Source organism: Sceloporus occidentalis, unplaced genomic scaffold, assembly GCF_023333645.1.
Source record: "Sceloporus occidentalis isolate IW3139 unplaced genomic scaffold, rSceOcc1.0.p SCAF_45, whole genome shotgun sequence".
Lineage (NCBI taxonomy): Eukaryota > Metazoa > Chordata > Lepidosauria > Squamata > Phrynosomatidae > Sceloporus > Sceloporus occidentalis.
Window position 1 is genome coordinate 490,279 of NW_028317025.1, and position 136,592 is coordinate 626,870.

The 136,592-nt window shown below is 41.2% G+C and overlaps 3 protein-coding genes across 12 annotated transcripts; 1 reads left to right on the forward strand and 2 right to left on the reverse strand.

The window, feature by feature from the left end:
• Positions 1-25,528: 25,528 nt before the first annotated feature.
• On the reverse strand, positions 25,529-28,483 carry LOC149289410 (MICOS complex subunit MIC13-like). The gene is made up of 4 exons (XM_089490505.1): positions 28,455-28,483; positions 28,014-28,170; positions 27,635-27,686; positions 25,529-25,626 (listed from the first exon to the last, which is right to left on the reverse strand). Exons 1-4 carry the CDS (start codon positions 28,481-28,483, stop codon positions 25,529-25,531), a joined length of 336 nt encoding a protein of 111 aa, XP_089346631.1.
• Positions 28,484-30,164: 1,681 nt separating this feature from the next.
• Positions 30,165-41,913, forward strand: LOC149289411 (hydroxysteroid 11-beta-dehydrogenase 1-like protein). The gene is made up of 6 exons (XM_089490506.1): positions 30,165-30,362; positions 30,891-31,002; positions 35,733-35,824; positions 35,951-36,044; positions 40,100-40,265; positions 41,730-41,913. Exons 1-6 carry the CDS (start codon positions 30,165-30,167, stop codon positions 41,911-41,913), a joined length of 846 nt encoding a protein of 281 aa, XP_089346632.1.
• Positions 41,914-58,298: 16,385 nt separating this feature from the next.
• On the reverse strand, positions 58,299-99,462 carry CELF5 (CUGBP Elav-like family member 5). 10 transcript variants are annotated; one of them, XM_089490585.1, is made up of 12 exons: positions 99,201-99,462; positions 89,295-89,377; positions 68,961-69,009; positions 65,792-65,920; positions 65,261-65,340; positions 64,911-65,057; positions 63,465-63,609; positions 63,000-63,146; positions 62,847-62,912; positions 61,615-61,692; positions 59,332-59,475; positions 58,299-58,426 (listed from the first exon to the last, which is right to left on the reverse strand). In XM_089490585.1, the coding sequence occupies exons 1-12, from the start codon at positions 99,460-99,462 to the stop codon at positions 58,299-58,301; spliced, it is 1,458 nt and encodes a 485-aa protein (XP_089346711.1). The 10 variants fall into 10 exon arrangements, with proteins under 10 accessions (XP_089346711.1, XP_089346717.1, XP_089346716.1 ...); XM_089490591.1 differs by having other exon boundaries at positions 58,299-58,427; positions 59,393-59,475; positions 99,201-99,345; XM_089490590.1 differs by having other exon boundaries at positions 58,299-58,427; positions 59,393-59,475; positions 62,829-62,912; positions 99,201-99,345.
• Positions 99,463-136,592: the final 37,130 nt, after the last annotated feature.

Consider the following 136,592-nt stretch of genomic DNA (forward strand, 5'->3'; position numbering starts at 1 on the left):
GGACATATACCAGGAGCGATAAATTTATACCTGAAGTACAACATGTGTGAAAAAAATACAAAAAAAATGTACTACCATAAAGTTTCACAAAGGCTGGTGGTAAAATTAGTGCATGGAAAGGGTTAAAATCACCAGCATTTTAAATACCCTGGGGTGTCGAGTTTTAAAAAATATATGATTTGATGGGGTAAATTGCATTGGCCAGCTTCAAAGATACCCGAAATGGCACACGGGGAAGAATTACCAGATTTTGAAAAAAAGGTTTTGAAATAGCAAAACGCTACCTGTACTTATTGCCCCATAACGTGAAGAAAAAAGCAGTAGAATCTATTTAGCAGGTTTTTTCATTCATTTTTGCAGATGAGTAAACGTTTTTTTGTTTAAAAAGTGAGAAAAAGTAATTTTTTAACAAAAAATCCCCATATTTTATCTTTTTTTTTTTTACAGTAAATTAGATGATATGATAAAATTAATGGTATCTAAAGAAAGCCCTGTTTGTCCTGAAAAAAACAATATATAATATGTTTGGGAGCACGAAATGAGAAAGAAGAAAATCACAGCTAAACAGTAACACTGAAAAACGTTAAAAGAGCCGTTGTCCCGCAATATACTATGAGTAATAACCCCTATTGTCCTTAAGAGGTTAAAGGTAGAAAAAGTTCTGACATGATTTATCTTTGTCTCATTCATTAAAATTACAAGATCCTGGCATTTTAACAGGGGTGTCTGTACTTTTTTTTGCATGAGACCGAAAATAATTTTGGACATTTTTTAATTTCATTTTTGTCATATTCATTTTCAGACAACAAATTTCATTCTTTGCCTTTTCTGTTCAGACGTTATTCGGAGGTACTTTTTTAAATTAGGAAACAAAATTTTTTGCGCAAAAATAAGTCTTAACCTGTTCCCCACAGCCTTCTTTGCCCTCCTTGACCTGTGTGCCCTTGCCCTCTTTCCCTACTTTTTATCTGCCCCATCACCGGCCGCTGATCCTCTGATCTATCTGTGCAGCTGCAGAGACAATACTGACAGAAGAGATGGGAGGGGAGTGCAATAGAAGCTGCCCTGAATTAAAATATTATTATTGCTTGTCAGTAGGGGCAAATTAATGCACTGCTTTCCTTATAGGTACTGAAATGGTTAATTTTCATTTGCATATTGCTCTGTTAGGTAGTGTTTATACAATGTTTTTGTTTGATAACATGTGTCCCCCTGCCCATAAAGTGTATGTTTAGCTCCAATATCCAGAGTTATGGAAAGATGTGCCTGCTTGGTGGGAAAGTGTCCTTGAAATTCCTCCTTTTTTTTTTGTAGAAACACATAAACAAATCACAGTAGATATATGATATTCAGCCCATCTAGCCTGCCTGTTTTATCTGCTGTTAAGGCCCAAATTTGTTATGCCTTAGATCCAGGAGCCCTATGCCTATCCAATGCATGTTTAAGTTCTCATGCTGGGAGGTTGTTCAGCTTACACACTACCCTCTTATTAAAGTACCGTATTTTTCGCTCTATAAGACGCACCTGCTGATAAGACGCACCTAGATTTTAGAGGAGAAAAAAAAGGAAAAAATATTTTGAGCTAAAAAATGGGCTATAAAAAAAGGACATCATCCTCCCGTCATGCCTGCACAGAAAAAAGCTGGTCAGACATGATGGGAAGTGTAGTTGGACTACAAGCGCCGTACTGCACATGCGCCGGCGCCATACGTGACACGGCGCTTGCGTCAAATCCCCCCGTCCTCTCCATCCAGTCCGCCCTTAGCCGTCGCAACGGACCAGAGAAGAGGAGAGGCGGCGACAGAGGCGGCGGTCTCCAGATGAAGACCTCCCCTGGACGGCGAAGCGAGACAGAGACTGTCCGGGACACTTTTGGTGAGTACCGTATTGGCTCGGATATAGGCCGCCCCCGTATATAGGCCGCACCCTAAAAGTTTGGTGCTTTTTTAAAGAAAAAGTTTTTTTCTTTAAAAAAGCACCAAAAAACATACTGCCACTCTGCCCCCCCCGCCCCCCGAGATATGCTACCACTGTCCTCCCTCCCCGAGATACGCTGCCACTGTCCTCCCTCCCCGAGATACGCTGCCACTGTCCTCCCTCCCCGAGATACGCTGCCACTGTCCTCCCTCCCCGAGATATGCTACCACTGTCCTCCCTCCCCGAGATACGCTGCCACTGTCCCCCTCTGCCCCCCCCTCCCCAACTTACCGGAGCAGACTCCCGGGTGTCTTGCGGGGCCGGCGGGGGACATCTACGCAATACAACTTCCGGTGCGGCACATCCGGCACCGGAAGTTGTATTGCGTAGACGTCCCCCGCCGACCCCGCAAGACACCCGGGAGTCTGCTCCGGTAAGTCCGCGGGGGGTGCAGAGGTAAAACGCATCCGCACGATGCGCTTAGACAACCTCCCGTGCCGGCACCCCCCCCCCGTGGGAAGTGCTGGCAGGGGAGGCTGTCTGAGCGTATCGGGGAGTAGGATGCAGGTCCCCTGCACCGCTGCGGGGGATCTGTATCCTAACCCCGCTGCCTGCCCGGCGCCCGGGACTGCATGTCCCGGGCGTCGGGCACTAGACCCCGAATATAGGCCGCACCCCCACTTTAAAGTCTTAAAGTGGGGGAAAAAAGTGCGGCCTATATTCGAGCCAGTACGGTATATCGTTGCCCCCCCCCCCCCTGCCTGCATCTTCGCTCCATAAGACGCGGCTGATTTTTCATCCTACTTTGGGAGGAAAAAAACTGCGTCTTATGGAGCGAAAAATACGGTATATCTTCCTCACAGGCAAATTAAAACATTATTACAATAAATAAAAGTAAAAATCCAAGCTTTCTGTGGACGCCCATTTTAAAAGAGTTTAGCGTCAGTGGTGTCACTCAATAGCAAGGCATTCAGCTACACCAGTCACAATCGTCACTGCGAGAGTTTTGCCACTAGCAAGATGGTGGCGCGACAGTTAAAAAAAATAAACGAGTTGCCAAAGTTTCTAAGAGGGTCTCTCCAGGCATTCCTGAGAGCTAAACACGAGCACCGCAAAAGTTTTACAAAAGCCTTGTTCACAAAGGATACAAAAAAAACAGCCTAGTCCTTAAGGCAGCTGAATGAGGCAATATTAGTTTTCTATTCAAGCCACTTGAATTTGGGGGAATCTTGTGCTGCCCCAAAAGCTGCAGACCATACTAAATTGTAATTCTAGTAGCTTGAGGTTCACAGAACCCCTGCAAATTTTACTTGTTGTAAGCAAGATTTATGTTTCTAAGAGGGTGTTGGATATGTGGAACAGATTCAGAGCATAAGTTGCTTGAGGTCCACAGAACCCCCGAGATTTTTATTTTCCCAAACATTGTGCCTCTCTATTATAAGTTGGTGTTTTGATTGAGATTTTTAAAATGCTGTTGACAAGTTTAGTTTTAGAGTGATCTGATGTAGGATTGTTTCAGCATAGATTTCTCTGGCTTTGTAATGGTTAACTATAGCCTTTTTCTCTAATTTTGCTGTATGTAAACTTTTTGGATTTATTTAACTCATAATGAACATCACCAAGAAGGAGGAGAAATTAATCAGCTACAGCAGGCAAAGAATTAACAAATTTTTACAACATTTTGGAGGTTTGCTTGTTTTTGTTCGTTTTGTTGGGAGCCCTCATTGTTATTGGAGATTTGTATGAAATCTGCAAAAAAAAATTAAAAAAATAAAAGTTGTACAAAACCTAATACACAAGTGTCTGGGAAGTGTGAGTCCGGAAAAAGTGCCTGGCATTTTTTAGACGTTGCTTTATGTATTTCTTTCTCTTGAAAATAGCAATGCTATTACTATTTGCAGTGTTGCATTATTTATTATACAACACGTCCAGTTGCAAATTGACCAGGACTGCATATGGTGGATGGGAAGGGTAGGGTTAATAGTGAGTGCTCCTAAGTTAGAGCTTTGGTCACAAGGTAAGAAGTATTGGTGGGAATTTAGAGAATAAATACAGGTTTTCAGTGCCCAAAGCAACCGCGAGCTGACCGCTCTTCCAAATATATAATAAATGTGCTTATATATAATATATATATGTAAAGAGAGAAAGAAGGAGAAGGTGTTTTATATATTTACCGGTATTAAATTGTTCATTGGCTTTTATTTATATAATGGATGCTATGCGTAGAAACAAGTTGGTCCTGCATAATGATGGAATTAGAAATAGAAGACATTGGCTTTTATTTAGGAACAGTCACCTTTTTATTCAAAAGAGGGTGGACCCACAAAGAGTTTATCTTCCCTTTAACAGGGTGGTTGGTACTTTCAATTTGAAAGAGTGTGTGGGCCAATAGTTTTTAATATTGTTGTTTGTGTTTTTACAACGGCTACATTATAATGTAGTGCTTACAGCTAAATAAAAAGACCATGGTCTGTTTTCATCCAATCTTGGTGTCATATTTATTTGCAAATTATTCATTTTTAGCAACAACATTATCCCGTTTCATCACATTCGTTGCTGGACAAACTTCCAGAGTCCATTTATTGCACTTAGTACTCATTGAAACAATCATCCTATTCACATGAATGCTATGCGTAGAAACAAGTTGGTCCTGCATAACGATGGAATTAGAAGACATTTTATTATATAGCCTATGTCAGGGGCGTCCAAGTTTTTTCTGCAGTGGGCCACTTCATCAGAATTGTATGCGTGCGAGGGCCGCACTAATTTTTCACTTCGAGAAAATATGGCCTTTAATAAAATATGCAGATTAAAATAAAGTAAATGACACAAAACCTTTACTTTTCCTCTCACTGATTTCTGGGCCTAGAAAGTTTTGTGACTACGAATTCAGGATTCTGGATAAGTAAAAATAAAATAGTTCTATTTATTTTAGCGATGCACTAAAATGAAAATTCTGGCCCAAAACCGAAAATTCAGGGTTCACTTAGCCGAAACTGAAAATTACCCCCCACACACTTTTAATAAAAGTAAGTTACACACCAAAATTGTACAAAAAATGATATATTATGATTGTTAACAGCAATCTCAAGCATACCCAGATTCCAGCATGTACTGGTTAGCTGGGCATTGTATTTTTTGTCCAATTTTAGTGTGTAACCACACTTTTATTAAAAGTAACACACCACAATTGGACAAAAAAAAATCAACAATATGACTTGGCATGATAGGAGTGTGATTGCTAACAGCAAACACACTCTTTTTTACCCAGGCAACCAGTAAATGCTGGAACCTAGGCATGATGGGACTGTGATTGCTGTTAGCAGATTGCTGTAAGCTGTTAGCAATCACACTCCTATCATCCCAAGTCAGCCAGTACATGCTGGTACAGGGTGGCTGTAAGTGCAGACCCCATACTGCTGGCAGCATCAATACACAAGGGAGGCAGCTAGCCAGGTTTCAGCATGTACTGGCTGACTTGGCATGATAAGAGTGGGATTGTTAACAGCAATCACAGTCCCATCATGCCTAGGTTCCAGCACTTACACATCCATGCTATCACACACAAATTCATTCATATACTCATTCGTTCCCTCAATCTGACATACACATTCAAACACCCTCCCCCACCCCCATAACTGCTCTACAGCTCTCAATGCCGATCACAGACTTCAGCAGGGGGCGCGGCCTCCCTCGTTCTCCCCACAGAGGAAGGACGGAAGCAGAGAATAGACCCTCCCACAAGTAAGCAGCAGGGTTCTTGTGATCCTGGCTAACGATCTCACGCGGGCCGCACCTCGAGGTCATGCGGGCTGCACCTCGAGGTCATGCGGGCCGCATGTTGGACGCCCCTGGCCTATGTGTTATGTAGGCACACCTCATCCTATTTTGCAGACCCTCCCCTCAATTTAGACCCTTCATAACCTATAATTAAATTAACGAGAAAAACCGTCAGGCCCACCAGGCAAACAAATAATACCATGGCCATTTGTCAGGAATGTTTTTACCACTGGGCAAAAGGGGCAGTTTTCCTGTGCCTTAACATCCTCAGGGACCCATACAAACATGCCCTTTTCCCTTGGACTGCCTTTTAGTTACAGGGTAGGTCGTTATTTTTCAAGGGGTGATTAGAGACAAACTGAAGGAAAAGTTAGTGTCACAGAAGCCTCCGTGCCATAGGCTCCTGGAGAGGCCTTAGTGCCAGCCTCCTTCCCACAGACTATGGGCCCTAGCCTTGGTTCTGTTTTTGGGGAGGTGGGTACAGGGGGGTCCATTAGGACTACTTCTTCCCTGGTACGGCGTGCCACGTTTCGTAACGTAAAAGAGACTCTAAAGACTGTGGAGCTTGGAAACAGATTTGCGGCACTTATGTTTTGGGAGGGAGTTTATGTGCGGTTTTACTCTCCATCGGGTCAGGACTTACAGGACAGAAAGCTGATATCCAGCAGGTTTCAGCCAGAAGTCAGGGAACCACCTGTGTTTTTATTGTTAAAATACTGGTGTGTTTCCAAATAAACAGAGTCCTGTTTTCACCTCAACATGAGTGCTGTCTGAGGCTTGGGGTGGGCTGCTATGATACTTTTTAGGACAATAGTCACACTGTGTAGCTAAGCTTCGGCTTGCCACAGTACAAACGCAGCTCCGGTGCAGCGGGACCCTCTTTCTCTCTACAACGCGGGTTCTGTCTGGTGCTGAAGGGGCTAATTGCTGGTGTCTCGGCAGGAGGAAGCAACGTTTTTAGGTGAAACTGAGCAGAATAGATTTTATCCCACAGTTGCATTTGTTTGTTTGTTCTATGGGTATTTCCAGTCTGGATCGTTAGCGTGTCCTTCCTGTGACAGAGTATGTGTCTGACTCACAGGGATTGGTTCCCCTGTGGGATACCCTAGTTGTCTGTGCAAACATGGGCAAATGAGGGAAGTGTACTTATTATTATTCTTGTCCTTTGTGCATTCCTAACTTGGTATTGTTAGTTATAATAATTCATGCTTAATCGCATACATAAATATAGTGTATACATATATTATATCCCAACATTTCAGGTATCCAAATTCAGGACAGCTGTGTTGGTGGTGTGGCTATAGGATGGAGTGAGATGTCATAGTCAGGATTGGGCAGGGCCCCTCACACCACACTTCACAGAGGTCAGTTGCAGAGCAGCATAAGATGGCTGCAATGATCATCTGTGAAATTGCACAGACCTCCATTGACTTCACAGCTCCTTGGGCTGGTCAGGAAAGGAAAATCCCAAAAACGGAGACACTTGGGAGGTATGATATATTTATACATACAACTATTGCAAATTAATATTTAGTGAATGTTGGCCTGTGGCTGCTTAGGATAAATTTTTGATCCAATGCATTTTCAATGGGGCCAACAAAAAAGGCTTACTCCTAGGTCCCATTACAATTAAAGATGGTCCTGTCCTTTGTGCCTTCCACTTACAGTGGGGCATAGTATGGGCAATTAAAACAAAAGGCGGGTGAAAAGAGGGAGAAGTAGCTCTTTTATAGCAGTAATTAGGGATAAATGATTTCAGGATGCAAAAGAGGATGTATAAAAATGAACAGAGGGGTGAGTTAGTGCTTGGCTGAAATTTGTGGCACAGATTGCTTGTGGTGTAACAGGAAAGCTACAAAGAGAAAGGGGAAAGAAAGAGATGAATAAGAGAGAAGAATGTTTTAGGAAAAAATGGGAGGGATTATGGCTGTAGGAGGCCAGAGGGGGAGAGGATCATGAGGGAAGGGACCTACTTTTGAAAAGTTGATGATAATGAGCCAAAATATTAAATTAGAAAAAATGCTTGTAGATGTGTCAAAGTAATGAAAATGAGGTTGAATATCTTTTCTATCTAGCTAGCAGAGGGCATGTGGAGTTACATGAACGTTACAGGAAAGAAATGACTAATGTGCCAGGACTGATGTAAACCGCCAGTCTGTTCCTAAATAAACCTTCTATTTAGGCATATTTTGGAAACCAGGTCTTTACATGTGCAAGATGATCAGCACACTCTACTGCTTACAACCGTTTTCTCCTTAGGACAGCGTGAAGTGCCATAGCAAATTAGTCATTTTGAGGAACCTTATGAATTTGCTTAATACCCGAATACTACTACTCATAATAATACATGTGGTCTGACAACTACTATTCTTAACAGTTGCTTGATGTTAACAACGGACAAGCCACTCTAGCTCAGCCATCTAACTCATTATTTGATGAGAGTGATTTCTTGGCCAAGTGTTTGTAGTAATCATGGACCATCACATCTCACTTGCAATAAAGGCATTACGCAGACTTTCTGGTCTTTCATTCGACGTTTATAGCCTCTGCCTCTGATATCTACAACTTATCCATCTCTACTTGATGTATATTTTATCTACAGTAGGCGAGCTGCATCAGGAGGCAGACAAAAGTTTTTACCATTGAAGCTTCAAGACCTATAAGCAAGACTATGCTAATTTAAACTCTTTAAGCTTCTTTAGCATTACATTTTAAATGGTGATTACAAAACAAAAGGCTTTATTTATAATGTGCATTTTTTTAGCCATGTTCACAAATATATTACTGTAATTATTAGCATTGAAAACAGATATCCTGCTTCCATGGCAACCCAGAAAACACAGACCCTTATGAAACTCCACTTTTCTTCTTCTGTATTAAAGATCAAAAGAAAAAAATGAAAAATCAATTACCAAATCAAGGTAAACAGAGCCATGTTGTCACTGATAATGCATCAATGTTTGCTTTCTTTCTCTTTTTCTCATCAAGCCAAACTGCTCTTCTCTACCACAAGGTCTGGGCTTGATTTTTAATGTATTTTTTAGTATTTGTGTTTTCAATTATGCTGTCCTTCCAATTTGATATAAGAAAATTGAAATCAGTCATGTCCAATTTTTACTTTCACCTTGGCTTCCGTGCTCCCTAATCACTAAGCGTCGCCAAATGATGCAGTGTGCCGGGATATGACGTCACCCCAGCGCTCTGCATCAATAGCCAGCGCATAGTGATAAGGGTGCAGTAAAGCAGAGGCCTGGAGTGTCAGACCTCGCGCTCCCACCACAGGATGGAGGATAAGAAAAGTAAGAGATGGGGAGAAAGGGGTGTAAGGACTGTGTATATGTGTGTGTTTGTAAGCTGGTGTGTTTAAGGGCAGTGTATGTGTATATGCGTGTTACTGGGCAGGTGCGTGTAAAGGCAGCGTGTAAGGGCAGTGTATGTGTGTGTTTGTAAGCTGGTGTGTGTATGGGCAGTGTATGTATTTGTGTGTTTGCAATCTGGTGTGTGTGTGTGTGTATGTGTGTAAATGCAGTCGTGTGTAAGGACAGTGTATGCGTATTAATCGGCAGGTGTGTGTAAGGGCAGTCGTGTGTAAGGGCAGTGTATGTGTATATGTGTGTTTATGGGCAGTGTATGTGCAAGGGCAGTGTATGTGTATATGCATGTTAATGGGCAGTGTGTATGTGTATTTATGGACAGGTGTGTATAAGGGCAGTGTAAATAAAAGAACCTCTGTAAAAAAAATAGCTGGGGGGCACAATTTTCCATTCTTGCCATTCTTGTAGCTAGCTATGGCTCTGTTGTGTATTAACCCCTTAGTTGCTGGTGGTTAATAGATTAATATGTGAAAGTAATTACGTGTATATATACCATACATTAGACTTTATTCTATGTATCAGGTAAAAAAAAGTATAATAGATTGTTTAATGTCTGCATTTCCCCTTTATTACTGGGTTAATGCATAAGTGTTATATATATATACCGTATTTGCTCGATTATAAGACGACCCCCCAAAATCTGAATATTAACTTATGAAAAAAAGAAAAAGCCTGAATATAAGACGACCCTATAGGAAAAAAGTTTTACCAGTAAATGTTAGTTCATGTAAACTATGTGAACAATTGTTTGTTAATAAAAGCTATGATTGAGAAAAATATTTTGTTTTTATTTCCTTTTTTTTTTTCAACCTGCCCCCCCCCCAGTTATGCACATCTGCCCCCAGGCTTGCCACTCTGCCCCAGAAATGCCTTATACCCCATATATGCCACTGTGCCCCATGATATGCCTTTTAACCCTCTAAATGCCACTGTGCCCCATGATACACCTTTTAACCCTCTATATGCCACTGTTCCCCCTGATATGCCTTTTGACCCCCTATGTGCCACTTTGCCTCCAGAAATGCCACTCTGGCATTTAGGGGGTTAAAAGGCATATTATGGGGCAGAGTGGCATATAGGGAGGTAAAAGGCATTTCAGGAGGCAGAGTGGCATTAAAGGGGTTAAAAGGCATTTCACAGAGCACTCTGCATCCAGAAATTCCTTACACCCCCCCATTTAACACTCCCCCTCCCGCCTCCAAACTTACCGGTGCTTCTGAGTTGGGAGGCACATAACACAGGAGGATCCAGGTCCCCTGCATCTGAGCCCCCGGTGCTTAGTCCGGGCAGCATGTAGAGCTCCACGTGAATCGCGTAGAGCTCTACACGCTGCCTGGACTAAGCACCGGGGACTCAGAAGCACCGGTAAGTTGGAAGGGGGGGCATAACACAGGAGGATCCAGGTCCCCTGCATCCTCCTGTGTTATGCCCCCTCCCCTCCAACTTACCGGTGCTTCCGAGTCCCCAGTGTTTAGTCCGGGCAGCGTGTAGAGCTCTACACGATTGTATCGTGTACGCGATTGTACGCGATTTAACACTCCCCCTCCCTCCTCCAAATTTACCGGTGCTTCTGAGTTGGGGGGGGCACATAACACAGGAGGATCCAGGTCCCCTGCATCTGAGCCCCCGGTGCTTAGTCCGGGCAGCATGTAGAGCTCCACGTGAATCGCGTAGAGCTCTACACGCAGCCCGGACTAAGCACCGGGGACTCAGAAGCACCGGTAAGTTGGGAGGGCATAACACAGGAGGATCCAGGTCCCTTGCATCTGGGTCCCCAGTGCTTAGTCCGGGAAGCGTGTAGAGCTCTACACGCAGCCCGGACTAAGCACCGGGGACTCAGAAGCACCGGTAAGTTGGGGGGGCATAACACAGGAGGATCCAGGTCCCCTGCATCGCTGCGGGGGATCTGAATCTTAGTCTCATAATCAGACCTATTTAAGGTCTGATTATAAGACGACCCTGATTATAAGACGAGGGGTATTTTTCAGAGCATTTGCTCTGGAAAAAACCTCGTCTTATAATCGGGCAAATACGGTGTATATATATATATATAACAAATAGCTTTATTTAATGTTTACAATAAATAATAAAGTATATTAAAAATATAATTATAAAAAAAGGTTTGTGTTTATTTAAATAGGTCTCATAATACATTATTAAAACTATTAATAGATAAGTTTTTATTTAAAAAGATTTAAACATTTTTTAAAATCAAACATCCAAAAATTAGGTATTTTTATGTATTTTTGGACCCCCTTTTGCCTTCATTCTTCGTGGCATACTTTCTAGAAGGTGCTGGTAACATTCCTCAGAGATTTTGGTCCATATGGACATGATGGCATCACGCAGTTGTTGCAGATTTGTCAGCTGCACATCCATGATGTGAATCTCCTGTTCTACCTCATCCCAAAGGTGCCTTTTTCGAAGGCATTTTCGTCCACACAACTGCCGCTCACTGTATATTTTCTCTTTTTCGGACCATTCTCAGTAAACCCTAGAGATGATTGTGCGTGGAAATCCCAGAAGGTACCAGCGACCATGCCACATTCAAAGTCACTTAAATCCCCTTTCTTCCCCATTCTGATGCTCGGTTTGAACTTCAGCAAGTTGTTTTGACCATGTCTACATGTATTGAGTTGCTGCCATTATTTCTCTGAGTAAAATTTAAATCAATTTATAACAATTTATTTGAAATGCGTTATTATGGATTTGTTATTCTGGCTCTCTCTGTTCAAATAAACCTACCGTTAAAATTATAGACTGATGATGTTAGTGGGCAAACGTACAAAATCAGCAGAGGATCAAATAATTTTTTCACTGTAGTCTTCTTGCCAATGTCCTAAATTAATGAAAAAAAATCTCATAAATAAATTTATTGGGGGAAGAAACCCCTTAAGATACATACAAAAGGGGAATATATCTGTAAAAAGTTAAACAGAAAAAAAAACAAAAAACTAACGTGATAATAAATAAATAGATAAAAAGTTTAGAGATAAAAAGTCCTTATTTTAAAAGCATAAAGTCATAGAAATCCTCAACGCTTTTTGCCCAGATCTCCATCTTTTATTCTGTTCTCGTGCTGAACTTCCGCAAACGTCAGTCGTTCCTCCACCCTGTATGGGTAATGTTTATCCGTCTCTCCATTCTATGTCTGGCATTAATCCTGTAGTTTACCTGACAATGGGTATAAGACTTGGACAAGAGATTGATGAAATACAGAGCGTTTTATAACGAAAATCAATAAATATGCAAGTAGTGAAGGGGGAGAAGTAAAATGAAGAGTATAGGACCCACTGCCAAAACGGACACCAAGCGTCAGGATCACATTAGATACATAACAACTGTATACCTCAATGAATTATTAGTAGTATACATAAAACAATAAACTATTAGTGAAGGCTCAATGTGCTGTTATTGTATAATTGTGTATTAATATATTCATATATGCTTATATAGACCTTGCAGGCAGTATCTGGTATCTGGTATATCAAGATGTCTTGATATTATATGTTAAGCCCGTCATAGTACATTGAGAGATCTTTGGGGTAACCCTTCTGAAGAAAATCTTGTTTCATTTGTGTCTTTGCTCCCCTCCAGATTAAAGTGCAGTCATCTATATGCCTTCTACATAGTACCAGGTTAGACCCCAGCTGACAGTTGTTCCAAATACATTTGTCTTCCCATTTACCCATAAACAGGTTAGAATAGCTGGGGGCAAACCTGGTACCCATGGCAGTCCCTTCCATTTGTAGATAAAAGTTGCAATCAAACATAAAGTAGTTATGTGTCAGAATAAATTCCACACAGTCTACTATGAAATTAATTTCATTGCTCTTTAAGTCTGATTACTTTGATAGAGAATATTGAATGGTGTCACAACCCTGAATATGTTCATGTTCATTTTAGTAGTATCCCTTGAGATCTACCTCCTTCTAAAAGGGCATGGAGTTCTCCTTGGAATAGTGGTCCAGGGTTCTCATGTAGTTTTTGATATGTTCTTTCATTCTCTAATAATCTCAGGCTCTCAATGTATTTTTCTGTATCCATAATTACAATGCCACCTCCGTTGTCAGATGGTTTGATAGCAAACATGTTTTTTGCCAGTTAATTAAAGCCCCCCCCCTTTTTAGTAAGGTTGTCATTCTGTTTGTTTTCGTTTAGGATTTGATTCTAACATTCTCAAATCCCTCTACACTAGTTTTTGGAATGTCTCTAAAGAGGGTCCTTTATTAGCTTTTGGGGGAAAAAAAGTCATGTATTACAGTGTCGAGGAGCACTGTGTTTCATATTTTTATTTCTAATATTGCCTAAGTGTTTGAAGGCTCTTTCTTTTAAGGGTTTTATCGTTCTTCCCACAGGTTGGGCTCCACATGGGCATTGTAACATATAAACGTTTTTTGAGTTGCAATTTATACATTTCTTGATATTATATGTTAAGCCCGTCATAGTACATCAAGAGATCGTTGGGGTAACCCTTCTGAAGAAAATCTTGTTCCATTTGTGTAACTTGATGTTCTAATTCATTTCGGTCCAGACAGTTCCTCTTTATTCTTCTAAACTGACTAAATGGAATATTTTTCAGCCAAGGGTGGTAGTGGTGGAAATAAACTATTACAGGCCACATTCTTCTTAAAAATCCTAGTCTGTATGGTATCCTCCTTAATATAAATTTCCAGGTCTAAAGATTTTATTTGGGTATATCAGTAGGTGAGCGTAAATGTTAGGTGGTAGGATTTATTGTTAATATAACTAAAAAGGGAGGAGACTGTCATTGCCCCCTCCAGATTAGGTTAGAACCTAGGTTTAGTTTTTCTCTCTTGAAAGGTCTTTTCTTTAAGAATTTTTTTTTCAAAGTCAGCTTTCTGGCAAGGCTTTTAGGGGGAAATTTCAAACCTTTTCTCAATAAACGTGTCTGTTCCTCACTTAAGATGGTACTGGAGAGGTTAAAAATATTTACGATAAAGATCTTCCTCCTCTTTTTCATTACTGGGAACGTTTTCATTATTAAGTTCCTACTTTCTGGATCTTCTCCCCATCTTCTTTTATGTTGGGGGTGTCTCTCCATTCTTTTTGGATGATATCCGTTGTGTTTTTGTTTTGGTCATATTTTGTATAAATGTGGGCCCAATAGGTCTTCTAGCATCACCTTTGGTCTCTGTTTTGTTGTGTGTGTCTTTTCACATATGGGCGTGGAGATGGGGGAGACTCTTTTGCAATGGATGATCTTCTATTAAATGATAGCTTATTTGATTTAACTCTCTATTCATTAAATGCTTTCTTATTATTATTATTGCAATCTCTCACTAAACCCATTTCATAATCTCTTTTATCCCTATTCATTTTTCCTTTTTTTTTTATCTAATCACTTGTTCAAATTGATCTACACGTCTTTCCACTTTGTTAAAACTATCTATACGGTACTATCTTGTCTTATAGCTTCATGGGTGATGTTGGATTCATCTATGCTTTTTCAGCTCTTCTCTTTTGTGTTCCAATATATATTCAATTAAAGTAAAAGCACGTTATCTAGAATGTTATTTCAACCTTTCACAAAATGTACATCCTAAGCATTAAAAGCTGATTTTTTATTGATCCTTAATCTTATCGGAATAAGTTTATTTTTCAGATAAAATTGTAAGCTAGCCACATTCCACCACTCTAACTTCTCACTCCATTAACTTCCCTAACTGGTATCTTGGATTGAACCTCTGTATTAATACCTGTGTCAGTGTTCGTATTAATTACATTTAAATCCATCATTGTGGATAAAAAATGATGTATTTTTCTCATATTGGTGAATAGTATTTTACACAAGATGTAGTGTTTTGTTTTTATGAAAAGAGCAGATATACTGATTTCTTAATACCGCAAAGAACTGTTTATTTTATGTGGCTATGAAAATTACAAATGCACCCTAAACAAGCCTTTTTATTATAACATTTCACAGATATTCCTTGTTAATATATAAGCATTTATGAGCATATGCATGAAGTTAGGAGACGGAGTAGTCTGACCAGGGTGCAATGAAGAACCAGTCAGAGTGTGTGCGTGTCCTGACTTCTCCATGGGAGAGATAATCCTTGTGTTCTGATGAGAAAGGAAAGGAATTGAGACCATGGTGTTAGATGTTTGGATGTGGAGTTACAAATTACTGTAGCCATTCCCTGACAATGGCAAGGTTACACACCTATTTATGTTGCGCTATTTCCTTCTGGGACCTTTTTTCAGATTGGGTCTCAATGCCTCTGCTCGACCTTGCTTCAAACCCTATGCACCAAATTAACACTATGAGTTACAAAACAAAGGATATGCTGTTGGAAAAAAAACACATACATCATAGGGCATGCATTGTTATACGTATACTGGGGAGATGTAGAAATATCTCTCACAAAATGAGTACATTTAGCCTGCAGGCATAGAAACCTACAACCCCGCTGCAGTTGACAGTTGAGGAGCAATGCAAACCGCAAAGATCTTAAGTAAAACACGGCAAAATTAAATGTATGCTACTGCAGAAAATCAATTTGGCTTATGTGTTGGTGTATTAAATAAACCCTGCAAGATTTATAAAGTGACATGTCACAAAATATGTTATATTGCAAAAAAACAAACAAACAAGAGTGATGAAGGGTGATTGTTGATGGTCAGTAAAAGGTGATACCTTGTAAAATCCTGTGTGGTATCCAGTCATGTACCAAGCCATAAGCATGCAGGCCAAGACATCTTCATCCTCCTGATCCTCCTCATCATAATCCTCCCACTCTGTACTGAAGAAAGGTGGAGGAGGAGGTGGTGGAGGCAAGGGGGCTGACTGAAGGCATAATATGATAAATTCTAAGCTCATACTCAGTGAATACCATTTAAAACACACCTATCTAAGGTTTAAATGTTGGGGATTCCGTCACACTATATGGCCATCAGGCACCAGTGTTGCACGTTGGGCTACACAGGATAACAGGTGTGAAATTACAAACCATTACAAGGCTGAAGCAACCACATACCGGGGGCCAGTTGTGCCAGGTTGGAAGATGGGCTCTTACAGGAGGAGGCGGTGGGGGCCAAAAGCAACCCTAAAAAGAGAAACATAGTGATCATTAATTCATTCCAACCTTCAAGACATTCCAAGCTGTCATAAAAACATATGCTCCAAAAACCTATAACGACGGCATGAACCCGCTACCTGACAGTTCCCGGTGCAGGGGACTGCCTCCCTCCTGACGCAGTGATCATTGTATGGAACAGGCACTATGGCTGCATACTACCAAGCCAGCAAAAGAAAAAATAAATGTAAAAAAAGTGTCAACCAGTGGAAAATAGGCTGATTACCATCTGTGGATTACAACTCTCATCACCCTCAGCCACAAAAGCAGGTGCATAAAAAGAGTAAAAGGCTGGCATACTTGTGAAAAAAAGTTACTGAGGTTTTTAGTATCTTATGTGATTTAACTCTTTGCACTGTGTGTGCCTACCCTGCCTTATGCTGTGTGCTGTTGTGCAGTCAAATGAGCGAAATGAGTTATATATACACTCACTGACCACTTTATTAGGTACAACCTGTTAGTCCCAGGTTGGACCCCCTTTTGCATTCATTCTTCGTGGCATACTTTTTACAAAGGTGCTGGAAACATTCCAGAGAGAGTTTGGTCCATATGGACACCGATGGCATCACGCAGTTGCTGCAGATTTGTCGGCTGCGCATCCATGATGTGAATCTCCTGTTTCACCACATCCCAAACGTGCTCTATTGGATTGAGATCTGGTGACTGTGGAGGACATTGGAGTACAGTGAATTCATTGTCATGTTCAAGAAATCAGTTTGAGATTATGTGAGCTTTGTGACATGGTGCATTATCCTGCTGGAAGTAGCCATCAGAAGATGGGTACACTGTGGTCATAAAGGGATAGACATGGTCAGCAACAATACTCAGGTAGGCTGTCGCATTTAAACGATGCTCAGTTATTACTAAGGGGCCAAAGTGTGCCAAGAAAATGTCCCCCACACCATAACACCACCACGACTACTAGCCTGAATCGTTGATAAAAGGCAGGATGGATCCATGCTTTCACGTTGTTTACCCCAAATTCTGACCCTGCCATCTGAATGTTGCAGCTGGAATCGAGACTCATCAAACCAGGCAACGTTCTTCCAGTCTTCCATTGTACGATTTTGGTGAGCCTGTGCAAATTGTAGCCTCAGTTTCCTGTTCTTAGCTGACAGTGGCACCCAATGTGGTCTTCTGCTGCTGTAGGCAATCTGCTTCAAGGTTCGACGTGTTGTGCATTCTGCCTATTCTCCTCTGACATCAACAAGGCATTTTCGTCCACACAACTGCCTCTCGCTGGATTTTTCTCTTTTTCGGACCATTCTCTGTAAACCCTAGAGATGGTTGTGCGTGAAAATCCCAGTAGACCAGCAGTTTCTGAAATACTCAGACCAGCCTGTCTGGCACCAACAACCATGCCACTTTAAAAAGTCACTTAAATCCCATTTCTTCCCCATTCTGATGCTCGGTTTGAACTTCATCAAGTTGTCTTGACCACGTCTACATGCCTAAATCCATTGAGCTGCCATGTGATTGGCTGATTAGCTATTTGTGTTAACAAGCAATTGAACAGGTGTACCTAAAAAGTGGCCAGTGAGTGTGTGTATGTGCGTATATATTGCAAATAACCTGTGCAAAAAAAACGCACCAAAAATTATAACAAACTTTGGCAAAGATTGATTGCCAAATGGCTGTGAAATACCCCAGACTCTCTACTTTCTAGAAATGTGCACTTTGTGGGTTTATTTATTGTTTTATTTGTTCATGATCAGGAGAGGGCTGTGTTAGCATTAATGTGTAAGTGTTTGTGTGTGAGCATAAATGTGTGTTAGTATGTGCAAGCATGAGTGTGTATGTGTGTTGGCGTTGTGTGTAAATGTGTGTGTGCCAATGCGTATGTGCGTTACCTGGTGGAAGGGATCAATGGGGCCACTTAGCTTAGCCACTTCGTTTTTCCTGCCCCCCCAGCCCTCCCCTGTTCAGTATTACCGTTACAAAGCCATATACCAAATGTGAAAATAATGCAAGACTTTGGACCAGCAATGTATGACTTCTAATTGCCACCAAAATATAAAAAACCTTAAATATAAGGTATTTCAAAACTAAAGACACATACTAATATAATGTATGTTGGGGTGTTTTGGTCAACTCAACTATTATCATATCTAAATCATACAAAATGTGGCTTTTTGTATATTGTATATCATCCATACTAAATGTTGGTATACATATCTAAAAGTTGTATCACTGCTCTTGAAATACTGTAGCTGTCCTTGAAACGATGGTGTATAATTTGTTTGGGTACAGTAAACACGAAAAAGAGGAATCATAACTAAACATATTGTAAAAATGAAAGCAGCTCTAGATTTTGGAGTACAAAGTTAAGAATGGGTTAAAACAGACCCAAAAGCTTCACCAACTTACTTAACAAGAAAGCTAATGTTTAATACCACTATATCCAGGTCATAGCTTTAATTAGTAAATTCCTTTTACTATTTAGTTGATTTGTAACAGTAACCGTAGCCATGTTATGTAATGCAAGGCAGGATGCTTACCTTTGGTGGTGGAGGGGGAGGTAGTGAAGGGGGTGGAGGTGGTGGGGGTGGCGGAGGTGGGGGAGGAGGTGGGAATGTGTACATCCAATCTGACTTCTTTCCTTGCTTTCTCCAATTGCGGGATAGATCTGGTGAAGAGGTGGAGCTTCTCCGTGTGTAAAGCCAATCGGTGTCTTCCTCATCCTGCCAATCAAACCATGGCATGTGAAAGGCATTCAGTCCTAAAATGATTCCACTCTCTGTCTCCCAAAAATCCAGGATTTATTTTCAACTCTGTCAGCTCTAGTGATGTCAGGTATTGTCTCTCATTGTGTCACCCCTAAAGCAACCAGAAATAGTTTTTCCCCAGACAGGGGTGTGGCAAGCTCTTTTAAGGATGCTTTGTTTATTAAATTTAATAAACTCCATTTAACCAAAATGTCAATCCTGCAGTCATAAAGGTCTTTCTCTGATTAGTGTAAAAAATACTGTTCTCTTACGTTAAAAGTGCCAGACCCTATCACTTCCTTTAATAGCTGAAGGTCTCAAATATTCCATATTTGCCAGTCCTTAAATAGTCCAGGCATCATACCACTGGTCTGCCCCAGACATGTCAGGCTGTGTACCCCTGAGCTGTCCAGTCCTAGAGGTGCAGGACTCGCCTGCTTCTTGCCGCGAGAACGTAGGAGGGCACTGGGTGGAGGCATCAAGTCAGCCAAGCTGTGCTCTTCCTCATTCTTATATTCCTCATACACCACCACACAGGTGCCCTGCACCTCATCCACAGAGCGAATAATTGCACAGTACATCTGTCCATCCTCCGACCACTGCACTGAACAACGGTCGCCAACTTTCCACTGCAGACAAGAATGAGTGACAAAAAGAAATGAGAGAAGTCGTGGGATGATGGGTGGATGTCGGGCAATCAAGAGGTTAAAAAAAAAAAAGGTGTCATGGTGGATGTGAAACAGGAGAAGTAAACATAAGCGTAAACTAGCGATGGAAGAGGGTCTGGCACTGCTAATTAAGCTAGAAGAATGTGGTATGTCACAAGTAGAACCCTTCGCTAACCATGAGGGCAGGGATGGGATGTTGTCAGCAGTCTGGTAGTAAGAGTTAGAAAGATTTTGTTACCTGTCTGACAGGAGGGGTGCTATCCCCACTGCTCCCCACCGACACTATTTCATCAAGCTGATGTCTCTCAGTGTTTCCATAGCCATCATATTGCACCACACATGTCCCATTTTCCCGGTCTATAGACTTCACTGTAGCTGGATAAACACAGCCATCTTCTGACCAAACAGCACTGCAGGGATCCCCCACCTTCCACTGAAGAGAAATAGAATCCTAAGCTTGTGGTAAATCAAGAGTGAGGACAACTGAACGTGGACATAAGTATATTTTACAGCTTTGTCCTCCCACCCCCCTTAAAGTGCCTTTTCAGGCCCAATGTTTCTGTTGTCAGCACTATGCCAGTAACACAAAAGGCTGTTTATTTTAACTGGGACTCCAACATCTCAGGGCCACCATGTTACCTCAACTGACTACAGTGAGGTGGAGACAGCAAATTCCTGTCTCCACCTCACTGTTCCAGGTTTTCCAGACTTGAAATGATCTGCTATATCAGTACCCTTAATAAAGTAGCTGAAAGAAAGGGTGTTGCAAAAAAACAAACAAGAAAACAGCACAGAAAACCAACACTTTACATTATCTTCAAACATCTTTAACACATATCCTATGTATTGTTTAGCAGCTCAAAGTCAAACATGAGTGTTTAGTCTAAAATAGTAGCTTTGCTGTAGCAAGCAGTGATTATTGTCTTACCTGTACTTTTTAAGAACACTGATTTTTGTTCATACTGCCAAGATTCTACAGACTACCTGAATTCTGATTCACAGCTGTAACTTCTTATCAATTAACATAACTACACAGGAACTATGTTTCCTTTCAATAAGAGTAACCCTGCTGATCTTAGTGGCAACAGGATGAATTACAATTTCCCAGTACACACTCATTATTTTCTTACAATCACTAGTTAATGTCAAGAAATTCTGTGAATAGCCGTTCTGAGTGTGACTCACTTTGGAAGCAAGGGGTCGAGTGAGAAGAGGTGGGGGCTGCACCTTTTTCTTTTTGCTCCACTTTTCCACTTCATCCTTTGAATGATCTCTATGACCCTCTCTCTCCCAGTCTGTTTCACGTGGTACCTCACGCTGGCTATCTTTCTGAGGGTCTCCTTGCACAGTGGTTCCCTCTGGTCTCCTATTCTTATCATTGCATCTTAGCATGTCCTGGACATGAAGGAAATTAGTTATTATGCAATTACTTTGGAGCCACATAGGCAAATGCAGCAAAGTGAATGTTACCTGGAAGGACTGCACAGCTTTCTCATAAGACTTAATGAGGGCAGCATCATCCCATTCATCAATATCTTCACTCTGCAAGAAGACAAGAATTGGTTCAGTCACTTTTTTATAAGGAATAACACAAGCCTTACCCCTAATACCATATTGGCCTTACCAGTACATTGCAAACTAGACAACAAATGGTATTTCAAATACTGGTATTCTACTTTAGATATGAATTTCCAGCTCCTGGTACGCGTCACTGCCAAACAAACAACTGGGACCATAGTCAGCAAGAAAACAATTGGAAACACACTACGCCATGAAGGACTGCAGCACCGCAAGGCCCCCCTGCTCAAGAAAGCATGTACAGGCCCGTCTGAAGTTTGCCAACGAACACCTGAATGATTCAGAGGAGAACTGGGTGAAAGTGTTGTGCTCAGATGAGACCAAAATCGAGCTATTTGGCATCAACTCGTTTTTCCGTGTTTGGAGGAGGAATGCTGCCTATGACATGGAGGTGGAAACATTATGCTAAGGGGGTGTTTTTCTGCTAAGGGGACAGGACAACTTCACCGCATCAAAGCGACGATGGATGAGGCCATGTACCGTCAAATCAGGGTTGAGAACCTCCTTCCCACAGCCAGGGCATTGAAAATGGGTCGTGGATGGGTATTCATCATGGAGGAGTGGAAGAGGACTCCAATGGCAACTTGTGAAGCTCTGGGGAGCTCCATGCCCAAGAGGGTTTGGGCCCAATTTGGACATTTGCACTTAGGGGTGTACTCACTTTTGTTGCCAAGGTTTAGATGTTAATGGCTGTGTGTGCAGTTATTTTAAGGGAACAGCAAATTTACACTGTTATACAGCCTGTACACTCACTCTTTTACATTAGCAGAGTGTCATTTATTCAGTGTTGTCCCATGAAAAGATAATAAAAATGTGAGGGGTATACTCGCTTTTGTGAGATACTGTATATATCTTGAGTTTTTGTATTTCAGCCATAGACCTCAGAATATTGGGCACACTATGTATTTGTGTTTTTACATGTGCACACCAACACAACATATGCCAACACAGCGATGGGGGAACAGAAAACGACCAAAGCTCGAAGTTAGAATAGGTCTCAGAATAGGCTAAAATTGTCTCTGTTGCTAAGCAATCCATCCATTAGAAGCATTCAAAGCCCTGGCATCATAGGGCAGCACCCTATAATTTATTAGGAAACAAAACTCCAGCATTTTATGAAATATACCATATTCCATGTACCTGAAAATAAAATTTCAGTTGAGACACTAAACCAATTTCCATTTTTACCTTTACCCTAAAACGAGATGTACATTTGAGAAGGAACAGTCAACCTGTTTTATAATTGTTATTTTACATGTGATGTACCCTACAATCTCATTATGCCTCCTTAGATGGTGCAGGTAGCACAACTTGCCTAGCAAGTACATAAAACACTGAACATTTGCTATTTCAATCCTGGAGCTCACACATACTTTGTGCTATAAAGGTAAATATATCAAATCAGAACTTGATTAAAAGTTTAGTAATGGTGCATTTTTAAGCATTTTACAAAGAATTCTATGGATTGATCTTTTAAAATAAATGGCAGCAGACGCAATATTGTTTATTCCCACAGACAAGCCTGTCTGGCACCAACAACCATGCCACGTTCAAAGTCACTAAAATCCCCTTTCTTCCGCATTCTGATGCTCGGTTTTAATTTCAGCAAGTTGTCTTGACCACGTCTACATGCCTAAATGCATTGAGTTGCTGCCATGTGATTGGCTGATTAGCTATTTGTGTTAACAAGCAATTGAACAGGTGCACCTAATAAAGTGGCCCGTGAGTGTATGTTGTGTGGGTACAATAAAAACAAAAAGGGTAATCCTGGTTGATCAAACATCCTCAAAACAAAACGTCTAGGTTCGTAGGTACAAAACACATCAGGAAAAAAATGGGTAACTTATGAGCTACCCAAGTTTGGTCAACAGGCATGGAAACAGGTGTGCTGCTATATCACACGTATGTGCAAAACAGTCAAGATATGATCAGTGGCACACAGGCTACCAAGCATTCTGACGTATGTATGTATGATGTATGTATTATAAACATGTCACATATTGTAAGTCTACAGTACTGGCATACAGTATAAAATGTGTGCAATATGCTTGCCAGTGTTACAGTTTTTTTGTGTTATATTATCCCTGTTGCTTTATTCCATGACCGACATTCTCCATTCTTTAATGAAACATTTGCCTACAAGGATCAACAAAGAGAAGAGGACTTTTGCACGGTGAAAAAAAAAACTTCACAGTGGCATAATAAAGATGGGAGACCAATTTGTTATTAAAGACTGTTACTTTAAAGGTATCAATACCATTCCTATCCATACACAATCTGTTTTAGAGTGTATGAAGTATATATTCTTTTTTTATTTTTTTTAAGACATGCATTTTTTTTTTACTTCCTAGGCACCTCCCCAAAGAACGCATATTAAAGTACTTTGATATGCATTAATTTAACTTTTTTGTTAAAAAAAAACAACAGAAATCACTTACCCTTTTCGAGATGTGCAATACCACCTCTGTGGTCCCCATTTCTCCTGACTAATTAACTGCTTAAAGAACCCAATCAGTGACGGGGAAAAAGCTCCCACTGAAGTCAATGGAAGTGATTTTTGTGCTGGCACTGGAGAGGACCGGCGGCAAAAAATACGGGTGCAGGCAGCAAAAGATCTCCTACGAGCCAAGTAGCTCTGGGGCAGGAAAAAAGCCAAATGCATATGGTGTGTGCGTGTAATGGGGGATTTTGCCCCTGAGCCCCCCCCCCCCCCAGCTCCTTCTTTGCCTATATTCTCCACCAGCCAGCTCCTGCAGGGGTTTCAAGGGGTCTAATAAGACTCCTATCATGCATGCACAGAAAGGAGTCATTATTGCTTACTTACTAAGTGTTAAACGCGTCGATGCTTGGTGAACATGTTCAGGGAAGCCAACTATCCCTTTAACATGAGGCATTTGTAACATTAGATTGGAATTAAACTATCGTAAACAAAATTTAGTGCTAGAAGCTTGTGCAAAATCTGCATGAGACATTGCAGGCAGAATTCAGGAATTATGTTGCAACTTCCTACTTCGGCTGACAGTAGGATTCCCATGCACTGGGCAATCATGTGAGATGAAGGTACATTTGCATGAAATGCCCTGGCTATCCATTTGATGGATGTCAGAGCTGTAAAATATAAATGTGATTATCTCAAATGGAACATTATATAAAAATGATAGTAGAAAAAAAAAAGGGGGGCAGATGTAAGATTCAATTATAGTTCTATATTACATATGGCGGTTTCCCTTTTACCTTATGCAAGCAATATCAACAGAGTTGACAGAGGAGGTAGAATACATACAATAAATTCCATTCCACGGTACATTAAGTTCTCAAATGCAGAAAAACACGCCGATGCTGTATCTGTTCTCACCTATTCGAAATGTAGTTCGGAACAAATGGTCTACTATAGGGAAGGCCCATGATGACTTGTTGCTAGGCAGATAAAGCTGACTACATATGTACGTGCCGGTGAAAATTGCTATATTATCCATAGAGTGATCCGATCACAAGTGACCCATACCCCGCAGAACCTAACGCTATATTATTATTTATAAATAATAGTAAAAAAACAATATATTCTGAAGCACAGCACAATGGATGAACATATTCTGGAAATATGACTCAACATCAAGCAGACATGTCTAGAACTAGGTAATACGAGAATTGACATTCAGACTACTTGCCACTTGGACAGAGAAAAATATCGTAATTGGTAATTGTGCTATGCTGCCGTTTAGACATATAAAATGTAAGCGTAGTTTTTTTAGGATCCCATGTCATTTGATACACGTATAAAATCCTATTTACACACAATTATGGCTACAATATCCACCGCATAACCACGAAATGATCAAGACAGAGAAATGTGGCATGCATACATTTACACACAGTCACCTGGGAGCTGTCCTTATGATAGACTATTTCCCTGTCACACGCTGCCATCCCTCCAGTCAAAGCCTCAGAACAGTCCCAGCCAACGGTACCCCATCCTAACGCTACAGCCAATTTGCGCCCCGTACGCAGCGAACTATGGGATATGTAGTTCATTTTCCATAAAACGTCTGCGCAAAACAAGCATGCAAAGACTCAATTTCCCACATAGCACTGCGGTAAATAGAAAAAGGCCATGTAGACGCCAAGCGTGCTTAGTGATCAGATAACAGAGACGCCTAGCGTTAGATGTGGGACTTTGCAACATGAGTCATGACAGGCATTCTATATGTCAGTGCGAACGTACATTATGGTGTTTTTTAAAAGCTATGCCACATTTTATAGTTAGCATGATTCTGTTATGATAGGGAGGGGGAATTCACATAAGAGCAGGAAGTACAATTTTAAGAACTCTGTCATCTATTAAGTCAATTGTACACACAAAAACTGTATAAATAAAGTTTTTATTGTGTATTATGTACATTGGTAATTCACTTCACAAGGTCCTTCATGTACTTCCATCCTTCTGCCGAGTATTCACAAGCCTTGCTTGGAGCAGATGAGAGTGCCGCTACAGATTTCTGGACACCTGCAAAAGTACAGGAATAAGGAAGAGTTCTTCAATGTCTACAACATAACACAAGCATATTAAAGTAGGTGTTTAGAGTCCCCTTGGTATAAGGGACCGCATCACTGGTTATGGTACACTACAAGTATAAAAGGTGTATATATTTTTTGTGCAAACTTATTATGTTTAATGTATACGTTATTTCATTTTATCACTTGCATTACACATGGATCCCCTTAAAAATCTTTGCATAGGGCAATTAAAAACCAAGAGCCACACTTGCTTTTGTTTGAGTAATTCTCTTGCATAACCTAGGCGTTGCGGTAAATACAGTAAAGCCAAGTTTAGTTACCAAGTACTGGTTTACAATAGCACAATAGTTTTTGTGTTTTTAACTTTAGAACTAAATTGCAGGTTACTGTTGTTACCTTGCTTAAGAAACATCAGTTATGACACTCGTTTGGTGTATCCAGTGGAGAGAGACTTTAATGTACTGCCTTATGTGACTATTGATTTGACATTGCCCGTTACCCAGGTGTTGCTGTAACAGAGGCTCAAATGGGGTCACATATTATGTATTTCTAAATGACCCAGTGTAAGTAGTGGCATCTAGCTTCAGTAGAGATATAGATGACGCTTGAGGTACAAGGATGATCTGTGTGAGCAGCACCATAGAGGAAGAGAGGGTGTGAATATGTGGAGGGATTGCCAGTGGAGAGCAAGCAGACACTGCTAACCTGAGGCTCACCTCTGCGCAAAGCGAAATCATTGTGTTTTTTTCAGAAAATATTCAGAATCAGTATCAGACAGTGTATAAGTATTTACTAAATAAAAACAAAAAAACTAAATTTTGTGGAAGGAAAATATAATGTGGGATTCCATCTATTATTGAACTACATCTCCCCTGATGATCACCAAGTGGAATATATTCACAAGCAATTTAGCACAACCACAGCAAAGGGGAAGCGTGTCACCCGCAGCATACATTTTTCTAACTACATCAGAACTGTTCAATCAAGGGCTAAGTAATAGTGTCCTTGGGCAAGCTGAAGCAGCCCCTATATAATGCACAGTTCAATAGGAGTGGCAGCAAAAAACATTATTATGTATTATCCAGGTCCACCTACATCTTTCTCACAGGACATGCTGACTGGGGAAAGGCCTTCACAGTGAAGTAAGAGTTTAAACCCCTTCACGCCCGGTGACGTACCAGGTACGTCATACCCAAGTGGGCTCATTTGTTCTGTGACATACATGGTGTGTCATGCATAATAAATGCCCCCCACGTCGCCACAACCGTAGTGATCGCGCAACAGCACTACTACTACTGCTGCTGCTGCTACTACTACTGCTGCTGCTACTACTGCTGGTGTCTGGGCAGACCAGCACAGCAACCCTGAGTCAAACCCTGCCCCTCCCGAGACTTCGATCGCTACTACAGGAGCGAATCTACAGGCTCAACACAAGTTGTTTTAGTAATTTCATGTACCAAGGTAAAGAAATGTACTGAAATATTGTATTTGGATATAATGAGTTTGTTAAAAATTAAGTTTTACTTCAATGTTTAGGCCAGACTAGCTCTAAAATGGTTAAATCAAAAGTTTTTTGGGATGCCAACTTTCAAAAAAATATATACTTTTGTTTAGCAGTTTTCTTTTTCTGGCCACTTTTGGAGTGCAACTCCCAGCATAACATTAAAAAAAAATCTTGTTTAGAAACAGCTATGCGTGTCATTCATATTTAACCCTGTAACTGCCAATTGCAAGAAATTTCCAAGGGGGAGGGGGTCTAATAAAGACCCGCACACACGTTTCTATGACACTTTTCTGATGGTGACTGGGGACAGTTAAGGAGAGTGGACAGGAGGTATGATGTTTTCAGGGGTTTTTTTTTAACCAATGTCAAATATGCATATTAAAGTACTCAAATACTTTAATATGCATTCACATTTTGGTAGGCTGTTTGGGGGAGTAATAAAACATTTCAGGTAGGAGGAGCTTAATCTCTACTTTGTCCTTGCAGACATTACCCCAGTTCCAGGACTCGCAGACAGAGAAATCAAGTTTTGGTGCAGATGGGATCTGTAAGAAAACAAATATTTTATAGATTTTAATAGATGAAAATCACATTTGACGTGTTCCCTCAACCATACTCGGGTAAGAGCCTCAACACACTGCCTGCATCTACAGGTACACCTGTGAAATGGCTCAGAAAATGTAAATATTACTGAATCTCTGTAAACACAATTGGTACCAAGGCAGATAAGAATTTTTGTGAAGACCTGAAATAGTCTGCTGTTATAATTATCTGTAGAACGCTTGTTTAGCTTATATATTTTTGAAGATATTTCCAATAATGTAAGTTCAGATCCAGGTGCAGTAAGGTAAATTGCATCTTATTACCCGTACCTGCCAACCAAAGTAGTCTGCCCATTCCTGCAAGGCTGGAGGCACAGCAGAAACTGTCTTCTTTAGGACGTCCTCCCCCTCTGTACTGCTCCCCAAAAGCCCCTGGTCATAGGCCACATACACTGCTCCACCAGCCACAGCCGACTTGGTAGTAAACCTGAATGAAAGTAACAAGCACTACTAGATACACCATAACAGAAGCATGGAGTAATATACACATGCTTTGTTCAATATATTTTGGTTGACCTTGCCTCCAATGCTATTCCGTAGTTGTTTATTAACAAATATATGTAGAGATGCGGAGGCTTCTACCAGCGTATGCAAGGTTACTATTTAGAAAGGGCTTGCGATTAAGTAGCGATACCATCCTTGGAATGCATATCTGTCTTATATTTTTGTCTGATAGGATGCTTTATTAGTGCACCTCCACCCGTAACTTACTTCAGCAGTCTCAGCACGGCAGGCGCCATCTTTCATCCGGCCAAGGGCACTCAGCGCGAGTGACAGCTGATCCACTTCCGGTCGCAGTTGGCGCGCAGTGTGTTATGGGATTTGTAGTCTACGCACAGTCTTCGCGAATCGTATTTTTACCGAAGAATTATATCAGAACTAGGGTAGCCTGAGGTTACGCGAATTTATTACAACAAATAAGTATGTTGATTTTTTCAGCATAATGCAGCTAATGTGTGTATATGACACATTGGCCAGGTATTTTAAATTAGTAAGAAATAAGTTTACATTAATTTAGTATTTTATCAGGCGTTGTTGAAAAGTAACATTCAATAAAATGTTTTTTAAAAAGGTTTATAACAATAATACACCAGGGCCACCTTTGTTATAAACAGCAAGTCATGTTGGACTTGTATTTTGCCATTTAATTAAAAGGGCCTCCGACTGGCTTGGCAAGCGGATGGTGATACATGGTTTGGAAAGTGGAGCCCAGGTACCAACCATGCATGTCATATGTAGAGTATCCTTTCCGTGATTACCACAAGCAAGAAAATATTTCTTTAGTGTAATGAGGCTGTCAATCGGCAGCCATCATACCTACTTCCACCAGAATTGTTACATGTTTGTTGTTCAGCACAGTGCCAGTGCACTACACTACCAGAAGTCTTGGGGCTCAGCACAGATTAAAGGTCTGGTCCCCATGTCCCTCCCATCAGCCCACCCCATATCTATTCAATTGCTCCACCCAGTGCGCCACTTTATGATCCTCCCATAAACACACCTAATGAGAGCAAGGGCGAGTGGGGCATATAGGTGCAGTATTTCTTTGCCCCATAAATAAAGTGCATATCTAACACGCAAACTCCCTCTAACACCCTGTGTGGTTTCTGTGCCTCTGGGGGTTATAGGCATGTCCATGTATATAGCAGTTTGGAATGCCACATGCACTGGCCGAATACGCATTGGGCGTCACCAGAAACCCTGCCCTTTTGCCCTAAGGTGAACTGCCAAAATGGAAGCACTTTCTGTGACGTCCTTTTCCCCAGATTAAAGTATTGTGGTGGAGGACAACAAAATTTTGGCGGAAGTTTGTGCCAGGTTATGTCTGCGGAGATGCGGGTGAACACAGAAGATGGAAGAGAGTATGAGAGAGAGAGAGAGAATGAGAGTTTGAATGAAAGTTCTGAGCTTTTTGCTTTGTTTTCGTTTGCTTTGTGGGGATTTGGCCGTTTTTGAGTACTAATCAATGCGTAGGAATCCAAATGCACAAGTCTAATAAATAGCATAAATGATGCAGGTTAGGAATGAGGGACCCTCATAATTTGTCAATGCACCCCAGGAATGCAGCTAAAACTACAAGACTACATATACTATATATACCTGTAATAGCCCTTAGTCGGTAATAGGGAAATCCGCTAACACTCAGCTATAAACCAGTTAATACTGTGGAATGTGTTTTATGGAATGGCAATTTCTAGCATGTGATCCTGTGATCACATGTGAACAGCTTTTGCAACTGCACCCTGCTAAACACCAGTATGTCATAACATGCAGCACACATCTACAGACAATCAGTGCTGAATTACTTGTGAGGAACAATCCAGATATGGGCTCAGTGAGAGGATGGTGTACCATAGCACTGGTGGGGATTCTGGGATATCTTTATATGGACAATTTCAACCTTGGTAAGAACGACATACCATGAAATTTGATGAATTTCTGCAGGGATCTATAACTCCATGGGGCTCACATGTCATTCTATCCACAGCCAGCCTTGCCAATGCTAGGGTCCTTGTCACTGGTGCAAGCACTGGCATTGGGGAGGAAATTGCTTATCACTATGCCAGGGCTGGAGCAGAACTTGTCCTAACTGCAAGAAGGGAACATGCACTCCAAAAGGTGAGTAACCTGATCTAGTGATAGAGTTGCAAAACTCTGGAAGCAAGAATAAACAAGACTCATAAAAAAAAAGAGTTAACCCCACCTGTAATGTGAGACAGGCAGGTTTTCGTAGAGCTGTGAAAGTTGAGGAATAGGATTAAAGGTAAAGCGTGTGAGTCCATTGTAAACTGTCACTCCCGCTTCTACGTATTATTGTTACAAATATAACTGCAGGACTTGGTTCCCTTGTGTAATATCTCTGTCTTTGGGTTTTTGGAGTTTTGTTTCTCAATAAGCAGGGTAATAAAATTTATTGATTTAATTGAAATGTGACATGCAGTTTATTTTACAGTTAGATAGTGGCTTTTGTAGGGCTTACTGTAGGGTCAATTTGATATGTAGAACTATGTAGGACTGTGGGACGTGTCCTTCCCGCTGTGATGTGACTCTAATTGGTAAAATTATACAGCTATATACATTCCTTGTAACACATTTTGCATATGCCATGAGATGGTTAATAGCATAGTTCTTTTCGATTCACTACAGGTAAAGACAAAATGCATGGAACTTGGAGCAAAGAATGTGTTCCTGGTTCTTGCAGACATGGGAGAACCTGCAGCTCGTAAGCAAGTACTTGACCAGGCGATCTCTTTGCTAGGTGAATGTGTGCAATGTTAATTGCCATACTTTACTGTATAATAACAATACAAATGCAGCTTTTCTCTCAGCAATTACGAGCGGTAGTAGGAAGTCGTGCTTCTCTGCGTCATTGTGTTAGGACCTTATACAGCCAAGAAAGAGAATCCCAGCCAGTGACCCAATAAAAAAATAACATTTGTCAGACAACATGTTCTATGTGTGGCCAACACATATTCACCAAGAGGGAGTACATAGTCAGTGTGCAAATGGTCCCTAAAGTAATAATGTACTATAAAGGCTGCCATTGCTTGGAACCACAAAAAAGCTTGGTAGTGTTCCAAGTCTTCAAATCAAACAAGTCTAGGAAGTAACTACCCTCTTTGTCACCCCTGTATACAGCATGCAAGATATTTTCTGGACTTGGTTGACTTGGCAGCTGTTGTAAAGTCAGAGATTATATACCAGTGGCAGACATACCCCCTCCACAATCTGGTTCTATTGTATGGCATATGTTAACTATTCAACCACTAACATTATTGCACAAATTTTTGTTATACTTTATGTGGCTTGCAGACCACAAGATCTGAAACATAATTCTCATAATAGATGTCTCCTGCAGCTGTATATTCAATGCAGTATATATGGATTGTAGTAAATTTGATCTAGCATCTATGAGGCTTTATATCAGTCATTAAAATATAAACACCGTTCTCTTAATGTCCCTTAAAAGTTGGTGAGTTTGTGTGGTGCATAGGAAAAGTTCATAGGGACCCAGGTAAGGACCAAAACCCTAAAGGAGTCTGAGGCAGTTTGACTTGTGCTTGTACCTGTCCACAATTGTCAAGCTGAGCTTAGCCATTAAGCTCCAAAACAGCTGTACTATTGAAAAGTAAGTTTAAAGAAGCATACAAAAAGGCCATTTAGCAAGCAAATCAGATACATGCTTGGAAGTACAGGTAATCTTGAAGCAATATCTTGAACTGTTTAAAAAAATGTTAACACAGCAACTAAATAATGCTCATTTGATTAATGCCCATGTGTCATAGTTGAAAGTTCAAAGGTTTGACTAAAGGATTTATCATCTAATTTAAGAGTGCAGACCTCTTTACCTAATGTATCAGTTTGTCTGAATGAAAAATGAACTATTAACATGTCTATTTTGAAAGCATTCTTTACAGCATTTTTCACACCTGCCTAACACTTACACACAGTGCTATATTTTTTTTTTCAGGCAAAAAGGCCTTTTAAAAAATAATAAAAAAAAAACTGATCCTGTGGTATCAATGGATAGGTCTGGGTCCCTAGTTGATTAGGCTAAAAAAGCGACTTGATATATAGACCGGACACTACCAAAATAAACTTAAAGCTATGTATTAAATTAACCCATTAGGGTCAGGTAAAAAATTATTAAAAACACGTTTTTTTAAAACCTGGGTTCTGGGACCCAGGGAAGATGTGTGTATTTGTATTCGTACAAACTTGTTTTTTTAACAAAAAATGCCTGTTTTGTGCATTTGAACAAATCTCCGATAATGTGGTCGATCCCAGATTAAACTGTTGAAACCGATTTGCAATGGTGTTAAGATTTTGTTAGGATTTGTCCATTCGTTGCCATGTGTATCCGCCAAGCTACAAGCTGTTTCGACACCATTACAAGCCGTTTTGGCACTCCTTGATGTGGTAAAGTGGGAAGGGACTGTGTATAGGAGGGTATATACCACTGACTGAAGATATGTAGAAGTAACAAAAAAAAACAAGAAGTGGTCTCAGTAATGATTATGGCCTGTGGGAGTTTTTCGTTACTTTTTTTTCGCTCTGGCCAATCAGTATTTACAAGGGGAAGGGACAATCATTACATATATATAGGTGTGTTGATGCCCTTTTACCTTTTTGCTCATATACAACACTGCAAGTTAATTAATAAAGTGATAGTTTATTTTAGTGCAGAAAATTTACTGGTGTGGGGTGGATTTGGAGAAGCTGTAGTGTACAGTCACACTGTGCGCAAGCCCAGTAGAATATGCGAGGGGGGATTCAGTCTGTCTGCCAGTACCTGTCCCATGCCCTGCTCTCTGCTGCTGCAGCTTAATTTCCTTCCTTGATGTGAGGGATACAATCTTTTTAAATTTTGTGTACCTTCTGTTTTCTTCATCACTGACCTTGGGCTTCAATAAAGAAAATAGAGGTTGGCACGTCACCCACTGAAACCAACACTGTCTTGTCCAGCCATACTTTTCAAAATCACCTTCTAATTTGTTTTGTCAATGAATATAGGAGCCACAGTATTCTGGCCATTCCTTGGAACTCTGTGGATTTGAGCATGTGTCTAAGGGTCACAAGAGTGAAAGGGCAGATTTTATGGGTTGCGCAATCTAGTACATCATTGAAACAACATGAAGAAAATGTTAACATATTGTTAAATGAATTACTAAACAATATATTTATATAATATTTTTTGGTTTTTTAAAATTAATCTATGCAGGTTGGGAGAAGTGGGTACTTTTGTCAATCATCCCCTGTCCATGGTCCATTTTTCCCCCAATATTCAATATTGGAGCAGGTTTGTCAGTGGGTAATTGACTGCCCAGCTACAGTCTTTCTGCTCTTCCTGTACAGCTCAAACGTATCAGAAGATTAGAGTCCATGTCAAATTCACTTACCATTTTCACCTAGTTGAATAGAATACGGTGCCAGGGAAAGAGGCAAATCCACACCAAATAAAATTTAAGGGGCCCACTTGTTGTATGCATGAAAGTGCCCCTACAACTCAGACACAGACAAGTTGCTTACACCGACGTGCCAGCGTAGTTTTGCTTCTGGGTTGAATCCCCAATGCAATCAGTGAGCAGACCATGGAAGCTCAGAGATACCTTAGTAATTTTTACTTTTTAGTTTTCCTAAAATGTGGGTTTTGTGGATCCCTATTAAAGTGCAACTATGAACCATAGTTATTATCCAGCAGTGCAGTTCTGCAACTAATATCTAGGAAAACCCAGTCATTTGGATCATTCATACAGTGACCCCCATCTGTTACCTTTGCCTTTGTGCATAAAAATTGGATAGAAAGTTGGGTAAGATGTGTGGCATGCTTTGAATGATTTAGGCTAAAATAACGCATCTATTTTTGTAGAACTTTTTTGTTTTGGAACTCCTTAATTGATAGATCCAGTGGCATATTCTAATCGGCCTAGCAAGTTTACGTGGCGCTGCAATTCTTTAAAATGGCATCATATCCTATTGTGGAGGATGGCTAGGGAACTGCCTCAGGTCAGACCTAGGACAGCTCTCAGTCCTAGGTCTGACCAGAGGCAGACCTAGACCCCGAAAACACCCCCTTAGTAGGTAGGAAAGGGGTCTACCTCATGGAAAGGAGAAGGAAGAGGGATAGGAAAGAGAAAATATAGAGACTGAGGGGCGCACAGAGAGTGAACTGAGAGAAGACCAAAGAAAGGAAGCAACGCTGAGAGTAGGAGCAAAGTAGAGTTTATTAATAGGGGTTTGAGACAACTGTATTATCATTTTGCAAAGTCTTTGAAGGCTTTCCTCAACTCCAGTTCCGGGTTCAGGATATATCTGTCATAGCATGACGATTTCCATTTTCCTAATCTCTTGATTATGTGCACCGGTATGTTGTTTTGAGGGGCTGCAGATACTGCCCCAATACAGAAGGATTGGCCCGAGAAGGAGTTTGGATTATAACCTAATCTTTGCGCTAGGCGATTGATATATAACATGAAATCTGTCGTGGTTAGGGGGTTCGTGGGGGAAGTTCGTATTGGAGAGAGAGGCTGCCAAACACTTCAGTACCTTCACGACCTGCTCCTGGCTGCCGAACATACTTTAACCCTGATCTGTTCTAATTTTGCGGAGAGGGAATGCTGGTCTGTAGGGTTAGGGAATCTAGACTAACCCTCTAACAATTCCAAGGAGGTAGCAGGACCTGAGGTTTTTATGTTGCAAAACTGGGATCTGCAGCGCATGAAAAACCCCAAGCAACTTGAGCAAGCTAGTAGGTGGTATCCCAGGAGGTCCAATGTGCAGGTGCCAGAGATGTCAGATAGGAATTATAACATTTACAGATGATCTATATGAGTTACTAGCATTGGTTGCCAAACCCTTCTTCAGACTGATAGGACAAGGCATCTATAGCCAAAAATAAGTTTTTGGCTAGGACAAGATCGCAGTGGAGTGAACCGGATTTTTGCATCTTTTTCATCTCAAAAAAATATGGTATGTATAAAAATCTACCTAACATATATATCATGGATTTTCATTATAAATCCTCATTAATATGTTATGCTCTAATTAATAGTTGCTTAAACTGATGAATTTAGTCATGCTAAAATCTCTGACCGAGACAATATATTTGATTGGGTAGTTATTTGTGGGGGGCCATCGAGGATGGCTAGAGCACAGATTCTGTGCATTTTAATATACCCTTTGGAGTACCTTAATTACATATGGTAATTGTATTTCATACAAAGGAGTAAATATTTTAGTATTTATTTATTGCGCAGAAGTTTGGTACAAGCTACTTGTGGTACTTGGAAGTGTTTAAATCATACATGCATACAGACATACACATACCATATATGTATATATGTGTGTGTGTGGGGGGGTTTTAGTAATGGATTCATATTCCCAAGATATGTGTATATATACTGAAAAAAATCAAAATTAGAAAAAAGCAGCAATATAGTTGTGTTTCAATTAAAATAGTTTTGTAACTTCTTATTTTCCTCTTCACAGGTGGCGTAGATTACCTGGTGTTAAATCACATTGGTGCCACCCCATTCAAATTGTGGGAGGGAGATGTCAATCATACACGTTGGTTAATGGAGGTATGTGTGATGTTTAGCTTCAGTCAAATACAAGAGCTGTCTTGTAGTTTACGCTCTTTGGAACTTGCTCACATATTTGGTTTTTCCTTCTCCATATTGGATCAACTTTTTTGTCCTTAATTTCAGGTAAATTTTCTGAGCTATGTCGACCTTGCTTCTGTTGCGCTACCCTACCTGACCCAATCAAAAGGCTCCATCATTGTCTTATCGTCCATGGCAGGTAAAAGAATCCTTTGTTTTAATGGTGATATGTTTAAAAATAGGGGATAGTATGGCTGGATGGCTTGATCAGGCAGACTACTTACTTAGATTGCCAGGTTATTAGGTACCCCAGTAGAGACAAGAAGGTGTGACATCATATTCTCGTACCCCGAATTCTATTATTTATTTTTACTATTTATTATTTTTACTTCTATGCCCATGTTGTCTTGTTTCTTTTGAAATTTGGCATGTAAAAAAGTTTAATTTTAATGTGATGTCACACCTTTTGTTATGTCTCATTGTTACTTTTGTTAGTTTTTACATTTCCTTTGTCAATATTAATATATTATATAATATTCCCTTCTCACCCCTATAGGTGTTGTGTCTTCCTCAACCTCAGGTTCTCTATCAGAGGCCTGGGAGTTTGAGGGTTCTGCGCAGTATCTTAGCTGTTCCTAGCACTGCACTCTTTTGGACAGAGTGTTTTGATGTTTTTCCTAGAATCTGTTGGGGCCACTCTCCCAGTTTAGGAGTCATAGCCCAGAGTGCACCTATGGCCACTGGGACAACTTTGGCTCTTTTGTAGCTTCTTCCTGATGTTCTTGTCACTTGGCACCACTACATCTATCACCACCACTTTCCTCTGGTCCTTGTCTACTACCACGATGTTGGGTTGATTGGCCAGTACCTGCTTGGCCGTCTGGATCAAGAAGTCCAACAGGATTTCAGCCCCGTTGTCCGCCACAACCTTTTGGGGAATCTCGCATTTGGACTTGGGAGGCTTTAGCCCATATTCCATGCAGATGTTCCTATACACAATGCCAGCTGCTTGGTTGCACCGTGCAGTGTACAATGTTCCTGCGAGTATCTTACAGTCTGATACTTTGTGTTGGACTGTCTCAGAGGCTACTCTTTTCCTGCAACGTGGGTCCTATCTGGTGAGTTAGATGCCTGGCTCTATGGATCTGGTACTTAGTGCCTGCTCTTTTGCTGCCATTATCAGTGCCTCAGTGCTGCCTTTGAGACCAGCCCTGTGTGTGGCATTGAGTCATAGGCTTTCCTGTAGTCAATTCAGGCTGTGCTCAGGCTGGTATGTCTAGATTTTTGAGTCTTGGGTGACTGCTCTGTCTATGAGCAACTAGTGCTTGCAGCCTCTGGTGGTGTTCCCTATGCCATTCTGAGCTGTGCTCATGTACTGGCCTATGTGGTCCTGTAGCTTGGTGGCTATGATGACTGATAAGACTTTCTGTGTTGTGGGGAGGCAGTATTGGCTGGTAGTTGGAGGGTGGTTTACACTTATGAGGGTCTTTTATGATCAGCACTGTCCTTGTGTTAGCCAGTATGAGTGGGAGCATGTTGCTAGCAGGTGTTTCATGTGTCCTGCCAGGCATTGATGTACTGCTGTCAGTTTCTTCAGCCAGTATGGACCATGTCTGGGACAGGTCCTTTTGAGCTCTTCATGTTGTTGACTACATGTTGGATGTTTGCTACTGTGATGGTGACTGGTTCCTGTACTGGGAGAATGCTGTGGTCTACTCTAAGGTCCTGCAGCCACTTTGCATTGGTGTTATGTGTTATTTAATTTGCACTGCAATTCAGAGTTCCACTGACCTTGGAAGGTCCTTTGGAGAACAGAGCATTTATCTTTTTGGCCTCTGCTTCTCTAGTGTATCTCCTTTGTCTGGTAGCCATTGCTCTGAGCCTTTGTTTAGCAGTCTCGGGCTTCGGATGGAGTTATATCCTTGTATTTTTCCAGTAGGCAAGTCGTCTTCTTAATCTTCACACCCTTCAGTAGTTCTACCAGCTGGCTAACTCTGTGATGCTTCTGATCTTATCTTCCATGGAGGGCATGTTCTCTTGACCTACCATTATACCAATATGGGCTTTTGTGACATCACATTCTAAATACATAGACATTAATATGTGATTGGTCCCCCATTGCAGCTAAAACAGCTTCCACTCTTCTGGGAAGGCTCCACTAGAGTTTGGAGTGTTTCTGTGGGAATTTTGTGCCCATTCATCCAGTAGATCGTTTGTGAGGTCAGGCACTGATGTTGGACGAGAAGGCCTTGCAATCTCCATTCCAGTTCATCCCAAAGGTGTTCGATGTGATTGAGGTCAGGCCTTTGTGCAGGCCAGTCAAGGTCTTCCACACTAAACTTATCCAACCGTGTCATTGTATATATATTTGTATTTAGTGTTCCCTTTTATTTATTGGGTTTTGTTCAATAAATAAGTGTTATTTATAATTATGTGATTTTATTCTTTGAATGTTTTTGTTTGTGTGATTTAGGAAAATTTCCTCTGCAAATGTATCGTATCTCTTATATCACTTCCTGTGATGTAACGCATATAGAATTAATTATGCAAATTAGCATGGCCGGTATTTTTTTGCAAGAAAGGTGGCAACCCTAATCGATAGATGCATTCAGAAATACTGAAAACCCACCCCAGGTTGCAGTATGACTGCTCCGGAGAACTTTCACAAGCGCCACTGCGAGAGTTTTTGCCTCTCGCAAGATAGCGGTATCCTTTAAAACAATAAACGAGTTCTCAAGAGAATCTCTCCAGACCCTCCTGAGAACTCTGAGCTCCCCCTGCAGGTTGAATTCAAGTACTGCATTCAACCATGCAAATCAATGGAGCCCTGCTTTCTAATTGCAACGTAAATGTAAAATATTAAAAGGAAATGGAAAAAAGTTAAAATAAATAAAAAATTGGTAACATTTAAAAATAATTATGCAGTGTCACCATCAGGGGAACCATCCAGTTGCAACAAAATGTTACGTCGAAAATATAAAAGAAGAATAATGTTATTAATGTTTTATGTTCAAGTGTTACAATTAGTGTTCTATCTTCCTAAAAATGCTTGCATGGAAAGTTGTAACACGCTAGCATTTCAAATACCCGTGGGGTGACCAGTTTAAAAAAATGTATGGTTAGATGGGGTAAATTGAATTGGCCGGGCTCAAAGATGTCCCAAATAGGACATAGGGGCAGACTGACCAAATAAAAAAAGACGCACCTCCCAAATGTGGCCTTTTAGCCCCCAAACAACCTGCCAAACCAATGCATGAGTGGCATCACTGTACTCCGGGATGTTGATGAACACATATTGGGGTGTTATTTGCAATTAACATATACCAAGGGCTGTAAATCCCTAAAGTACAATGTGTGTGAAAAACAACACACAAAAAATGTTTGTCAAGGTTTGTGGTAGAATTAGTACATGGAAAGATTTTAAATACCACCATTTTAAATAACCTGGGGTGTTTATAGTTTGATGGGGCAAACTGAATTAGCCGGGTTCAAAGATGTCCCAAATTGGGGCAGAAAGACTAGATGTCAAGATTCAAGTTAAAAAAAGGGAAACTTCCCCAATGGGGCCTTTTACCTCTCAAGCAACCCAACAAACCCATGCATGGGGTGATCACTGTACTCGTGAGATGTTGCTGAACACATATTGGGGTGTTGTTTGACCAGGACATATACCAGGAGTTCTAAATTTCTACCTGAAATAGAATTTGTGTAAAAAAACAAAAAAAATACATTACTGCCACAAAAATTTGGCAAAGGCTGGTGGTAGAACTTGTGCATGGAAAGGGTTAAAATACCAGCATTTGAAATATCTTGGGGTATCTAGTTTTCAAAGAAATATGGAAAAAATGTTTTGAAATAGGAAAACGCTACTTGTACTTATTGCCCTATAACTTGCAAAAAACACCAAAACATGGGGTATTTCTAAACTCTATTTAGCAGGTTTTTTTCATTAGCTTTTGTAGATGAGTAAAATATTTTTCAAATCAAATTGAGAAAAAGTGCTTTATTATTAGGAAATTAGTTGATATGATAAAAAAAATTGTATATGAAAAAAGCTCTTCTTGTTCTGAAAAGCCCCCCAATATATAACTTGGGTATACTAAATCAGAGAGAAGAAAATTACAGCTAAACATGAGCACCGCAGAAATGTTAAAACAGCCTCAGGTATAAAGGGTACAAAAAAGAAAAAAAAATCCCGTTCTTAAAGGGTTGATGCATAGAAAACAAATCATCAATTCACTTCTTCCACTGTAGGAAAAGTCCCCATTCCATATGCAGGACCCTATGCTGCATCTAAATTTGCACTGGAAGGATTCTTTGGAGCCCTAAGACACGAGCTTACCATGCAAGACATACCTGTGTCCATTACACTCTGTATCCTGGGCCTAATTAATACAGAGTCTGCCATGGAAAAAATAAAGTAAGTAGTGGATTAACTTACTTTTTTGCTTTTTCGTTGGAGAGGTAGAAGTGTTTTGAATAAGCGTGTAAGTGCAAAAGCATCAGGTGTTGGTCCTCGTTTTTTTTATGCTTTGTGTTTGTTAAAGTCTAAGGATATGTGCAGCTCAGGGGCGTACCTAGAACATTTGAAGAAGCCTGTGTCACCTATGCCACTGAAGCAGCCTAACTGTGCCACCTCTGCCACTAAAGCAACCTAACTGTGCCACCTCTTCCACTAAAGCAGCATAGCTGTGCCAACTCTGCCCCAAAGCAACCTGCCTGTGCCAACTCTACCCTTGAAGCAACCTGCCTTTGCCAACTCTGCCCCTGAAACAGCCTGTCTGTGCCAAGTCTGCCCCTGAAACAGTCTTTCTGTGCCAAGTCTGCCCCCTTAGCAGTCTGCATGTGCCACGTCTGCTACCACAAATCAGCCTGCATATGCTCCTTCTGCCCCCCAAATTAACCAGCATGTGCCACCTCTGCCCCCAGTCAGCCTGTCTGTGTCATTTCTGCCCCTAAACACTAACTTACTAACTTCATTCATTCACTCACTCACACATTCACTCTCCCGCACTGCCTTACCTCTCTTGCTGATTTCCCTGGTCCGGGGGCTGGCTGTGCAGATGTCTATGCAGCCCGATGGTGGCTGTCCGGGCACCCTCCTAATAAGTGACACCCGAGGCGGATCGCCTCCCTTTAGGTATGCTACTGGTGCAGCTGTCAAAGATAGCTAATTTTTAGTGATGTTCACTCATCTCCCTTGCAATAAGAAGAGCATACTCAAATAAAATGAGGAGGGCTCTAAAACAAGTTTCCAAAACTGATTTAGAGTTTGGTCAGGCATATATTTGCACTTATTCGAATTTAGGACATGCAGGACATAAGGACATAAAAAGTCTGGAGATTGCTTAAAAATATGCTACAAAGTACGCAGAGTATTTAGTGACTCTCGAAGGTTCACCAGTACAAAGGATTTATTGGTGTACCTGTGTTACAGGAGGACCCTAATTTTCATGTCCTACACCTCATTTCATTCATGGTGTGTCATAGATCGATATCTTTGTGCAGGGCACAGTAAGTCTTTTGCCTCAGTTCCCTGCAGAGTCTAAAGCAATTTACTATGCTCTAGAGAACAAAAAAGGAGATATGTTTAATGATATACCTATATGGATAGTGCTACTGGATTTTTACAATGAAATCCAGGTACATTTTCAATGCTTTATCTATGATTCCAAAAAGTCACACCAAAGGAGCAGGATAGATAAGCTCTATTTTGGTGTATTGAAAAAGGAAACCCACCACTGCTGCATGGTAAATGGGTTGTAAGGCTGCAGAACAGGTTCCACCCATGATGTTTAGGCCCTATTGCTTTTGTTATGCCTGTGAGAGCAGGTCAGACTAAGTATACCTAGCTATTCTTATACTATTTGTTCTCTTTCTCCAGAGATAAGGTCACTATGCCTGTGTATCCTGCCCAGGATGCTGCATTGGCTGTGATAAACGCTGGGGCCAGCCGTGTGCACGAGATGTATTATCCCTGGTATGTAAGGCCTGCATGTTTCTTCCGGGATTGGTTCCCACAGATCAGAGACTGGATCTTGTTGAGCAGCTACCATTACAAACCATGAGATCAGGAGGCAGCAGTGTAAACCAGCCTCCATGCAAGATAAGCGATTGTTGTCTGCTAGTCATAAAAGAGGCAAAACTACTTATATGCCGAATTTGCATTCTTGTGTCCTTTTCACAGACCACGGCCACTCTTTCCTGTCTTTTCTGATCCCGCAAGGGGAGAAACAGGTGTTCTGTATTTTTAGTAAGCACTGGCAATTTAGCTTTGGCAACACTGACAGGCTACCTCCTTGTTTTGAAAATTAGCTAATGTAGAAATCACTACCTTTTTGAAACATTTAGTCACTAGATGGAGGTGTAAAGCCTGGCTATATACAGAACCAGTGTAATTTTAGTTTCACCTGTTTCGAAACACATATGATTAACTAATTACTTTTCTTTTATTATTTGTTTTATTCATACATGGTTACAAATAAACATTAAGTTTTAATAAAGTATTTAAGCAAGTCTCCTTGCTTTACCTATTAGTATTGATTAGCGAGGATGCTTCCTAGTTGTCTGTTTTATCCTAGTTGTCTGATTATTAGTTTTACAAAACGAAATACTGTAAAAGTGCGCATAGAACATGCAAGATCAGCATATATCAGCAATATAGTTCAACATGTTGTGTAGTTTAAATAAAGACACATTCCACATGTCTATCCGAGTATTGTTCGATTATTTTGTTTTCATCTGATAACATAAACAAAGGTGTGAAATATTTTTAAAACAAAAAGAAACACAGACTAATAAGCTTAAATACAGATGAAGATCCCGGCATGCAAAACTTGGGAGGCCCAATGAGCTGGATATTCCAGATTTTCATTTTCCTTAATTAATGAGAGAAGTTAAAGATAAGGGGAGTCACATGGGATTTACAATTGTGTGCTACAATAAGTAAAACAATTTTACATGTTTTAAATAGCATGTGCTCCGGAAAATTCAAGATCGTATGCTTTGGGTCTGCCTGAACTGAGATAGGTAAATGACTGTCGATAAGTAATAACACTCTTTCCCAAAACGACTTTAACCTTGGGTATGCCCACCATATGTGATACATTGTATCCTCAGCATCACACCAACGCCAACAAGGTTTTGAACATGCACTATAATTCTTGTCCAACTTCAAGGGCACAAAATGGCACCTTTCAATTGATCTCCCAGTGTCCTGAAAATCTAGGTACCTCTGCCATGTTCTTTAAGGCTTTACCCGGCGGTGCTTCATTATAGTTATGGTTAATTTCTTTGGTACCATATAAGCTAAGTATCTAAATTCTTGTCCACAAAGTAAAATGTCATAAGAAAGCGATATTGGACCCTTTGATGTATTTCTATTTAACTCTTTAATAAAACCATGTGTGGCTGGCCTTGTAAGCAATGTTCCCTTTTGTATAAATGATTGTAACACATGCTTAACTCTTGGACAGAGTCTTGGACAGAGATATGTAACACATTCTCAGTAGTTTCTAATATACCAGAGACAATAGGTGTCTCCTAATGAGGCTTCCACACCGCTTCATGAAGGTTAGCTAGTGGCGTTTCTAAAGTACCAGCCTGAGCTGCTTTGGCTGTTTTAGCCACCTGGTGTTAAGCTATTAGATTAGGGACCTCCAATTTTCCCCTCAGTCTATGTCTATATAACATGTTAGTGGATAGTCTTGCTCTGCTGTCAGGCAATATATAGTTATTAATTGACCTCAAGCAATGACTCTAGGATAGTTATTTTTTATCGTATTTAATGATTTTGTTAATTCGATCCATAAAAAATGTAATACTTTCATTATGCCTGTTTTACTTAAACTCGTTCCTAAACTAATTTATATCAAGGACCAAGAATCCCACTTGTAATGCCTGAATCTTGGTAATGTTGTTCTTATAATAGGATATCCTGCCGTGTTCTTCCAGTTGGTGCATTATCGCTCAACACTATATCATTAGTAAAGAAGACCGTTGTTATTATGTTCCATACTGCCTAACTGCATTCCCTTGGTTTATGTTGCTAGCCTTATCCTAGATGCCAGACACTACCAACTAGAACAAATATTAGAGGTGACAGTGGGCAACTCTGCCTGGTACTGTTTATAAAATTAAATAGAGATGATTGTTCATAACACATTGTAGCCAGTGAGGTATCCAGGCTGGCTAGGCCTAGGGCGGCAAGCCTAGGGGAGGCAGCATCTAGTACATCGTTGTTGCTTCCGTTGAATTTGCTTGGTTCCTGTAAGGTGTGTTTGTTGCCGCCTACTGCCACCTACTGTTTGTCTGTTGGGACCTAGTCTCTGCCCAAATTGTCAGCAGTTCAGGCCTGGGCCATTTCTTCTTCCAAGACTTCCAAACAAATAGTAAGTCTCTTAACCGCGTAGAAACAATAACCACATGGAGCCACATTAAAAACGCAAAACTTTATTGATCTTCACACATTGGAAATGGGACAAAGAATCAGCGTCTCATGCATTTCGTCCATATGGCCTTAATCAAAGACCATTTATTCTGACCTCCCTGCTCCTATGTTTGGCCTTTCCGCTGTCCAGTCTCTACACCTGGGTTCCTGCTACCTCTGCTGAGCATTACAAACTGTTGGAATTTTTTCTAAGATAGGTTAGGGAAACCATCAGGCCTGTAGGCTTTGTCTCTTTTCACAGAGCCTATAACTTCTATTCCTGTTATCGGATTCGCTGACATCACTAACTTAATTTTCTTCATGGGTATTTGAGCCAAATTGTAAAGCTTGCTGTAAAAGGACACAAATTCCTCAATGATTGCTTTCAGGTTTGTTGGTTCATAACCATTAGCCATCATAATATAAGGTATTCGTAACTGCAATTTTGTAGCCTTAAGCGTATTTACTAGCAGCCTATCCGCTTTGTTAATAGAGTTGTTTATAAGTTTTGTAAGCTGCATGTCAGTAGAAAGCTTTAGCTTCCGTTAAAGTGTTAGTGCCTCTGATTTATCTATTTTATGTTTTCATTCTAATTAAGACAAGTTCTCCTTCATATTTAAAAAGTGTTGATGGCATTGTTTCTTTTTCTGCCCCCTGAGCTAAATTAAAAGGCTTCTGATAAGAGCTTTATGAGCCAGCTAAACCATTGGGAAAAAAACATCAGGTGTAACATAAGCATACCTGGGAACTCTCTAGGTTCAAGACCCAAATCCTCCAGGTCGCGGTAGCAGGGTCTTGACGCGCCCCGCTCCCTGCTCATTTTCCATTTAAATTTCCCGCTGACGTCAGGGGCGTTCCCGCCGATGTCAGCAGGAAACACCCACATTTAAATGGAAAATGGGCCCCGATGTGTGTGTCTAAGGGCAGTGTATGTGTATATGTGTGTTTATGGGCAGGTATGTGTAAAGGTGCTGGGAGGGAGGCTAACATTAGCCCGCTCCATCAGCAGCTGCAGCCTCCAGGACTGGTTGGGGAGATCACGGATCTGTAATTTCTATACCTGTAATTTAGGGGGTTTATCTACACCAAGGGTGTCCAAACTGCGGCCCTCCAGCTGCTGCAGGACTACATCTCCCATGCTCCTCTGCCAACACCTTAGCTGATAGAGCATTATTGGAGATGTAGTCCTACAGCAGCTGGAGGGCCGCAGGTTGGACACCCTTGATCTATACCTTTTGATGCTAAGTTTTTATGTGAATTCCAATTGATCTATACCTGCAAAGCTGGGTTTGTGTGTTATTCTGTTGATCCATATCTGGTAAGCTGTTTCCGTGTTTTTTTATTTGATCTACATCAGGGGCGTCCAACATGCGGCCCGCGAGACCTCGAGGTGCGGCCCGCGTAAGATCTTACGCGGGCCGCACCTCGAGCCTTGCTACTTACCTGTGGGAGGGTCTTCTGTACTGCTTAGAGGAAGCAAAACCTAGCAGAGTTCACGTGACATTGCATGACTCTGCTCTAGTCCTGCTTCCTCTGTGCAGTACCAGAGAACGCAGAGGGAGGCCACGCCCTCTGCTGAAGTCTGTGAGCGGCATCGAGGAGCTGCAGTGCAGGTAAGGGGGTGGGGAGGGTGTTTGAATGAGTATGCGTGATTGAGGGAATGAATCTGTGAATTAATGAGTATATGAATGAATGAGTGTGTGTGTGTGATAGCATGGATGTGTAAGTGCTGGAACCTCGGCATGAGTGGACTTTGATTGCTGTTAGCAATCACACTCCTATCATGCCAAATCAGCCAGTACATGCTGAAACCTAGCTAGCTGCCCCCCTTGTGTATTGATGCTGCCAGCAATATGGGGTCTACACATCACTTACAGCCACCCTGTACCAGCATGTACTGGCTGACTTGGCATGATAGGAGTGTGATTGCTAACAGCAAGCACAGTCCCATCATGCCTAGCTACCAGCATTTACTGGTTGCCTGGGTATGATAGGAGTGTGATTGCTGTTAGCAATGACACTCCTATCATGCCAAGTCATATTGCTAATTTTTTTGTTCAATTGTGGTGTGTTTCCTACTTTTATTAAAAATGTGAGTTTTTATTATTATTTATAAAGGTGGGGGGTCATTTTTGGTTTTGGCTAAGAGAACTGTGAATGTTTTGGTCCAGAATTTTCATTTTGGTGCATCCCTAGAATAAATAGAAGTATTTCATTTTTAATTATCCTGAATTTGTAGTCACAAACCTTTCTAGGCCCAGAAATCAGTGAGAGGAAAAGTAAAGGTTTTGTGTCATTTACTTTATTTTAATCTGCATATTTTATTAAAGGCCATATTTTCTCACAGTGAAAAATGAGTGTGGCCCTCGCACGTATACAATTCTGATGAAGTGGCCCACTGCAGAAAAAACTTGGACACCCCTGATCTACATGATCTCAATGCTAAGTTTACATGTGATTTCCAGTTGATCTATACCTGCAATGCTGGGTTTGTGTGTTCTATTGATCAATACTTGCAATGACATGTGTCCATGCATTATTATTGTATACCTGCAAATACAGGATTTGTATGTCTGATTCTGTTTGTTTGATCTATTCCCATGTGAATTTAAATTGATCTATACATGCAAAGCAGGGTTTTTGTGTTCATGTGTTGATCTATAACTGCTATGCTATGTTTCCATACATTATTTATGTATGCCTGCAGTTATAGGGTTTGTTGATCTATACATGCAAGTGCTGTTTTATGTGTTGTTTATTTGATCTATACCTGAACTGCAGGGAGTAAGTAAAAGAGAGGCATGGCTTAGTGAATAAGGGGACAAAGGGATTCTGGGGATGAATACAGGGGAGAAGACCTCTCAATGTCACGGTAGGGTCAGAAGGAGGAGTTGTGGTAGTGGAGGGGATTATTGCATGCTAGGCAGTGTGGAGTTGGGGTTGTATGTTTGTAAGCTGGTGTGTGTGTGAAGGCAGGGTTGTATAAGGGCAGTGTATGTGTATTTGCATGTCAATGGGCAGGTGTGTGTAAAGGCAGTGTGTAAGGGCAGTTGAGTGTAAGGGCAGTATATGTGTATTTGCCTGTTTATGTGTAAATGTGTGTGTAAGGACAGTGTAAATATAGGTAGTGAAGAACGTTAAAGGTGTGAGTTGATCATAGAAAGAAACAAGGGCAGGTCACACCAATATTCTTAGAGCCAGTGTGCAAGTAAAATCTATTTTCCTTTAAGACAAGACTCCACTGCTGGAGGTGACAAGTTCACTTTGAGTTGGTTCTGTCTGCTCCTACTTCTGGCACAGGTAGTAAACAATGTAACGGTACCTGAAATAATAACTATATACAGAAAAACTGAACTAAAGTGAAAGCCATTTTTGTAATAATTGTTGTGTTATATGGAATATGAGAAAATAAATAATAGATTGGGTATATATTTAGAAGCAAAATTAAGAACAAAAATATAAAACAATAACTCATAGATCAGTTGAATTAGTTGAACTGTTTACAGAAATAATTCCATTTCACTCTGTTCCACCGATAAACAGATTCTTCTCACCACCAGTTCCTTCTTCATTATATCAACTTTAATTGATTCTATTAAAATGATTTATTGAACATTTTGCATATGTGTACTAAAAAGCACCGGTGATATGGTAAAACCTGGAGGCCTCCCTGCACTGTGGACCATAAATTGGACCATTTTAATTTTCGTTTGCCCCCTTGTTTTATTGTAATCTCCCTTTGTTTACTTTGATTTTGCAGTTGTTGATGGTAATACATTCTCTATAAATGCTGAAGGTGTAATTGTTTTAGTATGCATTAAATTGCAATTTTCTGTGTTTGGTAATGCAATGATTGTGTTCATTCATGTTTAAATTCAAATTTTCCCTGGTTTTCCTGGTACAACTCTCACGAGGGCATCTTTTAAAAATACATACCTACTTCCACTTCCAATTGAATAATTGACAATTGTCAAGGTCAGCGTTACACTCCATTCTCTACTAAATGAGAAAAACAAAAATAGCTTTGGAGGACGGGTGTAGGATGAAACTGGGTGGGAACTGGATAGAAATTTATAAGACCTGGCAAGGTTAACATTAAGCCTTGACCCTCCTCTGCCTTCTGTGGCACCCTTAACAATATGGCACCATAATCACATCCTTAGTCTACCTAATGAAATAGACATCCATATTGATATTCAGCTAATAAACGATTTAGGCTATAGGCAATGTTGTAGTTAATCTACGACTGTAGTCACTCATTGATCTAAAGAAGGTAAGCATTATATATATTAAATATTTTTATTTTCAGGACAAGCAGGGCTTTCTTTAGATGCCATTATATTTATCATATCATCTAATTTACTATAAAAGCAATAATAAATTATGGTGATTTTTTGTTAACAAAATGACTTTTTCTCCCTTTTATTTGAAAAATCTTTTACTCATCTACAAAGACTAATGAAAAAACCTGCTAAATAGATTCTACTATTTGTCCTGAGTTTAGAAATACTCAATGTTTTCATGTTTTTTTGCTTTTTTTCTGCAAGTTATTTGGCAATAATTACAAGTAGTGTTTTGCTATTTCAAAACCATTTTTCCCCAAAATCTGGTCATCCTGCCCCATGTGCTATTTGGGACATCTTTGGAGCCGGTCAGTTCAATTTACCCAATCAACTGGTTATTTTAACCCTTTCCATGCACTAATTCTACCATCAGCCTTTGCCAAACTTTATGGTAGTAATTTATTTTTTTCACACACATTGTACTTCAGGTGTGAATTTACCGCACCTGGTATATGTCCCTGTCAAACAACACCCCAATATGTGTTAAGTAACATCTCGTGAGTACAGTGACACCCCCCATGCATGGGTTTATTGGGTTATTTAAGAGGTAAAAGGCCACCTTTTTTGGCATTTGGACATCTGGTCAGTTTGTGCCCATGTCCCATATTTGGGACATCTTTGAAGCTGGCCAATTCGATTTACCCCATCAAATCATAAATTTTTTTAAAACTAGGCACCCCATGGGTTTTTAAAATGCCAATATTTTAACTCTTTCCATGCGACAAGTTTTGTGACGATATAGCGCTAATTGTAGGCCTTGCTCATAAAAACTTTTTTTGTATATATATATATATACAGTACCTCACAAAAGTGAGTACACCCCCTCACATTTTTTGTAAATAGTTTATTATCTTTTCCTTTGACAACACTGAAGAAATTACACTCTGCTATAATGTAGAGTAGTGAGTGTACAGCCTGTATAACAGTGTAAATTTGCTGTCCCATCAAATATAACTCAACACATAGCCGTTAAGGTCTAAAACTTGGCAACAAAAGTGAGTACACCCTAATTGGAAATGTCCAAATTGGGCCCAAAGTGTCAATATTTTGTGTGGCCATCATTATTCTCCAGCACTGCCTTTAACCCTCTTGGGTATGGAGTTCACCAGAGCTTCACAGGTTGCCACAAGAGTCCTCTTCCACTCCTCCATGACGACATCATGGAGCTGGTAATGTTAGAGACCTTCCGTTTGAGGATGCCCCACAGATGCAAATAAAGTTTAGGCCTGGAGACATGCTGGGCCAGTCCATCACCTTTACCCTCAGCTTATTTAGCAAGGCAGTGGTCGTCTTGGAGGTGTGTTTGGTGTCGTTATCATGTTGGAATACCCAGTCTCCAAAGGGAGGGGATCATGCTCTGCTTCATTATGTCACAGTACATGTTGACATTCATGGTTCCCTCAATGAACTGTAGCTCCCCAGTGCCGGCAGCACTCGTGCAGGCCCCGACCATGACACTCCCACCACCATGCTTGACTGTAGGCAAGACGCGCTTATCTTTGTACGCTTCACCTGGTTGCCGCCACACAAGCTTGACACCATCTGAACCAAATAAGTTTTCCTGGTCTCATCGGACCACAGGACATGGTTCCAGTAATCCATGTCCTTAGTCTGCTTGTGTTCACCAAACCCTTTGTGGGCTTTCTTGTGCATCATCTTTAGAAGAAGCTTCCTTCTGGGACCAGTTTGATATAGTGTGCGGCATAATGGTCTGAGCACTGACAGGCTGACCCCCCACCCTTTCAACCTCTGCAGCAATGCTGGCAGCACACATATTTCCCAAAGACAACCTCTGGATATGACACTGAGCATGTGCGCTCAACTTCTTTGGTCGACCATGGCGAGGCCTGTTCTGAGTGGAACCTGTGCTGTGAAACCGCTGTATGGTCTTGCCCACTGTGCTGCAGCTCAGTTTCAGGGTCTTGGCAATCGTCTTATAGCCTAGGCCATCTGTATATAGAGCAAAAATTCTTTCTTTCACATCCTCAGAGAATGAATTGCCATCAGGTGCCATGTTGAACTTCCAGTGACCAGTATGAGTGAGTGAGTGTGAGAGCAATAACACCAAATTAATGGCCGTGTTTTGAGTTATATTTGAGGGGACAGCAAATGTACACTGTTATACAGGCTGTACTCTCACTACTTTACATTGTAGTAAAGTGTCATTTCTTCAGTCTTGTCACATGAAAAGATATAATAAAATATTTTCAAAAATGTGAGGGGTGTACTCACTTTTGTGACATAATGTGTGTGTGTGTATATATATATATATATATATAAAACAAAAACTGTCTGCGCTTCTTACCCTAATAAAGCTGGCAACAAATATATAAACATAATATAAATGAGAGGTTTTGGTTATATGAATTGGCCAAAGCATAATTAAGTCACCCGCCACGTCAAGGCACACTCTCAATAGGGTGAGAACCTACTCTCACCTCCTACATAGTGGGCACACAAAGCAGTTTATACTGCTGCCAAAACCTTATTAATGTGTTGGGGGAGGTGCAATTAAACCTCCTCCCTATTAACCCCTGGACAGCAAGCTGCAACCAGACTGATGAGGAGCCAACAACCTTGGTAGGCCTCGTATTATACATTTGTATTATTTGAGCCTGTGACTTTTTCTTTTCCCTGTATATATATATATATACAGTATCTGAGGGGACAGCAAATTTACACTGTTATACAGGCTGTACACTCACTACTTTACATTGTTGCTACCAATTTTATTAAAAAAATTAAAAAATGTTATTTTATTTTACTAATCACATTGTGATTAGTTAGCTGGGCTCCATTGACCTGCATCTAGCCTTCGGCAGGTAGTGTTACTGGCATGCATGTCAGCAACACAAATTATTTTTAGGAAGCGATTGTCGGTCGCACTTGTGAAGCTTCCGTGGATCCTACAAAGCAGTGATGCAGGCAGGGCCGGACTGGCCCACCGGGATACCGGGAAACTTCCCGGTGGGCCGGTCGCTCCGTGGGCCGGTCGGCGGCAGGCCAATCTTAAAAACAGCCGCTGAGCGGCATTGAACGCGGCAGCCGGGTTGCGTCCTCCCGCCGCCGGCACGAAATGAAGTTAAGGAGGCCTCGCTGCCCAATGGCAGTGCCTCAGCACTTTGTCCCACGTATTAAAAGGGGTGGGACGAAGAGCTGACGCACGACCATTGGGCGGCGCGGGGCGTGAACACCAGCCCCTTTAACTTCATGAATGTCGGCCTCCACCCGCTGCCCTCACCAGACACCAGAAGCAGTGGTAAATCGGGGAGCGGGGGTATGTGTGTGTTATATGGGGGCTTAAGGCTTATCTGGAGGCAGAGTGCCCCATGATATGCCTTTTAACCCCCTTTATGCCACTCTGCCTCTAGAAATGCCTTTTAACCCCTATATGCCAGAGTGGCATATAGGGGCATAAGGCATTTCTGGAGGCAGAGTGGCATAAAGGGGGTTAAAAGGCATATCATGGGGCAGAGTGGCATATAGGGGGTTAAAAGGCATATCATGGGGCAGAGTGGCGTATAGGGGGTATAAGGCATTTCTGGGGGCAGAGTGTCAAGCCTGGGGCAGGTTGGCAAATAAAAGGGGAAAAAAATATTTTTCTCAATCATAGCTTTTATTAAATATGAAAAATAGTTTACAAGGATTAATAAAGAAATAAAAGTTTCTTACAAAAATATCGTGAAGAATAATGTGATCACTGTTTTGTTCCACTGAATAAAATGGAACTTTTTCATCTAAAAATGTTTGCAGTAGCAAATGTTTTGATTCCATTATGTCTAATGTATTTAATTTATTAGGTCCTTTTAACGCTTTTGCTTTCAGGTATTTTAATACAAATAATGTGATAAAAATAATGTTTTTAGTTTTTTATATGGCAAATAATATGACTCGGGTATGTATAAGGGGTGCGTGTGGGTATAAGAGCTCGACCGCGAGATATACTATATGGGGCTGGTCTCCAAATGTTTCCAGGGCTGCTTTTCAGTCCCAGTCCGGCTCTGGATGCAGGTATTAAACAGGAACCCTGGACATGTATGGGCTTTGTCGTGAAGGGGTTAAAGAGCACAAAACGATGTTGCCAGAAAGAAGCCTTCCTGCGCAGATGCCACAAAAAAGCCCGGTTACAATATGCCTGACAACACCTTGATACGCCTCGCAGCTTCTGGCACACTGTAATTTAGCGTGACAAGGCCAAAAATAGAGCTTTATGGTCACAAGCATAAACCCTATGTTTGGAGAGTGGTCAACAAGGCCTATAGCAAAAAGAATACCATCCCCACTGTGAAGCATGTGGTGGCTCACTGATGTTTTGGAGGTGTGTGAGCTCCAAAGGCACAGGGAACCTTATGAAAATTGATGGCAAGATGAATGCAGCATGTTATCAGAATTTACTGGCAGATAATTTGCATTCTTCTGCACGAAAGCTGCGCATTAGAAACTATTGGACTTTCCAGCATGAAAATGACCCTCAGCACAAAGCCAAGTAGACCCTCAAGTGCCAAGTAGACCCTCCATAGGTTACAGCAGAAAAAGGTGACGGTTCTGGAGTGGCCCCCACAGTCTGCTGACCTTAATATCACTGACCCACTCCGTGGAAATTTCAAACGTGCTGTTCATGCAAGATGACGCAGTTATACCACCTGAAAGATTCTGGGGCCTCATAAACAATTATTACAAAATAATGCTGTCATTGATGCTAAAAGGGGCAATACACAGTATTAAGAACTAAGGGTATGCAGATTTTTGAACAGGGGTCATTTCCTTTTTTTTCTTTGTTGCCGTGTTTTGTTTCATGATTGTGCCATTCTGTTATGACCTACAGCCGAATAATAATAAGTAAAAGAAATGTGTTTTGTCTGCTCACAATACTGTATATTACCAATTCTCCAAGGGTATGCAAACTTTTGATCACCACTGTATTTGATGTATAATGTCTGTAGATGCACTGAATTTGTGGAAATAGCTGTTAATATTCTGTTGAAGCTTGTATGAATTCAGCCCCTGATCATGAATGTATGTATAAACTCCCCTGACACACACAAAACCAATCTCTATTTATACATTCACATTATTCCACTGCATTCAGACATAGAAACATGACACAGATGCAGAGTGTTGATAATTAGGTTTTAATTCTTTCGTAAACAGCAGGTTTTGTGAACACCTGGATATTTCTACGCAGATTCTGTCTTCAAAACACCCAAGTGAGGTCTAGGTGTAGTATCAGGAGGCTGTGAGTCAGAGAATCTGAGAATTTGTCTGCATGTCCTTACGACAGCAGTACCTAGAGTTAGCAGTGTATACTGTAACTCACTCCATCTAACTCGCAAAATCTTAGGAAACTTTTCTTTATCTTTCACAGCCCGTTCACACTGTTACTAGTGGCTGTCTTGAATACACTCTGCATTGTTTAAAATATATAGATTTTCTTTAAGTTAAATCAGACTGTTGTGGTCCTTGAACAAATGATATGGGGAATGGAACAGATAAGCTAAACTTGAATTTAAACCTTTCTCTAACAATTGGCTTGGTGCCTCTGGCTATGCAGAAGTCACAATGTGCTTTTTTCCTTTACTGGGAGAAATTCCAGTTTAGCAATCATACTTATTTCCATGATGATTTTTTGACAGGTTAACACCACAACCATACACTCCCTGGGAGAAATTATGTGTAACAACTACAGATTCTAATGAGTTTAGGGTTGACCCCAAGGCAAGATCTTAATTTGTCAACAGTGGTGAGATGGATTATAGTGCTTAAACTGCCAGTATTACGTCTCCCTTGGGGAAGGGCACATATATATATATTTCTCTCTATACACACATATAGTGCCTTTTCTGAGACCCTGCAGAGAAGGAGGAGAGGGGCCCTGCTACCATGGTAACAGATAGCATTCATTAAGGACCTTGCACTTTGTGATCTTGCCATTACTTTGACAGCAGAAAGGGTGATGTCAAATTAGTCCTCCAATGGGGTATTGGACTGGGAAAGAAGGAAAACAAGCCCAGAAGACCCCCATCCCTTGTTGTGCTTTACCAGGGGCTTCTGCTTTCCACGTCTGACACAAGGAATGTTTGAAGTACAAAAATGGTATTTACAAATGAATACAGATGCATTGACCCCATTGTTTTTGGGGTGGCTGTCACCTCTAGGATTCAATAGCTCAGCAGTAAGGGTGTAGATCAGGTAAAGCCTTATTAAGTATGAGGAACAAAGCAGATATGTATGTTGCAATTTAGCATTAGAAGGAGAAAGCAGCCCTATATGCCTTAATCCTTATAAACAATAAAACCATAAAGCTCTGTTCCCTTCTACCTAGATACCCTACCCGCATTGCAAGAGAGCTTTAAGAGTCAATGCACTTAAGTCTAGGTTTGCACAGTCCCTCTCAACCGTTAACATACATACCTACCACTAACATTCTATTTCTTGCCATAATAATGCACAGTATGTACATGGCAGAAAATAAACCTCGTCAAAGCTATGTGGTCTCTCAGAGTTTTACCTGCTTGCTGCAGTTTGCACATAAGTAGTGAGTATCACAGAGCACCTTAAAACTTGTTGACTCTTCCTAAAGACAGATGGGCTTTCACGACATAATGCAGGAATGTGCTGAAGACAAAGAGATGGCTACTTGTCCATCCAAATCCATGCAGGGTGTACCAGTCACAAATTTCTCCTATTCCTTTTCTGATTTATATTTTAGAGATTTCCATACAGAAGCCCATGCTAAATTTCTGAAATAGCTTAAGGTGGCATATATAGATCCTCCATACCACTCATAGTGCAGTGCATTGTTAGTGAAACATCCACACCCTCTTCCTAGTAACGGACAAGAGGCCAGCCAGCCTCTTAATCATTCGAGCAGGAGAGAGGTGTGGTTAGCAGAACCACTTTCACACTACATAATGGCGGTACATTAAAACCAGGTTACCAATTCTTCCCCAAATAAGAAACATGCGGAGCAGGAATTTGGAGCAGATGAAAATGTCCAGCCCTTTATCTGAGCCCAGGTGTAAGAGCAGCAGAAATGGAGATTTACCCTTGGATGTTGGGCACTTTGTATAATTGAACTTTGCATTATTCCACTCCTACACACCCAGAACACCCTGTCCTCCGCAAAACAGAAAATCTACTAAAGACAAAAAATCTAAAGATGATTTACCCATCATCCACCTGTGCTCTACTCCTTTGGGAGCAGACGGGAGTGTTTGAGGTTGTACAGGCCTCCCAAATAAATAAATATGTTCATATAAATAAAGAAACAGATAGTTCTTCGCATTGCAAAGCTGTAGCCACTCTGATGGAGGGAAGGGGTGCAGATTTTCCAGCCTTGAGGGTCACTGACAAGAGAACTGCCCTACCCTTCCCCCCTTTGGTCACTTGTGGGAGGCTGGTAGGTGATAGTCCGTTCCATTACTGGTGGCCACCCCTGGGAATTTCAGAAGACAGACACAGAACACTCACAAGACATAACCTTGTGTTTAGGTAGCTTGGTTCTTCCTGCTTCTCCCCATTGCCACCATTTGGTCCTGGGGGTAGGTTGGGACAAAAGGTACTAAGGTTCAGGAGGGGTGGAAGGGAGTGTTTAGTGAAAAAAGAAGTCTTTTACCCACAATCCTCGAGTGCAGGATTTGGGTGTTAAAGGTCCTTTGTGTACCTGTAGAGGACATACAAATAAAGACAAAAAGTGTTAATTATAGTCAGATATATTTACTGATGTAAACAGGACAGAAAATGACATGGTAACCTGTGAACAAATATCTTGATTTATATGAACAATGAATACTCTTCAAAGTTTAATACAAAGTTACATGTCTCCCTTGATACATTTTAAATCATTATTATGACATAATCCGCCAGCTTTGACAAGGGTGGCTGAAGCCCTGTGTCTATAAAGGAGAGTTCAGAGTGCCTTTTATTGGAGCATAAGAGACAGTTTTAGAATATATGAGATGAGTGGGTCATCCTGAAAAGGTCAGTGACGTTAAGCAAGTCATGTTGTAGGATGTTTCAGATCTGATTGAAGTCTTTGTGCAGGGGCAGGTTCAGAACCCTGTGTGGGGCAGGAAGGTGTAGATGGATGCAGATGGCTGCAACATTAGGCTTCCTTCTAGGTGCCCTCTACAGGCACAGAGCAGGAAACTGGATAGGGCTCACAAGACTGTTAGTATAGTCTGATGAGTCAAAGTCTTACACATAAAGTAACAATAGTACAGTACCAAAGGCTAATCGAAAGAATAATCACAGTCCAAGCCAAAGTCAAATTCCAGGTGAGTTACAAAGGGCAAAACAGGAAAAAAGTCCAAGTGAAATGGCAGAAGTCTAAACCAGGGGATGCACAGAACAATCAAACAGGATCCACAAATGCAGGGCCAGTAAGACAATGCTCCAGTCATGGAGCCTGGGAGAAACTCTTGTATAAAGGTCCTTAGTTCCCTGAGGGGCCACAGCTGTGACAGGAACCTGACACAGAGTTGACAGGGACACTGAGAGACACAGGAATCCCAGCAAACATAGAGCCTCCTGGCGGTGAGACTGGTAGTGGACAGCATTATAGTCACAAAGTGACTTTGGCAAAGGTGCCATGCTCAGGGTTGCTGGTTCACGTCCCGTAGTTCCTGACAGCATGCCACTTTGTGAAATATGTGCCCAGCTAGATTGGCTCTGGTCCACTGTGCTATTATTGTGAAATAGAAGCGTCCAGGAGTAACAACAGCTCAACCATGATGCAGTAGACCACACACCTTCACAGAATGGGACTTCTGCGTTCTAAAGTGTGTAGCACATAAACATCACTAGTCCTCTGTACCATCACTTCAGAGTTTGCAGAGTTGCAAACTGCTCTGGAAGCAACATCAGCACAAACACTGTGTCGGGAGCTTCATGAAGTGGATTTACATGGCAGAGAAGCTGCACATAAGCCAATAATTAATGCCAAGCATTAGCAGGAGTTGTGTAAACTGGACTATGGAGCAGTGGAAAAGTGCCCTCTGGAGTGATTAATCATGCTTTACTATATGGAAATGTGGTGGACTAATCTGACTTTGGCTGATGCCAGGATAATTAAGGCTAGTCCCCCAGCATACAAAGACATTATAGAACTATTGTATGCTTCCAACTTTGTGGCACCAGTTTAGGAATGGCCCACTCCTGTTTCAGCATGATTGTCTCTGAGCACGAAGAAAGGTCCATAAAGAGATGGTTTGATAAATTTAATGTAAAGAAACTTGAGTGTAAGTTTACCCTGTTGAGAACCTTTAGGATGAATTTGAACACCCATAAGTCAAACACTGATTGCGAGCCAGGCCTTCTTGTGCATCAGTGCGTGATGATCATCTGTTTACAATTGAAATCTAGCATTATTACTGGATTACTCATTTTCTCTCCACACTACCTATTCACCTGTCTGATTCTCTTTGATATTATGTTGTACTTAAGCAGGAGCCATTCCACAAATAAATTATCCTTGCTTGACATAACACCTGAATAAAACTTACTCTGTGAGTGGTTGCTGTTGAATTAGACAATAACCAGTACCTCTTTGTTCATTCTAAAGTATTTTTCATGGCTGGGCACAGGGTTCCATATTTGTTACAGACACCCAATGACAGCAACCAGTACACAAAATTACCTGTATTCCTGGGATTGGCTCCTTGGACCCAAGGGCCACTCTTGGTCAGTATGGTTGAGTTGTGTCCTTGGGTCGCTTTAACTGAACTTTCAGCCTCTTCATTCCTATCTGGAAGCCATTCATGGCCTGGATAGCTGTCTGTGCACTGGATGGGTTATCAAAACTTACAAAACCTAAGAGGTTATAAAAGTGAATAAATATTCAGAACTCTGGGGGTTATATAGATGAAAAAATTTTTTTAAGTCAAATTACACATAACAGGTTCACGCAGAAGTGAAAAGGAACACATTCCACATGAGAATATTCTTTCACCAAGGGCTGATGCATGGGGTAACTGGAGTAGAGATGGTAGGAGGGAACATACGAAATTCAGTTTTAGAGAGATTAAGTTTCAGGTAGCGTTGTGACATCCGAGAAGAAATAGCAGACAAGCAGTTAATAACATAGGACATGGGAAAAGGAGAGCGATCAAGGGGAAACATGTAGATTTTAGTATTATCGCATTTAGGTGATGCTGTAAGCAGGATGCAAGCAGCAGGATCTGACAAAGATTAAATATGAGGGATGAAAAAGATCTTAATTAAAAAAGCCAAGGGACTGGGCCTTTTTAATAGGGAAAGTGTCATGTTGTTAATTGAGTAACTGGGGTGGAGATGGAAAGAGGGAAGATTATGAGTTCAGTTTTGGAGATATTAAGTTTCAGGTAACATTTTGACATCTAAGAAGAAACAGCAGACAAGCAATCATGAATAAAGGAAGGGTGGAGAAAGAGACCCATCCCAATGGGCAAGGGAGAGGCCTTAGATGCTCCCAGTGTTCCCAATCTGGGACAGTTGGGGCCCATACCCCCAAGGTTTATTTTATTATTCCTAATTCCACCACCACAGTGATTAGCAAAAGAGATGGGGGTGTGATTATCACAGGGATTTGGCTTTTTACATACTTCTTTTTTCTTAATATTTTTTGTTCCATTTACTAAAATGGGGCAGGAAAATAGTATATAATGAAAGGAACATTCAAACATAGCCAACAGCAACCTTGCATGTTACATTGTTCACATTAGAGGCCTGGAACATACCAAAACACTTGCTCTGGTTAGTCGCTCTGTCCATGAACACCTTGGAGGATATAATGTTTCCAAAAGGCAGAAACATTTGTGTCAACTCATTATCACCAAACTCCTGGGGTAGGTGGTAGATGAATAGGTTGCAGCCCTCTGGCCCTGTGTAGGAGAGAAGACGCAGAAATGAGGCCTTGCTTTGGCTGTGACATTAAGAGACTCGTTTATTGGAAACTGCCAATGACACAGACTACTCGTTGTATGTACTGCACGCTTGTTTACATAATCGAGTTGAAATCCTAGGTTACCGTATATCAGAATTAAATCTGCTGATGGGCTATGTAAATCCTTAGCTTTACAGATGGGGCTTTAATATGCCAATTTCAAATATTTTTCTTGTTCTGAAAACATACCCTGGAATGTCTTTTATTTAACAATGTATGCCTTGGAGCTTGCAGTGTATAGCCTAAACTCTGCCACTAAGACCTTGCACTACTTTAATGGCTGTCTTCATCACCCTGAAGTAAAATACTCAATAGAAAATGCAATCTACTGAAATAACAATGGTGCTATCAAACAATAGGGTTGGTTGGCAAAGGCCACCCAATTATGGGCTATTTCTCAAAATACAATATGCTTAAATGTAGGGCTGCAACTAACGATTATTTTAATAATCGATTAGTTGGCCGATTATTTTTTCGATAAAAAAAAACAATATGCAAATTTTTAGTTTATTTAAAATAATTTAATGAACTGGATGTTAAAAAACAACTTAAAATTTACATTAACATTCTTATTTTGTTATGATGTAATAAAAAAACAATATTTTCAAAGTACAAAAACCCAAACACAATATTTATGAAACAAAATAACCCCAAACATTCTGAAAAGAGGTGGACTATTACTGTTCAAGAAACTTTGCCCCAGCCCTGGTACTTTGCACCCAGCACTTTGCACCCAGCCCTGGCACTTTGCACCCAGCACTTTGCCCCACCCCTGGCACTTTGCACCCGGCACTTTGCACCCAGCCCTGGCACTTTGCACCCAGCACTCAGCACTTTGCCCCACCCCTGGCACTTTGCACCCAGCACTTTGCACCCGGCACTTTGCACCCAGCCCTGGCACTTTGCACTCAGCACTTTGCCCCAGCCCTGGCACTTTGCACCCAGCACTTTGCACCCAGCACTTTGCACCCAGCCCTGGCACTTTGCACCCAGAACTTTGCACCCAGCCCTGGCACGTTGCACCCAGCCCTGGCACTTTGCACCCAGCCCTGGCACGTTGCACCCAGCCCTGGCACTTTGCACCCAGCCCTGGCACTTTGCACCCAGCCCTGGCACTTTGCACCCAGCACTTTGCACTGTGCCCCTGCACCCAGTCTCCAACTCTGCCCTGCACCCAGCCCTGCCCCCACACTCACACCCTGCCCCCACACTCACACCCTGCACCCACTCTGCCCTGCACCCACTCTGCCCTGCACCCACACTCACACCCTGCCCTGCATCCACACCCCCACTCTGCCCTGCACCCAGTCTCCCACTCTGCCCTGCACCCCCACCCCCACTCTGCCCTGCACCCAGTCTCCTGCCCTGCCCCCACACTCACACCCTGCCCTGCACCCCCACCCCCACTCTGCCCTGCACTCAGTCTCCTACCCTGGCCTGCCCCCCCACCCCCACTCTGCCCTGCATCCCCTGAAACCCCACCCCCACCCCCGCGAATCGCTCTGTGCGAATGGAGCCACTCGCACAGAGCGAACCGCTCTGTGCGAACGGAGCCACTCGCACAGAGCGAACCGCTCTGTGCGAACGGAGCCACTCGCACAGAGCGAATCGCTCTGTGCGAACGGAGCCACTCGCACAGAGCGATTCGCACAGACATGAAGAATACTTACCTCCGGAACGCGTCACATCCGTCACGCAGTGCAGAGCGTGTAGCGGAAGCAGGGAACGCTCGCGGAGGTAAGTAAAAGGAGCCAACAACGAATCGATCACTCGATTAATCGATAACGGAAATCGTCGACAACGATTTCCGTTATCGATTATTATCGATTTTATCGATTCGTTGTTTCAGCCCTACTTAAATGTCCTTTAATGTGTTTATATTGCTTCTAATATAGTGTGTTTAGTATTGCATAAGCCTAGCCCAACTCTGTGGTCCGTTTCCAAGGATGACATGTGTGTGTATATATATATATATATATATATATATATATATATTACTTTTACATCTCTTACTAGAATAGGTATTACAACTTAACATTGTGATGCCTTGACCTAGCAGTTTACATATGTACCTTACCTTCCCTTTGCTGCAGAATGGGTGGAGGCTGCGGGGTGCTATGTGTCACAGGAGTGAGTGCTGCGGTGGGATAAATAGCTGTTTTGAAGAACATAAAGAAATAGTACAGTGAACTTAGGCAATGTCTAAAATTACTGTGAAAGATAAATTACCACCTTTGCTGCATTAAATATGAAAATATATTGAAGGGTCAACTCAACCAATCAAGGAAGCAAAAAACTGGTGCAACAAATTCCACCAAAAACAACTCAAAGAAGCTATTTAGCTTAGAGAAAGGTTAGATAAAGCAAAATATCTCATCTTGATATTTTCTCTTCTGAGAAGGTTAGCTCCTCATATTGTATAATTAGCACAGACGGATATACTTTTGCACCAGAATTTCTCTGGGACAACCCGATGTAATGCACTGTGTAACAGTTTGCAGACTTTCAAACAGTTACAACATTGTCACATAAAATATTTATATACTGTAGAGAAACAGATGATACAATGCCTCAAATAAATCCAAAATAGGTTAAGTACATTTTTTAAATAAATCAGTTTATTATTTTTTTTTACATTATTATAAAGTTTGGTGGAGGCGGAATAATGGTATGGGGCTGTTATTCAGGTGTTGGGCTTGGCATCTTACTTCCAGTGAAGGGAAATCTTAATGCTTCTGCATAGATTTTGCACAATGCTATGCTCACAACTTTGCGGAAACCGTTTGGGAAGGTTCTTTTCTATTCCAGCACGCACAAAGCAAGGTCCATAAAGACATGGTTGGATGAGTTTGGTGTGGAAGAATTTGGCTGGCCTGCACAGGTCCCTGACCTCAAGCCCTAAGAACACCTTTCAGATGAACTGGAAAGGAGATTGCAAGACAGGCCTTCTCGTCCAACATCAGTGCCTGACCTCACAAAAGCTCTATTGGAAGAATGGGCAAAAATTGGAGCAGAAAGCCTTCTCAGAAGAGTGGAAGCTATTATGGCTGCAAAGGGGGACCAATTACATATTAATGTCCATGTATTTAGAATGCAATGTCATAAAATACCCTTTTGGTGTAATGGTCTGGTGTCCCAATACATCTAGTGTATATAATTACAGTAACAGAAACAGTAGCAATATCATATTGCATATCATTAAAGAAGAGTTGTATGTAACCCAGCTCTAGTTAACTGATAGCTGAAATGCAGTCTAAAAGTTGATAGCAAATGCAAAACCCAGATCTGTACAGGGATGGACCAAGTTACCTGAGTACTGCTGGATCCCTGGGAAAGAAGGATGTAGGCTCTCCACCGTCAGTGCAGGACTTTGGGCTGTAACGAGGAAGTTAAAATTAATCCTAGAGCAATAAGCTGTGATTTTTTTACATTTCGCTGCTGTACTACCATTTCTCCTCTTACCTGGATACGGCACAATGCTATTAGTGTATATTGTGTCCAGGGCTGGATGGCTACTGGGAAATGGTACAAGACCTGGAAACCCATTGGTTAATGGAGTGACAAGGCCTGGTACAGCTGCTGTGCCAATGACAGGTGGAGAGTGCAGTCCTGTGAGGAAAAAAGTGGTGATGGGATAATAAGCAAGTAGTTTGTACAAAACCTGGTATTACCTTGTAACAGCTCCTCACAGTTCCTAAGCAACATTTCTCACTGTTACCTAGCAACACAACTCCTCCCAGTGTTACTAAGCAACTCAGGTTCTTCCCGTATTACTAAGCTACTTAAAATGTTGCTAAGCAACTCAGACCCAGTTACCAAACAAATGACTCTAGTAGCTGGACCAAAATATTAGCCCTGCAGCAAATTCACCAGTTTTACCCATAACTAGTAGGACACACACCATAGAGCCATATCTGTATAACTTACCAGATGCTGGAGTGATGGGTGTGGCAGGCAGCCCATTCAGGTTGACAGCTCCTATCTGCTGAATGTGACATTGAGGAAATGCCACGCCAGGACTTAAGTAACTACCATGTGAAGTGGAGAGAACTGTTGTCTGCTGCTGCATCAGCTGGGTCATAGAGAAAAAGTAGTAATATAAAAAGATAAAGGGGACAAAGGTCCATTGTACATCTCTCATGCTGCATAAACCACAAAAATATAAAAAAATTTATAGTGTAGGGCTATTCTAATTTCAATTATTTTTATTTCACATATTTTCACTAGTTCCTCTACATATTAAGGCGCAATCACAACAGAGAGAACAGATCTAGTTATACAACTGAACACAAGGGAGCAGCAGACTCTAATAAACAATCACTTAACTCCTTAGTAATCTGTTGCCTTTTATCTGCCTTAGGGAACCAGTGACGAGGTTCCCCAGCTGTGACGTACAATCTGTCTCTCTCCAGCTCCCAGCTGCTTCATTTCTCATTTTAAGCTCTGTCTCTTCACAATGAAAGCTCTCCACGTTCTTAACTACAAATTTGCCTACCTCCAGCTTCTTATCTTGCCATTCTCAAATCAATCTCCCTCAGCTCCACCTTTCAATGTCGCCAGCTTCAATTGTCCCTATCTTCAGCTCCATCTCTGTATTCATACGTCTGTCTTTGCTTTCATAGTCTTATCTTCATGGCTCAGAAACATGTCCCTTCTCATTCACAGGTCCAGTTCTATCTCCCTGATCAATGTTTAATTTAACTTTCTTGTAGGTGGCATCCCCTTCTCTTTGTATCATTGACTCAGACTCAGTATCTAATTTTCAGCTAAAATACTGTAATTTATGGGCACATTAACTTTTCTCTTTCCAGATGTTTCCATTCCAAAAGCATCCTCTCCTTGGCCCTGTTTCCAACATTCTTTAATCCCTATCTCTCATAAACATTCCTTCCTTTAGACTTGACTCTGACTCCATTCCTGATTCCATTTAATTAAACCACACACATCTGCATTCTTAATCCTATCTCTCCACTCTCTATTCTCAACACAATCTTAGATTTGTATTGAAATTCCTAGCAAACAATTGTCCAATTCTAAGGTCCATCTGTTCTCATTCACAATTTCTCAACTTATAAATGAAACCCTCTACATAGACATGACTGTTGCCATGTTCTTTGTCTTTAACTACTAAGCTACATATTTCCCCCTTGTAATAAAAGACATGTTGTGTGACATACAATATTTTTTATTACTATTACTTATGCCACAAGTTTATCACTTCTCAAGACTCCCAAATCTCTTAAATCACTCCAACCTGTCGATAGCACATTGATACATTAATGGCCATTCTTGGTTACTCATTCCCTTCATTTTCACTTGTCCCCTGCCGGTCACAGGTTTTACAAGAGTTGTTACACAGGAAAGTACACTCACCGCCTGTGCGTAAGCACTATATGGGCTAATTGGTAGCGCCAGGGATGGAGTAAAGATTCCGAGTTGTCCAACCATCTGCTGCATGCGACGCAATGTTCTTTCCTTGTCAGTGTCTGCGAACTTGACCACTAGACTGGACGAGGCTCCCTAGAGGAGAAAAAATCAAGTATGAATATATATGAATTTTAAGTATTAAGTAACACCTACCCCTAGAACGTTCTGAATATCTTTCAAAGTAGTAGAGAACATTAAAGTGTGTTGCCTCTAGGGATACAGTCAAGAGTTTAAGATTTTCAAGATTAGACAGTTTAAGGTTACGCAGCCTGTCCTCAGAGGCAGGCAACACATACCGGCATTGTCTGACTCCCATGTAAAGCATGTATTGCTGCCTGAGCCTCTGCATGAGATGAGAACTTGACAAATGCACAGCCTGAAAAACAGAAGACATAACATGGGATCACAGTCAACGGGATAGACCTTACACATGAGTCTTCAAAAGAAACCAAGTTTCTGGGTAGATGATTCAAAACGCAGAAAGCCTGTTAACCAGTTAGCTGGTCAATGAATAGTGGCAGTTCTTGGGGGAGATTAGTAAAATAAAACAATACTAAGTTTTAGATTACAGTTACAACTATTGTTATGGATTATTCTATACAGCACCATCATATTCACAGCACTGTACAATGGGTAAACATGATTTAACCAGCAGTGCACAACACAACAATTTGGACTTATAGAAACAAAAAGCAAATAGGGCTCTGTTCAAACAAGGTTATAACCAATTTAAAAGATATGGTACTTGGAAGATTTTAGGTTACAGAAAACCATAAACATCACTTTTAAGAAAACAGGACTTTTCCTTTTCTTTCTGCTGGGCTCACCTTTGCTGCTCCCATCAGGTCCCCTAAGAACAGAACATTCCTCAATGGAACCAAATGCTTGAAACATGCTGGTCACCTCCTCTTCTGACTGTTGTTTGCTTAGCATTCCCACAAAAAGTTTGCGATCACCTGAAGCCCAAGAGGAAGGTTAGTGTTCCCCAGTTCCAATAACATAATATCTAGCATTCTCTGCATTGGTATGAAGTCCTGTCTTACAAATGGTTGCAGCAACATTGTTAAGGTCACTGGAAGACACATGGGCGTGAAAACAGGGTTATACTAAATGGGAAAAAATGATGCTTATTAACTTACTTGATTTCTACCAAATAAGTAAAAGTCCAGGAATACTTTGAAGGCCCTCTGGAAGTTAGGTTTTCAAATGGCTTTTGCAGGTTACCTCTACACATTGATTGCGGCCACAATAGCTGCAGACTATTGATATGCCAATTGACAAATATTGGATAGTGGATGCTAATGGCTACAAGGATCAAAGGAGTAAAAAAGCCCACAATTTCCAGGCTTTCAAAGTATGAATGTGGTTGCATTCTTTTGTGGACCAGCAATATATATATACTGATCATTTTTCAGCCCCATGCTGGTAGCCTGCCTTCTATTGCTTGAACATTTCATATAATCCCTAAATAATTTCCAGTTTGAATAGTAACAGGAGGAAAGACAGAGGAATAGCTGAAGGTCCCTGTTCCAGATATATAGCTGTGTCATAGTCAGACCCACAAAGGAATTTCCAGGATATCGCAGCTCGCACATACATAACAGACAATGATCCTTGTATGTAACTGACAGTATGTAAATACCCAAATCATGTGAACAATTCACATAAGGTAATTATCATTATGAGAAAATACACACACATACATTTGGTACATATGCAGACAGAGATACAAATAACTATATACTGTAAGGTAATTATGACTTGAAGACAGATATGTAGATATTAAAGCACATGTAAATATGTAAATATATGGTAACCCTGCTGTGACTCACATATACAAAATGTGCAAAGACAGACAGATAGATAGATAGATAGATAGATAGATAGACAGAGATACAAATAACTATATACTGTAAGGCAATTATGACTTGAAGACAGATATGTAGATATTAAAGCACATGTAAATATGTAAATATATGGTAACCCTGCTGTGACTCACATATACAAAATTTGCAAAGACAGACAGACAGACAGATAGATCGATAGATAGATAGATAGGTTTTTTTAGACAATACTACATGTAAACACATAGGGGGTCATGTATAAATACCAGTTGAGGTACAAATAAAAGTGGATCATTCAGCAGGGAGATTTGATTTAATATTATGGTAACTGTTTAAATGTTACCACTTTGCACCAGAATCGTTCTTCGTATACAAGACCCCTTGACTGACATCATTCCATACAAACATTATGTTTAGAAATGAATACATGAAAACATTTAATGATGCTGGTATTTGGGAGCTTCAGAAACATTACTTACAAGTCTATATATATATATATATATATATATATATATATATATATATATATGTATATATATATGGATTGTATTTAATATATTGTGTCTCATATGCAATGAACTTAATGCACAGTAATGACTTATGTGACAGACATGATAGATGTGTGACATATACAAGAAATGCATTGCAGCACCTTAATGCCTGTGCAAGCATGCATTCACATACATAATATGTAATAGCATGCACAGCATTGTAAAGGAGTACACTGTCAGGTACAATTTATAATATTGCACTGACACAGGGTACACAGCTGATGCTACCCCCTCCATCCAGCTCCACCAGAGACTGCACAGAGAATACTCCCCCCTCACTCCTCCCATCTTGCATGCTCTGCTGCACAGTCTTCCCTATCACAATCTCTACCCTCCCCGCTACACACACTCAACAACAGCATCTCTCTTCACCCTCTGATTGGCAATTTCACATGCTGTCCAGTAACCATGAAAATTATGTCTAAGGCTGGACGCTGCATTGAGTTTCCATGGAAATGGGATGTGCCGGCACGTGCTGTGCTAGGGCTAAGGGAGACACATTGCTAGGGTTTAGGGAGTGCTCAGCTGCTGCTGATGGTGCCATCAAAATCAGGTCAGGGAGGATGGGCTAAAAAGGGCATGTCAGGTCACATCAATGTATGCTGATGCAGAGTATCAATCCACAGGCTGCACAATGATTCTAAGTATCAATCCACTGAAACAGTTACAATCGACATACTGCTTTTTGAAATTACCAGTTAAATATAACCCCCTTCAGTTCAACAGCTGCTGATAAGAGTTGTAAACAAGACAGCTGTCTTTCAAAGGTTGGCTACTACTAAAATTCTTCACAATTCTTTCACTGCTCTGAATAAAGGTACTGTATATCAGCTAGATATTAGCATATCACCACACAGATAATGACCCAAGCATACATACGGAGATAACTTGCTGTGATGTATAATGATGATGAGTACACACATATTACACATTTCTCTATGGGGTGACGCCAAGTATGCAGACACTAACAGTGAACATGCTTCTCTGTTTAATGTTGCCAGTACAACGTATACACACAGCTGCTATGTATAATGATTAATGTAACAATAGTCGTGAACATGTTGCTTCTTATGATGACACACACAAGTTTATCCACTGAAGAGGGAGTTGGTAGCAGAGTTACCTGAAGAGTTGGCATTTCAGCTCACTTATTGCATACTACATTATTAAGGGCTAACCACAGGAAGCTTTCCTTCCAAGAACATCTTAGATGGCCCTGTACAAAGAATATTTAAATCAGATTTCTTGAAGTTGCTCTCACTGACCAAACAATGCATTATGTAGGGCCAGCTCAGGCATTTTTGGAGATAGTTTTGCCTAGCATGGCCCTTTAAAATGCATAGTGAAATCAGTAAGAGAAAACTCTCCTGCCAACTCCAGCTTTAATAAATAAAATCCAGTGATTACGGAATCCCGTGTAATGTTCTGAACAGCTATATGGTTGTAATGACCATATAGTGCTGACTATGATGGAGGATATCCAAAGACAGATGAAGAACATGCCACCTTGTGTAATGACTATTTATGTGAGAGGAGATTGGGTGGAGTTAATGCTGCAGGGTGAATACCCACAGGTAATGGCAGTGGTACATTATACATACCCCCTCGGCTTTCGCTGTCTGCTGGCTTCACCTGGATGGGACGTGCCATCTGGAACCAGAGAACAGGGGGAAGGAATAAATAATTCTGACCCTGTATTGAGCCCTAATATAGAAACACCTTTGGGCACACCTTGCCAGATACTGTGCGTAGAATACATATTTTCTTACATATAACACTTTTTTGCACCAAACCTTTCAACCAAAATTAACTGTATCTTACCAGATACAGGTGGGGAATATTCTATTTTGTTCCCAACATTTTCATTTTTAAATTTTAAATTTAAAAATTTACATTTTTGGTGCATCTTTTCATCAGTACCATGACAACATTTGTGGAATGTAGTGTGTGTAGGGATGCATGTCCTGTATTTTGTGTGCTTTTTGAGTTACAGAGGCTGGATAAAGATGAAATAATTTTGTCCAATATGGGGAACGCTGCAGACTTCTTCTAGGAGCAGAGAATGTTATCACAACCAGAAGAAAAGAGCGATTGAAACTGTCCATTAATTTTTTGTAATGCATATTAAATACACTACAACAAGAACTACTTTAAGATGGAGTTTCTCAAACTAGTCTTTAAAAGCAAAGCAAACCATAGCTGAGCTAGGATCCATCTTGATTAATTACTGTCTGCTGGAGGGGGAGGTTGCTGTTGTAGTACACATATTGAAATTAGGGTTGCCATGTCCACCATTTTATCCTGGACACACACATTGAATATGTTGCTGGCCAGCATATGTAACATGTGGAATGTATAACTGAGTAACTGATTTCGTTCTATGAGTTTATACAAGCAACATACTCTCAGCCAGCAACATGTGGCATGTATATCTGTCCTGGGAAAAACTGATAGACATGGCAACTCTTATCTGAATGCTGGCCATAAAGGTCATATGGTTTAGTATAAGTATTCTTAAATATCCTTTAAAAAAAGGATAGAAAAAAGGATTTCTGTATTGTGGCTGGCAGAAGATGGTCGATAAGCATGTGTATGTTAGAACCCCCACACACACCCACATTAGTAGTACCACTTCACTACCCTGAGACTTTACCATCATCCCATTATTTTTACAAAGTGCCGTTGAATGTGCAGTGCAGTAGTTCAGCACCTGCATGGGGTAACATTCTTTTAAAACAAGTGTACTTAAAACTTACTATGTGATTGTGTTTCCTACATGATCAAGTGTGAATATTATGTGTACAAAAAAGTATGACATGTCTTATAGTCGGGTGTATTGCCCATGAGTGTGCAGCCTTCTCTTATGTATAAGATTCTTCCATGCACTGCAAACAAAATCCATAATTTATCTTCCGATTGCCATATACAACTACATAAATAGCTGTTAATAGGTCACAATGTCATGTAAAAACTAAGTAAAGGTTTGCCCCCCGTCACACCTCTGACCACACCCAGGGCCGGTCTTAGTACCAGGTGACCCAAGTAGCTGTCTCGCACCACTCCTGTTCCCCGTTGCCCCAGTAACCTAGACGTTACCCTGCAAAGGAAGCATGGCTACACTGAAGATAAGCTGTGAGAGCAGTAAATCAAGAGAAGCAAAGCCGTGAGGAGTGGGAGAGGTGTGATGGGACCTGTAAGAGGGATAGCTGTAAGAGGGAGTGTGTGTATATGTATGGTGCTACCATGTATGTGTGATTATATACCATTACCACGTTTGCATTTTGTTGTAGTGTGAATGTTAGTGTATGGTGAGTGTGTGTCAGCATTTTGTGGTAAACTATGTTAGTCTATGATGTTGGCATGAATAACTGGTTCTATTGTGTTTGGGGAGTGTTAGGGTGTGCTAGCATGAGTGTGTGTCAGTTTATGGAGTTAGAATGTCAGGTGTTAGGCTTAGAGTTTGTGGTGCCTGGGACAAAGAAGGAAAGAGCGTGAGTGTGTTGTTAGTGTATGGTGTTACAGTGAGTGGGTGCCAGAACAAGTGAGGTCCAACCTGGACATCTTACACAGTGTCATGACTTATTCAACAAAAATAAAGCCAAAAGGGAGAAGCCATGTGTGAAAAAGCCAGTACATCCTTACTGCTTCCACAGGAATTAAGATGCTAAGTTGCAGACAGGTGCTGCTAATCAAACGCATTCGATTAATTGATCCACCTCAAAGTGTGTCTTATGGGTGAAGGTTATATATCCCGGGATTTAAAGGGGCTTTTCTACAAAGTGTAAGCAGCTTGCTGGTCTAGAGCATTCATGTGTGTGTTAAAAAAATCCCAAGGAGGAAAGACACAAGCAATGATCTTAGAGGAGCAATTTTTCCTACCCAGCAATCTGGGAAGGGTTATAAGGCTATTTCCAAACAATTTGAAGTCCATCATTCTACAGTGAGAAGGATTATTTAAAAATGGAAAACATTCAAGACAGTTGCCAATCTTCCCATGAGTGGACGTCTCAGCAAATTCACCCCAGAGTCAGACCATGCAATACTCAGAGAAGGTGTAAACAGAAAAAGTACATCTGATTTTCACAATGGCTGTTATCAGAACCATGTTGTTATAGGCATTAGCAAGTCGCCAAAGCAGAAACTCTGTGATGCGTTAATAAAGGTTTAATATTTGAAAACCCTAAGGGCCAGTTCATATACAAAGGATACAAAGATCCCAGGTATGAGTATTAATTTATATTAAATGTTACAGATCTTTATCTAAGTGTGTGTACTGTCTAGTGAACTAAAAACATAAGAATGATAATATTTTAAGCAGACAAATGCTTAACATATATCTTTTAGGCGCAATTTTGCTAATTAGGCATAATAGGCAAAGAATATGCTGTGCTATCAGCCATTAGTGATCCTAAACCTGTGGCAAGGTGAAAAAACAGAGCAGAACACTAACCTTTACAGTTACAGCTGGATATACACAATATAACGTTGCTATTTGAAACAAATCCTTCTAGCACTGAAGTAGGTACACACAAGCCAATATTTTAAAACTTATTACTGTGCACCTACGTCTTTATGTGCGGTATCATGTCTATAACTGTCACACTGCAATTCACTACAGTTTTGTTTTTTAAGGGAAATATGTATAAAATGCTTGTCCATTTATTTATTTGCATACCCAGATTGCTTCATTAGAATCCGTGATGCCGTAAAGAAGTATTATAGAGGTGGTAATAAAGCCCTTTACATTATCACGAGATGTCCAATATGTATTAAGTGTATTCTATACATGCATGCATCGGGTTGTTGGATACATGCGTTCCTGTTGAGCTGAATACCTTTTTGATACATATTTAAATTCGATGGATAACAATAAGTGTTATTTCAGTATTTTTTAGTACCTGTGTAGCACACACCAGTTGGATACAATACAATATATGGACTAATACCAATGCATCATGCTGGACATTAAGAATTTCAAAGCAGCCCTATGCATTTTCCTTTCCATTTTAAATCTATATCACGTGACTACTGTTCTGGATTATGGCCTAGCTCACCATTACTTACTAAATTTATTGAAAACCATAATGGATCTTTGCTGATTCTGTTTTATTATATATGATGAATACAATAGTCTTATGTGCAACTATTATTACTACAACGGTAAGGTAAACCCATCTAGCATCCATGTCCTCAAAATGGAGCAAAGCACAGGTTTGAACATAATTAATACATTATAATGTCATTACATGGGCCTACTTAGTATTGAAAAGTGTAGGATTTGGGAATTTGACCAGTCTTCTTTAAGCATAATTATACAGTTTGATATTTGAGTAACATACATAGTCTCTGTGATCATACTCAAGTAGTCTGCAAGTAAAACAAAGTTTCTTCTCATGGGTATTAAAAAAAATAGTTTTGTTACTTTGTGTTCTTTCCCTGAAATCTGTATGTCCCATTTGTGCCAGTGTTTTTTCAACTGTCACATTCTTCTTTCTCTATCTGTTTGTGGTGTCTCTCTATGCATCTGCCGCGGGCTTTGCATCTGTCTCTGTGTTTCTGTGTCACTGGCTCTGTATCACTGCGGGCTTGCTCTTATGCCATTACTGCTTTTTTGAGTCTCTGTGCTCATGCTTTGATGTTACCTCTGCCCCTGTTTATTTTTCAGTTCAAACCTCCTTCTATCTACCTATTTCTCTCTGTCTTTGTGCCCAAATGTGCATGTTTCAGCTACCCATATAATTATTTATGTGACCCTGCTTGATTTCAGCATCCTTTGTATATCTCTCTGCCCCAGTTCAAGAACTTGCTGGAGCCCAGCTGTTCTCTCTCAGAAGAATACATGATGCCTTTAATGGTCAGCTCTGTCCCACTGCTTAGGTTTGGAGATTGGGAGATTGACTAACAGATAGAACTGTAGGGTTTGAGATGAGCAAATGAAAGGGACTAGGGGTCAGGGAAAAACATGCAAGGGGCAACAGTGAGAACCTGAAATGTGTGCCCAGAGCTAAGCTATACATGTTATAAATATGACATCTTCTTGTATACAGTGATATATATATATATATATGCAGTAATATTTTAGACAGACAAATAATATGAAACACTAGTGCATAGTACATTATATGTTATTAAATATTATTATTATTATATATTATTGAGTAAACCTTGTATAAAATTAAACAATGATTTACCAAAGAGAAACATATTTCTGTGGTTATTTGTGATATATATATACTGTATGGATAGTTAGAATGCACACAGAGTACATACATGCAAGACAATATATCTAAATTATTTAATGCACTATAAATCTGTAAGCTACCAAAATGTGTCTTATAATACAGTGAAACACATACATGCTCAGACAGACATACAACCCCCAACCCACCCCACACCTCTCCCCTCCCCCTCAGACCTGTCACTCCAGCTATAACAGCACCTCTCTGAAAAGGATGGGGTTGCCATGGAAATGGCTATTCACCGCACGGAACCTGACATTTGCTGTTGTCGTGGCAACCAGTGCCTAGAGGCACACGCCACTTGTAACTCGCGTATTCAATATGTGTGTGCTTTTTATGTTTATTTGTGTCTGTGTGTAATGTATAGAAAGATCTAAGGGACATGTTAATTGGAGCCTCTGTTCATAGCAGAACACATTCTAAAAGAAAGATTAGTGAAGACAAACTAGGGAATCCCTTATATAATGAGAGCGCAGAAGGACCGCTGTTAACTAGGTGCTCAGCTGCACATCTAGAAACATGTTCTGCTAAATGCCACTTCATTTATGTAGGGTTACTGTCCCTGATTAACCTACTGTAATGTTACCAACAAGCCTGCATTTCAATGCCAGGCCTGTAAAACTCATGCTTCAATCTGATAATAATAATGTAGAATTTTCCGTTCCCTAAAAGAAGACAGCTCAATTGTGGTATCACAATTTTAATCACTGAAGCCAATTTCATATTTTGCAATTAAGTACACTTTTTTATAAAGAGGAAATTAGGAACCAGTAAACCAGTTCAACAACAAGAAGGCTCAGCCATCTTTAGCTGTTGCTAACCTTAATCGAAGAGTAATACACTATCTTTTTCTGGTCATCCTCCTAAATTCTAGTCAATCCTATTTATTGGAAAATGAGAATAAATAATCTCCATTGTGGTATTGGAGGGTTGTGTGACACACTAGAAGGAATGCGCATTTGAGCCCTAAAATGATTTTTCCACACGCTAATTATTAGTTGAACTCAGCGGAAGTAGATGGCCTACAGCAGCAGAAGACTACACCGGGTGCCTCCTGTCAACTAAGAACAGGAAACCGAGGCTACAATTCGCAGAGGCACACCAAAGTTTCCCAATTGGTGGGAAAGGACTTCACCGAAAACGCCACCATTTTGGTGGAAGTTTGCACCAGGTTATGTCCGTGAAGATGCGGATGAAGATAGAAGGTAAAACGAAGAAGATGAAAGAGAGAAGATAAAAGATGAAGATGTGGAAGTGAAAGCAGAAACGGTCAGTAGAGAAGGTAGGGAAACATTTACAGAGCATGAGAGAAAGTAAACAAGAATGATAGTGTGAGAGAGTATGAGTGAAAGGGCCTGCAAATTTTGGACAACAGTTAAGAGCTTTTTGTTTTCTTTTCTTTTCCAGCTGGTTTGTGGGGGTCCTGTCCTCATTTCAGGCTTGGCAAATCGTACAAATCCAAATGCACAAGTTTAGTCTCTACCAGTAAAGGAAACTCATATGGTCTTGTATTTACAACTGGAGTTAACCTAATTTAGTTTTATTTATTAGAAGGGATATTTATTGGAACTCTGGTCCCTGTGGATTTCACCGATTTAAAAAAAAAAACCTCACACACTGGGGCACTCTTATTGTTAGTAAGACAGTAAGGAACGTAATTTGGATGTGTGAAGTACTGAAAGTCATTATGATGACTTTCACAGATAACTAAAAACATCGCAACAGATCAGTCCAAATAACTTAATATGACATTGAATAAAAGAAACACTGAATAATTACTACTAAGTCATGAAAGAAATGGTGAGCTCACTTCTCTCACTCTTAAGGAATAAAGCTATTGTCAGGAACCAATTTTTCGCTGCCTGAACCATGGCTTTTTTTTTTATACCTGTGGCGTTTACATCTGCGACCACTAGTGGCCACCCTCCGCCCTCTGGAGCACTCTGAACTCAGGTGTGCCTTGTTACCTGGGTTGAGCCCTAGTCTACATCCAGCTGGGCCTTGTTACCTGGAGTACTCTGCCTTTATGAACCTGCCCTGCCCTTCAGTCAGGGCCTTTGTATTGAAGTCTATGGACCTTCCTGCTGTGGCTCTGCACCTGTACTGTTACTGGTTCCCTGCTTTGTGTCCCTCCAAGTGGACTCCCTGCTTTGTGTCCTTCCAAGTGGACTCCCTGCTTTGTGTCCTTCCAAGTGGACTCCCTGCTTTGTGTCCTTCCAAGTGGACTCCCTGCTTTGTGTCCTTCCAAGTGGACTCCCTGCTTTGTGTCCTTCCAAGCGGGCTGTGTGCCTTTCGTACCCTTCCAAGCGGGCTGTGTGCCTTTCGTACCCTTCCAAGCGGGCTGTGTGCCTTTCGTACCCTTCCAAGCGGGCTGTGTGCCTTTCGTACCCTTCCAAGCGGGCTGTGTGCCTTTCTTACCCTTCCAAGCGGGCTGTGTGCCTTTCGTACCCTTCCAAGCGGGCTGTGTGCCTTTCGTACCCTTCCAAGCGGGCTGTGTGCCTGTCGTGCCCTTCCAAGCGGGCTCTCTGTCTGTCGTGCCCTTCCAAGCGGGCTCTCTGTCTGTCGTGCCCTTCCAAGCGGGCTCTCTGTCTGTCATGCCCTTCCAAGTGGGCTCTCTGTCTGTCGTGCCCTTCCAAGCGGGCTCTCTGTCTGTCGCGCCCTTCCAAGCGGGCTCCCTGCCAAAAGACTTATTACCTGTATTTTATTTTGCCATACGTCCGGTTACTTGCTTAGACTAGATTACCCTTATTTGCTGGTCCTGTTATATACATGAAATACACTGCATTACCTGGATTTCTGTTTGTGGTGTCTTTGTTTGCATAATCATGCACCGTGGGTTACATACTGAACCCCAAGTATCCCCTGCGCATGGGCTCCTACCTGACCTGATCACCCGAGTCCTGACAGCTATATTGTTTATTTTAAAGTGAATAAACAGATTAGCCATCATAGCATGCAGGTCTGTGTACATGAGCAGTCCAGTCTTTAGGAAGGGTTTCAAACTTGTAAAATGAACTGCAAGAGGATAGTGCCTAACTCTTAACAACATACATTGGACACTCATAGTGTCCAGATGGACAGGCATCCTCCTTGACATTAAGTGCGCGCCCAGGCACCATGAGCGCCACTCTGCATAGCAGGCGCCCATGGGGGGAGGGGTGCTCGCTGAGCAAGGCCGGTTGGAGACATCACAATCTCCCTCCTACCAGCCCAACATTATGGGGCGCGAGGTCTGTCACTACAGACTTCGGCTTCTGTACATCCTAATCACTTCATGCTGGCAATTGATGACGAGTGCTGCAATATGGCATTGTATCCCGGTGCTCTGCATCAATAGCTGGCCCATATTGATTAGGGAGCACCAAAGCACAGGTTTGGAGTGATAGACCTCGCACTCCCACGACAAGATGGAAGACAGATAATGGAAGATAGAAGACGGAGGAGGAGAAAGTGGGGTAGGAGATGAGGAGAAAGGGGGGCAGGAGATGAGGAGAAAGGGGGGCACAAGATGTGGAGAAAGAGTGGGCAAGAGATGAAGAGACGGGTGCTTTAAGGGCAAGTGTGACACAGTGTGTGTGTATGGGCAGACCTGTGTATTTGTATGTGAATGGGCAGTTGTGTGTAAGGGCAGTGTATGTGTGTATGAGCAGGCATTTGTAAGGGCAGTTTATATGGCTAGTGCATATGTGTATGTGCAGGCGTGTGTAAGTACAGTGTATGTGTATATGTGTGTGTGTGGGCAGGTGTTTGTAAGGGCAGTGTATATGGGTAGTGCATATGTGTGTGTATAGGCAGGCGTGTAAGGGCCATGTATGTATATGTGTATATATGGGCCGTGTATACTGTATGTGTGTGTTTTTGCAGGGGCTTGTAAGGACAGTGTATTTGTATATGTGTGTGTGTATGGGCAGATGTTTGTAAGGGTAGTGTATGTGCGTGTGTATGGGCATCCAAAGCGCAACATCATATCCTTGCATGCTGGACTCAAAGCAGCTAGCCCTCCTCTGTTCTCCCTTACATGTACACACATATGCATACTTATGTTTCTGTTGATTAATCCTCATCTCATGTCATGTTTTTTGGGGGGAGGGTGTAGGGGCTCCACTGCATTGCTTTGCCCTGGGCCTACATAGATGTTAAGATGGCCCTGGTTGATCTACCAAAGAAATATCATCTTACATGTATATTATGTGGATGAGAATAGCAAAGAACTCAGGATGGTCTTAAATGAGAATGATTTGAAGGATCACTGCATAAACAAAGAAGAATAATAAAAATGCATAGAGTGCAGGGGCATTGAGCAAACACAAATACAATTCAAACATGCTATTGGAGAGCAAGTAAAATTAAAACAAATGGTCCATCTAGTCTGTCATTTTGTTTTCTTCTGCTTTTATTAGATTTTTAGAATTACTGATATGGACTTGATTGCAGCCTTTTTTGTACTTTTGCATTTACCTAGATCCTTGTAGTTAGATAGCAATATAGGAACAATCACAAATACCACACTTACTTTATCTCCGTATGTAAACCAGCCACATTTCTAGGGACCAACAAACCATATGTATCCTGTTGTATTATGGTAGCTGCCCTAAACCTGAATACACCTCAATGACTATCGATAGCTATCTTTCGTCTGTTGAGTATATTTTGAGTGCTTGAGTGAGAGAACATTAGTTGTATTTACATCTGCACACTTACCTTTGTGAACTAACCTAGCTTAAATAAATATAGTGCACCACTTCCAATAAATGAGGACTTTTATTTTATATACCCTAAGTAAAAGACACACGGCACATACTTACATATATTTGTTTTAAATAAATTATATGTCGTATCTGTACAGTTTATTTCATTTAACTTGCACTCTTCACTTTGACAAGGGATGAATATGGCACTTAGATTACAAGACTTTATGTATTATGTACAATAAGGCAGCACATGTGTATATGAAATGGCTGACACTGATTTCCCTGGGCTTTGCAAGGCAAAGACTGCATGATTATGTGGTGACCCTGTGGACAAGTTAGAGTGGAACAGCAGTTGTGTACATAGTATGGTCATAACAGAAAAAGTAGATGAATAAAGCAGATGAGATCTGTAAAAAGGCGAGACACTAAAGTTGTAGGATTTAGCTGAAATGATTAAGATGATCTCAGGGAAAAGTACTGTGTGGAGAGGGGGAGCTAATAGCAGAAAAGTTGAAACAGAAGAAGAAATAACTTGAAGAGCTACGAGGTGAGGAAATAACTGTACCCAACAGAGGAACGAGAGCAGGATGAAGTAAAAAATCATACTGGAAACAAGAGGGCCAAGTATATATAAATGGGAATGTTCTCTTTCCTATTTATTCACAGTTCTCTCATATTTGTTTACATGGTGGCTTGGGGAGCTTGGGGAGACATATGATTTCAGGCTGGGAGGTAATAAATATAAAAATAAAATATATTTTTAATAAATAGATATTTACTGTTGTCAGAGTCAGTTGGTTCAAATATAGCATTTGGATCATTTAAGAGTTTTTTTATTTCAATATGTCCTTGAAATGTAATGGGCAGGGAAGTATCTACTTAGTAAAATGGTAATCTATAAGTAAAGATAACACTTAAGTTATACTGTAGTCTCATAAGAATGTCTTCCCCTACTTACCACATACATTCAAATTTTGCAATAGTCTTATAATAAAAGGCAAGTGGTAGAAGGCAGTACGCATTTTTATAAAATAATAATGATTAGTACCCTAACTGACTTCAAAGTAGACTTGTACACGGCAAGCAAAGGCCATTGGGATGAAATTTTTGTTTTGTTTTTGCTGCGTTCGTCTTTGGACAATTAACTTTGTTTCCTGGCCATTCGGCGCAGATAAAGTTATAGGGCATTTTTTATTAGGAAATTACATTCGGGGCGTTCCCAAAGTGGAAGGCCTCTTACTCTTACTGGACCCACTTTTTCACCTACAGCAGCATTAGCTCAAGGTTAAGTAAGAGATCCGCACTTGGTGTTGCCCTGCAGGACCACCAGGAAAAGCAACACTGCACCAATGTATACACACATCCAACAGCATGCTATGGAACTTAATTTCTCCAGCAATTGGACCAGTTTTATTGATTGATTCCTCAGAGTATGGAAGGTGATATGGCAGTAGTAGCAGCAGCAGAACTAGCAGGGCACTGGGAGTGGGTAGACACTGGCACATATCCACCCCCACTGTACAGGACACTGAATTTCTCCCCAAATATATTTAAAGAATTGATCCATCAGAGTAAGAAAGGAGATTGAGCTGTAGCAGCAGAGCAGGGTACAGGAGAGGCACTGGCAGACAGACTGAATCCCCTCATATTAGAAAAGATAAGAACTTATCCACCATAGTAAGGAATGGCATTGAGGTGCAGGGGCAGGGCAAAGGGGCAGACCAGGCACTGGCAGACAGACACATGCAAATTACAATAATTGATCACCCAGAGTAAGGACAGTGAATGAGGAGCAGTAGTAGGGCACTGGTCCTGAAAAGGCAGGCACTGGCAGATGCACAAGCAGCCCCTTGGAGCATAATATTATAGAAATGTAAAAAAAGTTTCCCCCATAGTAAGGATGGTCAAAGAGGAGCAGCAGCAGCAGTAATAGTAGGGCACTCTGCAGCAAACACAGGCAGCCCCTTGGAACATGACTGAATTTCCCCAATATTAAACACATTTCAATAATTCCCTTACGAAAAAATTACTGCCGTTTTTCTGAAGTAATACTGCAGTTTTTTGGACATGAAAAAACTGCAATACTGCACTTTTACTGCAGTATTACTGCACATTTACTGCAGTTTTACTGCATTTGTACTTCACTGTACTGCAGTTTTACTGCAGTTATTTTTGTACGGAAGTACAAATGCAGTAAAGCTGCAGTACATTGAAGTACAACTGTAAGTTTGCAATATAAGAAAAAAAGTGCAGTAAATGGGCAGTAATACTGCAGTAAATGTGCAGTATTGCAGTTTTTTTTATGTCCAAAAAACTGCAGTATTACTTCAGAAAAAGTGCAGTAATTTTTTGTAAGGGTTGACTGTCCATAGTAACGATGGTGAAAGAGGAGCAGCAGTAGCAGTAGGGTAGTGGGCCTGGACAGGCAGGCACTGGCAGATGAAAGGCACATGTAGCTCCTTGGAGCTTAACTGAATTGCAAAAATATTATAGAAATTAAAAAAGTTATCCATCGAAGTAAGGAAGGATACACAGCAGCAGCACTACAACCTTACTCACTTTGTATATTGTGTGCTGGGCACCCTGATTTAGGAAGATTAACTTTCAGAAAAGCTATCTGCTCAACCAGGTGTGGGGAAAGCAGTGTTTTCTGGGGGTTGAGTATGTTGCCTGTCACAGAGAAAACCCTCTCTCTTTCGACACTGGTGGGTGGGCATGAAAGCATCTGCTGGGTCACTAAAGAGAGGCCTGGCAAGACCACAGCTTTCTGGTCCCAATAACGTAGAAGGTCAGTACTATGAGGTAGTGGCAGTTCCTCAAGATAGGCTTTCACCATTTTAGAGGCACTAGTCTGACTTTGGGGAACTTGGGTGGTACTAGTACCCACCAAAGCATCAAAGGCCACTGTAGATCTAGTACAGCTGCTCTGCATTGGTGCAAGGGAATGGGGATTGGACATGTGGCTGGCACTTCTGCATCTCTCTTTTGCTTAGCATGTCCCTTTTGTGCTGCATCCCATGGACATGCTTGTCCCTCCAAGTTTTCAAATTATTTTTAAGGACCAGCTTGCCCTTAACCCTTGGGTCACAGAGGGTGGTCAGCATGTGCCGCTATCAGCCTACTGATCAGCTTTTCATACTCCACATATAATCTGTCACCCTGAAAGACCTAATTTTGTTCCAGCAAGTCATGCATGTGTTGCTTAAAGTAGGTAAGGGGATGACCTGGCCCAAAATGGCAGTGCTCTGGCTTAAGTCTTCAGTCACATCCCCAAATGGCATTAGGACAGCCACCATCTACCCACTAATGCCCATTCCCCTTTGCCCAATGGGCTGGACACCCCAATGTTCTGCTCAGAGGACGTGGATTAAAGAGCCCGCTGCTGTTCTAGGATAAGCTACATCATGTCCAGGGTGGAGTTCCAGCGTGTGACTACCCCCAGACCTAGACAGTGGTGGGGTAGACATGCCTGTTTTGCTCTTCCCTTAGCTGTTGCCTTGCATTCTTACGGCACTTTTCAATCAATTTCAAAAGCCAAAGCTGTCTCTCAGTTGGAATAGCTGCCCTTACCACCAGGTATAGTTTATCTCATTCCCAATGCAAACCTATAAAGTCCACATCTCTAACTGCTTAAACCATGTGTGCTGTCCTATCAGTCTCCACCATTCCCATTTCTCCTGCTGTGTCTGCCTGTGGTCCAATCCACTGCACCAGCATCTGATGTGTGTTGCTCATCCATAATCCCAGCATTGAGTGGGATGGATTTATAACGCTGCTGCCCTTCTGCCCCAGTTCATCCCCTCCTTTACAATGGCTACAATGATATTGTCATCCAAATATTTAGGCAGCTACCAGTGTGCTGTCAGTGAAAGAAAGGCATGCTGTGCACTAGTAGCGCTCTAAATGTCAGAGGTAAAGTGGATGGTTTGACCAGCTACCTTGGACAGCTCATCCTTCAACAATTATACACAAGACTGCTAAAGGGAGGGCACTACAGTCTTGCTGAAGGTGGTACGACAGGGGAGGTGGTAGTGGGGAGCAAGGGCCTCTAGGAGCTGCCTGAAGGGGTCCCACTAAATAATGGAGAAGGAAGTACCTCCAACAGCGATAAGCTGGTGGTAAGGGCAGCTATTCCAACTGAGAGTCGTGTCAACCTATTTGACTGCTGCTTTGATATGCCCTTGAGTGGAAATCCCCAAAGTATTCTAGGGTAGGCTGGTGCAGTGGATGTGCCTGCCCCACCTGTCTCTGGGAACCATTCACACTCCTTAAGAAGGCTGAGGCCTCACCAAGCCGTTTGCTCTGGCATCTGCTGCTGAATGCCATCAGTTCCCCCTGAAGCAAGGCTGCACTGTGGTGTGTATGTAGGTGTTAATTCATCCCAAAATTAGTGAGATGTCTTTTCACCTTTTCTCTGCTACTACCTTAGGACACAACTTGCACCTTGCAGTGCACCCATCTCCCACAGTCTCAAAATACTCCCACACTTTACTATGATGTTGCCCACCAGATGAGGTAGCAGGGGTGTTAGTGTTTTTCATCGTTGTGATGGTGGTGGTAGTTCTGCCAGTGCATGTTGGGGAAGTTGTGGGTTAGAAATGTTGCTGCTGCTTCTGCGGAGGGGAAGGAGCAACACATTTAACAGACAAATTATTAATGGAAGATATATCGCTTGACTCCTCCAAGTCTGACTCTAAATCCAGGTAATTGTCATCGAAGATGACCATATCCTTTTCCACCTGGGCAGAAGGCGGAGTAAGGTCCACTCCTGCTGCAACAGTAGACCTTTCTTCTCCTTCCTCACTATCTTCTGGAGCAAAAATAGATCTGCTGTTATCATCTGCCAAACTGGGGAGCAACTCTTTCCAGTGCTTACAGGATCGGTAGCACCAGAGGGGATAGTGGTAGCAGCAAGTTCAGTTGTGGTTACACTGGTAGCGGTGGTTTTATTCCGTGCTTCACCATAAAATAGATTTCAAGCTATCTTTGCCCTGGATCCCACCAAGTCACCACAATATGACCCATGTGAGTTGGGTCAGTGAGTTGTTGGTCGTATCTTAAACCGTGCCTTACTTTGGTAGGTGGGGTGGACAAGATTTTAGCACTAGTAGTAGATCGAGGATATTCGGCACTGCTGCGGGTGCTGCATGCAACTCATGGTAGTTCAACTTTTGACTCAGAGGAAGAAGGCTTTTCCTACTTGGGCCTTGTATACCAGAGGTCACTACTGACTACTACTTTTTCAGACATGGCTGCTGCCAGCTCTGCCTAACCCACAAAAGCTAGAAGCACTCCTTCTCACAAACATTTAATGTTTTGCACTCCCTTACTCAGGAATTTCACACAGTCAAATGCCAGATTTTGTCACTAATATGAATGAATTGAAAAATAATCACAAAAATGTTGTGTTGTGTGGTATTATAAATGGATAACTACTCAGGAACAAGTTTTAAATTTTAAACAACTGAAAGACAGTCACACTGTGGCCAAGCCCAGTAGAATGCATGGTTTTGTCATCAATATATATTTATCAATAAAGGATAATATATGATAATATGATAGATAATAAAGAAACTTTTAGTTGTCCACAAATTAAAGGTTTGGCTGGTAGTGTAAATGGCCAACTGTCTTAAGCTATTCAGGAACAGGTTTTACATTTTAATCAACTAAAAGTCTCACAGCGCGCAAGTACAGCAGAATGTGTGGTTTTGCCACGAATATGTATTTATCAATGAAGAATAAAATATGATAATAACATAGAATGATAATTTAAAACAAATATTTGTCCACAAGTTACACGTTTGGATGGTAGCATAAATGGTCAACTGTCTTAAACTACTCAGGAATATTTTTTACATTTTAAACAACCAAAAGACAGTCACACTGTACACAACCCCAGTAAAATGCCTGTTTTTGTCACCAATATTTATCAATGAAGATGAAGAATAACATGTGATAAGATAGAAAAACAAAATATTTTGTGTTGTCCACGATAGAGATTTGGCTAGTAGCATAAATGGGAAACTGTCGTAATCAATAAAACTCTACTCAGGACCACAACAGTATTTAATAAACAACTCAAACACAAGCAGGATCTAATGCCTAGTTTTGTCACAAATATTTTATGCTGAAAAAAACTACAGGTTTTGCCCTAAAATAAATGGGGTAAAATGTCTGCTGCAGTTCCTATAAGTGGTATATATATTATATACAAACATTACAATAGTGCACTACAGCTTCTCCAATCCACCCCACAACAGTATATTTAGTACTTTATTAACTTGCAGTATTGTATAATAATTGTATAAAGCCATAATCATCAATGAAACCAAAAGTATGTGGACACTCCTCCTAATTATCGAGTTTAGGTCTTTCAGTCACACCCATTGCTAACAGGTGTATAAAATCAAGCATAGACATTCCATCTCCATAGACAGACATTAACATTAGAATAAGTTGTACTGAAGAGCCCATTGACGTGAAACATAGCACTGTCATAGAATGCCACTTTGGCCACAAGTCAGTTGATGAAATCTCTGTCTCGGTCCATTGTAAGGTCTATCATTGGGAAATGGAAGCGTCTAGGAGAAACAACAGCTCATCCACTAAGATGTAAACTGCACACACTCACAAAGCGGGACTGTCGAGTGCAGAAGTGCATAACGCTGAAAAAGATCACTGTGCACAATGCCAAGGGTTAGCTGGAGTGGACCCTGAGTTTGGTTGATGCCAGCAGAATGCTACCTATCGGAATGCATAATGCCTAGTGTAAATGAAGGCATAATGATCTGGGCTGTTTTTCATGGATTTGGCTAGGCCTTATCCCCAATGAACATCTTTTGGATGAGTTGGAATGACGATTGAGAGCCAGGCGTTCTTGTCCAACTTCAGTGTCTGACCTCACAAATGGTCTTTTGGCTGAATGGACACAAATTTCATCAGATACACTCCAAAATCTTCTGAAAAGCCTACCCAGAAGTGTGGAGGCTGTTATTGCTGCAAAGGGGGTACTTCATATAATGCCCATGGTATTGGAATGGGATATTCAAACAATATAGGTGAATTGTCCAGGTGTCCACATACTTTTAGTCATATAGTATACACCTGAGCTTTCCAAGGAGGCAGAAAAACATGATCAGACAGATGGATGTATCACTACTTCATATTCTGTATTTTGTGATAGACAAACCTAATCCTAATTCCTGTCTTTTCAGTATAGATATGGCCTCCCAGCAGTTTTTTTTATATAATTGTATTTGATGTTATTGTAGATAAATTTTCTCTCCATTTGTTCCTATATATCCAATTCATCTCCTTATTTAATGCACCTATATACCCATATCCATCTCTATCTATTTAAACAACCCTGGCGATCCAACATACAGAAAGGAAAATAAACATACAGAAAGGAAAATAAATATAAACCAATTGGTACAGTAATAGGCCAGCGAAGACAACATAAAATCACAAATAGAGAGATTTAGGAAGACTGGATTTAAGCACATATTCCAGTGAGACTAGAAGAGTACCCAATGCACAAGTACACTCTGGCGCTGTAGCCATGTAGAGAAAGCCTATCATACAGCAATATGCACAAAATTAAAAGTGTGCCATAATGTTATTGCCATGATAATACATGATGCAACACCAAAATTCTACCATGAAAAGTGCCACAGCTACATGCATTGGTCTAATTCTACATTGTATCCTGCACAATACAGAATGTTGGCAACTATCATTTTTATATCACAGCGCATATAACTAATATGTGAAGTTACGTAACTATCGCAACCTCTAGGACAAATGGTCCACAGGATTCAGCTAATGTTTTGTTATGACATTAAGCAAAAAGAAAATTCTATTGTATTTCTTGCTATCAGGAATGGTAAAGGAGGAAATAAATCATGAAGCAGTCCCTATGACTCAATCCCATTCCCTCCTCTTCTTCTACCACCTTCTTCTCACTTTACTCATGTAAATATTACTCTTTTTACAGTCTTGCTTGTTGCCACTACTTCTTTTTTTTAGGGACATCAGGGTACACGGTTGGAAATGTAGTGAGTATGTGGAAGCGTGTTGGATTAGGTTTCCTGCCCCTTTCATTCTAATTACTGTTAGCTACTTACTAAGTTAAAGGTTGCCCCAGAGCACATGGTGAAAACATGGTGAAAACATTATGAACCATAATCACTTAATGGTTGCCATAGCAACCTTTAGATGTGCTTTAAAGGAATAGCTCCCATATTCTCTAGGAATATCATGGCTATTGAATATAAATACTAAGAAAGTTTGCTAACTCTTTTTAAGATGCACTAGTCATTACAGGTATTATTGGTGGCCTGCCTGTCTGCCACCTGTAACTAGTAGTCATAACAAGACATGGAATTGCTCCAGATGTAATAGATGCAATCTACCGGTGCCATAAGAAACATAAAAGTCCCTGTGAAGGCTCTTATGTTGATCTTGGCTCATAGTTCTCTGGCCAGCTAGTAAAAACAGTACTTGTCCCATAAAAATATGTATAATGAAGGCAAGTTTTTAATAAAATGAATTACAGATTTCACAGTAAGTGGCAGTAAAGTGGTTAAGGCAACCTCTCAAGTGTGTTTGTTTCCACTAACAAATTACCACTTATTTATTTAGGCAATGAATGATGGCACGTGGTGCTTTTTTCTATCTAGGTTGTTTTATCTACTTCTCTGAAGAGTTCAATCTGTTTTATCATTAGAGACATACCTATGTACCAATGTACATTGTCCCTGTGTGCACTGCCTGCCTTCCCCAGTTTCTATTGCGCTACGGTCTGCTCATCTTCATACCAACTGTCTCATTTTCAGCAGGACATGGTAAGCAGGTCTGGTTTAGGGAGAGAAACTAAAACTCACACCCATCATAACATGACAACACCCACTCACTCTAACGCCATACACTTACACATACTCCTCTCTCCTTTGCCACTAACCCTAGGCTCACCCTTGACACTCTAACACCATATGCTGACATGCACACTCATACTAACACCATACACTAACATACACACATCCTATGCTGTACACACATTCATGCTATCATCATACAGAAACATGCATACAGACATACTAATACCATATGCTCACACACACATTCTTCCAACACCATACACTAACATGCACTCACAATAACAGCAGACACTCACAAGTACATTCACATACACACACTCGCACTCTCCCATCATCAGTGCAGCTTGCCAGCTTTTCCTCCCACCTTTTACCTCTCTGTCATGGTGCTTCTGTCCTACTATAACCTGGTCACTTAATACGCATTCCGGGACTCTGCTGGATGCATCGGTGATTGGCGGCTGGGTGCTGTGCACCTGCGGCACTAAACTTAGTGCACCCCTGCCTGTCTCTAACTGTGTCCCCCACCTCTGACCACATTATTCAATGACAATGTGCCTCTTTGAATCATGACAAGCCCATGTGCCACAGCTTAATGCATACTAATACAACATAATCCATTTATGTCTTATATTTTCTACAAAGGCTCTAGGGTTGTTTAAATAAACTTAGAACTACCAGCACAGAAAATATTTAGTAAGAATTCACAGGCCCATACTGCATACAGGTACGCTGCAACATGCAAGGCTTGTCCATTCTTAATCCTTTTTTTCTATGCTTATATTTTCTTGTAAGCAACTATTATTTCTCCTGTTGTTTTTATGATTTAATTTACTGATCCAGCTTGTGGTTCAAATTGGTTCTAACACTTTCCTAACGATTTAATTTATTGCTCAACTTAAAATTTAAGCTTTGCAGGGCCCTGTTTTTGATGCCCCATTCGAGAGCAAGATAAGTGTGCCTCGTATTCTAAAAAATAAGCTATACATCCAATATGCAAGAATAGTCACTGTTAGCCAAAATGATTGGAATATACAATGGAGGTCTGTGGACTGGCTCTATTGTCATTTTGTAAATAATCCATGAATAATTATTTATGTTCTTCTATTGGCTGATGCAACAAACTGAAGATATGGCTGGTCAGAAAAGCATAATGGCTACTCTGAAACCATTTATGTTGTGGTGCCATCATAATTAGCATTTGTGAGTGTGACACAACCAAATTTATGCCTGTATGTACACATATCCCTTATTTTCAGAAACCTCCATATTTATATAGGGTAGTTTTACTCACAAGACCTACTGAAGGTTATGATTGCATTTTCAAATAAGAATTGAATGTATTTGGCCATACTTATAGTCTGATTTACTAATTACAAGAGTATTTACTCCTCGCAATGCAGCCATGCCCATTTGACGCTTCTCAACTATTGACATGCAGTCTTAATCAATGGGACCAGTTTTACACACTGAATGAGCAATATGTCTGTCGAGACTTTAAATCAATATGACATCAAAAAGCAGGACAGGATACCCCAAGATTCTTTGTTGGAGGTCCAAAATATCAAATGCCAAGCAGTTTAGCTTTTATTCGTCTTATTCCTAAACTTTGCATTTGAAAAAAAGGTTAAAGGCTAATATCCTTTTTTGTCTTGAAAAACATCCTAGGCAGTAAAACATGTAATGAGTGTTTCAGACTCAGCATTATAGTATATGTTATGTTGGGTCAAGACTTAGAAACAGCAATTCTTGTACCAACAGCTTCCTTCTATATACACTAGAAGTTGAAATGTTAAAGCAGTAATTGTCAATAATTAACAATATAGGAGCCACTTTTGGTGAGTTGGTAAAACAATACACTAAAAGCTTATAAAATATATATACAATAAAATCCACAAAAATTATATATATATATTACAAATGACAACACTGTTATCTGTAATTGTATATCACTTTTGGTGAGTAAGTGGTAGGCTGGATATATTTGTGTATATAAAAGCTTGTGTGGCCTCAAATTTGGGTGATATCCTTCATATGTGTCTGCATTGTATTAGTAATCACAGTGGGCTACTCCCCATCGTACATATTTTGGAGAAGGGTTACCCCCATCTCACTGAAATTTGACTCACCCCTGGAAGTGTCTTCTGCTCGTGTAGGGCTGTTTGGGCTTTGATCGCAGAGTCTCTGGCACAGTATGTAAGGAAGGCACAGCCTATAGATTGGACGACACATAAATTAAATGATCATGTTAGAGTAGAAAAAAGTGTGATAAGCCCTTTGCACAAAGTAGTTCAAAACATGGTATCATCGAAAAATGTTAAAACAACATGAAAGTAAATTCTAACAAAATCTGTCAATATGTTATGAAGGCTTCTTATCAGTAAAAGAAAAAAAGGCTAAATATTTTCAACATTTAACATTAATTGATTCTGCAAAGGCAACATTGTTCCCTCCACTGGCATTTAAAGGAATAGTGGTGATGGTGGTAGTGGTGGGACACTGCAGCATGTGTGTAATATGTACTGTATTATTTTACATTTCAACCATTGCAAAAAGGCCTACTCTTACAGCATTGCTCCTTTAAATCCTATTGAACATTTGCCTTCAAGAAAGACTGTCTGTAGTGTGCTTTTGTACTATATAATGTCTCAGGTGTATGTAATGCCAAGATCTAATTGTAATGTCTCTGGGGGTAAATTACTATTATTTAATAGACTGTGCTTCTGTTTGTACTTTACGTTGATTCAATCAGCAGCCTAGACGATACAGTTCAGTTTAATTTTTAATATACAATTTAAATAACTGTTTTATCACACAACATTTTACTAATACACGCAGGCATTTTTATTTTTGTATTTTTCTGCTATCTGCTTACGCTTGAGTTCTGCTGAGTCACTTCTTAAATCTATTAAAAACAAACTAAAAAAGGTTCAATAGGTTTAATACAAACGTTTATCCTGTGCTTTGCCTTCTGGCTTCCAAAACATTTTTGAGCATTTTCAAGCCTAAAATTCCTCTACCTTAATATATGCCCAATGTAGATATTTGATAGCCAGCTGTCACTTCAAAATACAGGGTCCTTTTGTGCTGCCCCTACATGGCTGGGGGTTTGGAGAATGGAGGTGGGGGCGGGGGAGGAAAAGGGGATTTTTATCTTTATCACAAGCATCTTCATTGCATAGGAAGAATGTTTCCATGGAAACAGCTGAAATAACATCTCCTCCAGGTAACAAAAAAAACCTAAACAAATGAAAAAATTGGGAGGAAAAAGGGACCATCTACCTTCTCAGATGAATCTCTTTAACCCTTTCTAGAAATGTATGGAGAAAAAAACCCATAAGAATATGCATACACTATCTGCTATGCATAGTTTTAGAGCTCTCTGAACGGAAGGGGGATTTCCCTTACAGCCATAAGCCAGCTGGGGACCTAGAAGGAGGAGGGGTATAGATAAAGAGAGAGAGAATGGGAGGAAGGGACGCACTGAGAGATAAAAGGAGATCAAGAAATAAAGGGAGTTGGAGAGAAACATTGAGAGTATACAGTTAAGGAGATACAGACATAGGAACAGAGGGTGAGAAGAAATGGAGGAAGAAGGGAACAAAGAACATAAGATTAAGGAAACCAATGAGATAGTGAGAGAAGAAATATGTAGCAGGCAGAAAAGGGTAGGACAATGGCAAGAAAGAAACAAACCAAAGGGATGAGAGGGAATGTGGAAGAAAGATGCAAGACACAATACAACTTATATCCATGTATAGGAAGTGCATTTGTATTATGCTAATTCAATGTAGCGAAAGGGAGGAAAATGTTTTTTTCTCTAGTTTTTCTCTGTTACCAAAGTAGTATTTTTGAACTTCACACCCACTGCTCTCAACTACCGACATTTTGTTAATTTACCAACTGAGCCATCTCACCGACTATAATGCCTAGACAACCTAAATACAATCTACTGTTTTCACCCTTCGATATGCACATCCGGTTATCATCACCATACTACCAGACATTAGTTTTTCATATATCTCACCTGTACAACCCAACATCCTACTTCCTACTCTTTGAACCCAGTAAACATGGAGATTTTCTTACTATCCAGAGCTTTGACATTACACATGAGTACACCAGGTATACAAATAAAAATACATGTTTAAAAACAGTATGTAGATTATGTTTTATTAAACATAATATATTTTTTTCTCTAGCACAATGAACATCTCTACATATTTACAGGCTGTTTCCTTACCTGTGCTCTTCCTTTTTATTCCACCCACTTCCCATCTGTCTACCTGACTGCTTAGTGATAGTCATCTAAAAAGACCTAAACCTTAATGTATACAATCCAACATCCTACAGCTATGCTATATGTTTTCAAACCTTTCTTCATACACACCTAAATCATGTTATTATTTTCCTACTGCTGCATGTAGATATTAAGGCCCCCCTTCTAGGCAGAGCACAACATAGCATACATATAACCCTAATAAGTCACAATAATGTGTATTGAAACAACAATAAATTGGTTTATAAATGAAACAATGTTAATATAGCTATGTAAATAGAATGCATTCTTCTTCTAAACATAAACAGCTAGGAGAAGGTTGCAAAAGTAACCTAAAATATCTCGTAATCCCCTGTCCCCAGCCATACCTCCAACCACCCTATTTGACTATATTAAACATAGGGCCTCATTTTTGGGCCCTGAGCTCTAAATTCACAACTAAGGGGACCATAGTTATTATGCACAGCCCCTGTGTAGCCTTGCTGTGTTATGGTCTCCCTACACCTGCGGATTTATATATCTCTAGACCTGCACAATGATAACAGCTGCCCTTCCTTGGGACTCTCATGGTTTACCCTAAATTTCAGGATATTTACTACAAATTCTGGGAAAAAATCAGATTATCAAGCTCACACAGTCTTCAGAAGACTCCATAGTTTACTGATTTAAAAATATCATCCTAGTTGGATTTTCTTTCTCATTGGTATAGCATGGTTAAAATTCCTGTTTGAAACGAGGGCTTTCATCCTAGCATTGAACATAAGTCACAGCATAGGAAAGCACAATTACTATGAAGGGCTCTATACTGTATTAATAATAGTGCCTTCCACATAGCCTTGCACTTAACCCCCGAATGCCTGTGTGATATATCTCCAGACCCAAACACTAATAATGTCTATCTTCCTTACATATATTCTATATATACCTATACCCATGCTGTATTAGCCACAGTTTAATGCTTTCTTGTAGTAAAACCTCTCCACACCCCTCTACATCGTACATTTATTTTCACTGGGTAAAACTGCTTTGTGTTCAAATGGCGAACAATTCCTCTTAATTTTAGGAGTCCACTTGAGAGATTGTGGTAGGAATATAAAAAAGGTTTGACAGGGTTAAATTGTTCAAATCCAGAAAGAAAATAATAAAATGCAGAGACATGAATGAGGAGTTACATGCTCAGTGCTGCTGTGACAGGATTAATGCTCCAGAGGCCACTCCTGATAGAAACTGGCTCAAGGGATGAAACAAAATATACAACTTGGATATTATGCCCTAAATAAGGGGTGATCCGATCAAACAGAGGGGTGACAGAAATTGGGTGATTTTTTTTAGAATAAAAATGTGGGCTGAAATAATTTTTAAAATGTAATTATAAATTCTTGGATTCCCGTACAATAAATTCTTAAAAGTAGACATGAGAGGGTGATGAAAGGCTATTAAGAGAGAGAGGGTTAAGTTGAAGGAGAGAATAGCTTCCCTTAATAAAAAAAAGTGAGGCAGTGAACAAAAGGGTGTGATCGAAGAAAGGGAAAAGTGTACATGAAGTATACAGTGTCAATATGTAGTTGAAATAGTTATTTATAACCAGATTTATTTTAAATGCTTACAAGCATTGGCCATAAAGGGTTTAAAGCCTAGGCCCCCATGTCCCTTCCATCAGACAACCCTATGTCAATACCATTGCCCCACAAACATTCCATCCATCAGTCTACTTTAGTGGTGCCTGGGTTCAGTATTTCTTCAGCACCCCCATAACTAACACACTAACATGCAAACTACTTATACTAACACCGTACACCTACATACACACACATATTCTTTCTCCTGCTCCTCCTCCCCATCTCCCAGGCACCACTAACCCTAGACTCACACCTGGCACCGCCAACACCATAAGCTGATACACACTCACAATAACACCCTATGTTGGTACTCACATACTAACTCACACTTGTGCTAACACCATAAACTAACATTCACTTCCACACACTAACACCATACAGTAACAGAAACACACATGCTAACTGCTAACATCATACACTATCACACACACAGTAAAATACTATATGCTCACTGCATACTGTCATACACACTTACATTACACTTATACAACTGCACACACTATGCAATAACATACAATAGCACACACGGATTCTAACACTATTTATATATTTTTTTTTTCCGGCCATTTCTCACTCATTTGACTTTTCGACTCTTCATGACACAACCTGTTGTCTTTTTATTTTTTGTTCACAATAAACTAAAAGCTATATTTTAGATTGGTACAATAAACTTAATCCCTTTACTAACCTGGCCTAGCTTTCAAACCTCTTATGCACAGCAAGGATGGTGAAAAGAGATTTTTCTTTAAACGCCAAGAGATTAATAACAACAAATGACATGACGCGAAAATCATGATTCATATGAAAGAAATGTGTACACTGTCAACAATATGAAAGAGGGTAGTTTGTAGCACATTTTCAAATTACATTCAGAACTATATGTTTGTATTTGTGTATATTACATGGGTCCAACATCCAAAAAATATTTTATACTAGTATTGAACATTTCAGCCCATTCTCTAAACATCTATATATACTGATGTATATGGCTTGGGCTCAACATTAAAAATATGTCACTGAGTGCAATGAGAATCAGGAAGGCATTAAAGGGAATTATTAAAAAAGGCATTATTCAAAGAGTTAAACAGTAAAATAAGATAAAAGGGTGAGAAAGAAAAAAAGACAATGAAATTAATGTGAAAAAAAAAATAAATGAGTGCTTAATAGTATTCAATAAAAGAAATGAGTCTGTAAAAACATGTGAGTGTGTAAATATGAAGGTTTTTATATGGATAGTAGAAACCATTTACAGAAAAAACATGCATTCAATAATCTGTCAGGCCAGCAGCACAAGAGAGAATATTTTCAATATGCAAAGGAACTGGAAGGGCAACAGGGGAGAGACATGATATGAGAAAACGACAAAAGAATGTGAAAACCACCAGTTAGTGTGGACAAATAGACTTGGCAAAATAGAAGTACGTATGTAAAAGAAAGGAGGGTGGGTGAAACATTGTGATTATGTAACAAAAAATAAACTGTGAAACATGGCGTGTTTGTTTATTATGTGTGTGAAATAAATACAGTATAAATGTGGTATATAAGAAAAATATTTTTAAAAACATTAATTGAGTAAGTGCTGAACCATGTGCATGTTTGGGAAAGAAAACTGAAATTAAATGAAGGTACCAAAGCAGAAATGAATATGTAGGTGTTAAGTAGATAACTGATGATGAAGGTGCATATATTTAAGAATGTGTGATTGTGTTAATGCAGGACTAATGTAATGGTCTGTCTTAGTCAGTCAATTCTTGTTTTGTAAGGTTTTTTGAATCTATGTACTGTAAGAAGTGCTGCGTAAATTCTTGGCACTATACCAATAAAAATTAATAATAGTTATAGTAGAAGAGTAGACAGATTATGTTTAGTCTTATAGGTTATTATATAAATGCAGTAAGTGATGGTGACCCCAAATTGAACATTCCTCTGCAGTTTTATCTCCAGATCTCCTATATTGTCTGCCAACTGCCCTTTCCAAATCTGCTCTTAGATGTCTTCAATCTCCCTAAAATCTTCTACCAGAAACCTTACTTGTATTATACTCCTGGGAGATTATAACATGTTCATTACCTTATAATAATACTGAATTTCTTTGCTCTGCTTCATTAGTTATATCCAGTCTGTTACTAAATAATGTTGCCTCATTTCAGAAGTGATTATTAACAGGTATCAGATTTTGGCCTGTCACTTAGCATTGCATTGGTTTAGGCTCATTGTTTGCTCGCTAATGTCCTATGTAAGGTAGTATCCTATCCGTCCTGAGAAGCACACATGATTCTGTGGCGGGGTTGCAGCAGACAGTGATGTCCTTCAAATGCAATATTCGCTAGGTGTCACCACAACATGACCCTGCTGAACCCAGCATAGCTTCACCTTAACAATAGCCCCATAATTCACCACCTACTCATACAACATATCACAAACATTATAGTCTATTGATCAGCCATGTCACACCTTTGCTAGTGCTACGCCATCCTATCCTGCAAGAGGCTCTCCTCACTTCTATCTATCATGTCTCTGCAAGATTAATCTACTTCCCTTGACATCTAATTAACATCTCTTGCTCGTGCTTACTGGACTTCCCTTTGTCAGATTATCAGACTCTCCATTAGATTTCAGACCATCAACTATCCCTCTAAAATTAATTCTCCTGAGGCCCCTGTCTCTTTTGTACTTCTTTAAAGGTGTATTTTACCTCTGTCAAGCACTGTCGAATACATTGGGAATTCCTAGCTATACTGGCCAAAGCTTTGTCCATCCCTTTCTAGTGGGAACTAAGTGGGGGTGGCAATAGGATGCAGGGATGGGGCTCAACACTCATGAGGTCATGTTCAGCCATCAGTGGGCTGCAAAGTGGATGTAACCAGGAGGGAAGTGGGTGGAGCCAGATGGTATCATCTCTATCTGAAGAGAACAGAACTAGCCCAGAAGCCATGCAATAAGCTTTAAAGCCTTCATGGCTTATGCAGAGAGCTGTCATGTATGGATATAAAGGATAATAATGATAAAAATAGAGAGGAAGTTGAAATGAAAATGAGCTAAATAATTAAAAGGAAGCATGTAAGAATTGAAGAACCAAAATGATAGTGTGTGTATATAAGACATTGTGACCATATTAGAGCAAAGGAACAGCGTAATGGTTAAGAGCAGAGGGACTGATAGAAAGGTGAACATGCATGGGAGTACAAGAGGCGCAGACAGCCTGTAAGAGTACAGTCCATAAACAAATAATGGGGAAAGAGAACTGAGTGGTTTAAATTAAAATTTTGAGAATGTGTGTAAGAAAGTACAAAGAGATTCTGTACAATGTGTAGAAGCAAAGAGACTGAAATAGGCAGAACCAACATAAAGCTAATAAGCGTTCATAAGCGAAATAAATAAGGTAAAGATTATTGTGTTTGTGCAAGCAGAAAAAAATGCAAATTCATTAGTGAGTGTTTAATAGCACAAGGAGTGAACTGAATGTAACACATGTGAACAAAGCAACTGAACTAAAGGTAAGGTGAAGAAGTGTGCAAGATTAAAGGGAAATGACAAAGTGACGAGCAAGTATGTAAGAAATAATCGTTGAGCGTGTGTAAGAAGAGAAAGATTGTGATTAAAATAGTGACTATAAAAAAAAGCAAAATAAGTTATCGGTCATGCACAAGTAAGGGTTTAATGACATGAGCAATGCATGTAAAAATCATCCTAATTTACTGAATGCAATCATCTTGTATCAGCAAACTGAGTGACTGAAATGCAATGTGTGTTTGGGTAAAAGAGGTTAAAATAGAGGCACTCAATGTGTACAGAACACATTGGGATTAGTGCAGTGAGTGTGTAAAATTAGAGACGCAAAAGGACTGAATAAGGGGTAACATGTGCAAGCTTGGTGTTCGTGTGTCATTGGATAAAGTCAACAAGCATGAGATTAAGGAAGACAAGACAATGAGAGCAGAGTGTGGCAAAACTAGGGGACAAAATATAAATTTGGTTAGTATGTAAACACATGAAGTAAGATGCAATGAAAATCTTCATGTATGAGCAGATGGAATACGAGAAAGGGGTGTGTGAAGCCAGAGGCACTGGAATAAATATGGTAGGAGTGGGTGTATAAATAGTGATGATCAAACTGAGATTAGCTCACACGCAAATTTAAATCTTATTATACAAAATGTGTGTGTGCTCTCAGTAATGGTATTTTGTACCACTGCAAGGTGTGGCATGGCTCAAATTTTGACATACATGATAAGTATATGATGTTATTTATGCTAGAACATCCTAATGGTTGTGGTTGGCAGATTTGTGCCATTTGTAGCTCCATGGGTTGCACACATAGAAAACCAGTCAGGTGTGTAAAAACATTCAGCTAGAGAGCAGAGATTTTAGACAAAAATACTAAGTGATAAAGTTCAGTGAAATGGAGATAATGGTAGCGCATGTATACTACTTTGTGGATTTCAATAACTGTAGACAAGTCCAGAGAAAAATGTGTCAAGTATGTATGAGAAGAGTAAGTGAAGGAACGACACTGTTTAAAAGTAGAGTAATTGTTACAAAATGAGTGCATGTAGGGGGTATGTATAAGACGAGATGATTTGAACAAAGTAGGGTGATTGTAATAAATTAACAATGTCAGTAATATGAGCATATGATTTTTGCTACACTGTACCAGAACACTATATATATATATATATATATATATATATATATATATATATATATATATATATATATATATAATGTGTGTGTAAGAGCAGAGATGACAAAGCCACAAATGATATGAACATATTTTCAAAGGAAATTTAGATGTGATAGTGTGTATAAACACAGAGGGTCAAAGAGCAATGGTAAGTGTACAGAAATATCTGTGCCAGCACAAAAAAGGTGTGCAAAAGTAAATATAAAAAAAACAAACAGTAAACATAAAAAAGCAAAAGGACTTCAATGAAGACAAAACATAAACCAGAGCTAATATATATATATATATATATATATATATATATATATATATATATATATATATATATATATATATATATACTGGGACAAGGCTTTACTACTATCAACAAGGCTGCAAATGTGCAAGAGCAGAAGAGAGAATGCTATTGGAAGTATAGGAGATATTAAGATAGAATATGTCCAATGAATTACAATGTAATGAAAATGGAAAAACAAGTAAAAATTGAAGAATAGCAATGAGAACAAAGGGCCAGGTGTGAAATAGTAAATGCATGATGCATGTGACAGATAAGCAAAGATGCTACTCAGGGAGAAAACAGCAAATACAGAACAGATAAGAAGCCATACTAATGACTAATACATGATAAGATGATGAGAGAATGAATCTGGGAAAATAAGAGTGCAAGAGAAAATGGAATGGTAATAACTGTGATAGAAAAGAAAAAGGGGAGAGAATGGAATAGAGGTGATGAAGCATTGAAATGAGATTGAAGAATGGAGGCCCTGTTGAAAATATGAAATACAGAAACCAGATATCAACACACAGGGGAAAGTGGTTGAGAAGGGATGGCTACAGCAGAAATGACAAAAAGGTATGACAGATTAAAAGAGTTGGTTTGAGTATACATCGTTCACTGTACTGAATGAAGGTGAATACAGCTATCTGAGAAATGGAAAGGCAATTGAGAACTCCATACATGACCTTCTATAGGTCTGATCATGTTAAAAAAAAGTGGAAGGGTTACATTTATGTAAGATAGAAAGGCCTGTAACACCCATTTCAATGTGCAACAGCACAAGCAAACACATGGATGACAGGTTGTATGGATATATGTGTAAGGCACGATGGAAGAAAAGCATCAATGTGTCTGGATGTGTAAAAATGGCAATAGATATGTGGGAAGAAATGCTGGCTGGTGTGTCTGAATCTGTAATAGGGAGCTCTCAGCCAACAGGCTGTCGGGTACCCAACATACTGCCTGTCCCCTGCTGATGGATAAGAATGCTAGTAAAGCTATGAATTTAGGCTGAACGTGAATGTGGAAACCTGATTACACTCAGCTCGATATCGAAGGGGAGACAGGCAACCTAAGTGGACATATGTTTCTTGGGCATGGAGCAGCGAGGGATTGGAAGGTAGCGAACGATTCTGGATGAGTGTGCACCAGAGGACTGACATGGCTGGCACTCACCCTTGTGCATGCCCGTGTAGCGGTCTTTGAGCACGGTGAGTTCGTAGATCTTGCCGAACTGTTCGAACAGAGGCTTCAGGTCTTTCTCCTCCAGGTTGCGAGGGATCTGCCCCACGAACAGTTTGATGGCGTCCAGGTCCTTCATGCTGTCCGGCTGTTGAGCAAGGGGCTCGGGGCCGCTCATGGGGCAGGCTCGGGGCTGCTGCTGCTGCGGGAGATGCTGCTGCTGCCTCCTCGCTTCTCTCTCCGTCAGTCTGGCCATCTCCAGCCCCTCGGTAGGCTGGATCAGTCACACAGGCAGAGCTCTCAGCTGGAAACTGAGCCCCGGCAGCATCAGGACCGCGCAGGGCTGCTCGGCGGCGCACCCTGCTGGCAGCTATCGGGTATTGCGGATTTAAGAAGAAAAGGGGTGTGCGCGTCTCATTTAGACAGCTAGCCTGGTTGGGTTTACACACTGTAGGAGTCAATTTTTTATATACCGGAGTGTAGCTCCAGTTATTCCATGTGGCCATTAAAAGGTTAATATAACCTCTTATTCCTGTGCTACTGACAGATTGTCTTCTTTCCATATTCTAGGAGATGTTTCTAATACCATACCCCCCCCCCCCAAGTATCCTTCTTTAGGCCATAACCCCCTCCATCTGATAAGAGTGTATTCCTGGGTTCTACAGCCCTAAAAGTTACAATAATGTGTATAGAAACAGCAAAATGTGTTAATACAATAATTTGTATAATTAAAATACTGTAGCAGGGATGCCCCATTGCTTCCCATTATTAACTCAATTAGCGCACCGGTCACTTTTATAATGTTAATGTTTAAGCAACCTATATGTGTCAGAACAAGGGCAGGGACTTTCCAGAATGTTCTCTGGGGTATATTAAACAAGGGCTTCTCAATTACTTGGTAGTTTATTCTCAATGAAGAAGTCATTATGTTAGGACTTTGCTAAGTGAAGCTGGGTCATTCCAGCCAAGTGAAGCTGAGACTATAAAGTATGTGGTTTGGACAAGGGTGGGTTGACCCAGGTGTATGGAATCAATTGCCTCCAGGCTAGTCCAACACTCTTAAAACTGGTCTTTTCTATACCAGTAGAAATTTATAATTTTACTTTCACATATAATACGCTGTTTCAACGTTTGCATATGTCTTTTAAGACATTTAAATCCTTTTTTTTTTTTTTGGACGGCAGTCGGTTTATATGTTCAAAATAAAAAAAGATATTGAAATAAAACTGAGGCGGTAGTGCAGTAGGGTCCCGTGCCACAATGTTACGCAGCCCTCTGCAGTATTGTCACGGCTGCTCATATAGTGTACCAGCGGTAGAGTTGTGCATTCCAATTCTTACAAATGTTATTTTTGGCAATTTTGCGCATACGTTGGAATATTCAATAACAAGGAGGATCTCAGAGGAAGCAATCGAAAACAAATGGCAAGATCTTTGAAAATTGTTAAGATTCCTTAATTTGTTTGCCACGTTTTGCCTCCATTACAAAACATTTTGGTGCTGATCAGAGGGATCGTCTCATTGATGGTTATAGCTGTGACTGATGGGTTCAACAACCTGTGGAGATCTTTCCTTACGTTTTTCACTCTGACCAGCATTTACAAGTGAAAGGGACAAGCATAGACATAAATAGACATTCTCGCACCCGGGCCCTGAGGCGTCTAGTTACGCCCCTGGGCACGTCCTATGTGTGTGTGTGTAATTTGGGTGCTGGTCAGGTTCTATGTGGGCAATGTGGACGCTGGCTTTGGGGTGTGCAATCTGTGATATATGCCTGTAATTAAGGGGGTTTTATCTATACCTTTATTGCTGAGTTTTTATGTCATTTCTAGTTGATCTATACCTGCAATGCTATGTTTCCGTACGTTATTATTGTATACCTGCCAATACGGGATTTGTATGTCTGATTCTATGCCTCCAGTGCTGAGTTCACATGTGAACAATAATAATAACAATATTAATATATATATATATATATATATATGATTGCTAACAACAGTCACACTCCTATCATGCCCAGGCAACAAGTACATGCTAGAACCTGGGTATGCCTGGGAGTTTAAAAATTATATATATATATATATATATATTAATATTGCTATTTTATTTTTGTGTCCAATTTTGATGTGTTACTTACTTTTAATAAAAGTGTGAGTTTTTTTATGGTGTGGGGGTTTTGGCCAAGTAAATGCTGAATTTTTGGTTTTCGGTCCAGAATTTTCAATTTGGTGCATGCCTACTAAGCCAGACACTGAAGTGGTAGGCCTATACCACATCAATGTTTGGCTTAGTATGTAGTGATAGGGGTTATGCTGCACTATTATCAATGTCTGGCTCAGTGTATAGTGATAGGGATTATGCTGTACCACTGTCAATGTCTGCCTCAGTATATAGTGATAGGTGTCATGCTGTACCACTGTCATTGTCTGCCTCAGTATATAGTGATAGGTGTTATGCTCTACCCGTCAATGTCTGCCTCAGTATATAGTGATAGGGTTTATGCTGTACCCTCGTCAATGTCTGCCTCAGTATATAATGATAGATGTAATGCTGTACCCCCGTCAATGTCTGCCTCAGTATATAGTGATAGGTGTTATGCTGTACCACCTTCAATGTCTGTGCCAGTATATAATGATAGAAGCTATGCAGTTTTAAAGTGTGTGTGTGAGGGGGGGGGGGGTGCCACATACAGGATCCGCCCCAGATGCCAAATACTCTAGGTACGGCGCTAGAAGGGACTTACCTGTTCTCTAGGCACTGGAGACTCTGGCAGTAGGAACACGGGCGGCACGGCTATGCCACCCGGCTGGAGCTGTGGGTTTGATGGACAGCTAGAGGTGCAGTCATGATGTAGGTTAGGAGGCGGGGTCCAGAGCAGGCGCCAGATTTAAAAATCCGGAAATGCTTCTCTCTCTCACCCTGTTGTGGTCCATTACTGAGTATAATTGCCTGTGTACTTGATCTCAGATATTTTGACCCTTTGCCTGTCTGACTACTCTCTGCTTGATGATTTTGTACTTCTACCTGAATTATTTGTGTACCAGTTCAGCATTGGCTGACTTCTCGCTTAGTGTTTTGACCCCTGGGTTGTACGACTACCTGCTTTCTGTACCGACCCGGCTATCCTGACCATCCTGCTCGAGTTAACCCCTACCGTGCTGTGCTGCCTGTGTGTATCCTGCCCGGAGCTGCACCTTCACCTTGCTATATTGACTCAGTACCTATATTACCTGCCATCACTAAGGCCTCCTTGCTGTTGCAAATCATGTAAGTCCTAGCTTATTTCTACTAAGGGCTTCTCTTTTGGTAGCGGTATTCTGGGCAGAAGAACATCTGTGGTGAGTGCCTCTAGTGTGGGCGGATGTGACACATAGTTAGATAAGTTTGGTGTAGAAGAACGTGACTGGCCCACACAAAGCTCAGACTTCAGCCCCATCTAACACCTTTTTTATAAACTGATTTGGAGGCTGCAAGCCAGGCCTTCTCGTCTAACATCAGTGTCTGACCTCTACTCTACTGGACTAATGGGCAAAGATTCCAACAGAAACACTCAAAAAGCCTTCTCAGAAGAGTGAAGCTGTTATAGCCACAAGGCGTGACTAACTACATATTATATGTATTTACATGGCAATGTGACAAAACTCCCTATTGGTGTAATGGTAAGTATTCCCAATACTTCTGTCCATATAGTGTGTGTTTGGGTCATTAAATAAAAAAATTAAAAAAAAGGAGCCAGAGAAGCGACACATCTTCCAGTAATTTCTCGGTTGCTCATTCCACTCTGCAGAAGCAGCCCCTGCAGGATAGCTATACCACTCGTTCCCCTACATGCACTAGCAACACTACCACTGCCATCACTTAAACTTTTGGATTAGTTTAAGTGTGGGAGACGGGCATACTGCAAGATGTAAATTATGTCATAAGAAAGTGAGTCTTGATAAAGTTTTAGGACATCCCACCACTTCTGGTATAAACTAACATAGCTTTGCATTCAGGAGTTAATCTGGGGTGATCAATTATTTTGTTTATTGGATGTATCAGTGCCTGCCTAGGGTATGTGCTTTGCTACTGCTGCTGGTACTCTAGTATCTCCTTACTCTGGAATGCTCAATTCCTTTATTTTTTTTAAATTCAGTCCTGCTTCAAGGGACAAGAAGTGTCTCTGCCAGTCCCTGCCAAGGCGACATGCTTTACTACTGCTCTTGCTGCTACTCTATATTCTTCTGTCATGCAGAGTCTGTGTTAGGGTAATGTAGGGATTTGGCATTGGAAAGGTTACCCTAACCAGATGTGCTTTACAGCCTACAGTTTCCTTTCTTAAGCCACATAGACTGACCCACACATTTTACATACCAGAGCTTTGCCATAAATTCATTCAGCCTCAGTGACCATTAGTTGTAACTCCCCTATGTGGAATTTAGGGTGATGGCCTTGTATGCTTAGTTCGGGTTGCCTTGAGGACACAATGGAATCTGGGAGACCTAATAGATATATATTAAAGATATGTTTGTTTTATACTAAGAGCTAGGCATGGAATGGCTCTCTGTGACACTGTAGGGGTGGATCATCCAGGGGATAGAATTGACTGTTTTTAGGAAACCTGCAGGATATCTCCTGGAGATTTCTGTCTTAAATTTTCTAATAACATCACTGAAACCAGCAAACTTAACAAGGACACTGAGGTTCCTGCAGATAACCATACCTGGGAACTCCTGGGCTCCAGCTACCCGGAGCCTACCCCTGCGGGACGTGGTTAGAACTGCCCACTGATGTCAGTGGGATGGCTCGTTGACATCGGGGGCGTTCCCACTGATGTCAGGAGGTGTTCCCACTGACATCACTGGAAACACCCCCATTTAAAGGGAAAATGGGTGGGAAGCAGAACCTTTCAAGACCTCAAACCCGAAGAGTTCCTAGGTATGCAGATGACCTATGTTTGTATTATTAGGTTTTCCTGTGTTTCTCCTTGTTTATTTTGAGAAACTGTGTTGTATATTCTGTGTCTAAATGATCTCATTTGTTCAATATATTTCTGTACATAAACACTGTGAGATTTGTCAGATTAAACTATACATTAATCCAGTTGTTTTTAATTCAATTGGTTTTATACAATTTCTTTTTTCCATTTAATCTTTTACAGGCCATTTCCGAAGTGTCCATAAACTATAGTCAGCTGAAAACATAACTTGGTGGCAGCAGACAGTATTATTAGTTTAGTGTGATATCTGTGGAAGGTTTGGTGAATGACCAAAGGGCTGATATTGTTGCACACCCACACTAATACCTCAGATTAGATAACCTGATAACTGTGACACCTTCTTTCCTCTGGAAAAGTGGTCATTTTTTTTATTGTTTTCTAATACTGGTGAAATTCAGTCCTGTTCTGTAGCGGGATGTCTCTGTATGCCCATGCTTGCCCTGGCTTACTGTATATCATAGGAGTTGCAGTCAACAGCAAACAATTTAGTGTGTAGTGCAGTCCACAACAACCTATAACTACAATTCCCCTGAAATTCATACAGCAATATGGCTGCTGAATATTATTGTAGATGCAGTGAACAAAGGTTAGTGTTTGTACAGAGGAAGAGAGTAGACCAGCTACCACTCTTCTGGGAAGACTTTCTACAATATTTTGGAGTGTTTATGTGGGAATTTTGGGCCATTCATCCAGTAAAGCATTTGTAGTTGGTCCCACTTTAACAGCTTCCACTCTTCTGAGAAGGCTTTTTGGGGGTTTCTGTAGAAATGTTTGCCCATTCATCCAGTAGAGTATAGATCAGGCACTGATGTTGGACGAGAAGTCCTAGCTCACAATCTCCGAGTTCATCAAAAACGTGTACGATGGAGTTTCAGTTACAGTCTGGGATTTTGTTTCAAGGTGGTCTCAAGAGAGTTATTTAGTATTTAAGGGTACATTTTCCTTTTAAAATTCTCCAAACCCCGAGAAAATTCTAATAGGCAGATAAGGTTCAGTCATATTTGGTCAGTTTAGTCCCTGGTTAGAGGGCCATAAAACCATTTGACAGATGCCAGATCCATGAAGGTGTCAAATGTTCCCAGGAATAAGTTGTTTAGTTACTTCGAATTGTGAGAGGATTAATGGTTTGTAATGTTAGAGACAGAGAATGAATCTCCCATTCTATTTGTGGATTGTAGGTTACCACTAATGGTACTCGATCTCTTTTTTGTGGCTGCTGGTATCTCAGGAGGTTTTCTCTGTGATTTTTATACTGTAGCCATGGTTGATGAATTTCTTCCTGAGATTCTGGGGGTGTTTATTCCGGTACATAGGATCCGAACAGATGTGGTTATATCTAATGGCTTGACTGTATATGATTGAGTTTTTGGGAGATTAAGTTTTGGGAGGGAATTAAACTGTTTGTGCAATGCTTGGCCCCACGTACATCGCTGTTGGGCATTTAGAACACATGATGAGGTACACCACATTAGATGATTTGCATGTAAAGCAGCCATTGATTTTGTAGTGTGTGTCTGGTATCAGTATTTCATCTGTGGGAAGGATGTGCGCACGGGTCTTGCATCTCTTTTGTTGGCAGGGAGAGGTACCATTTGATGTTCACCTGTAAAGGGTGCTCTTCACTATCCATTGTTTGTTTCATCAGTGTGCAAGATTTCTTGTAATTCCTTTAAAATCTTGCTCAGGGCTTCCATTTGTGGATTGTAGGTTACCACTAATGGTACTCGATCTCTTTTTCTGTGGCTGCTGGTATCTCAGGAGGTTTTCTCTGGGGATAGTGATAGCTTTCTATATTCTGGAGGTGTTTATCCATAGGATCCAAACAGATGTGGTTATATCTGTTGGTTTGCAGTAGAGTAAACCAGTAGTGTACCTAGCGGGGGGCGGGGAGGGGCGGTCCGCACCGGGTGCCGCTCATCAGGGGGGTGCCAACTTGCCGGCACCCGGCACCCCTCCAGAGACGGACAGCAATGTCCGCCGCTGGAGGAGAAGGCTCGCAAGGGAGCGGTATCGGAGGTCTTTAACAGACCTCCGGCTCCCTTGAGTGATTTTAAGCCGGTTCCCTTGAACCGGCTTAAAATCACTCAAGGGAGCCGGAGGTCTGTTAAAGACCTCCGATACCGCTCCCTCGCGATCCATGCGGCAACTGCTGTTGTGCGCCGGGGTTTGTTGTCAGATCCCGGCGCACAACACTGAAGCCGCGCCCACCGCCGTCCGTGCCCTCTGACCCAGAAGAAGACAGAAGAAGAGGAGCGAAGAAGACAGAAGAAGAGGAGCGAAGAAGACAGAAGAAGAGGAAGAAAATTAGCTTACTGCTGTAAGAAGAAAAGAGGAAAGGTAGGAAATCATTCAGTGAGAGTGGATTGGTATGTGTGGAATCTGTGGATTGGTATGTGTGGAATCTGTGGATTGGTATGTGTGGAATCTGTGGATTGGTATGTGTGGAATCTGTGGATTGGTATGTGTGGATTGGTATGCGTGGAATCTGTGGATTGGTATGCGTGGAATGTGTGGAATCTGTGGATTGGTATGTGTGGAATCTGTGGATTGGTATGTGTGGATTGGTATGTGTGGAATCTGTGGATTGGTATGTGTGGAATCTGTGGATTGGTATGTGTGGATTGGTATGTGTGGAATCTGTGGATTGGTATGTGTGGAATCTGTGGATTGGTATGCGTGGAATCTGTGGATTGGTAACATAGTAACATAGTTCATAAGGTTGAAAAAAGACCAAAGTCCATCAAGTTCAACCTATATACATATTGTGTCCCTACTGTGTTGCGTGTACTGTGCGTGTACTGTGTACTGTGTGTACTGTGTGTACTTGCGTGTACTGTGTTGCGTGGTATGCGTGGAATCTGTGGATTGGTATGTGTGGAATGTGTGGAATCTGTGGATTGGTATGTGTGGAATCTGTGGATTGGTATGTGTGGATTGGTATGTGTGGAATCTGTGGATTGGTATGTGTGGAATCTGTGGATTGGTATGTGTGGATTGGTATGTGTGGATTGGTATGTGTGGAATCTGTGGATTGGTATGTGTGGAATCTGTGGATTGTTATGTGTGGATTGGTATGCGTGGAATCTGTGGATTGTTATGTGTGGATTGGTATGCGTGGAATCTGTGGATTGGTATGTGTGGATTGGTATGTGTGGAATCTGTGGATTGGTAAGTGTGGATTGGTAAATGTGGATTGGTAAATGTGTGAGAGTGATGGGTGTTATGCTGTACCATTTCCAATGTCTTTTTCATTATAATTATGCTCTAAAGTACATCATAACTCCCATCACTCTATACTGTTCCATACAGTGGCAGAGATGGGAGACAGAGGCCTTGCACCCCCACCGCAAGACTCCTGAAAGGTAAGTGAACTTCAAAGGGGGGAGAGGGTAGATAGGGAGAAGGGAGTGAGAAGGGGTAGATAGGGCAGAAGGGGGTGAGAATGGGTAGATAGGGAGAAAGGAGGGTAGCAAGAATATTGAAATAAAGAGTCAGAATGAAAGAGTGAAAATGAATGGATTAATGTGTGGATGAATTGTTTGAATGAGTGAGAGAATTAATGAATTTGTGAGAATGCATCAATGAATATGTGTAAATAATTTGTGTGAAAGAATAAATGATTGTGTGAATGAATTGTGTGAATGAAAGTGAATTAGTGAGTGACTGTAAAAGTGTTTGTGTTAATCATAGGTATATAGTTGATTTGTCAAAAAGGCAAATATGGTATAATCAGGGTGTTTATGGGACCAAAATGGCACAGGCAGGGTGTTTATGGGACAAAGATGGCACAGGTAGCGTGTTTATGGGACAAAGATGGCGTACACTCGGCTGTTTGGGGGCAAAGATGGCACGTCCTATGTGTGTGTAATTTGGGTGCTGGTCAGGTTCTATGTGGGCAATGTGGACGCTGTTTTTTTTGGAGGGTTATTAAAGAAAGCACTATTATATGTTCAGTAAATGTTATTTAAACATATTTATTTTACTTATAAGTTATTAATTAATTTTTTCAGATTTCTTGTTGTTTACAGTTGACATACAGTTTACAAATTGGTGCAATAAATATTCTTAACATAATTTTGTAGATGTCTTTACATTTGGTGGGGGGGGGCACTTACAGGATCCGCCCCGGGTGCCAAATACTCTAGGTACGCCCCTGGAGTAAACCCTTTACGAAAAAATTACTGCAGTTTTTCTGAAGTAATACTGCAGTTTTTTGGACATGAAAAAACTGCAATACTGCACTTTTACAGCAGTATTACTGCACATTTACTTATTGTACTTCACCGTACTGCACGTTTCCTGCACATTTACTGCACTTTTTTTTATATTGCAAACCTACAGTTGTACTTCAATGTACTGTAGCTTTATTGCATTTGTACTTCCGTACAAAAATAACTGCAGTAAAACTGCAGTACAGTGAAGTACAAATGCAGTAAAACTGCAGTATATGTGCAGTAATACTGCAGTTAGGCTAGGTTTCCACTTGGGTTTTTGTCCGGCGTTTTTTTTCTTGATGAAAAACGCCAAGAAAACTGCCACTGAATTTTCCTGCGTTTTGGCGTTTTTTTCTGGAGTTTTTTCTGGCGTTTTAGCCTTTCTGTGGAAATTGCTTTTTTTGACCTTAGGCAGTTTTTCCAGCCTTTACAAGTTAGAAGTTTCACCCAGCTAAAAGGGATTAGGATAAATGGCAAGTATCTGCCCTCTCCTGATGTCATTTACTTGGTAGACCCTTTTGTCACTTTTCTGTGGTTTGTAAGGCATGCTTTATTCCGAATGTCTGCTCCTCTGGGAAGATTGGCCCCAAATGATGGTGCAAATTGTTTGCTGTTGCTTTTGGCACGCAGGATCCGGTCGCGTATGTTTGTTTGTAATGGCATGTTTGTTCCAAATGGTGTAAAATTCAATATGAACCAGTCCAGGACTTTGTTTTGTGTGAAACTGTTTGTTTTCAGCCTATTTCTCGTAGGACACACAGATACTGGGTCCATCCTCTGCATTGTAACTGTGGAAAAAACGCCATAAAAAACGCCAAGGCAATAAACCCACATGGCTTTTTCATGGCGTTTTTTCTCTCCCATAGACTTCTATTGGAGAAAAAAAGCCAAGATTTCTTGCAAAAAACGCCAGAGTGTGAACATGCTGCAGTTTTGAAAAACTGCCACAGAGCCCAAAAAAGCAGAAAAACGCCAAAGAGGACTGAAAAAACGCCAAACAGAAAAACGCCAAGTGGAAATGGCATTTTGCGATTTCCTATTGAATTACAGCTAACATCTGGCTGCAGCCGTTTTTCACAAAAAAAACGCCAGGTGGCGCTATTGGCGTTTTTATAGGCGTTTTTAGCAAAAAAAAACCAAATGGAAACCTAGCCTAAAAGTGCAGTATTGCAGTTTTTTCATGTCCAAAAAACTGCAGTATTACTTCAGAAAAACTGCAGTAATTTTTTTGTAAGGGAAGTCTGAGTGGACTTGTTCTTAATGTAGATGGTGGTGTCTAGGAATTGGATGTTAGTGCGGGAGTAGCTGAGTTTAAGGTTTATGTTAGGATGAAAGGCATTATAGTCTTCATTAGGGCTGCAACTAACGATTATTTTAATAATCGATTAGTTGGCCGATTATTTTTTCGATTAATCGGATAAAAAAAAGCAAATTTATCTTTTATTTAAAATAATGTAATGAACAAACTGGGTGTTAAAAAAAACCCAGCAGAATAAAAAATGGCATTTCTCTATTCACCTTCTTATTTTACTGACATAATAATAAAAGCTACAAGAACCCAAACACAGTGTTTCTCAAACTAGGTTTTAATACAAAGTTATTAGTAAATATTAATTCATATGTTAACTATTTTTCATATTTAATAAAAACTGTAAGAAAAAAGCCTTGTTTATATTTTCTTTTATTTGCCAAACTGCCCCCAGTTATGTACATCTGACCCCCAGCTTGCCACCCTGCCCCCAGATATGCCTTACACCACACTGCCTCGCTCCCCCTCCCATACATCACTTTGCCTCTCTCCCCGAATCCCATACACCACTCTGCCTCCTCCCCCTCCCATGCACCACTCTGCCTCTCTCCCCCCTCCCATGCACCACTCTGCCTCCTGTCAGCAATGGAGGTTCACAAGACACCAGGGAGTCGGGGAGAGAGGCAGAGTGGTGTATGGGAGGGGGAGGAGGCAGAGTGCTGTATGGGAGCCACCCTCCCATACACCACTCTGCCTCGACTCCCTGGTGTCTTGTGAACCTCCGTTGCTGACAGGCACTTTCACTGGAGCTTCATAGAAGCCCCAGCGGAAGTGAAGGGGAGTAACGGAGGCTGTCTGTGCACATCACGCAGACCCCCACCAGCTGACAGAGAGGATGATCCTCTGCAGGAGACCTGGATTCTCTGTCAACCCCTGCACAGACAGCCTCCGTTACTCCCCTTCACTTCCGCTGGGGCTTCTACATCGTGTGATGCTGGCGCTGCATCGTAGAAGCCCCAGCGGAAGTGGAGAGACGGAAGTTGTCTGTGCGCATCGCATGGACACCCACCAGCTGACAGTGAGGGGAATCCAGGTCCCCTGCAGCGTTGCGGGGGATCTGGATTCTAGTGTTACAATCCAATCTCTGTTAGAGGTCGGATTATAGAAGGAGAGGAGTTTTTCAGAGCATTTCCTCTGAAAAAAGATCTCTTTTTATAATCGATAAAAATCGATTTGACTAATCGATAATGAAAATCGTTGACAGCGATTTTCATTATCGATTATTATCGTTTTTATCGATTAGTTTTTGCAGCCCTAGTCTTCATGAGATATGAGGAGTTCCTCTTCGCTACCAGTCCAGATAATTAGTATATCATCTGTGACGGAACCTTCCGTCACTGGGGCTTTTGGAGAGGACTGATGGCTAGCCTTCTGCCTGCTGACAATGGGCCCTGACATTAGAAGGGGTTCTGTTCTTGGGGAAGTGGGTACATGGCACTTTCTACTGATTTAACCTATTGTATGTTTTACCAGATTTCCCACACAGAGACTCACAACTCTAAATGCCAGCTGGACATCCTGTTGAAGGCTGATTGCCTTTGCATTGGGTGCATTGTTAATTTTATAGGTGTGAAGTGTTTCCCCTGTTATTGTGTGACCCCTTGTAGGTATGACTAGGTGTCACTGCTCCATACCTAATTATCAATTACACAACAGGTAGCTGTTAATCCTGTGAGCTCCTGTTATTTCTGTGTCCTAGCCATTGTCTGTCTCAAGCCAATTATATGTCTATCATCATTCCATGTCTACGTCCCCAATTAATGTAATTATTTATGTCTCATGTCATTCTATCCTTCCCCGGCTATTGTGTTGCAGGATTTAATCTAATTACTTCCTTCCTGACATGGTAATTAGATCCTGTGATATTTGTCTTGCCCATTTTCTTACTTGTATATATAGTTCTGTATTTGGTTTAAATAAAGTAGTTCCTGTTTTACCTCACTACGAGTGCCTTGTTATCAAGGTAAACCTCGGTGGTGCCCTTATCAGGGCGGTAGAGCGCTGTATTGCTATACTTCCGTATACTACAGTGCCGCTGAGGTTCCTGAGGGGCTGTATTTCCTGCTGTCGTCAGCAATATTTCAATATTTCAACCTGATGATCCAAGTCTTGTATGTCCAGTGACTATGGGCAGAAGGAAGCAACGTCTGACGGGTGTACCCAGTCGGGGTAGGGTCGTTCCTGTCACATCGTCTATGTAACGGATATATACCAGTGGTTTGATGTGGCAGGTGGAGATGTAGTCCTCCTCCAGTTTGGCCATGAACAGATTGGCTCCACAATATGCCATTCGTGTGCCCATAGCGGTCTCCATTTTCTGGAGATAAAAGTCCTGTTCAAATGTGAAGTAGCCGTGGTTGAGGATAAACTGTATTAGTTGTGTTATGGGTTCCATTCCTAGGTTCTCCTGTTCTAAGTATTTGCGGCAAGCTGCTATACCGTCACAATGGGGAATGTTGGTGTAGAGGGATTCTACATTCATGTTAGCAAGAATGGTGCCATCAGGAACTGTGCCAACGTTGGTAAGTTTGTTTAGGAGATTGGTGGTGTCTTGGAGGTAACTGGGCAATCCCTTTACTAAGGGTTTAAGGATTTTTTCAAACCAGCCAGTAATATTTTCTGTAAGGGTTCCGACTCCTGAAATTATGGGTCTTCTGGGGTTTCCCTCTTTGTGTATTTTGGGGAGCATGTAGAAGAAGCCCACTTTGGGGTCAGTTGGCACAAGCCTTCCACCTGTTGCCTGATGTTGGGCGGCAGTCCTTTTATGGTTTTCTTGAGTGTTTTGGTGTTTGTGGGGTCCTCCTGAAGTTGGACATAGTGTCCGTCATCAGAGAGTTGTGTGTGTGCTTCTTTTATGTAATCCTCAGTGTCCATAATGACCACAGCACCTCCCTTGTCTGCTGGTTTAATTGTAATTGGGATCGTTTCGCACCCAGAGGGAGAGAAAAATATGGGAAGTCAAGCTAATCTGCCGGTTTAATACCCTACTCAATGGCCTCAATAGAGACAGAAAGTTCATCTCCCATTATAACATTACAAATCATTAATGCTCCCACAATTCGAATTAACTACATAAAACTTATTCCTGCAAACATTTGACACCTTCATGGATCTGGCATCTGCCAAATGGTTTTATGGCCCCTCTAACCAGGGAGTAAACTGACCAAAGATGCTCTGACTGAACCTTATCTGTCTATTAGATCTTTGCTAGTCCAGCTAATTTACTGCTGAGCAAATTCCCCAATACCTCTGTGTTTATTTAAAGTTTTTGTTAATGTGTGAATTGTGCTTTTGTATTAAGAAAATTCTGTTTTAGCTTCATTAATCGATTCCGTTGAGGGGCGCTCATGCAAGAAAAGGGAAAAAATATAATAGTGTAGGGTGTATATACAAACAACAAAAATTAATGTGGTGTTATTTGCACTCACAATAGTGCCAAAAATATTCCTGCATCTCACAAAATGTTGTATGGTGTCTGAAAACAGAAGAGACACAATGTTACCGCTCCCGTCGTGTTGCCGGCAGTGACGCCGAGACGCAGCCTGAGGGATCGTGACGGGGCGTGCGCCTCTACGTTAAAGTGACATATATCATTTTTCCTCTTCCCCCTAATTAGGAGGGTAGGAGGATCTGTATTGTTGGAGGGATATTTAAACCCTCATTTGGCACTACACCCTTGCCTGTGTTAGTGCCTTTTTGCCTACACTAGCGTTCTGAATCCTGATTTATCTCTCTGGTATTGACTCCTGCTTGAACCTGACCTCCGTTGTTTTGCTGCCTCCCCTGACCTTTGCTTGTGACCCCGACTACTCTATTGCCTGACCCCTTGGATACTGTTATTATTTTTTATTTTACTGTTCCTGTGTTTCACCTACTCATTACTCTCGGTGGTGAACGGCCTGTATCTCCTGTGCCCTGGTGGCAGTGCGTCCTCTCTCCACCAGGAGGCGCCGATTCTGCAGCGCGGTTCCAGAACCCGTACCTCGGTCGTGACAGTTAACACAGGCCAGCAATATGGATCCCGCAGAATTGGCAAGGATGTCCAACCATCAAGAAAGACAAGATCAAGTCCTAGCCGCTCATGCGTCTCAGCTCCAATCCTTGGAACGAAAGTTGGATGACGTAGCTGACATGCTCAGATCAATGGCCACGAATCTTGCACCTACAGTCTCCCGAAGTGCATCTTCGGATGCCTCACCTCCTGCGCCTGGAATTGGCACTTCCATTAAAGCACCAAAGATGCCATTGCCTGAAAAATACTCTGGAAACCCACATGAGTGTAGAAGGTTTCTGAATCAATGCACTCTACACTTTCGTGCACATCCGCACACCTTCGCTTCCCACAACAACAGAGTGACTTTTATTATCAATTTATTAAAAGGAGAAGTGTTAGCATGGGCTTCGCCGTTATTGGAACAAGACTCTTCCATTTTGGACGACGCTGACGCCTTTATTGCTTCATTCAGGGCTGTATTTGATGCTCCAGGGAGACGTGAAGCAGCTGAATCCAACTTAATGGAGATACAGCAGGGAAGAAGAACGGTAGCTCAGTATGCCGTAGAATTCCGCACACTCGCATATGAAACTGACTGGGATATCAGCGCGTTAACTTCTGCTTTTCGTAGGGGGCTGAATGAGTCCTTGAAAGACGCCCTCACCTACCGTGATTTACCTCATGATCTGGAAAATTTAATTACTCTATGCCTACGGTTAGAAGCCAGAGGTCTGGAGAGAAGATTTGAACGGGAGAGAGAACGAGACAGAAGGCCACGTCAATTTCGGCCTCCGGTTCGTCCAATTGTTCACACATCTTCTGAACCAGTTCCTGCGGCCGCGGAACCTATGGAAATAGGCCCGGTACTTCATCTTTCGGCCAAAGAAAAACAGCGTCGTAGATCCTTGGGCCTATGCTTATACTGTGGGCAGAAGGGACATTTAATTTACGCATGCGAAATAAGTCGGGAAACGCCAGAACTTAGTGAAGATCGGAGGTGCTTCACTAAGTACTACTGTAGCCACACCTCCTCAACCTCAAAGACTGTTTGTTCCCATCAAGCTGCAGTGGCAAGGCCACCAAGTGGCCACCCAAGCTTTCATTGATTCAGGGGAAGCAGAGAATTTTATAGACAAGACCTGGGCTCTGGATAATAATATACCCTTAAAGCCAAAGACTCAGAAGACGGCTATTTCTGCATTAGACGGGACTCCCCTGGGAACAGGGATGGTGTCCTCTCAAACGGACATTATTGGTGCAGTAGTCGGTGTTTTACTTTTCGAGGAGATACAATTCGATGTCCTGTCCAGTCCTCACATACCAATTATCCTGGGAATGTCATGGCTCCAATCTCATAACCCCAGCATCGACTGGAGAGAAGGACAGATCTTGGCCTGGAGTAAGGAGTGTTTAAAGAATTGCTGCAACACTCCCATTAAGTTAAGTTTGATACTGGACACACCGGCTAAAGACGCCCGTCAACTAATACCACCTCAGTACTGGGACTTTCTGGATGTCTTTTCGAAACAAAAGGCGAACACTTTACCTCCTCACCGTGCGTATGATTGCGCAATAAAGTTGTTACCCGGTACAAATCCACCTAAGGGGCACACGTACCCTTTATCTCAACCCGAAAATCAAGCTTTGGCCCAATACATTGAAGAGAGTTTGGAAAAAGGATTCATCAGGCCTTCAGCATCTCCAGCCGGTACAGGGTTCTTTTTCGTCGCCAAGAAAGATGGGTCTTTGCGCCACTGCATCGATTACCGGGGGTTAAATAAGATAACTGTAAAAAATAAATACCCTCTTCCCCTCATAACTGAATTATATGACCAATTAAAGGACGCCACCATCTTCACCAAACTTGACCTCCGTGGGGCGTATAATCTGATTCGTATTCAGGAGGGTGATGAATGGATGACCGCTTTCAATACTCGATACGGGCATTATGAATATCTAGTTATGCCTTTCGGACTGTGTAACGCTCCGGCAGTTTTCCAGAACTTTGTGAATGATATCTTTCGTGACATGTTGCTATCCCATGTTATGGTGTACCTAGATGACATCTTGATTTATTCCAAAAATCTGACTGAGCATCGGCGACATGTTTCTCAAGTATTGCAGCGTTTAAGAGACCATTCACTATACGGCAAGGCCGAGAAATGCGAGTTCGAATGCGACAAAGTCAAGTTCTTGGGTTATATTTTATCATCCGGACAGTTGGAGATGGATCCAGACAAGCTTGCAGCTATTAAAGACTGGGAAGAACCTTCTGACGTCAAGGGCGTACAACGATTTGTGGGATTCGCTAATTATTATCGTCACTTCATCCGGAACTTCTCTCAAATCATTGCCCCAATCATTGCACTCACCCGGAAAGGGGCGAATCCAAAATGCTGGACCCCAGTGGCGAAAGAGTCTTTTGTAAAACTAAAATTGGCCTTTACGACGGCTCCTATCTTACAACGACCCAATCCAGACTTACCTTTTATCCTGGAAGTCGATGCATCGGAAAGTGGAGCCGGGGCCATTCTGTCCCAGCGTAATCAGGAATCAAATCGTCTTCACCCATGTTCATACTTCTCTAAGACTTTTACTCCAGCCGAACGAAATTATGACATCGGTAATCGGGAACGGTTAGCTATTAAATTAGCCTTAGAGGAATGGCGACATCTTCTTGAAGGCACTACCATTCCCATTACAATCCTGACCGATCACAAGATTCTGGTATATATTGAAAAAGCCAAAAGACTTAATCCCCGACAGGCTCGATGGGCATTGTTTTTTACCCGTTTTAATTTCTCTATCTCGTTTCGTCCGGGTTCAAAGAATCGTAAAGCAGATGCATTGTCCAGGAAACACGAAGCACCTAATTTTGACACCCCTGTTGAACCAATCATTCCTCCTACCAAAATTATTGCCACCATTCACAACACCCTCATGTGGCACATCTCCAAATCACAGACACCTCGTCCTAAGGGACTGACACCCCCTCCTAGGAGATTATATGTTCAGCCGTGGTTTCGTAAAGCCGTTTTATCTTGGGGTCATTCTTCTCCAGTAGCGGGTCATCGGGGAATTCGGAATGTGAAATTTCTTCTCCAGAGACATTTTTGGTGGCCTTCTATGACTCGGGACATTATAGACTTTGTACAAGCATGTAACGGATGTGGTCATAATAAAATACCCCGCATCAGACCGGCAGGATTGCTATGTCCACTACCCGTTCCAGAACAACCATGGCAACATATAGCCATGGATTTTGTTACAGACCTCCCTCCCTCCAAAGGCCACATGACATTTCTGGTTGTAGTTGATCTGTTCAGCAAGTAATCTCATTTTATCTCTCTCTCCAAACTGCCGTCTGCCAGTACCTTAGCCGAGATCTTCATGAAAGAGATCGTACGTTTACATGGTGTACCTCAAAGAATAATTTCCGATAAAGGATCACAATTCATTTCCAGGTTTTGGAAGGCCATGTGTAAGCTCATGGGTATCGAACTGCATTTTTCTTCTTCACACCACCCACAATCTAATGGACAAGCAGAAAGAGCTAACCAAGTACTGAAACAGTATCTTAGGATGTATGTCTCAGAAGACCAGTCAGATTGGTCTACATTATTACATCTCGCTGAATGGTCTTACAATAGCTCATTTCATGAATCTTTGAGGATGTCTCCTTTCAAAGCAGTTCATGGATACGAACCACAATTATGGCCTCAGGAAACCAGTTCCACAGGGGTTCCAGCGGCGGAAGCTCAATTTCGAGTTTTGCAAGATCATTGGGCTATACTGGCTGAACATTTAAAGCACACTAAAAGACTGCCAAAGAAGACAGCTGACAAATATCGGTCCAGAGGACCTATGCTTAATCCCGGTGACTCTGTGTGGCTCTCCACTAAATATCTGCATCTTCAGCAAGCTGCCAGAACTTTGGGACCCAAATATATTGGGCCGTACAAGATTAAAGCAAGAATCAATGAAGTTACCTATTCCCTGGTTTTACCTAAAACTTTGCGCATCAATAACGCATTTCATGTCTCGTTGCTTAAACCAGTCTTGACCAATCAATTCTCTTCCTCGGTCCGTGTTCCTGAACCAGTAATTATACAAGATGAAGAGGAATATGAAGTACAGACTATCTTAGATTCTAGAAAGAAACGGGGGCAATTACAATATTTTATTAGATGGAAGGGATACGGTCCTGAGGAGAGTTCTTGGATTCCGGCCTCTGATGTTCATGCTCCTGCCAAGATTCGTTCTTTCCATTCCAGATTTCCACAGAAACCTGCTCCTGATCGCCAGGATGGCTCTCGTAGAGGGGGGGTACTGTTACCGCTCCCGTCGTGTTGCCGGCAGTGACGCCGAGACGCAGCCCGCACGGTCGGCTCCCTGCTCGCGCCGTCGCGGTGAGCTGCCGATGCCGTCAAGGGATCGTGACGAGGCGCGCGCCTCTACGTCGTGAATATTCATGTCACTCTTAAAGTGACATATATAATTTTTCCTCCTCCCCCTAATTAGGAGGGTAGGAGGATCTGTATTGTTGGAGGGATATTTAAACCCTCATTTGGCACTACACCCTTGCCTGTGTTAGTGCCTTTTTGCCTACACTAGCGTTCTGAATCCTGATTTATCTCACTGGTATTGACTCCTGCTTGAACCTGACCTCTGTTGTTTTGCTGCCTGCCCTGATCTTTGCTTGTGACCCCGACTACTCTATTGCCTGACCCCTTGGATACCGTTATTATTTTTTATTTTACTGTTCCTTTGTTTCACCTACTCATTACTCTCGGTGGTGAACGGCCTGTATCTCCTGTGCCCTGGTGGCAGTGCGTCCTCTCTCCACCAGGAGGCGCCGATTCTGCAGCGCGGTTCCAGAACCCGTACCTCGGTCGTGACACACAACCAATAGGGCAATATTGTTGGTTCCAAATTTATAGAATGAATTGAAAAAGAATGCACTCGCAAGATTTCGTGCACATCCACTATGTGCAAAAGGACGCTCAGGGAGAGGGTATAAAAACCCTTTCTGTGTCTTGAATGGATCCTCCAATGTGATGTATTGTAGCTGTCTCCAACCGAACCCAGTAGATATAGACAGACTCTGGAAATAATAAAGATATATGTGCATGAAATCTCGTGAGTGCATTCTTTTTCATTTCATTCTATATACACCCTACACTATTTTATTTTTTCCCTTCTTTTGCATGAGCGCCCCTCAACGGAATCGATTTTGCTTTTAACACCCGGAGAGAGGTGTTCTTTTTTTTTTTTTTTTTAAACTTCTTTATTACACGGAGAAGACAAAGCATATAGCATAATGACAAAGTCATATACAGACAAGATGACAAAATAGGCATATACAGATAATATAGTATCACATACAGTGCAAACAATAATCCGAGTGACCGAAAATAAAGTTAGGCAGATGACAATCATGGAATCAACCATAAGGCGTAAAAAAACAAAAACAAACATGTTACACACATGTACAAACCCGTCCGTCAATGAGATCAAAACCCTGGTATGGGGCGAGTACCTTTCAAGACCTGAAGGCAAAACCACCCATTAGTATTAAATGTTTGAAATAACGACAGCCTGGTATCGCCATCTAGTGTCGCAATATATGGGGACCAATGATTAAACAAAAATTTAACTTTGCTCTCTTTATGAAGAACGGCTTCAAGCCAATCCATTTGAAACAAAAAGCACAACCGCGACAGGACCAAAGGCAGCGTCGGCGGTTGGGGAGCAATCCATTGTGACAATATAGCCCGTTTTGCCACTGCTGAGAAATTTAGCTCTTGCTACAGTGGGAGGAACATGGTCAGGAAGTATACCAAAAATTGCCCATTCTACAGAGATTGCAAAACGAATGCCCAGGGTGTCTGTAATGTACAATTGCAATGCATTACAAAATGGGGTAATAGAGATACAGGACCAGAGGCCATGAAGAAGATCGTCCTCAGGCAATTGGCACTTAAAACACCGGGAATGGTCTGATAAGCCCATTAAAAACCGGAGCTTGGGGGTGACATATGCTTTATGCAAAATCTTAAGGAACATCTCACTGTAGTCCCTAGACACCAAGACTTTAGAATTGCACGTGTACGCCTGGAGAACCCGTTTTTGACTCAAATTCGGAAAATCAGCTTTCCAGGAGGTAACACCTGTTCTGTGGGACTCCCAATCGATGACCGGTCTGATCAGATTATATATTGTGGACATTGTGAGCATTGTGGCGGGGGACAATATCGTTATCTGGTCTAAAGGGTTGTTGGAATTAGCCCCAGAAAGGTAAGGAAGTAGAGTGTTAACATAATTACGGAGTTGAAGGTAGTGAATAGGGTGAATCTGAATAGTAGAGTATTTAGATTGGAACTGCAAGTAGGACAATAATTTACCCGTTCGCGGGTCAAGAAAATCACCCACGGCGCGACCCCCCGCCCGGGCGAGTCGTTTAAAGACACCATCCTCCCTCCCATAATGAAACTGGGGGTTACGGACCAGGAGCAAGAACCGAGAATAATGAACCTCCAAACCCAGGCGACGTCTAACACGCTCCCAGGCCTTCAATGTATGAAATAACAATGGATTGGAGACAACGTCCGATGGTAAGTTAGCTTTAGACAGATGCAGGAGAGAGGCCAAAGAAATGGTTGGAGAGAGTTGTTGCTCCAGAGTCACATTAGTGAATCTAGACCTGCCACGCAGCCAATCCGCCACATAACGGTAGTTAGATGCCAAATTATAGTCCAGTAGGTTAGGTAAATTCACCCCACCGTTATGAGCAGGCTGTTGGAGTTTTACCAACGAAATTCTAGCTTTTTTGTTAAACCACAGGAACTTACGCAGCAACGCATTATGATATTGGATGTCCTTCTTCTTCAAGGAAATGGGCAGCACGTGGATTGGATATAATAGTTTGGGGAAAAAGCCCATTTTATATAGGTGGTATCTACCTAAAAAGGAAAGATTAAATTTGGACCAGGATTTAAAAGAGTCTTCCATTTGACGCAACAATGGGGGAAAGTTTAGTTTATAAAGATGTGCCAAATTCGTGGGAATAGTAAGGCCCAGATATTTCAAAGAGGGAAGTTGAGTCCAATTGAAGGGGAACGACCCACCCCATCCGCGCTTAGCCTGGGGGAAAATGGGTCTTTTTTTTTTTTATTTAAAAGGTTTTTATTCAGATCCATGTAACAAGATAAGATACAGTAATACAGTTGGACAGTGTAACAGTCGATATAAACACAAAGTGAATCAGCATAAGGTACACCTCCAGATGTAGAGCACAAGAGAATACAAGAAACTGCTCTGGGCAACCAGATGACAGCCCGCGAGGAGCAGATATGACGACGAAGCGTGCTGAGTTACAGAGCAGCAGACAATCTCGACCTGAAATGTTTTATAGTGTTTTAAACATAAATCATGTAGGTGTAGAAAAACGTGTAAAGTAAAGCGCCTAAATGTAGGAAAAGGCAAGGCAAAGTGAATATGCAAAGGCGTACAGGCACACCAAGTGTGTGTGATGCTTAATGAAAACAGTAACAAAATCAATAAACAAAAACAAACAATAAAATAGAAACAGAGAGGCATACAGTGTTGATAATGACAAGTGTAAAGAGCGGCGGCTTCCAGAAGTAACTTCTCAGACTTCAAACGATGAGGGGTACGGCCGTTACAGGAATAGTACATGAAACGTGCGGACCAGAAAGGGTAGATCAGCAACTCTCTATGGCGAGGAAGAGAGAGAGATGCTGGCCAGGCGCGGCTCAAGGTAGTGACACGGAAACGATGTGTTTCCGACCTACGGGGGCCTCTGGCAGAGTGTCCTTACAGTCCAGCCAGGGAGACCAAATCGTTTGGTAGAGGAGGGGGGTGTGGGAGGAGTGGTGTATCAGTGGATAAGTATTTAAGAAGCTTGAACATCACAATATTTTTGTGAGTGTATCTATTGGCCTTTTTCAAAACCTTGAGTTTTATAACAGCTACACTATCATTGTTTTTTGTCTTTTTGTTTCTCTATCGGAATATCACAATCGGTTCATATGAATGCCCCTAGGTGTTTTTTGAGTCTTGGACTAAATCAAGATGTCGTCAAGATAAACTATCACATGAGACATGAGAGATTGATGGCCAAAGGAACCCCTTCTGGATATTCTCCTAGATGTATTGAGCGAGAGCATGGTTCTCTGGTTCAGACAAGGGATACGTTCTTCCAGAAGGTGGTGAAGTACCAGGAAGAAGTTGGATGGCACAGTCATACGGATGGTGTGGAGGTAACGTCTCAGTCCTCTATTTAGAAAAGATGTCTAGGAAGTCATGATAATGCGGGGGGAACGAGTAATCGGGGATTCTCTCCTGGGGACTCTAGTACTGCGTGGGCGGCACGGTAACTCTGGAGGCATGAGGTTTGGCAGGAGGCACCCCATGCAGAAATCTGTCTTGCTTCCCAGTCAATAGTAGGGTTATGTAGAGACAGCCAAGGTAGCCCCAAAATCAATGGTATGTGGGGACTGTAAAGAACGTAGAGAGAAATGGACTCCACGTGAAGAACTCCTATGGTCATCTAGATATACCCATGCTCTTAGCCCAACCGGAGTCAATAAAGTTCCCGGCTGCGCCGGAATCTATGGAAGCTTGTGTGGCCACTTGGGGGCCTGTCCACTGGAGAGTAGCAGGAACTAAAAGTCTGTTTTGAACAGAAGGTGTGATAGAAGAAATGCTCAGTGGACCACCTCTGAATTCCACTAAGCCTTGGCGTTTCCCTGCTTCCGGGGGCAGGATATAACTCTGTGGCCCCTCGGACCACAGTATAGGCACAGTCCTAATACCCAGCCGCGTCTCTTCTCCTCCTCGGACAGATGCAGAATTGGACCGATCTCCATGGGTTCCTCCGCAGAAGCAGCAGCGTTATCAGGAGAAGGTGGCGAGTATACAGAAGGCCGAAAGGGACAAGGTCTCCTCTCTATCTCTCTCCTGCTTACGTTCTTGGCCTTGGGCATCCAATTTGAGACAAAGGGCAATAAGATCATCTAAATTCTCAGGAAGGTCCCAGTAAGTCAGGGCATCCTTCAGATGGTCATTAAGTTCTTCTGCCTTGCTGTAAGTCCATAATAGATCCCTCGACATTATAATGACGGCCCGGAGCGCCAAAAAAAAGCCCGAAAGGCAGAATTAAAGTAGTCAGCATTGTCCAATAAAGGAGAGTTCTGCGCCAACAGCGGAGAGGCCCAGGCCAGAGCCTCTCCTCTTAATATGTTGATGATGAAGGCTACCTTGGTGGCATTAGAGGAGAAGGTCTGTGGTTGGGTCCTGAAGTGCAGCACTGATTGAGGAACCCTCTGCATTCAAGAGGGTTACCAGAAAACTTATCTGGCATAGGCATCTTGCAAGGATTCACAGGAGAGCTGGAGGTGGCGGAGGTGGCCGGACCAGGAACTGGAGCAAACTGAGTAGTAAGGGCCCCGAAGAAGATCAGTCATGGTATCCAACTTCTGTTACAGGGTTAGCAAGTGAGAGGCATGGGAAGCCAAAATCTGGTCATGTTGTTCCTGTCAGGATGATAAACGCGGGATCCATGTGGGCCTGTCAAACTGTAACGGACCAGGCAGGGTAGCTGGGGATCCACAATGCAGAACCTGAACACGAGCCAGAGCAGGCATGGGATACTGGTGCAGCAGTCCACAAATGAAGCCGAGGTCAAGGGTAGGAGAAGTCAGGATAACCGTATGCCGAAGTCAGAACCAGGGCAACCGAGAAGCGAAGCCGGGGTCAAGGATTGAAGAAATCAGGATCAACGTGACCCTAGAGTACGAGTTAAGAATCTCTTTGACAGGCAATCCATGGACAGCTAAAGTGCCCTTAAATAGCCCAGGCAGATAACCCTGTCTCCAGCTACTTGCAGGAAAAAAATGAACAAGTGGTACTGTCCCTTTAAGTCATGGGTTGCGCATGTGCAGTCTGTTGCTGATCGGCCATCTTTGATGTGACATGCTTAATCGGCCGTCTTCATGTTCCGGCGGCATTTTCTGGAGTGGCGCGCGCAAGCGCGTTAGTCGATGAGAAACGCTGGTCAGCCACGGTCAGCTGGTCGGCTTAGCCACGGTAACAACGCTCCTAACCTCATTAGGGTTCACCCCAGAGCAGCTTGACCCCATTGCTGCTGCCCCAAGACCCTGCTTCAAACATTGGCTGAAGCTGTGTGAACCCCCACGATCTGAGCACTCATGCTTGAATTTACAAGCTGTACCCCACCTACACTGGCTGTTATTAAACAGCCAGCATAAACCTTTGTTAATGGCTGACGTGGTGCCTCGTGCTTCCATGCAGGTCCCAGATGAAGGGGCAGAATCCTTGAGTCATCATGAGCTTCATCCATAATAGTAGGTCCATTTGGTCCCACCTCATCCCTGGATAAGCCGCTAACCTCTGTCTAAATTGCTTATCATACCTCCGCCAAACAAGACCCCCATAAGTACAATATGCCTCCCATATACCATCCAAGTACCAAAAAACGGAGAGGACAGGTTAGGTGACTTTTCCCCAATTACATTAGTTAAGTTACAAAAACCCCTTAACCAATTCCCAAAAGACTTTGGCATCTTTTGTTACTGTCGCTTTTCTCCTCATTCTCCTCCCAATCTTTTTATCCTCTTCTTTCAGGTCAATCAATTCCTCTAGGGGGAGGAGAGAAATAAATCTGTATAAATTCTCCACCACAATCGCCCTTCTCTATTGAGCCTAGTAAACTTTTCAAATTGTCTAACTAACTCTGCGCCTGTGCTCACTATTGTAACTTACCACCCAAACCTCCGGACGTAGAAGTGGGTCTTAAAGCTGCATCCCAAACACTGCCATCCTGGGGAACTTCTGGCATAGCCATCCTCCTGTCAACCTCAACCGATGCAGGATAACGTCTGTGATGCTGCCCACGATCTGCCCTGGAAGGACTGCTGGCTCGGCAGGGAGAAGAAAACCTGGGCAAGGCACTCCGTTCTTCCCCATAATGACTGCACCTCCTAACAGGAACCCTGGAAGCATAGCCACTGCAACTAGACCTCTACCTCCTTGGCTCCTGCTAAGCGACCTACAGCGGCTGTGAATGCGACCCAAACTCCTGCCAGATGGCATGGACCTCCTATGGCACCTAGCACCACCTCACACCCAGCCCTCTGTGTAGGCTGCTGCCGTTGCTCCACTCAACATGCCTCCAGCAATACTGCAAGCTCTTCTCCGCTCCCCCCGCATGCTTGATGGATTGGCTCCTATCTCCCTGTCCTCTCGCCAGAGCATCTGGTCTCAAGCGCTCTGGAGGCCTAGTGTGCCTCGCCGGCCGACCTGGCTCCCTGGAAGTCGCCTCCTGCAACATTGGGCCCAACCGATGCCTCAGCCATTCCGCACCTCGCTCACGTGTAGCAGCCCTAATTCCATCCAGAAGTGCTTCAACTCCGGATCCATCTTGACCTGCAAAACAAAGAAATAGCCTCCCAAGCCTGAAAATGTACCACACTAGATGGACAAAACCAGGTCTGGAAAACAGGTTAGTGAATATACAGACAAAATGTCTCCTATATATATATATATATATATATATATATATATATATATATATATATATATATATATATATATATATATGGGAGACATTTTGTCTGTATATTCACTAACCTGTTTATGACCCCCTTAACCCCACCCATAACACCTTATACCCATGGAATCAAACTAACCCCTTAAGCCCACCTTATACCTCTGTCAAGGCCCACTCCACTAACCTGCACTGTTCCATGGGCTACAAGAGTATTGAGTACAATTCTGAAGACCCATGTATGTTTCTTTACATTGGAATTCCAGACACATTAATACTACTGGAGAGTTCACACTGCTTACTGAAAACTAATTATTTTTGTTTGTTTGTTTGCATTCAATGTTTATTCATATAAAATTTCCATACAATAACAAGAAAATGTGTTACCAAAAGAAAGGTAAAAGAAAAAGTGAAAATGGACCCGCACACAAAGCAGATAATCAGATATTAGACATGCTATTAATCCAAATGCAATACACTAGGAAAACTGAGAGGGGGTCCAGCTCCTCCATTTCACCAAAGTCACAAACTGAGAGCTGAGGCTGAGAGCACTATTTTCTTAATGTGACCCTATGTACCTAGTCCGTATGAGCAGGGGTGAGTAGTTTTCTCCAGCAAAGGGCAATAAAAGACTTAGCTGCATTGATAATGCAAACAAATAAGGAACATTTAAATAGCATCCCAAAAGGGTAAAATCTTTTGTCATCCCCACCATATGTAGGAGAGCCGATCTCCTCCCCACACCTCCAACACACTGCAAAACCTGCGGCAGCACAGAGCCTCAATTAAAGTTTTGTCTTGGAAGACATCATCCAGCGACCTCAAGTAATGCTTAACTTGGAACAACCTCAGTCTGGTTCGGGAAGGCCACACACCTCCACACCCTCAGAGTTGGTACCAAGGTTGGATGACGAACCTGGGCCGATGGGACTGTGATTAGACCAATTAATTATAAAGCATAGAGAGGCAAGACCGAAGCAGCCAGCTCCAGTTGCCGCAAGGGGAGGCATAAAATCTCCCTGCAGAGACGAGGTTTAGTGCCACCTCAAACAAACTTGTGTGATTGACAAAAAGGATTAAAAAAAGGATTAAAAAATCCCCAGTGAATAACCAATTCCAAATCAATATAGGTTAAAAAAAAAAAATTCTTAATTAGGGAGGGACAAAAATTCTTGCTACCGGAAGTGACCAAGAAAAGAAATTATCAGGTAAGAATGTACTTTTCCTAGCTCAGTTCTGGTAGCATGGTAGGAGATATATCAAAGCTACAGGATGGGATCCAAAACCACAGACTGCAAGACTTTTCTTTTGAATGTAGCATCACTCGAAAAGGAGTCTATAGTGCTTAATAAATGTGTGCACACTCTTCCATACCGCTGCTCTGCAGATATGATCCATCAAAACCCTGGCTGCCTCTGCCCAAGTTGTCGAAAAAGCCCATGTGGAGTGAGCTGTAAGTACCCGGGGAGGTTCTTTCCCATCTGCCTTATAGGCAGGAAAAATAGAAAAAGTCTTAATATAAGATTACCTTATAAGAAAAAAGTTGTACTAGTAAATTTTAATTCACATGTAAACTATTTTTTCATATTTTTCGTATTTAATAAAAACTATTATTGAGGGGAATCTGGATCTTAGTCTTGTAGTCAGACCTCTATTTGAGGTGTGATTACAAGATGACCTTGAATATAAAACGATGGTTATTTTTCAGAGCATTTGCTCTGAAAAAAACCTTGTTTTATAATCCAGCAAATACGGTAGTGAAAATAATCCATCGTACAATCGAAGTTCTGGAAACTGCTTACCCCTTTCTAGGTCCAGCGAGGGCCACACAGATTGGTTGATTTTCTCCAAGAAGAGGTTCTTTCTATGTAGATCTTTAAACATCAGTGTAGATCCAGAGAATGAAACTGTTGTTCTCTGTCATTTCTTGGATAATTGAAAATAGAAAAGGGAGAAATCTAAGGAATTAATTCAGGTACATAGAACAACTCTATCTTTATAGCTAAGAGGACCTGGATCTCATTGATTCTCTTGGCTGATGTCAAGGTTACTAGCAAAACCGTCTTGCAGGTGAGAAGTTTCAGAGGAAAGTTTCGAATGGAGCCTTAACTAAATTGTTAAGGACCAAATTCACATCCCAGGAAGGAATCAGATGTCTTCTTAAGGGTTGATGCCAGTAAGAAATGTTTGACCCAAGGATTAAGAGCCAAAAAGGGGAACTCAATGCTGCCACATGAACTTTCAGCGAGGCAGGAGAGAGACCGTCTTGAAATCCTTGCTGTAGAAATTCCAAAATATGGAAAACAGAGACTCCTTCAGGCTGAATTTGTCTCAAAGAACACCAACAGTTGAAGTAATTAGGTAACTTTCTTCCTGCTTTGCATCATCGCGCTGACGACTTTTTTAGAGAGAGATCGAGTTTAATCAGTCTGTCTCTTTCAAGAGCCAGGCTGTCAGCTTCAGTTTCAGAATGGTCTACCTTCTTGTTGGTTGAAGAAGCCATGAGGTCTATCTCTGGTAAGCCCCACCTTTCCGAAATCACCTGAAAGTTTACCAGCCAGAAGCTGACAGATATTGTCCTCTGCCCAGTTTCATTTGGTCTGAAGAAGGTTTCCCAGAGGCAGACTTCTTGTACCTCCCTCACGGTTCAAGTATGTCACCACAGTACAGTTATTGGATAGTACCTTTATTGTTTTACTACAAATCCTGTCCTGCCAGGTTCGAAACACTTTCCAAACCACCAGCGGTTCCAGAAAATTGATGTGAAAATGTGTTTCTTTGAGAGACCACTGACCTTCTAGGAATTGTCCTTCCATATATGCATCCCTGCCCTGGCGACTGCCATCCATGTACGTGACAGACACAGGGCTCAGTCGACTGAAGATCTTCCACAAACGTTATTCTGTGCAACCACCATCTCAGGGAGTATCTTGCTTTCATAAGAAGAACAAACTTAAATCGGTAACCGATCGGTCCCATACCCTTAGGATGAAGCACTGAAGAGGATGCATATGACGCATTGCCCAATGGTTGAAAACTGCTGCAATGATTTTGGTGAACACTCTGGTGGCTTATGAGGGTCTGAAGGGTAGAGCCTGGAACTGTAGGTGGAGGATCCCTGCAGAAGAAGGAACTGCCACAATTTCTGAGATTTCTGTAGAATAGGTACATGAAGGCAGGCATCCATCTAATCTAGTGTTTCCATGAAATCTCCCTGAGAGAGAATCTCTAATGTTGACCTGATTGATTCCATTCTGAATATTCTGTAGACAATAAAGGGATTCAGGAACCTGAGATTTACTACCAAGCAAAAACCTCCCAAGGATTTCAGGACCACAAAAACCAGAGCGTAGACACCTTTTCCCTCCTTACCCTGTGGTACTGGAACAAGTATGTGTTGTAACATGTTGTATCATCTTCTGTAAAGCAAACCTGGATCCGCCAGAGGATGATTCCAGAACTTTACAGGAGGAGTCCTGACAAACTCCACCCTGTAACCTCTGAAAAGGATTCCCAGAGTCCACCCATCCACTGTCACTTTGGCACATTCCTTAAGGAAGTCCCGCAGTCTGCATCCCTCATGAAAGAAACTGGCTTCATGCCTTATGCTCAGAGGCTTCCTCCTGGCTTTGAGCAGTCAGCTTGCCTAAAACTCTTGAGGAAACAAAATCTCGAGATATATGGTCTGCTGCCCCCTTATTGTCCGAAAGGCATCTCAGGATATCTACCTGCCGCAATATCTGCCTCCAGCTATTGTAACCAAATTCAGACAGACCTGGAGACCGAAGCAGCTGCAATGCCTGGCTTGAAAATTGCAGAGGAGGTTTCAATAGCTCCTTTGGTAGCATCATCTGCTTTTCTGTCCATGGAATCAAAAAAATGTGAGGAGTCCTCTAATGGAATAGCTGATTTCTTTGTGGCTCTAGTTACCGGAACATCGATCTTAAAATTTTTAGGAAAGGGAAAAAGTTTAGAAACTCTTCTAAATATGGATAACTTTTTTTCTGCAATCTTCCATTGTTCTTAAATGACATTTTGTAGTGCTTCATGAACTGGAAACATTCTCTGTTTTTTTACCGCACCCAAGAAGAAATGATCCACTTTGTCCTGGGGTTTCTCTTCCTCCAACTCCTATGCAGCCAAAACTGCACCTACTAACTTGCCAATCTCATCAGTAGAGAAGAATTCTTCCAACAACTCCCCTTCTTCTCCAATCTCTCTGAATCTGAGGAATATAGATCCTCACTTGTGAGTTTACTGGATGGGTGTCCTTTCAGCTGTGAGACCTTAACTGGAGCAATAGAGCTCAATATAGAAGATGGAATTTATTCGAAAGAAGTCAGCAATCCCATCTTCCTTTGCTATGATGCAGGAAGAGCATAACTTCCTAGATGGGTCAGACAGGGTTGCCTTGCAATTCCTACAGGCGGTATGTCTTGTCTTAGGAAGCTTTTTAAGGACCCCCCAGAGTCTTGAGACAACTCAAGCTTGTCTAGAGACTTCATATCAGGCAAAGAGTAAAAACTAAAAGTGAAAAATATATCTTTTTAAATATTCAGTATATACCAATGAATCAATATCTAGCCCTTAACTTACTTGGACAATGCAGAAAATCACCTCCTGGGGCTCAGCAGCAGGGAAACAGAGAGAGATTAAAAAAAAAAGATATCCCCTGCAAGACGAGAACAGGGCATCTTTTCTCTATACTTCCTATGCTCAATCTTGTGGATACTATAGATTAATTTTATAATAAACAACTTGATACCACCTTTTGAAGTTAACACTGCTTCATTTGAAACATGTTTTGAGTGAGAAATGATTGCTTTTATCATTTCTCCATTTTACTATAATAATATACAAAACTGAAATACACATTGGTAATGCAGTTACCACGGATTAAGGCGTTTATACTTTTTCAGCCACACCTTGTAGATGGACTACTCGATGTTTTTTTCCCTTCACTTTAGCACCCTATGCTGGCATAAAACACACACAGCAGGTACAAGTTCCCCTCTCGTATCTTGCTGACACATTACATTTCTGTCTGTCTTAAGATTCATTGTGTTTTTTCCACTTATTGCACATGAAATATTAAACATTTGTGACTATATTTTGCTAATTTCTATTATGTGTTCATATCTGTTGTTACATTTGATTTCTGTGATGGATCAATTTATTAATAAATACACTCACTGGCCACTTTATTAGGTACACCTCTTCAATTGCTTGTTAACACCAATAGTAAATCAGTCAATCGGAGTGGCGACTCTAGAAACAATATATAGGGGGGGCACACAAGATACCACAGTCAAACTGGGGGGGCATTAATAATTTCCACCGTTAAATCATACCACTGAAAAAACACACACATATATATATATATATATATATATATATATATATATATATATATATATTGCCAAAAGTAATGTGCTATGGAATGATACTTTTGTTATTGGCCACTACAATACTTGTTTGTCCTTTAAACAACACAATACCTTAACTTTTGCACTAAATGATTTCAGGGCCTAATATTAGATCCTGCTGCTGATATATATAAATATTAGATCCTGCTACTGATAAATATATATATTAGCCCCTGCTGCCCATATATATTAATATTAGCCCCAGTTGCCGATATATATATTAATATTAGACCCTGCTGCCGATAGCAGGTATAGATCAACACATTAACACACAAACCCAGCTTTGCATGTATAGATCAATTGAAATTCACTTGTGATCTCAGCACTGAAGGTATATCAAATAAACAGAATCAGACATACAAATCCTGTATTTGCAGGTATACAATAATAATATATGAAATGTAGCATTGCAGGTATAGATCAAATAAATACATGGAAACAGCATTGCAGGTATTAATCAACTGAACAAGACATACAAACCCTGTATTTGCAGGTATATATAAATAATGTATGGAAACATAGCATAGCAGATATGGATCTACAGAAGAACACACAAATCCAGCTTTGCAGGTACAGATCAATTGGAATTCACATAAAAACACGGCATTAAAGGTATATTTAAAACCCCTAAATTACAGGGATAGATCACAGGTTGCACACCCCAACCACGCTGCCCACATAGACCCTGGTCAGCACCCAGATAACACACATAAGATTCGCCATCTTTGTCCCATATACACCCTGCCTGTGCCATCTTGTTCCCCAAGGCTCAAACATCCTGCTAGTGCCATCTTTGCCCTTACACAATTATACATCTATGATACACACAAACACATTAACTCATGCTCTCCCTCATTCAGACAGTTCATCCACATATTAACTCATGCTCTCCCTCATTCAGACAATTCATCCACATATTAACTCATGTTCTCCCTCATTCAGGCAATTCATCCATTTTAAGAAACTACACCCCTTGGAGATTCAAATGAGGGGCTACATGTATTTCTAGGGCAAAAGTTGAGTGCACAAATAATGATGGAATATGTCGCTTTGGCTAGAAAATATGTTTTTTCTAACCATAGCGACATGTTCATTTTTGTCTTGCGCACTCCAGGTTTGTACTAGAAACACATGCAGCCCCTCATTTGATGCGCCAAGGGATGTCGTTTTTGCAAATGTGTACTTTTTGTGCAGTAACGCCACATCAAGGCTTTAACCCTAATTACTGACCATTCACAGAAAGGGGATTTAAGTCACTCTAAACGTCGCATGGTTGTTGGTGCCAGATGGGCTGGTCTGAGTATTTCAGAAACTGCTGATCTACTGGGATTTTCACGCGCAACCATCTCTAGGGTTTACAGAGAATTATCCGAAAAAGAGAAAATATCCAGTGAGCTGCAGTTGTGTGGAGGAAAATGCCTTGTTGATGTCAGAGGTCAGAGGAGAATGGGGAGACTGGTTCGAGATGACAGAAAGGAAATACTAACTCAAATAACCACTTGTTACAACCAAGGTATGCAGAATACCGTCTCTGAACGCACAACACGTCGAACCTTGAAGCAGATGGGCTACAGCAGCAGACGACCACACCAGGTGTCATTCCTGTCAGCTAAGAACAGAAAACTGAGGCCACAATTCGCACAGGCTCACCAAAATGAAACAATTAAAGATGGGAAGAACGTTGCCTGGACTGATGAGTCTCGATTCCAGCTGCGACATTCAGATGGCAGGGTCAGAATTTGCCGTAAATAACATGAAAGGATGGATCCGTCCTGCCTTGTATCAACGGTTCAGGCTGGTGTTGGGGGTGTAATGGTGTAGGGGACATTTTCTTGACACACTTTGGGCCCCTTAGTACCAATTGAGCATTGTTTAAACATGACAGCCTACCCAGGTATTGTTGCTGACCATGTCCATCCCTTATGACCAGTGTACCCATCTTCTGATGGCTACTTCCAGCAGGATAATGCACCATGTCAGAAACCTCACATCATGTCAAACTGGTTTCTTGAACATGACAATGAGTTCACTGTACTGCATTGGCCTCCACAGTCACCAGATCTCAATCCAATAGAGCACTTTTGGGATGTGGTGGATTGGGAGTCATCTTTGCTATTTGCATTTCTAAATTAACAAAATCCTGATTTCTTTATTTCCAGCAACTTCTGTGAAATCTGCAACCAACTCTATCTGCTTTAGTCATCCAATTTTAACTTTATGCTATGTACATACGGACTTGCCCCAATACGCAGATTGCACCCGCAAGATTTAGACCAGCACCCAGATTACACCCACACTGGTCTCCTCTCACAGGTCTCTTCTTGACCCTCCCCTTATGTTCTCTTGATCCTCTTATTATCTCTTCTATTTCACTTTATCTCAGCTCTGCATTTGCTCATTACCTATGCTTTCCCCCCTTACCTTTTCTCATTATCCCTCCCATTTCTTTATCTCTCCTCCTCTTTCTCTTTCTCTCTTCTGTCTTTTTTTTCTTCCATCTTTGTTCTCTTTAACATCCCACCTTTCTCTTTCTCTCTACCTATTTTTTAAGTCTCTTTTCCCCCTTTCTCTTTATCACTCCTCCTCTTTACCTCACCTTTTTCCTATCTCCCTCCCCTCCTCTTTTTCTCTTCTCCTTTATTGCCCATCTTTTTTCTCTCTCCCTTTCTCCCTACGTCTCCATCTTGTCTTTAATCTCACACATTTGCAGACTTACACACTCATACCAACACACATGCACACATAGTCATTAACATGAACTTACACATATCCATGCTCACACACCCTTGGTCACACACATTTACACATCCTACTTACACACTCATATATACATCCATGTTCACACACACACACATCCATGCTCTCACAGGCACATCTATGCTCACACAATTACACATACGGCACATGGTCATACACTTATGCATACATGCTCATAAATGTACACATACATGTTCATACAAAAATACATATTCACATATGCTCAGGCGCCAATGTATATACATACATACAGCTGGCGGCAGGTGTGTAGTCAGGTGATCTCTAGTTTGCCACATTTTTGGAGAACAGTACCACTGTAGCTAGTGTAGGCACAGGGGGTGACAGAATGGACAGAACTGCAGCAGGAGGTCAGCACGGTTATAGGTCCTTTCTACTCGCATGCTGAGGTTAGGGATCAGCTGCACACACCAGCTCACATTTTGGCAGGAAACCGCTAGTGCAATGGATTGGACCGCAGGTAGGCACAGCAGTAGAAATAGAACCTGTGGTGACTGAGCAGTATTGTGAAAGTAGTTGGAGATGGGGACTTTGTGAGTTTCCATTGCGTGGCACATATAATACATCTGGTGGTAAGGGCAGCTGTTCCAACTGAGGGCAGCGTAGGCTGTTGAAACTGATTGAAAAGTTTCACCGTATGATTTCTCCGCAACTTGAACGCAAGCCAGTAGCTCAGGGACAAGCAAGGGAAGGCAGGTCTGCCCCAACAGCGTCTACATAAAGATGTAGTCACCCACTGGAACTCCACCCTAGGCATGATGTAGTGGATCCTAGAGAAGCAACATGCTCTTCGCTCCATGACCTCCAAGTAGAACATTGGGGTGTCCAGCTAGTGGGCCAAGAGGATGGGGATTAATGGGGCAAGGAGTATCAGTCTTTAAGCTGGACACGTGTGACCGAGAATTCAAGCAAGAGCCCCTGTGGGCCAGCTCAACCTATCCTTAACCTACCTGATCCAGAAAATACATGTTTCCGTGGAATAGGAGGTTTTTCTGGGCAACAAATTTCACCTGGAGGTAGAAATGTTGATCCCTAATTGCTTCACAGAGAAGAGTGGGTTTCTTGTCTATGTTTTGTCATCCAAACAGTAAACTTCTTTACTAAGCTCCGCCACACACAATACTTGTCTTATTGACAAGCTAGGCCACAAATTAAGAAATATTTCTGGTGGGATGCAATAACATCCAATACAGGCTCCTAACACTAGGGGCCACTGGACTACATAAGCATTCTAGAACATAACAATACTACCGCACAGTTAGCCAGCATTGGGCAAAGATGAGCAACCTCTTGGCACTCAAAGGAAATTTTAGTATGAGCATGGGGTGGAGAAGAGGGAGGGTATATTGGATGCCAGAACCGTATTAAGGAAAATTACTGGGACCGCATTTAATATTGATTTACAGAGATTAATGACAATTTTTTTTTTCACTTTCCATTTGTGTATTAAGAATGACTGTCTAATCTACGTTTAAGTGTTGGCTCTCTAATTGATATACCTTTGTTGTGCATTCACTACCGTTGTCTGTGTAGTCACTTGCCATGCTGTTATGTATTATGCTAATCTTTGTTTTCTGTGTATGCCATTTGCCCCTCCCCTGGTAAAGTGGCTATATATCCATTCCCAATAAAGTCTTCTCTTGCATCCTGTTGTATGGTTCTTTGGGAGACCTGTTCCCCAGAGGAGCACATTTACTCTGTGAATCGGAGCTGCTACCAAATGTGGAGCCAGCTTGTAGAGGGCGGCAATCATCACCTCCCTACGGGGAGTCCTGGGGCCCTCCTTTTCCGTTATGTTATTTATTGTTTTATGTAGCACCATCATATTCCACAGTACTCTAAAATGGGTAAACATGACAAACTGTAAAAAAACAAAACACAAACATCACAATTCGAGTTGTAGAAACTCACATCACCTGCTTGCAACAGTTTAGTTTTTGCCAGTGCTAGTAGGAGTTGGCTTTAGCAAATGCAGCAAACCCAAAGCTTTTTGCCAACTTGCAAGGAAGTATAACAACTTTCCCTTTGGCAAAAAAACCCAAAAGGTTTTTAAAAGCACACAGGTACAATTTAAAGAATAATAAGGTATACAGCAAGTGAACGTTGCAGGTTCTTCCGTTAATGGCCTTCCAGGAGAAAACGGTGCCGCATCATGCAGTTGTAAGGTTCTCCAAGTGAGATGACCAAATGAAAAATAGCCATGCATAGCATTCAGTAAGACTGAAATGAGGTCACACTCACAGATTAATAGATGGGCATTCCAGAAAAAAATAAAAAAATTGCGAAGTCTGAAGGTTAAGGATTAAATGTTTTTCCTAATATAAAGGATTTCTTCTGCTGCTGTCTGATTATCTGTAAAATATACTATGGTATCTAGTTGCAAATATTTATTTTCAAAGAGTTCCTAGTTAGTAGCTGCACAACAGACACATACTAATACTGTTTGCCATATACCTTAATTGTTACAGAAAAGGCTAAGATTTGGCTTTTAATGCATTGGGGGGGGGGGGGGGACGACACTTATACATAGACTCAAATTACTAAATAGACATCTTTGCCCATGTGCTAACATGGAAAGTTACACTAACAATTGACAGCTATGTCTAACTGCTACTGTATGTTAAATGCCCTTCTTATTCATGAATAATGGATTATTTTTTAATGCTGCAATATATTAAAATGTTGTGTAGCAGGATGACGGACATTAAAACTAGGTGTGTGCAATAACAAACCAGACACCAAGTATTCTAAGGTCACAAAATATATATGGAAATACATTTACTGGTCATGTCATAACACAAAATGCGCATTATGTATTTTAAATTGTGGCAATTTGGCATTTGCATGTTAAGGACTGGAGGGCACTGTAGCTTCCACAGCAACATCAACTGTCCAACATTTCTGTACTCTCATTTCTAAGATCATGCAAAAGCTAAAGCTGTGCTACTTCAGTTAGATCCACTTGGGCCTACGCCAACATGCCTAGTGTATGATGCGGTGCGCTCCCCCATATACCTACCCCAGACTTGAAAAATCCAGTTCCCTACTAAAAACTCCGTCATAATATTTAATTTTGGTCTTTTATTTAATCAATTGTTCTA

Excerpts from the sequence above, each read along its gene's own strand:
- LOC149289410 (XM_089490505.1), bottom strand. The coding sequence starts at position 28,483 with ATGGCGCCTGCCGTGCTGAGACTGCTGAA. Across the intron at positions 27,687-28,013 it reads CAGACTACTTTGGTTGGCAG|ATCCCATCTGCACCAAAACT; the intron begins GTACGGGTAATA and ends GTTTTCTTACAG. Across the intron at positions 25,627-27,634 it reads CTGCGAGTCCTGGAACTGGG|GTGTCCAGAAATCTGTAGCG; the intron begins GTAATGTCTGCA and ends GTACTTTTGCAG.
- LOC149289411 (XM_089490506.1), top strand. The coding sequence starts at position 30,165 with ATGAAATTTGATGAATTTCTGCAGGGATCTATAACTCCATGGGGCTCA. Across the intron at positions 30,363-30,890 it reads GGGAACATGCACTCCAAAAG|GTAAAGACAAAATGCATGGA; the intron begins GTGAGTAACCTG and ends GATTCACTACAG. Across the intron at positions 36,045-40,099 it reads TGTCTTATCGTCCATGGCAG|GAAAAGTCCCCATTCCATAT; the intron begins GTAAAAGAATCC and ends CTTCCACTGTAG.
- CELF5 (XM_089490585.1), bottom strand. The coding sequence starts at position 99,462 with ATGGCCAGACTGACGGAGAGAGAAGCGAGGAGGCAGCAGCAGCATCTC. Across the intron at positions 65,058-65,260 it reads ATGGGAGTCAGACAATGCCG|GGAGCCTCGTCCAGTCTAGT; the intron begins GTATGTGTTGCC and ends TTTCTCCTCTAG. Across the intron at positions 62,913-62,999 it reads TAGCATTGTGCCGTATCCAG|CCCAAAGTCCTGCACTGACG; the intron begins GTAAGAGGAGAA and ends TCCTCGTTACAG.